Consider the following 144,179-nt stretch of genomic DNA (forward strand, 5'->3'; position numbering starts at 1 on the left):
GAAAGCGATACATTTCTCGAACATATTCACACAGGTAGGGAAAACTATGTATTGTACGGTAAGCGCAAACTCCTATCCATGCTTTAAGCTTTTAAGTTTTTTCGGTCGTTTTCGACCGATATTGTAGTGTCTTAAAGATTCAATTAAAAGAGCACTAAAAATGATATTTAATTCCGTTTTTTTTTTAATTTTCCAAGAGAGGAGGCATAATAGTAGATAATAGAAGAATTGGTAGAGTGGAATGTGCGAGAAACACGGAGTTCCTTGTCAACACCCACGGATACGATCTTCTCCACCACAAACTACTTATCCCACCAGAGGAAGCGCTTTACCACTGAGCCACTGAAACCCAATAATTGAAGTAAGTCAATGATAATAGAAGAATTGGTGGAATGAAATGTGGGAGGAAGCGGGAGAACCCTAACAAAAACCACGGATACGATCTTGTACACCACAAACTTACTTGGTCTACGAGAGGAAGCGCTATACCACAGAGCCAATGCGCACAATGATTGAAGCAAGTCAATGATAATAGTAAAATTGGTGGAATGAAATGTTGGAGAAAGTGGGAGAATCCTGACAAAACAAACGGATACGATTTTGTCCACAACAAACGTACTTGGCTAACCAGAGAAAGCGCTCTACCACTGAGCCATCACGCTCAAATGATTAAACCAATTCAGTGATAATATAGGAGTTGCTGGAATGAAAAGTGGGAAGAAGCGGGAGTACCCTAACAAAACACACGGATACGATCTTGTCCGCCACAAACTTACTTGGCGCACCTGGGGAAGCGCTCTACCACTGAACTACTGCGCCCAATGATTGAAGTAAGTCAATAATTAAAGAAAAATAGGTAGAATCAAATGTGGGAGGAAGCGGAGTGCCCTGAAAAAATTCACGGATGCGATCTTATACATCACAAACTTACTTGTCCCAACAGAAAAAAAAATGCTCTACCAATGATTCGATGCGCCTAATGATTGAAGAGAGTGAATTATGATAGAAGAATTGGTGGAATGAAATGTGCGAGGAAGCGGGAGTGCCCTGTCAAAACCTATGGATACGATCTCGTCCACAACAAACCTACTTGGCCAACCAGAGGAAGCGATCTACCACTGAGCCACTGCTCCCAATGATTGAAGAGAGTGAATGATAATACAAGAATTGGTGGAATGAAATGTGCGAGGAAGCGGAAGTGCCCTGCCAAACCCACGGATACGATATCGTCAACAACAAACTTACTTGGCCCACCAGAGGAAACGCTTTACCACTGAGCCACTGCGCCTAAGGATTGAAGTAAGTTAATAATGATAATAGAAAATTGGTGGAATGAAATGTGGGAGGAAGCGGGAGTACCCTGACAAAGCCCACGGATACGATCTTGTCCACCACAAACTTACTTGGCCCACCAGACGAAGTGCTGTATCAATGAGATACGGCGCTCAATGATTGAAGCAAGTCAATGGTAATAGAAGAATTGTTCCAATAAAATGTGGGAGAAAGGGGAGTACCTTGAGAAAACAAACGGATACGATCTTGTACACCACAAACTTACTTGGCCCACCAGAGGAAGCGCTATACCACTTAGCGACTGAAACCCATTGATTGAAGTAAGTCGATAATAATATAAGAATTGGTGGAATGAAATTTGGGAGGAAGAGGGACTACACTGACAAAACACACGGATACGATCTTGTCCATCACAATCTTACTTGGCACACCAGAGGAAAGGCTTTACCACTGAGACACTGCGCCCAACGATTGACGCAATTCAATAATATTTGAATAATTGGTGGAATGAGATGTGGCAGGAAGCGGGAGTACCCTGACAAAACCCACGGATACGATCTTGTCCACCACACACTTACTTCGCCCAACTGAAAAGAGGCTTTACCACTGAGGCACTCCGCCCAATGTTTGAAGCAATTCTATAATAATAGAAGCATTGTTGGAATGAAATTTGGTTAAAGGGGGAGTACCCTGAGAAAACAAGATGATACGATGTGATCCACCACAAACTTAGTTGTCCCACCACAGGAAACACTTTGCCACTCAGCCACTGCGCCCAAGAATTGAAGCAAGTCAATAATAATAGCAGAATCTGTGGAATGAAATGTGGGAGGGAGCGGGAGTACCCTGACAAAAACCACCGATACGATCTTGTCCACCTCAAACTTACTTGGCCCACCAGAGGAAAGGCTTTACCACTGAGCCACTGCGTCCAACGATTGAAACAAGTCAATAATAATAGAGGAATTGGTGGAATGAAATGTGTTAGGAAGCGGGAGTACCTTGGCAAAACCCACGCATACGATCTTGTACCCCAAACGCTTACCTGGCCCACCACAGGGAACGCTTTACCAGTCAGCCACCGCGCACAAGGATTAAAGGAAGTCAATAATAATAGAATAATTGTTTTAATGAAATGTTGGAGGAAGCGGGAGTACCCTGACAATACCCACGGATACGATCTTGTACACCAAAAACTTACTTGACCCACCACAGCAAACGCTTTACCAGTCAGTCACCGCGCACAAGGATTGAAGCAAGTCAATAATAATAGAAGAATCGATGTAATGAGATGTGGGAGGAGGGGGGAATACCCTGACAAAAACCACGGATACGATCTTGTGCACCACAAACTTACTTGGCCTACCAGAGAAGAGGATTTACCACTGATCCACTGCGCCCAAGGATGGGAGCAAGTCAATATTAATAGAGGAATCGGTGGAATGAAATATGGGTGGATGCGGGTGTACCCTGACAAAACCCAGTGTTACAATCTTGTCCACCAAAATCTTACTTGTCTCACCAGAGGAAGGGCTCTACCACTGAGCCATAGCGCCCAATTATTGAAGAGAGTGAATGATAATAGAAGAATTGGTAGAGTGAAACGTGCGAGAAAGCTGGAGTTCCTTGTCAACACCCACAGATACGATCTTGTCTACCACAAACTACTTATCCCAGCAGAGGAAGCGCTGTACCACTAAGCCACTGAGACTCAATGATTGATGTAAGTCAATGATAATAGAAGAAAAACTTACTTTGTCTACGAGAGGAAGCGCTGTACCACTCAGCCAATGCGCAGAATGATTGAAGCAAGTCAATGATAATAGAACAATTGGTGGAATGAAATGTGGGTGGAAGCGGGAGTACCCTTACACAACAAACGGATACGATCTTGTCCACAACAAGCGTACTTGACTAACCAGAGAAAGCGCTCTAGCACTGAGCCACCGCGCCCCAATGATTAAACCAATTCAGTGATAATATAGGAGTTGCTGGAATGACATTTGGAGGAAGAGGGAATACACTGACAAAACACACGGATACGAGCTTGTCCATCACAAGCTTACTTGACACACCAGAGGAAAGGTTTTACCACTGAGACACTGCGCCCAATGATTGAAGTAAGTCAATAATAATAGAAGAATTGGCGGAATGAAATGAGGGCGGAAGCGGGAGTACCCTGACAAAACCCACGTATACGATCTTGTCCACCACAAACTTACTTTGCCCACCAGAAGAAAGGCTATACCACTGAGCCACTGCGCCCAAGGATTGAAGCAAGTCAATAATAATAGAAAAATTGGTGGAATGAAATTTGGGAGGAAGCCCGGGTATCCTGAAGAAAAAACACGTATACGATCTTGTACATAAAAATTAATTGGTCTACCAGTGGAAGTACTTTAACTCTGAGCCAATGAGCACAATAATTGAAGGAAATCAATGATAATAGTAGAATTGGTAGAATTAAGTGTGGGAAAAAGGCGGGAGTACCCTGAGAAAAAAGCGGATAAGATCTTATCCACCAGAAACGTACTTGGCCAACCAGACAAAGCGCCCTACCATTGAGCCACCGCGCCCCAACGATTAAAACAATTCAGTGATAATAGAGGGTTGTTGGAATGAAATGTGCGAGGAAGCGGGAGTGCCCTGTCAAAACCCACGAATGGGATCTCGTCCACAACTAACTTATCTGGCCCACCAGAAGAAACACTTTACCACTGAGCCACTGCGCCCAAGGGTTGAAGCAAGTTAATAATAATACAAGAATTGGTTGAATGAAATGTGGGAGAAAGGGAAGTACCCTGAGAAAACAAACGGATATGATCTTGTCCACCACAAACCTACTTGGCTCACCAGAGGAAGCGCTGTACCACTGAGCCAGTGAAACCCATTGATTGACGTAAGTCGATAATAATAGAATAATTGGTGGGATGAAATTTGGGAGGAAGAGGGAGTACCCTGACAAAACTTACGGATACGATATTGTCCATCACAATCTTATTTGGCCCACCATTTGAAAAGCTCTACCACTGAGACACTGCGCCCAATGATTGAAGTAAATAAATAATAATAGAAGAATTGGTGGAATATAATGTGGGCTGAAACGGGAATACCCTGACCAAACCCTAATATACGACCTTGTCTGCCACAAACTTACTTGGCCAACCAGAAGAAAGGCTATACCACTGAGCCACTGCGCCCAAGGATTGAAGCAAGTCAATAATAATAGAAAAATTGGTGGAATTAAATTTGGGAGGAAGCGGGAATAGCCTGACAAAACCCACGGATACGAACTTGTACACCAAAAACATACCTGGCCCACCACAGGAAACGCTTTACCAGTCAGCCACCGCACCCAAGGACTGAAGCAAGTCAATAATCATAGAAGAATTGGCGGAATGAAATGTGGGAGGAAGCGAGAGTACTCTGACAAAAACCACGGATACGATGTTTACACCAAAAACTTACTTGGCCCAACACAGGAAACGCTTTACCAGTCAGCCACCGCGCCCAAGGATTGATGCAAGTCAATAATAATAGCTTAATCGGTGCAATGAAATGTGGGATGAAGCGGGAGTACCCTGACAAAAACAACGGATACAATCTTGTGCACAAAAAACTTACTTGGCCCACCAGAGGAAAGGCTTTACCACCGAGCCACTGCGCCCAAGGTTTGAAGCAAGTCAATAATAATAGAGGAATTGGTGGAATGAAATATGGGTGGAAGCGGGAGTACCCTGACAAATCCCAGTGATACGATCTTGTCAACCAAAAAACTTACTTGGAACACTAGAGGAAGCGCTTTACCACTGAGCCACAGCGCCCAATGATTGGAGAGAGTGAATGATAATATAAGTATTGTTATATTGAAATGTGCGAGAAGGAGGGAGTTCAATGTCAACATCCACGGATATGATCTTGTCCACCACAAACTACTTATCCCACCAGACTAAGCGCTGTACAACTGAGCCACTGAAACCCAATGATTGTAGTAAGTGAATGATAATAGAAGAATTGGTGGAATGAAATGAGGGAGGAAGCGGGAGTACCCTGACAAAACCCACGGATACGATCGTGTACACCAAAAACTTGATTGGTCTACGAGAGGAAGCGCTGTACCACTGACAACATGCGCACAATGATGGAAGCAAGTCAATAATAATAGTAGAATTGGTGGAATGAAATGTGGGAGGAAGGGGGAGTATCCTGACAAAACCGACGTAAACGATCTTGTACACCAAAAAATTACATGGTCTATCATTGGAAGCACTGGACCACTGAGCCAATGAGCACAACAATTGAGGGAAATCAATGATAGTAGAAGAATTGGTGGAATGAAATGTGGGAAGAAGCGGGAATACCCTGACAAAACCCACGGATACGACCTTCTCCAACATAAATTATCAGACAGGGGATCGAAACAGTAAGGACGCCACGCACCAGGGGAAGCGCTCTACCACTGAGCCACCGCGCCCATGATTAAAGCAAGTCGACGATAATAGAGGAATTGTTGGAGCTAAAATTGGGAAAAGCGGGAGTACCCTGAGAAAACCCACTGATACGATCTTATCCACCAGAAACTTACTTCGCCGGAGATCGAAACAATATGGACCCCACGCACTAAAGGAAGCGCTCTGCCACTCTACCACCGGTCCGAGTGATTACAGCAAGTCAACGAAAATAGAAGAATTGATGGAATGAATGTGGCAAGTAGCGGTAGTATTCTAACAGAACCTACGGATACGATCTTGTCTATCGCAACCTTCCTTGACCGGGGATCAAAACAATAACGACTCCACACACCAGATTAAGAGGTGCACCATTGAGCCACCGCGCTCCACAACAAGAACAAGAAAATTGGTACTTACTAGGAAACATTTCAAGAAGCAATACCTTTCAATGGTAAAGACCACTGCCTGATGATCGTCTTTTAATAACTCCATGAGCAGAAAAAAATGATACGTCCCTCTCCTATTATTTCTTTTTAAAACCGTATATGTTATCCGGATATTACCCTTTATTCGTCATCCGGATTTAATCAGCTATCCGAATATTCTATTATCCAGATATTATCCGTTATCTTAATTTTATAATTTACACGGATAAATCCATTATCCGGATATTATCGGACATCCAGATATTATCAGTTATCCGTCATCCGTATATAATCCGTTATCCAGATCTTATCCGTCATCCGTTATCCGGATATTATTCATCAGTCCGATATTATCCGTCATTCGTTATCCGGATATTATCCGTTATTCATCATCCGTTTTGTTATCCGTCAACCGGATATTACAAATCCGGATAAGTTTCTATCCGATATCAGAATAAAAAAATATCCAGATGTGGCCATTCTAATCAGCAACGTCAGAAGCATACACGAACTAAATGTCTTCAAAGTCTGCTACTCAAGAGCAGGGGCAGATTCAGGGGGCGATCATGGCGATTGCCCCCCCACAAAGGGAATCTTTCTTATTTTATATATAAATAAAACCCATTCCAGAGATTGGAGCTCTTAAAAGTAGCTATTAGTATGAGTATTATCAACCACCGAGCCCCCAGAAGTCCATCGTAGATCCGCCTCTGGACAAAGGATGGGAAACACTTATTATTTACATTCAGTTTGCGCTTCTCAACAAATAAACAATATTTTCATTCACTTCCATCTACTACTTCATTCTACTGAAATGTAACGACTTTTTATGTTTAAAAATAATTGTTCATTTTCAATAATTGTAAATGTTTATAAGTTCAGCAATTTACCATGAATAGAATCAACTAGAAGTGTTTTTGTAACGAAAAAAATAACAACATGAACTGTGAAATATCTTCTCACAAACTGTCGATAGTTGAGAGTCGACAAACTTTACTCTTTCGTTTACCGATTACCTCGAAACCGCGGTAGCCAGAATTAGCCCAGGATAGGGAACTTATATTAAGAAAATGAAAATCTCAGGAAAATGCAGAAGTCTTTTAGTCTGAGAGAAAAAAAGGAATTAAATCTCTAATTTCTAGTTATGTTAGTCTTGTAGCTCTTAGTCCGTACCAAAGTACTGATAGAAATATGGCCAATGAATTATGACTATTTTGTAGAGCATTCCACTTTAATTTCACAGGAAATTCATCTTCCGGCTTGCTTGGTTGTGAAAAATTTTAGTGTATTGGTATACTATGTAAAGTATGTGTACTGTCGCTGATTTGTGATAACCATCAGAAACAGAAGTAAAAGGTAAATTGCAGTAATAGTTTTCTGTTAATTTTTGTATTCAATGAGAGACGGAAAACCTACTTTTGTTCTTAAAATTTCTATTCGGGTTCACACCCTTCCCCCTCAACATTCAATATGTAAATGGAGAACTTATTTAGAATTTGATTGTTGATTCCAGTATATTTCAAGCATCACTTCTCGGACCTGGGCCTGTGATATGTCGATACATCGCTATCATCGATATATATATTATCATATATCAACATTCGATATCGCGAATATATGGACATGAATATATCATTCTAAACTTTCGATATCGATATTCGGGGGGCGGCGAGGTATAAGGGACCCCTAAGACTTGCGATGGATGAATAAATTAAGCTTACTTTTTAGAATATTGTTTTCTAATCATAATATCTTTATTACCACAAACAGCAATGTAAATATATCCATTTGCAAATTCGTAATATTATATGGTATAATTCCTTAGGCGCCAAAACTTTTCCGTTCCCTGAAAAAAGAAACAAAAAAAACACGTGCAAAAGCAAGTGCTTCGAACTTTGAACTAGAATTTACATTATTTTTTTTTATTTCTCTCTCTTGGAGATTTCCACCCCTTTTGGCCTTTGGGACCGCTCATTGAGAAAACGTGCACACCTGATCGCTATATGTATACATGCTCTTAGCCAGAGTGAGAGCTTTTGAAAAGGAAACGACTTTTTAATAATAATAATAATAATAATAATAATAATAATAATAATAATAATAATAATAATAATTATTATTATTATTATTATTATTATTATTATAACAATGAGGATTACAACTAGGGTCCCATTTCTTTATCTTGCATGGGAGGGCCGCAAGTCTGCTACGCCACTGATGTCCCCTATTCTGTGTTTGTCTCTTTTTCGTTTCGTTTAGCTATTTGTTTTTGTGCTGTTAGGCTTTTATATGAAACCTTTATATTATATAACTCTTTCTTTCTTGAGTTTCTTTTTTGGGTAGGGAGGGGGGAAAGAGAGGAATGCTTTCTTCTTATATCTGTTCCTTACCATTCATCTTGTTTGAACTGCTTAGGTAAGTCATTTTGTAACTGTTGATGTCATCCAACTCCGTCACAATAATAAAATTGTCATTCTTAACAATTTGTTTTATTCTCTTATTTGCAGTTTGCCACACTGATACATTTGTGACAAAATTGAGGTGTAGTCTAACGCCTTTCGAATTTGCAACCAACCCAACCACCGAGCTTTTTGGGTTGCCTGAATTGCAGGAAAAGGAGAATTGCAGGTGGTAATGCACTTTTGGTGTCGTGTTTACAATCATAATAAGATTATTGAAGTTAACACACTGGACCGAAATTAACAATTGCTGAAATTTCAAAGGTAATAAAATGCAAGTATATGCTATTATTCTAGATTCAGGGTGAAACGGATTAATATAATTTAACTCCTTATAAACGGATATTACAAAATCCGTAATACTCTTATCCAATTTAGAGTGATAGTGCCTGCCTAATTAATGCATCTTTGTTGGCCAGCATAAAGTCATTTTCAAAGTTAGATAACAATGCATTTTTAAAGTCAGAGTAATTGCGCAGGTTAACTCTGATAGCCTTAAACCAAGTTGAACATGGAGGCAATAGCACGTCTTGCAGAATTTTTAAGAATTTTGATTCATTCACTTCCATTAAGTTTCAGTCATCTTCGAGTTTTTATATAAATGTTTTTTTGCTGGTATATCATCAGACTTGCCACTTAACTTTGTAAGAGACTTAATTTCACTAACCCCGTAAAAATTTACCTCTGTTTCTATCCTTCACCTGTCGTGAATTCACGAGATGATTTCTGCCACGATGCGAGGAACGAGTGTTTCTTCGATGCTGGCTCACACAAACTTCATTATCGCTACTTGTCGAATATTCAGCGAAATCATCACTTAATTTTGTGTTCGGTCGATGATGATGCAACTACTGGGATGTCTGCGTAATATCAGTAGGATTTCAATTCACGTTTGTATGAACATTAACATGATTCTCATTAGCTACCATAAGATTTTCTTTAATAGAATTCACTTCTTCTTGTAAGTCTCTAATCTGGTTATTGTGTTCACTTATTTGGGGGGAGTGATAATTAAGTATATTTCCTACCACTTCAATATAATTTTGCATCTCAGAGAATTTACATTATAATACGATCCATTTGAATGTCACTTTGTTCAATTCTTAAGTTCGTCTGATCGATTTTATTATCTAGTTGTTTCATTTGTTCCATTTGTTGATTCATGCAATCACTAAAATCCTGCTTTAATTGTTCCATGTGTTGGTTCATTTGATCAGCAAAATCTTGCTTTAATTGTCGTACATGTTGGTTCATGTTTTCCGTTCGTTGATCCATTCGGTTCCGAAAATCTTGCTTTAATTGTCCCTCAAGTTGGTTGATTCGTTCCATTTGTTGCTTCGATTGTTCTATTTGTTATTTAATGAGATCGGCCAAGTAAGAAATACTCATTACCCTGTTGCCATCTGATTCAGATGTATTTCTAATATCAGGAAGACTCATTTTGCTATTTCTGAAAATTGTTATGCCACTCCGTAATAAAGGATACCCCGTCTTGATATTTCCTTTATCAAAATTACTATGTAGCCTTAAAATCAATCTGCATACTTGTATTTTACTGTTTCAGAGATTGTGTACTAAACTTCCTGGCGGCAAACCACAAAAATTTATAACTATGATCCTGCTGCGAGGACAACCAAAAATTTATAAGAAGTTGCTTACATAAAGGTCCTCACTTAATATTCGTATAGAAATAAGACTTCTAAAACACCACAAAACATTTCACATTGCATTCTAATATTTCCCTTTTTATTATGGTATAATCACTACTATAAATACCCACCTTAAACGGTTTTACAATATGGTTCTTGAATTATGTTATTTATATTTTGTTGCTATGAAAACGAATCTCTATACTAATACAAAAACAGCAACATATATTTGCAGCTAAGCAATTACATTTTTATATATCATTTTTTCTATATATTTCTTCTTCCTTTTCTTTAATAGCTTTTGCATCAATTGAAAGCACATTTTGCCCAAAGAAGTTGACATATAAATTACAAGTATAAAAAAACAAGTATATAAAAATACACATATCGTTACAAGACATGGACATTCAGAAAAGCTGAAATGTCCAGGCTGTAAGCATTTGAAATGCGGTGTTGGCAAAGAATGCTGCGCATATCATGGACCGAAAGGAAAAGGAATGAAGACGTACAAAAGGAAGATAACGCAGGACGACAGAACATGAAGATAATAAGAAAAAGAAGAAATAGCATGCTTGGCCATCTTATTCGGCACTCCGATTGGATCACCGTGATGATAGAGGGAAAAGCACAAGGAAAACCAGGAAGAGGAACACCAAGGATAGAATATCTAGATGCAGTTACGAAGAAGAAACCTTATCAAAGTATAAGTCAGCTCTCCCAAGCGAGAGAAAAGTTTTGAAATTTACATGTTGCCCACCAACCTACGGTTGAAGTGAACGAGAAGCTTTGGGCGCGTGCTACACTTACGTTTCTTTTGTACCAACTTTCTGGATAACTTGTTGCTCCTACCTTGGAAGATCGCGACGTTCTGTTTTTCTATTCTGAATTCCTGTTTTTTATCCACTTGTTTCTTTAGCTGATTCCATGCATTGTGAAAAAGTAACTACTGTTTATTTCTCACAGCTTTAAGGTGATCGGCTCGCGCATCGCTTCTGGGATACAGATTACCTTTCTTCTTACTCATATTCCTTTCGTGAACTATAATTGAATTGGCAATCACTTTTACAAACGGCTGCCATTTTGAAACCAGTCCCCAAAATGGAAAACCAGGGTTTTCTGTCGGGGTTTTCTCCACTAATTTGAAACTACTGCTACTACTACTACTAGAATCACAATAATAATAATAATAATAATAATAATAATAATAATAATAATAATAATAATAATAATAATAATAAACTACTATTAAATTTTCAGAACTGTTATTACGTCTACTGATCTACGACTAAATTTCCCAACTACTATTGAAGTTAATAAAATACTTCGAAAATTACTTAAGTGTTTAACTTAATTGGATGTACTTTACTAGACACACACACACTCAAACACATACACAGAAATTCCAAACTACAGATGGTGATCAAAAACTGGAAACACCTGAACGAAATTGTAACTTACCAGATTAATATGGTGTCGGGCCACATTTCACCTTCAGAACAGCCTTGATGCGACGTGGGATGGAAGCATAGAGGTCGTGAATAGTAGCACATGGCATTTTACACCATTCCACGTGCAGGGCATCGGCCAGTTCTGTGAGAGAGGATGGAGGTGGAAATGGTCGCCGGAGTCGTGTTTTCAAGACGGACCACAGATGTCCAATTATGTTGAGATCTGGGAATTGGGCGGGCCAGGGGAGGTGTTGAACTTCATCCTGATGTTCATCAAACCACGCTGCAACAACGCCAGCTGTGTGAATGGGTGCGTTATCATCCTGGAAGATGGCGTCTTTGTCCGGGAACAACATCCGGACCATAGGATGCAAGTGGTATCCTAAAATTGCTACATAATCGTTGGCAGTGATTCTTCCGCTAAGTGTGACCATAGGACCCAATGAAAACCATGATATGGCGGCCCACAGCATCACCGAGCCGCCGCCATGTTTCACAGTTTGGCTGGAGACACTGCAGATCATAAGCTTCTTTGGGCGTTCTCCACACATAAACACGGCCCGTGGTTGGGAATAGGGTGAAGGATGACTCATCCGACCATATCACACGTTTCCAGTCCTCAACGGTCCAAGTTGCATGGTCGCGGCACCATTTGCGGCGTGCGAAAGCGTTATGGTCCCTGATGAGCGGTTTGGCCCGTGCAACACGACCCCGTAAATTCATGTCATGTAATTCGCGGCGGACTGTGATTGTCGAAACAGGGTGGGGGAGGTGCTAATTGAGTTCCTCCGTCACTTGCTCCGCAGTGGCACGATGGCTCTGCGTGACAATGCGCTTTAATACCCGGCGTGACCTGTCACTCATGATTTTCTTCCGCCCACTGTTCCGCTTCCCCTATGTGGTTTTCCCGTATGTTGTGTAGGCCGTCATCACCTTCAACACTGTCCCACGCGACACACCTAACACAGTAGCCACTGCCGTCACACTCACTCCACATAACCGCGCACCAACAATTTGCCCTCTTTGGAAATCTGAGAGGTCTCCCATTTTACACTACCTCCGTCTGCTGCAGCCACTGGACACTGGCTGTTCCACTGCGCCTGACGTACTATGGAGACCGACCTAACCACCAGCGATCCGGCGCTGCGGGCGCCACGACACCATTGCCAACCCATACATCTGACGTGTTGCCAACTACAGGTGTTTCCATTTTTTGATATATAAGGAAACTAAGTTTGTCCCCTGCTTGACTTTCCTAATTCATTGTACTTTCTTGTGTCCAACAAATGCCCTCAAATTCAGCCTATCGCAGAAAAGAATCGTATCAGTAGCGAAAAAAAAAATACTGAACAATTATTGTCGTACAAATAGCAAAAGAATCCTAAATATTCAATCAAATTAGTCTGCTATGTTGTTAATTGTTTCTAACATTAAAAGTTAGTTCTATTCTCTTTCACTTCTTTCTGCATTTCTTTCTTCATTTATTCCACCATTTGACATGTTAAATTAGCATTAGAAGAAAAAAAATGAAAAAAAATAAGAAAACGTTGAACTCGAGTCTATTGAACCACGAAATAAGTTCGTTTATATATTAGAACGCAAATGTATCTAAGTGAATACTTTTGGGCTAATAAGTCACAGATCAAGCATAATCCTGCTTTTGTTTCTGTCACATGTGAGTAAATACAATTAGTCGCATCCTTCCAGGTTCCCAAATGCGATTTTCAACTACTAAATTCGAGAGATAACGGCTGTGATAACTGATATTAAAAATACAACTGTACAAAACCAGAAGTATCAAGACTTAATTATACAAAGTGTACACATCAATTGATTCTCCTTCGATACAGAGATACCCTGACTTCTTATAGTAGATACACGCATATTAGACGATGAATTGAACTATCAAGTAACATTTCCCAAGTGTAGCACTCCCATTTTGATAAACTTTGGCAGGTAGATACTACACATGAAATGAACGAACACGTTTTTTTTTTCTGCGAAAAAAAAAAGGTTTGGGGGGCAAAAGCCCCCGACCAAAATTTTGAGAGTTGACGTCTGAAAGGCAAAAACAAGTGAACCGAAGTCAACGAAATTCTACAGCGGGCCACATAAATTCTTGAGGTACAAAATCCGTGAGATAGGCAACTCATCTAATGCCTGCTCCAACAATAATTACGCCTGGTAGTAACTAACACAGCAGCGTGAAGTTGCCACCAACTGTTAAAAGCACAAATCGTAAAGAGTGTTTTTGTGCAGAAGTGGAGCGAAACGCTGGCTGACGAAATGACAAAAGGGATTCTTTGTATACTTGTACTCACAGTAAACAGCACAATACCAGAAAAAAATATATACGGACACCAGAGGCGCCAATGAGAAGATTTCAGTCAAAATAATCTTATAATTAACTCAAATGAGGGATTATAAACAACTTAACTAACTTGAAATGACTATACATATATACATATCAAATAATATACTGATAGATTATGCGGTATATGTACTAACTCAGTATTTTAAGCAAATGCAAAGCCTTGCGCTGAGTTCTGAAACTATTAACAGTAGTCCTACCTGCAAATGAATTAAAGTATGGATCGATCATTCAGGGAAGAGCCCAGCTAAAAATGAATATTTTGGGGATCTAACAGCGCCTGAGCTTCTTGGTTCCGGGGCCACAAATTGATACGTAATACTACTTCGAAAGAAGAGCTTGTCCGATTTCATTATTCGTAAAATGATTTTTGAACATGCTAAATATTGGTACGCAGTAATTAGTTTGTAAATATTAAAAATGCAAAATTCGATAATTCTCAAACAAGTTGGATAACTTATCCATACCAAGCGTATTTACCCTTAGGCTGTAAATATAACTGAAGGATCTAGATTTGAATAATATTTGTGAAAATTTACATATTGAGACACAAGGAGAAAAAAGGAGAATATATTGTCTATAAACAACAATTTAAAAATGTACCAAATTAACGTTTAATACCAAATATAGAACCATTAGCATAATTTACTCTGTAATTCGTTTTCTCCATTCATTTTCTTCCTTTATTTTCAGGATTACATCATCACTGAATATCTCCACCGGAGATTATCTTCGTTTAGCAGCAACCAACCGGAGCTCAGCCTTGTAAATGAAACATTTTAAAAGGTGTAAACGGAGCGGACGAGAATCGAACCCGGAGCAGGCAATTGGTTAATCACAACCCTAGACATTCACCTAAAGCGTTACTTATTCTAGCTCGGCTAAATAAAGAGTATTTTCTGTTCGCTATAAACATGGGCTTGTTTATAGAAAATTGATTGACAAAACACAGGAATATGTAATTGAGGACTCGCAGGGCATTATATCATTGTATTCACTAAATTATGAACATTGCAGATTTAAGAAAGAAAGAACAAAACTCCTTTATTTTGAATCAAATAAAGGAGTTACACGTAAACAATCTATTATACACATAAAACACACGTAAACAACCTAAATACGAAAAAAATGAAATTAAATCTTTGATTTTTACGTCCCACGTTTATGCCGCTTATGCTAAAGGAGAGGTGATGATGATAAGGGAATGAAATGGTCTAATGAAAAATGTGAGATGAAACGGTAGAACACCGAGGAAACCCACGCACACGGTGTTTTGTCCACCCAAAGTTCACTTAGAGGGAGCAGGGATCGAACCCGGGACTCCATAAAGCAGAGGTGAACGCTCTAACACTGAGCCGCCGCGGCCCCAAACAAGACAAATGAATTAACACGTTGTAATTGTGGTTCAGTGATCAAGGCTTTCAACCACTAATCTGAAGATTCGGGAAGTTTTTTGTTCGATATATAGAAACATTTCCTTAAATATAAAGTTCTGGTTTGAAATGTTTGAAAAAAAAAGGAAAAAGAAACTGATTTCGTTACGATTGAAAGCTCACAACGAGAAAGCAGACTTTGGTTAAATCAACTTCGGGGCTAATTGTTGCAAGGTGAAAAGTGTTCATATTAAAACCTGGGAGAGCGCAATAGCCTAATTAAACGGAGCAAAAGCGTCTTAAAACTTTTGACTCGCCGCACATATCGTACAATGCGCAAGTTTTTTAAGTGACGGCGTGCCAGAATCTGTAGCATCTGTGACGCACGTACCAAGGGTTCCGGGTTTGATTCCCGTTAGAGTCACCCTTTTTGCTTCAATCAATAAAGTAGTCACTTGTAACTACAAGTAAAATGTTAATTCACTTATGTTTATAATGAATTAAACGAGTAGAAATATTCAAATCACTTGTAAAATCTTTCAATGTTTCATGTTAACTAGCAACGAAAAGTAATATATTTCGTAAATATATTAATATCACGAGTTACATTATGATTACAACAGTCGTACTGTAAAAATTTTATTATGCTTCGTGTCTAAATCTGTTGACAGTGTGTGCATTACAAGCAATGGCACAAATGTTACGAGGGTTTGAGGGGGACATGTCTGTGTTCAATTGGACCTCACACCGTGAGTTGAATGCGAGTGGATATAAAGCGAACGTCAGTTGTTGGTGTGGGTATATCCAACATACTACCTGGTTGTGGCAATTCAGACACACCGTGAACTTGCGTAAAGACAGAGGGAACATGGGACATCCACAAAGCATCATAAGAGCATGTATGCTGAACGTGTTCAAATGGAGGTCAACACCGCTGTAGTGGGACAGAAGATATGCCAGGCCTTTGGTGAGGGTGTCGTGACGACGCGAACATTGCAGCGATGGTTTAACAAGTTTAAGGACGATGACGAAACACCCGAAAACATCACGTTCCGGAAGACAAACACATGCACAAAGAGGAACCGGGACTACAATTCAGTGTGTGGAGAAACTATTCGGCAGCACATCCATCAACTTGTGAAGCACTACAAGTTGGGTCAATGGGTTTCGCATATTTTGACTCCGGGCCAGAAAGAAACGCGGCAGTCGCCTGTGTTTATTTACTGTTTCGGAGCCATTTCTGGACAGGGCGTTGACATGTGATAAAAAATGGTCCCTATACGAAGCTCCACGGCGCCGTAATCATTGGTTAGCATCCCATGAACCGATTTCAAAACAGCCGAAACCAGCACTGTACCAGAAGAAGTTCCTTCTGTGTGTTTGGTGCATCGTGCATCGGGAACTGCTACCAGCTGGTCAGAGTATCAATGCAACTGTGTAGTGTCAGCAGTTGAGCTGTGCTCAACAAAAACTCAAAACTCTGGAGCCATCGCTTCTGAATTGCAAATGGGTTCTCGTTTACGGGACAACGCTAAGTCCCACGTGGTTAAGATGACTCAGGACACCATTTTCCGCCTTGGATGGGAAACAATATTGCAACCACTATATTTCCCGGACGTTGCACCGTCCGATTATCACCTGTTCCATTCTTTGAACAATCACCTTAGAGGACGCCAGTTCAAATCCCTATTAAATTCCAAAATGCACCTCATACTTTCTTCGTTTCACGAGCCACCAAGTTCTACCGCGATGGGCTCCATGGCTTTCCAGAACGTTTTCAGAAGGTCGTCGATGCTGATGAGGACTATTTTTGATCTTCCAGGTTAGGTGACATATGAATGTTCGAATGTGGTTGGTGAAAAAGCAACAAAATTTTTCTTGGTTACCTTTATATTTAAATTTAAGATCTTGTATACAGAACCTATCTACACAAGATTGATTTTCTTTGAAATTTCACTTAATTTCTTTACAGTTTCCTGACAAAAAATATTTCGATCGTAGAGCGCAAAAGGGCGTAACTGTCGAATTTTAAAATTTGGAGGTAATGCTATGAGGACATGTATAATGGATTGAATTTTCTTGTGCCAAGACGCCTTAATGATAATCTCTATCCTTGGAACGTTATTCGAAAATGATATAAAGGTATAACTGAGTTATTAGCATTTGGTTCTGTGCCAGAGAGGCACATATCACTTAAGCCTCTAAACTAATAAAATTGCAGTTACGCCTTTTTGGCGCTCAACCATTGATTTATTATTCGTGACTAAAAAAAAAAAAATATTACACTGAGTAGAAATAAAAGAGAGAGCGAATGAAATCCAAATTGAATAAAAACATTGTTTCTCACCAAATTTTCCATCCTCTATGTATTTTAAAACACTTGTTAAAACATATAAAAATATACTTGTTAAAGCATGTAAATCGCAGTAAATTGTGTAATCTGCTGTCACAAAAAAGTATCCTATTTTTCGATCGGTAAAAGGAAGAGATACTATACTATTTTTCGATCGGTATGGAAAAAAAGCAATATTTCTCCTTACTATTTTACCATAAATTATTATCAATAAAATTTGTTACTTTTAAATGAATGAAGCGAGATAATTTTACTATGATGTTTTAAAAGCTGGTAATTTGGGTGGCCAAGAAACAATTTGGGGGGCCTGGCCCCGATGCCCCTCCTTGGCTACACCTCTGCGGTGTGGGAGCCTGTGTTGTTTTAAACGTTCTCATTGTGTCTGTGATCGTGTCTCTGTCGTTCAAGGTTACTGGAAATAACTGTAAAACGTGTCTATCCGAGTAGAAACATAAGTTTCTGACAAGGTTAAAGCAAGCATTGGTAAATGAAGTTCGGAGCTACATTTCGCGAGATAAGAGTGCACATTTAAAGTCCTCATATTACAAACTACAGTAGCCAGAAAACCCGTCTTAAAATTTGTGACTCTCTGCATATATGATAGAACGCGTTAAGTTATCAAGTGGCAGAGTGAGGAGTATGTTACGCGCAAAAGGTCACGCTCGAGTCATTTTTCTTGTTGTAACCAATAAAGTAGTCATTTGTAACTACAAGTAAAATATTAATTCACCATATTGTTAAATGCATACAACAACAAAAATGTTCAAATCATTTGTATTCGTAAATATATTGACAGTGGCGTATTTAGGAGTGTGGCTATCGGGCCCAAGCCACCCGAAATGAATTTCGTATAAGCGCTATTTCATTAAAATTTCTCGGCACCCAAAAGGTAAAAAGTCAGTGCTTATTCACGTGTTGTGCATAGCCCCTCCCCAAAAAAATCCTCAATACGCCACTATATATTGATTGTTCTTGACGCTTCGTATCCATATCTGTGGACAGTGCAAATTACAGGGTATATGGGACAATTCCCTTTTGTAATACTGGATATATGCTACAAAAAGAGGCATAATTTGAGACTTCGCTTGACGTGGGCAAGAGCATCACCGACATAAGACTTTCACTATTTTTATTAGTACATTAATAGACAATTCATTAAAGTATATGCATTTCTCAAACTCTTGGGGGTTAATTGTCACCTATTGCTCCCGTAAATGGCGCCCTTGGCTACAACTGTTATAGTTCCCCATGTTATTGTCATCTGAAATGACGGCCCTGGTTATAGCGGATAGGTGCTGACTGCCACGGGTACTGACTGCCACAGCCAATTATTGGTGCTGACTGCCACGACTGTCGCTGATTGCAGATATGAAGGTGCTGGCTGCCACGATGGCGTGCTGACTGCCACGAGCCTGGGAGGAACTGTATTTGGAAAGAGAGGAATTAATCCCTCATACTAAATTTATGATTATTAATTAATTTAGTAGGGATTAATTTAGTAGTCATCACAGCAAATCTATGTGGCACCCTATAAGTTACAAAGTTGCTCACTAAGTGGAACGACATACACTTGGATATTTATAAAGGGATTGTCTTTTCTGTTATATGTACAATTTGCACTGTACAATTTGCATTGTTTATATTAATTGTTTTATTGTATTATTTAATGGATATGATGGTCTGAAGCCAGCTGACAAGGGAAGTTCGGGAGAAAGCACTGCACTCGCCTGCAGAGAAATAGGCATGTCATTTGAAGGACCAATTCATGCTGATTACAACAGGTAATAAAACTCCTGTACGTTAAGAACTGTTCGAGATATTCAGCTTGGAAATTTATATGAGAAAATGAGTGGATGCACGTTTCAATACGTTAATTATTCTCACCCATGGCGAAGCCTGATGGTTTGAAATTGCTATTGCTTGATCACTGGGGTCCATTCACAGACAAATTGTCCATTACAAGTTGCATGACGGATGGCAAAGACCTAATGGTTGAGAAGATACCAAAGAATTGCACACGATTTGTGCAACCATTTGATGTGTTTTGATTCCGATCAATCAAAGATTATAGCAGGAGATTTGTACATAATATGAATCTTCTTCATCTGGACGTTATAACGTACCAACGAAACAATCAAATAAAGTTCGTGTCCATACGAATCACTTCCGATCACCGCGATACATAGGATTGTTTCAGTTTGCGTTCTGCAAGTAAGGTTACGAACAAATTATAGGCCTATAACTTTTGAATCACTTGTCAAATTTGCTTTTTGCTTTAGTTCTGCGAACTGTTCTCTTGCCGGATGCAACACAATTGCACATATAAAATGTCCATGGTGCAAGGGAATCTTTTGCCTGCGTCATTTATTCATAAAACAGAAAAACAACAGTGATCAATTTTCATCTCTAACCTATGATTATTGTGAACAATGTAATGACCAATTGTATCTAACAAACCCGTTAGTTATTGCGAAACACTTTTTTTCTGTTACTTCCGATAGCTTTCAATTCGTATGTCATATTCGTTACTAATTATGTTGTACTTAACGCGTATAAATGCGCATATCCTCATTTTCTCATATAAACTTCCAAGTTGAATATCTCGAACCGTTCTCAACCGTACAGGAATTTTATTAGCTTGTTATAATCAGCATAAATTGGGACTTCAAATGGCATGCTTAGTTTCTCTGCAGGCGAGTGCTTTCTCCTGAACTTCCCTTGTGAGGTACAGCCAGCAGTGCTTTTTTGATAGAACTTTCAAGAGCTGCTCGAAACAATTTGCGCAGCTGTACACAGTTCATTCTGACATAGGGAGTTCAAGTGAGAATACATAAATCGTACCAATTTTGTACGCACCGCTCCCTGACAAAACTGAAAGTATACTCATGTCCAAAATTATTGTCGCATATCTATAACTATCTTCTTGTAAGAATATAATTTGATAATTTTGCAGAGTACTTTTAAAACTTATATTATGTGTATAATCAGGAAATTTATATTTGTGATAAATTTCATAGGAAAAGAATTATAAATACGAAAATCATAATGAGTAAAATAAAATGTAACTAAATGGACAAGAAAATTTTATTTTCGTTTTATTGTTCTTATTTACTGCTCTTTTGACATGAAATTTACCGCATACATGTCTTTGCTGATTATACACATACTAACATTATAAGAAATACCGGGCAAATTCGTTATCAAATTATATTACTAGAACAACATATTTATAATCGTGTGACAATAATTTTGGACATGAGTGTACATACAGAGACCTGTTTACTTTTGTTAGGTGTTGGTCTGAACAACACGATCCTAAGGATCATCTAGTTTCTTTTATGCTTCTTGGCGTCCGGTAATGTTACGCCTAGCAAATTTCTCTCAGGCTCGTGGCAGTCAGCACGCCATCGTGGCAGTCAGCACCTTGATATTGGCAATTAGCGCCAGTCGTGGCAATCAGCACCAATAATTGGCTGTGGCAGTCAGCACCCGTGGCAGTCAGCACCCCACCGTTATAGCGTACATCCGGCACTACCAAAGGGGATTTTCCCTTACCCCCTTGTAATTCTTACTCTGTCCACTGATAAGGACACGTAGCGCCAAGAACGTGTTTACACAACGACTATGGTAACCAAAATATATCTAGTGATATCAATATACAGTAGCGTATTTAGAATTTTGTTTCGGGGAGGGGAACACAACCCGTGAATAAGCACCTATATAAGCAAAGAAGGGGAAACTAAACGATATGGTAATGTGGGTTGGCGAGCCCGTGCTGTATGGTCATACAGTTTAGCATATTGACCTGCAGATCCTAATTTCAATTCCCACAAAACGTAACAAGTTTTTGCGTACTTTTTTGTACCCAAATGTTCATGCATTTTAACTTCAATAAAAATAATGTATTTATCCGTAACTTATAAATTTGCAAGAAAATGCAAATTTCAACAAAAATGGTTTGTTTCTATTGTAAATAACCCTGTGACATCTAATCATAATGACCCTAATACTAAGTACAACTTCATAAAGCTAGTTTGCAAGACAATTATCGATATTTGCATTGTGCGTAAGTTGAATAAAGTACTAATTGAAGCTAAATAGTATAAAATTATTATTTGAGAAAACAAATAAAGAGGTTCCCTTATGCGGGAATCGAACTCAAGACCTCTGTGGCCGGACTGCAGTACTCTAACCATCTGATCACAGACTACAGGACTGATAACCGGTGTTTTATAATGTTTTCTCACTCGCTTTTTTAAGTGTTCATTCAAGCGCCATCCGTCTTCAATTCTAGGTCAAATCATTGATCACTTTTTTCTGGAGAATCCAAATGTTCAATAAGAAATGTGGGTTCATACTAAAAATTTCAAAGTTACCCCCGTACCCCCGAAGGAAGTAGGGATAGAGGTTGCTTTTGTTATCATTGTATAGCGTTTTCAAAATTATTTAACACGTGTTGCTTTTGTTTTCCTGATCTGTAAATTCCGCAAGATAATTGATCGTTCCGGGACTATGAAGACACACACACACACATAATGCTTGTGTTTTCCATAAAAGGTTGAAAGTGCAATTCATAATTTTGTCAATTCGCAAAATGTTTCCAAATACAAAATTCTTCTTCTAAGTATGGATTTAGATAGCACTAATAACAATCAGTTGATAGTCAGGTTTTCTAATTTTTCACTTCTTATGAATAGCCTCGCTGCTGAAAGGAACGTTAAACTCAAAATCAACTCAACTCATATCCTGATATAACCGTACCGAAACAATATTTCAGATAAAGAACACACGCTATGACTGTTGTTGGTTTGAATCGGGCTTCGGGAGTGGATCTTTAAAATTGTGTTTCTCTAATGTGTTGTAATAAAAGGATATACAGTTGTAGAAGTTTCATAGCAAATATATAAGGCCAAGGAGCAAATATGTCGATTTTCTTTAAATTATTAGCATCCTCGTCTTTGGTGCGAGACATCTGTGTTTGAATCTGAAAGTATATCCGGTCTCTGAATGTCAAAGCGCATATGGTTTATTACAGAAGACGATATTTTACTGGAAATTTTCTAGAGGAGGAAGACCAATTGACTTACATGTAACGCTTCTCAAGTGTAACAGCCCGATTTTCATGAAAGTTAAGAGGTAGATACTACATACAAACAAATGCGTGTTTTTTTTTTACTTTCTACGGAGCAACGATTTTAGGGGACAAAAGCCTCTACCCAAAATTTTAAAATTTGACGCCCGAAAGGCAAGAAAAAGTGGACCGAAGTGAATGAAATTGTTCTCAGATATTTTAGACGTAAAATGAGGGAATATGGATTTCGTATATTTCTGGAAAAAAGTGGTTGAGTGGAGCATGGATCCCTCCAAACCTTTGATTACGAAATATCAAAAATGCTAATAACAGTATGTCAGAAGTGTCTAAAGGACGTAAAGAATTGCAACGAAATTGTGTGTTGTGATAATACGCAAAAAATGAACATATATTATTTTATTATATGCCGAAAAACGGTTTTAGGGGTCAAAAGCCCCCACCCAGAATTTTGAAAGTTGACGGCTGAAAGGCAATAAGAAGTGGACGGAAGTCAATGAAACTGTGCACATATATTGTAGACGTAAAATGAGGGAATAGTGTTTCGATTTTTTTTTTCAAAAGTTGGGTGGGCCCAGACCTTATAAACCGTTGATTACGAAATATCAAAAGGGCAATTCGGAGAGGCCTTGGCTCCAATACTGTTTTGAGAACCAAGGCCCCCTCCGAGAAAAAGTAAATTTTACCGTAGTAGCGCAGGAAGAAGTGGACCGAAGCAAATGAAATTGTGTGTAGGTATTGTATATGTCAAAAATAAAGCGTCTCGTGCTTTCCAAATGTCCGCATCCAATTTCCATCAACTTTGGCACATCAACAGTAAATAGGAAACCAATCGACACGTCCTTATTTGTATGCGGAAAAACATTGTAAGGGTTAAAGGCGCCTTCCGAAATACTATAAAATACGCTATATTGTTTGTGCTTACTGTTGATGTGCCAAATTTGAAGGAATCGGATGATTACACTTCTTGAACACGAAAGACCTTATCTGACATATATAATATCTACACAGAATTTCATTCCCTTCGCTCCAATCATTCCGCCATCTCAGTTATACCTTTATATCATTTTCGAATAACGTTCCAAGGATAGAAATTTTCATTAAGGCGTCTTGGCACAAGAAAATTCAATCCATTATACATGTCCTCATAGCATTACCTCCAAATTTTAAAATTCGACAGTTAAGCCCTTTTGCGCTCAACGATCGAAATATTTTTTTGTCAGGAAACTGTAAAGAAATTAAGTGAAATTTCAAAGAAAATCAATCTTGTGTAGATAGGTTCTGTATACAAGATCTTAAATTTAAATATAAAGGTAACCAAGAAAAAAATTGTTGCTTTTTCACCAACCACCTTCGAACATTCATATGTCACCTAACCTGGGATATTGAGTGCTTTATGTGAAGTAAGTGTTATTGGTATTAATTAAACTTAATTGAATAACGTAAGTGAAAGTAGTTTTCCATTGAATGGATGGTAAAAGCCTTCATTCGCTTTTACCCTCCATATGCTGCTAAACTGTCTTTACTTACGTTACTCAAACAGTTTAATTAAAACATTACTGTTTCCTGGTTTTACTATATACTCTAAAACCAGCAAATGATAAAGTATTACGGCAAGTAAATAATTACAAACTGATGGCACTTGTATTATTAATAATATAGTTATTTTTAGATGGAACGAATTTGATAAAGCGAGCACAGTACTGGAAGAAAACGAAGAATAAAGAAGAAAATGGAAAACTAAACCAACGGATATTACTGATGAATTTTATTCAGAAACTGGACCTAGTCAAAGCCACCGAATTCCTAACCTACGTACCGCTAGTTGAAGTGTGACTAACAGGGGTGCACCCACGCAGGGGTCCACTGGACCCTTATCTCCAAAAAACTTCAGAATGTGACATATATTTGCACACTGTCCTAATAGAACTATACTCGTTTAGCAGAAAAATGACTGATGTAGCATATAGAGTTGATATTACACTTCATCATTAGACGCTATTCTCTCTATCCGTTTAAAAGCAATATAGTTGGACCATTTTCTCCGCGAGTATAGGTGGAGGTACTAAACAATTATCGTATGTTTCGCTGTAGAAAATACTAGTTAAATACTACGTAAATATGGTGCATTGTGGTATTGCCTCCCCCCCTCAAAAAAAAAAAAAAACTTCGGACCTCCTTTAATAGAAAAAAAAAATCTGAGTCCGCGCCTGGTAATTGGTGTTGGTAATTTGGGAGACGAAATGCGTGGTAGTGAATTAATAGAATCTGAACGTTCAAGTGACATTAATGGGTCTGAAAGAACGTCAACATCTGAAGAAATTACTTTAAAAGAACAGGAAAAGAAAGAAAGAGATCTCAAAGATAACTGCTCAAGCTCAAGTCACGACTCAAAACAAAGTAAATCTGCTCAAGCACCTGTCGTTGACTTAATGAATGTGGGAGAACTGTCGACTGCAGCTAATTATAAACTATTGGCATTACTTGTCCATCAAGACTCTAGTACAGTTCGACATATGTATTATTGCGATTTTGTCGATGTTAGTTGCCGAAAAGATTCATCCAAAAAAAAAAAAAAAAAAGAAAGTATCGGGGTCTGTTTTTATTGTACTCCGCCAACTGGGGAGAAGATTATACGCTCATGAATGTTCATTCTTATAACTAAAAAATGTTCTTTTCCTACAAATTCTTGCAATCCGTCAGCGCCACTAAGTTTGCGTTTTGCTAAACAGACGTCTTCATTAAGTAGTAGAAGTTAGATCCAAAATTGGCAGACCTTGAATCCAGTACATAATATCTTAGTACATAACATCCAGTACATAACATCTTAGCTTTGGGGCATGACAAACTTTGAAAATTCGAATGAACCCGCGGGGTCTGCTGGGCCCTTATTTACGCCCCTGGTGAAGGAAGATGTGAATAAGAAAAAGCACATACAGGAATTCAAGAAATGGTTGTACGTATTTCTTTACCCTATCTCTTTTGGTAAAACCATTAGATATATCGGTTCCTTTCTTCAGTGAGGAGCTTTATTGATTCTAGAAAATTTTCAAGGTTAAACCTAACCACCTCAATTGTCAACTACTGACACCTTAGCGTGGCTTGTCAAAAGTTAGCGGAAGTTTTGTGATATGAATTCCCTTCAGATTTTCTCAAAACATCTCTTGCTCCGAGGAAAACACTTGTAACATTAACAACTGCAGAATTAGGATGCACATATGTGCCAGAAGGAATAAAAGAAATACCTGGTACGTCTACAATGAACCACTATGAATAAATTTGTTATTTTTTAATATTTGATTCACTACTTTCCGAAATATGTTTACAAAAAAAAAAAATGTCACTGTTTAATCAGTTCAGATGAAAGTTTCTTACTCTACAAACAGCAAAAGAGCGTGTTATTAAACGTTGTACCTAATTTTTAATAAGTCTCTTCTTTGCTTTAGGTAAACTACTTTGAACAAATATTCATAATAATTCAATTATGCATATTTGTAACTTAAATTTAATGTGGTGTTCTAGTGATTACACAAATTACAATTATGAACATATTTTATGGAGATTCTCTCACATAGGGGACCCGAGCACCTTTATACACTATGAAAAACTGATTTTTGAAGTCTTTTGTGAGAAAAATACTGTGAACTGAGAAACCATAACCTTTTCCATATTTTACAGGGGTATTTTCATGTGAATAGAAGTTTGAGAAATTAACACTTGCAAGAATAATCTCTTAATACAAGTATATTTTAGGCACACACTAATTTCCCGCCACCTCGAAGTGCTTCAATTTCTTCACTGACAAACACTTTACTATTTCATATTGTAAAAGTCAGATCCACCATTATTGTAACAGAGTGGCGCTTGAGCGATTGTCTAGAAATTCAAACTCCGATTAGTGACAATTTCATAGTCTTGTTACAAGGAGGGGGGCACGGTGTCTCAGTGGTAGAGCGTTCACCTCCGGTGTTTGGAGTCCCGGTTTCGATCCCAGCTCGCGCCGTGTGAACTTTGTGGTGGACAAACACCGTGCTCGTGGGTTTCCTCGGGGTTCTCCCACTATCTTCATTCCACCATTTCATTCATTTCTCATAATCACCGTCTCCTTTAGCCTAACCGGCATAATCGCGGGACGTAAAACTTAAAGATTTCATTTCATTTTTCATTTTCGAACCAAGGACCCCAAGCACCGGAGGTGAACGCTCTACCACTGAGCCACCGCGCCCCCTTGTTTGGTAGAATGGGTTGCATACTGCTACATTCTTCTATTTCCAATTGCAGAAGTTTGTTATTTGGTTCGGTTTGAAGCGTTAGACCCGGGTTCGATTCCCGGCGGGAGCTCAAGTGGTTAAGAGCCCACGTTAATCAGTAGATCCACGTCTCATATAGCCTCGCTGCTAAACGGGACGTTAAACTCAACTCAACTCAACAACTTTGAAGCGTCACATTAATTTACGGAAATCAGTCAGCAACAGCTAATACTCTAAGTTCAAATCTCGTTTTGAACGTCGGGAAACCTCAGTTCCTCCGCTCTGCCACAGGCTTCCCTTTTATACTACACACAGAGGAGCCCATCATGATAACAGCACAGTTGTGAACGTAGTATGATGCTGCAATGCATGTACACAAGGGAAAATTCGGAGAGTATATTTAAAATTTAAAGAAAACTTCTTGTGACTGCAGCGTTAGAGGAAAGAAAATAAAAGAAAGGAACGATACGATGATATAATAAGCTGAATATTATTAAACATAGTAAGAAACAATGAACAACACACAATATTAGGTGGTTCACATGCTCTTGTGAACTGCATAAGACGACGCCTGTGTATATTCGACCTAGATTCATTTTCCGGCGTGTTGTAATAATGAGGTACACATAGCTTTACTCGAACTTGGGGTTGAAAGTGCTAAAATGTTAGGCATGCATCATTAACTAAATTCCGTTAGCATGCACTTTGCTGTTTAAAAAAAAAAATCTAAATGAAGCTAGTTCACATTTTAGTCCAGACAAGGGACAACAGAGAAGTGTTATTCTGCCACCCATTAATCTGATTAATACAAAAAAGTCACAATACCATAACTGATTTTAAATGTAATATATTGAATATAATATTAAACTTCAAAATTAATTACTATTCTTGATTAAATTAATGAAAATGTCATATGTCGTACTGAGCAGTCATATTTTGTGCAAATAACCATAGACAATTATTCACTGTTCCATATTCGGAACACTTCATTATACATTGTAAGTTTCTTGGTTTAGTAGTCTTCAGTTCCGGCAGCCAATACACCAACATAATAATAAAAAAAAAAAAAAAGAAGATAAATAGAACACAGTTGGAAGTGAAAGGCTGATGAATCACACAAGTGTTGCGAATTGGAGAAAGAAGTTGACTTAAAACTCGGCAATCTGCTGTCCACTACCCCTGCAGCTGTGATCGACGGCTTTCAATTTATAGACACTTTTTTTTTTTCTGGTAATTGAGTTCACTAACTTCAAATTAACGTGTTTACTGGGTGTTTCCAAGTTTCTAACTCATTTCAGATGTGCTTAGAAAAGTAACCGTGCTCTTATAGCAGCATATCTTGAAATAAACTGATAAATATTAAGATAAGGAGCATGTTAAATAGCTGGATGATCTGCAAATTGATGTATGAAAACACTTAGTGGATATTTTCACTATTAACGATAATGTTGAATTATTTCGTCTTCTATGTTGATCTACATTTAGAATTTAAAACGCAATGACATAAAATGACAATTGAAACGAACTTCAATAGTTAATTGTTAGTGTAGTGATGTGCTGATTGATACCGATCCTTTTCAATTACAACTACATTAAGCAGCATCACACAGATGGTTCTAGATAAAATGTTATAATATACTAGACAAGTTTTTTCCTCTTTTTTTTCAGCACTACATAGCCAATTAAACTTTTTGGTTTTCGCAACACTCCCTTTCGTCATCAGGTGAAAAGTTATTTGTTCAGATTTTTTTTTTTTTTTTTTTTTTTGTTAGCTAAATGAAAGGATAACATGAACACTGACTTCTGAGAATGAAACAACTGACTAGTAGTCGCCATTACAACTTCGAATCTCATTCACAATTAGTAATAGTTTATGTACACTAACCTTTTAAAGCAAGTATACTCATCACCCATACTGTCAATAACTTCGAAATAATTCGGTCAGTTTCTTTAATGTTACGAAAGTGCAAGTATCTGGACAGTATTAAAAATGTTACTCAGTTCCCCATTTTTAAAATGTTATTGAAAGAAAAAGTAGGATGAATATACCTAGTGTTGCTAGTGACTAGATGAAAATAATTATCATACGTCCGACCTAGTTCAGTTATAAAATAGCAGCTATATATGAAGTTTTAATGAAGGGTAGGGTTTATAAGAAAATGTTTTTGTTGCCATATTTCATGTGATGCACAAAATTAAAAAAAAAAGATTTTACCATTTTTAAAGCGGCAATCGAAGACTGTGTTCGTGGCAAGGTGTTGATTTTTTTCATTGATCTTGTATTTCATGTGCATCAAATGAAATACAAGTTCAAAGAAAAAATCAACACCTTACCACGAACACAGTCTTCGATTGCTGCATTAATGATGGTAAAATCATTTTTTTTTTTAATTTTGTAATTACCTAGAGGATCAATATTATTTAGGATCAATATTAACAGACGAGAATCATATTCACGAAGAAATTAAATGTCGACTAAAATAAGGGAATTCGTGTTACTATTCGGTTCAAAATCTCTTGTCGTCGCGAATTCTGTCGAGGAATTTGAAGCTTAAAATATATAAAACGATAATCATGCCTGTTGTTTTGTATGGTTGCGAAACATGGTCGTTTACTCTGAGGGAAGAACATAGACTGAAAGTATTTGAGAACAGGATCCTGAGACGAATATTCGGACCCAAGAGGAACGAGAATGGGGGAATGGCGGAAGCTTCATAACGAGGAACTACATAGTTTATACGGTTTACCCAACATTGTTAGGGTCGTCAAGTCTAGGAGGCTTAGGTGGGCAGGTCATGTAGCTAGAATGGAAGAAAGTAAAAACGCTTTCAAAGTCTTGACTGGTAGACCCATAGGAAAACGTCCATTAGGAAGACCTAGGCGCAGATGGGAGGATAATATTAAGATGGATCTCGCAGAGATAGAAATACAAAGTAGAAACTGGATGCAATTAGCTAAGGATAGAAGTCAGTGGAGAGTTTTTTGTGAACGCGGTACTGAACCTCCGGGTGCCATAGGCCATAGAGTTAGTTAGTTAGTTATTACCTAGAGGTAATGAAATGGAGAAGCAAGTTTCAGTTTAAGATGCATTTAATGCATATAAGAGAAATGCGTATTTTATGTATAGGTGTTTAGTTATCGAAGACGTTGATGGTCAATGTAGTGGTGCATAAGTAGGAGCAACCCTAATCTGTACACACCTGATACCAGGATGATATCAATATATTTTATATGCTATAACACTGACTTGGCGGCCATCTTGAAAGCCACGATCTTGGATATAGCGTAAGGTATTGAAATTAGAAGCGGGTTGTGTGATATATCAATGTAAGGTAAAACGCAAAAGGAAAACCAATGATGTAACCGCGAAAAACATATGTGTAATGATGTGGACGGGACGAAGTGTGGAAGACTCGAGCAAAACAGACGTGTATTCGAAGGACATAATAAAAGGGCAAGATCCTACGACAATTGTACGCGACAAGTAACTGCAACAGTGTCTGTGCGTGGAAGTGCATCCGCCTTTACAGATTACGCCTTTCAAGGATATTCGGATTCCGTTTGGAACAGTGAAAACCACAGTTGCAACCCGCGAGACGAGCGCTCGTCTGGAGACTACATAAACTACAAAGAACTATCTCTTATGGAACAGCAATTCGGCAGCTCGCTCCGGAGTGTAGGATATATCATCTTGGATTGGTGATCAAAAGCACGACTTACCCGGGATTGAAGCCTACTCCTGAACAACGTTTTTTACGTCTTTTGTTCAATTTTCTTGCTGTTTCGTGTAAACAAAGGACATTTCGGCCCACGTTTGTTTAAATAACACTATCTGAAACAAAGTGTGTTCGAATGAGAAAGCCCAGGTAGGTCATGTTTTTGATCACCAATCCAAGATGATAGGTCTTGCCCTATTATTCTGCCTTCGAACACACGTTTGTTTTGTTCGAGTCTTCCACACTTCGTCCCTTCCACACCATTACACATATGATTTCCGCGGGTACATCTTTGGTTTTCCTTTTGCGTTTTACCTTACATTGATATATCGCACACCCTACTTCTCATTTCAATACCTTACGCTATATCCAAGATCGCGGCTTCCAAGATTGCCTCCAAGTCAGTGTTATAGCATATCAAATATCTTGATATCATCCTGGTGCTGCCCATCCTTTCCGTTTTTGACATAAATCGGTATCTTGCGACGTTTACCTCATATCATATTGTCCCGTGGTGCGTTATGTTGCGGAGCATATCTCTGGTGTTTCTGGAAGGGGCAGCTCCAATTTTGCATTTTTTAAAATTTTCTATTATGTGTAATCTGGGTGAAGTTTGAGTCGGATCTGATCCTGCATTGTTCTGTACGTTGCTTGTAAGTGCATCGTATTGTGCACTTCAGCGCTTTAAATCTTGTTCTGTAGCAGCATTATGAGCGCTCATCTGTGATTCGACAAGAAATAAAACACAAAATGATGCTCCAATGGTAAAACATGAAAGTGACAGTCAACCCCGTTGGTCGTGTACACCGGTCAGATTCATTGAATGATTTGTGCATGTTATGAACTATGCTTTAAGGTTTACCTCTTTGGTTCGTTAATTGACTACAATATGTACACTCGCCAACATTGTCGTTATCATTGTCCTTTACAGTCATGAGTATTCATTCTACGTTTGTTGATGTCCAGAATCAAAGTCATCAAATTTTCCATTTTATTCCTCAATGTTAATGTAAAATCTACTAAAAATTCCACAACTTCCATTTTTTGACATCCATTTTCCCATACCGTAAAACTTAAGTACAATGAAACACGTCTATGTTGGCCACCATCGGTTCCATTGAAAAGTGTCCGACTTATAAAGGTGGTCAACTTACAGAAAATGAGTGTGATTGGTATAATTTTTAGGATAGAATTTCTAGTATTCCTTGATTATATAATTTTAATGAGCAAAGGCATGACAACTACTTTTAAATAATGTGTATAGAGTAATCATAACAATATACAGTACTAGAAAAAAAATACAACAGTACGTGAAATGCGCACAATTCATTTAACCTTCTAGGTTTTGAATCCCATTATGAATTTATGAACTCGATCGTCCCTTTCCACTGAACACACACACACACTCATCGAAATCAAAAATCGCTCTTTTGCTGTTTGTAGAGTAAGAATCGTTCATCTGAACTGATTAAACAGTGACATTTTTTTCTGTAAACATATTTCGAAAAGTAGTGAATCAATTATTAAAAATTAACAAATTTATTCATAGTGGTTCATTGTAGACGTACCAGGTATTTCTTTTATTCCTTCTGGCACATATGCACATCCTAATTCTGCAGTTAACCACCTCTTCTTAATGTTACAAGTGTTTTCCTCGGAGCAAGAGATGTTTTGAGAAAATCTGAAGGGAATTCATATCACAAAACTTCCGCTAACTCTTGACAAGCCACGCTAAGGTGTCAGTAGTTGACAATTGAGGTGGTTAGGTTTAACCTTGAAAATTTTCTAGAATCAATAAAGCTCCTCACTGAAGAAAGGAACCGATATATCTAATGGTTTTACCAAAAGAGATAGGGTAAAGAAATACGTACAACCATTTCTTGAATTCCTGTATGTGCTTTTTCTTATTCACATCTTCCTTCACCAGGGGCGTAAATAAGGGCCCAGCAGACCCCGCGGGTTCATTCGAATTTTCAAAGTTTGTCATGCCCCAAAGCTACCGAGATGTTATGTACTGGATTCAAGGTCTGCCAATTTTGGATCTAACTTCTACTACTTAATGAAGACGTCTGCTTAGCAAAACGCAAACTTAGTGGCGCTGACGGATTGCAAGAATTTGTAGGAAAAGAACATTTTTTAGTTATAAGAATGAACATTCATGAGCGTATAATCTTCTCCCCAGTTGGCGGAGTACAATAAAAACAGACCCCGATACTTTTTTTTTTTTTTTGGATGAATCTTTTCGGCAACTAACATCGACAAAATCGCAATACATATGTCGAACTGTACTAGAATCTTGATGGACAAGTAATGCCAATAGTTTATAGTTAGCTGCAGTCGACAGTTCTCCCACATTCATTAAGTCAACGACAGGTGCTTGAGCAGATTTACTTTGTTTTGAGTCGTGACTTGAGCTTAAGCAGTTATCTTTGAGATCTCTTTATTTCTTTTCCTGTTCTTTTAAAGTAATTTCTTCAGATGTTGACTTCTTTCAGACCCATTAATGTCACTTGAACGTTCAGATTCTAATTCACTACCATGCATTTCGTCTCCCAAATTACCAACACCAATTACCAGGCGCGGACTCAGATTTTTTTTCTATTAAAGGAGGTCCGAAGTTTTTTTTTTTTTTTTTTTTTGAGGGGGGAAGGCAATACCACAATGCACCATATTTACGTAGTATTTAACTAGTATTTTCTACAGCCAAAAATACGATAATTGTTTAGTACCTCCACCTACACTCTCGGAGAAAATGGTCAAACTATATTGCTTTTAAACGGATAGAGGGAATAGCGTCTAATGATGAAGTGTAATATCAACTCTATATGCTACATCAGTCATTTTTCTGCTAAACGAGTATAGTTCTATTAGGACAGTGTGCAAATATATGTCACATTCCGAAGTTTTTTTGGAGATAAGGGTCCAGTGGACCCCTGCGTGGGTGCACCCCTGTTAGTCACACTTCAACTAGCGGTACGTAGGTTAGGAATTCGGTGGCTTTGACTAGGTACAGTTTCTGAATAAAATTCATCAGTAATATCCGTTGGTTCAGTTTTCCATTTTCTTCTTTATTCTTCGTTTTCTTCCAGTACTGTGCTCGCTTTATCAAATTCGTTCCATCTAAAAATAACTATATTATTAATGTTACAAGTGCCATCAGTTTGTAATTATTTACTTGCCGTAAGACTTTATTGTTTGCTGGTTTTAGAATATATAGTAAAACCAGGAAACAGTAATGTTTTAATTAAACTGTTTGAGTAACGTAAGTAAAGACAGTTTAGAAGCATATGGAGGGTAAAAGCGAATGAAGGCTTTTACCATCCATTCAATGGAAAACTACTTTCACTTACGTTATTCAATTAAGCTTAATTAATACCAATAACACTTAGTTCACATAAAGCACTCAATATTTACGACATTCAACTACAATTAAGGTTCTAAGTTGGCAAGTGAGTTTATGTGTAGGCAGTAACGTAATGTAATACGAATTAGTGACTAGTCTATCAACAGAAAAAGAGAGAGATAAAACGAGAATGAGTGTAGATACAAGTTTTAAAATTTTGATTTTAGTAAAAAAATAAAATTTCAGTTAAAAATGACCCACTTTCTGCCATCCCTTAAAGATTACAGCCTGGGGCAGTTCTTTCCCGCCACCCGTTCCTTCGGTATGCCACTGTGATGTTCCGGTAATTCATCTCCCTACAATCTTGGAGTATTATGTGGGCTACTTCATAGCGGATTGATTTTGCTAGTCATTTTGTAATAAATTTACCGTAGGCTAACCACTCGACAATAGTTAATCCTCTCGCACATGAAATATCATATGTGGCACGAACATCGGAACCTGTTTCCTTTCCCTCATGAAGTCTAGACTTTGTGGTGGACAAATATCGTGCTCGTGGGTTTTCTCGGGGTTCTCCCGTTTCCTCCCACTTTCTGCATTCCACCGTTTCATTCATTTCTCATCTTCAGAGTCTCATTTAGCCTAACCGGCATAACCGAGGGACGTAAAACTCAAAGATTGTATTTCTCTTTTCTTTACTTCTCTGTAACACTGCGAAATATATTCGCTTTGCGTGTTTATGTTCATAGAGACTAGAATCGTGTGAGTCTTTTGACACTCAAGACTTTGATATAAAATCGCAGAAGCGATCCTGATATCGTTACTTAGTTGGACTAAAGTAAAGAGTGGGTGCGTGCTTCTTTGAATGTGCTCTGCAATATATATATAATTTTTTAATCATGTCGTCAAGAGCTGTAAGTATGTAAAATTAAACTATTATTTATTAATGTATAAAAGTGATACATGTTTGCTTATTTTGACAACATAGTCCATATGTTGGGAACTGCGGCGCCCATAATGAACGCTCTCATGAAAGTCTTATTGCCACTAGTGGAGTCAACAATTTACTATCAATCTTTAATTACCTCTATGACTTTATTTTTAATACTTGTGTCAGAGAACAGTGCAAGAGTAATTTCTATCCTCGATCATATAGTAACATTATTTTAACTACCTCTTTTGACAACAATAACAAGCACTCTTTTGACAACAGTGTTGGCTCCGGAGTTCTACAAGAGGGAAGTTAGGGGAGACCAGGGTAAATTGATTCAGTTTATACTTTCGGATTTTTTGTAATTTATACTAATCATATTGCAGACCATAAAGTACCCACAAATTACAGCTTCATACTTAGGCTTTTCAAAAAGCTTGGCACCTAACCTTACGCCAAATTCCTTGAAACATATGAAATGAAACGAAATCTTTGAGTAAGTCCCACGCTTATGCCAGTTAGCCTAAAGGAGACGGTGATGAAGAGTACTGAATGAAATGTTGGAATGAAGAAAGTAGGAGAAAACGGGAGAACCCCGAGAAAACCCACACGCACGGTGTTTGTCCACCGCAAAGTTTACTTGGCGTGGGCTGGGATCGAACCCGGGAACCCAAGCACCAGAGGTGAACGCTCTACCATTGAGCCACCGCGGCCCCTTCTTGAAACATAGAAACAATTTTGTTTGACAAGTCGCATCGTCTCAATCTACCTCAATACCGGGCAAATTAGTACAGTTCATGGGGCTGGTTGATACATTGCTATATATTAATGATATTTGCATATACTAATGATAATCCAAAAATAATTATGAACTTTTGAGAAATTAAAATAATTCTGACTGAATATCAAAAAAGAAAGATGAACTCTCTAGTCAAATCTATGGTGGATTGCTGAATTTAAGCGGGGCAGGTGAAAAGGAATATATAAATTTTCCATTTTCCTTTTTCCTGTTTCTCACAAACGATATGAGGTAATGAAATGTAACTTACCTCAAACATGGATAGGCCTAATGATGTTCTAATTCAAAAAAGTTAGGAAAAAAATAATTTTCAGTGTTGCCATCCGTAGAAATTTCAGTGTTTCCAGAATATCATTTAGAAAAAATATAAGTTCAGGTAGCGACAAGAAAAATGAAACCAACGGCATTTCATGGCATATGCTATTATATTACCTGAACTGTATATTATGTTTTCTACTTTTCATAACAATATATAGCTACATATAATACTAAAACTAAATAAGAGTATGCCTATTCGAAATTTAGTTTTTTATTATAGTTTAACGACAGTCGTGAAATGGACCTAGCTACTTTATCACTCAGTCCTTATAAAACATATGTAGGCTATAGTGTTAGCTACTTTTCATAACAAAGTATTTTTTTATTCAAAGATACTAAAACTAAATAAAAGTAGCCCTATTTGAAAGTTATTTGACAACAGTTTTAGCAGTCGTGAAAGGGACCTAGCTACTTTCTCAGTCAGTCTTTATAAAACATCTGTTGGCTATATTATGTTTACTACTTTTCATAACAATTTTTTTTATATAAAGATACTAAAACTAAATAAAAGTAGAAATATTTGAAAGTTATTTGACGACAGTTTTAACAGTCGTGAAATGGACCTAGCTACTTCCTCACTCAGTCTTTATAAGACAACAAATTATTTTTCCTCACTGTCGGTGGATGAAACTTCCAAATCTAAGTTACGGTGAAGGCACATGCATGTTGGACTGTCTTCTACGCATTTGAGATGAGCCCACTGTTTACACGAAATGCACTGAATCCATTTCTTACCTGGCTTAGAAACAAAGAAAGGCTCAAGACACCTCAAACACAAGCAATCTTTTCGTCTCCATCTGAGTCTGTTGAATCGTCATGTTTATTTAAATGTTTTCTCTCACTTCTATCTTGTGTGAAACCACTTTCTTTATATTTCTTCTTAGGGCTCTCTAACAACTTTGATAATTTTATCCTTGCTCTTACCTTGCTTTGCTTTTTAACTTTTCTTTCGAGAGATTTATTTTCCAATCTAGCCATCTCTGGAGTTGATGTAAGAATGGATGATGTCATACGTTGTTTGTTTCTTCCTTTCACTGAGCGTTCAGTGTCCTTTGGATATGGTCAAATATCTTGAGGACTTAGGCCTACTGAAGTTGGCGTATTCGATACCTCAACGTTGTCTTTTGCACTGCTGATGGAAAGAACAGCTTCAAATTCTTTCCTGAAGCCATGTTTTCCATTAGGTTCATGTTTATGGATGTTGATTGATGAGAACTCTCAGGAACATTTTTAATGATATTTGTGCCAGCATTAGCTTAGCAATTAGTTACTGAAGATGACAGAAAATCATCATCACTGAACACTTCGGGATTGAATGGTGTTATACCGGAAGCCTTGAAGCCAGATAAAATATTTTTCTGTGTTAGAGCGCAAGGAAGAGCAGCATTCACAATACCGGGAATGTCATAGATTGGCTCTGTCTTTCCAGGATTGCTTGTCATCCAATTGTCCACTGCAGCGAAATAGTATGTTTTGAAAGGCCAGAAGACTGATTTATCTAATGGTTGTAAGTGATGTGATGTGTGTGCTGGGAATGACAATTTTATAATACAATTGTCCTTACAGAAGTTCACAACACTTACGGATAGGTGAGATTCGTGGTTATCCAAAAGAAGCAAACAAGGGCGATATTTTGTAGAAGTGGATGTGTTTCGGACACACACACACACACACACACACACACACACACACACACACATATATATATATACTTATTTCTAAAGAAAAAACTCCTAAAAATAAATAAATAAATCGAGAACTGAGTATGATAAAATATAAGCATTTCAATATTGCTACGTTCTATTATTAGCAGAAAAGATATACAATTATTAACTCCAATGTGTAAAGTCAGTGTCAACCAATTAATAACAGTATGGTACAAGGTAAACATCTCATTTTTTAACCTCAGCGAGAATAATATTGCTCACAATTCCCTTCAACTGAACTGAACACATTATTTATATAATTTACTGTAACGACGATTCGAATCGTATCTGAACTCTCTAACACTGAACCATAATATTCAAATGCGTTTTTGAAGATCGTAAATATTACACACACACACACACACACACACACACATATATATATATATATATATATATATATATATATATATATATATATATATATATATATATATATATATATATATATATATATATAGAGAGAGAGAGAGAGAGAGAGAGAGAGAGTTCTAAAATATTGTTTCAGAATAATCGTGTTGTATGCATTTTTTCTATATGTATATTCGTACAGTTATACTACGAAAGGCTACAGTTAGGTAAAATAAATAACTTTCGTTTTCAGCAAAACTATTTCGTAATATCCATATTTTAGAGTTCGTAGGCAGAACGAAACGTAGAGAGCACACACTATTCTCCAACTTGGGAGTAGGATTTATTTTTCGTAGGAAAATATCCCATGCTGGACGGTCTCTTCCACGAGTAAATATTTGCAGAAGTATTTGGAAGCGTATTGTGCAAAGACGAGACAGAACGCTAGTTCGCATTCTACGGCACGAGAGATTACTGAAATCCATTATAGAGAAGCTGCTAGAGAGCAGAAATGACATATTGAGTCCGATATTTAAATACCCTTCCCAGACTGTAAAAGATGTTGGTGATAGAGAGAATGCAAAGGTCGAGAAGTACTAGAAATAGCAATGCAGTGAAAACTTATGTCCAACCAACTCCAGGGTTTATAACCATTACGATAAAAACATATTCAAGTTGCCCTGAACTGATCATCTCTGGTTTTGTACTTGTAAAATTTTATACTTTAACATCCCACAATTATGCCCTTTAGGCTAAGGGAGATGATGATTAAAGCAAGTTAACGATGAGTGAAAAATTGGCGGGATGACAAAATGGGAGGAAACGGGAGTACTCCGAGAGAACCCAAGGACACGATGTTGTCCACGACAAATTTACTTGGCTGGGGATCGAACCAGAGCCCCGACGCACCAGAGGTAAGCCCTGTATTACTGAGCCGCCCTGCTCCCCATTTGTAAAATTAAGTATTTGCCTGTTTCGCAATTGGAAAATCAGTCGATCGAAATTTTAACTAAATCATGCTAGTAAATCCTTGTGGGCAGGTTGAGACTACTAAACTGGTAAACCACTGAATGGTTGTTCGAATAGCCACATGTTCAATTTGAGATGGACCCTGCGGGAGCTCATGTGGTTCGGATTCCACGTTCATCAGTAGGTCCACGTCTCCTATAGCCTCGCTGCTGAAAGGGACGCTAAACTAAAATCAACTCAACTCAACTCAATTTGAGATGGAGCAAACCATGGCAACTGCTAAGCTTCAATTCATAACTTACTTTACAATTAATTACCTACTTGCATTTAATTACACGAGTATAAAAGGTATACTATACCATTTAATATAAATAGTGTGCAATGTCTTGAAGAGCACAAAATTCTCAGATCGCGACGTTCATAAATATACTTGGACATCAGCAGACGGTAAAACACATAATCAAATTGATCACGTTTTACTAGACATGAGCAAATAATCTAGCACAATTGATGTTCAGTCGTTTAGAGGAACTGATTGTGACACTGATAATAAAAGTAGCAGAGCTACTAAGAGAGATGTTATCGTTCAATAAAGGAAATGTTCAATGTCTGAAAACGGATAGATTTAATTCAAAGAACAGAGCCAGATAAGATAGGAATATCAGACTGAAGTTTCGCGTAGATTCTCGATTTTAGAAGATTCGGAGTGCGTTAGTGTTGAGGATACTTGGAGTGAATCAGAGGTAGCATTAGCATTTCAGCAAAACAAAAATTGAGACACGTAAGAATAAATCGAAAATTCAGCAAAAATTCGTAGGAATAAATCGTGGTTCGATTAGGAATGCATTAAACTAGTTGGAAAGAAGAAACAGACAAAATTAGGTTGTCTACAAAATCCGAATGAAATAACTACACAACGTTTCGTAGACATCAGGTGGGAAACTTCTAAAACATTTAGAATAAAGAAACGCGATTTTCTGAAAGATAAAATTAAGGAAATTGATGATAGTAGTAAAAGCAAAATCACTTGGGACAAGTATTAAGGGATCAATGAATTAAAGAAAGGCTATCAACCGCGTGCTTATATATTAAAGAAAGCCAATGAGGCGATTATCTCTGATACATATAACATCTTAAAGAGATGGAAAGAATTCTTTAGCGATTTGCTTAAGACGCAGCCAAAAACTAATGTGCGTGGAGAAAGGGAAATGCACACCGTTGTATCGTATATTTCAGAACCTAAAGGAATAAAAATGGAAATCGCTATAAATAATAATAATAATAATAATAATAATAATAATAATAATAATAATAATAATAATAATAATAATAATAATAATAATAATAATAATAATTAACACACGAATCTCCGGGTGTAGACGAAATTCCGACTGGGTTAATTTTAGCTAGGGACGAAAATTGTGGAACAAGATACACAAACTTACTCTCATTATCTGCAACAAGGAGGGATTGCTACAAGAGTGGAAAGAATCAATCATTGTTTCAATTCAAGAGAAAGGCAACATAACCAATTGTAAAAAAAAAAAAAAAAAAAAAAAAAAAACGAGAAATTTCTCTTCTGTCAACATCCTGTAAAACCATTTCAAACATTCTATTAGCAAGATTAATCCCATACGCAGATGAAATTATTGGATATTTTCGGTGCAGATTTAGACGAAATTGATCAACTATCGACCAAATATTTACCATTCGACAAATACTCGAAAAAAAGTGGGAATACAATACCCCGGTACATGAATTATTTATTGTTTTTAGAAAGGCTTACCACTTTGTTAGGAGAAAATCATTGCACAACACGCTTACATAATTCGGAATACAGAAAAAGCTTAATTATATTAATTCTATCAGGGCCTAGTGTTGAATGGTACTCGCCAGGTTATGCTGATGACGTAAATTTAATAGGGGATGATAGGAGAACAATAGAAATAAATGTAGATGCCTTATTAAACGCTTGCAGGGACATGTGTTTAGAAGTGAATACAGAAAAAAAAAATCATGCAAGTTCGTCGAGATCGTAGTACGGCAAATGATGGATGCGTTAAATTATCAAATAATACATGGTGTATCAAAAAGATTCATCCACTTTGGCAAGTCTGTATTTCCGAAACTAATAAACATATACAAATAGTTGTTGTTTTCCATGACAGTGAAACTCAAAAAGTTTTTATTGCACCGGTTCATAGGTGTTCAATGTGCCCCCCGTGAGATGCACGACATATGTCCATGGGGTATTCAAATTCGTCCTAAACTGCAGCTAGCATGACTTCAGTTACAGCTTCCACAGCTGCCGTTATGCGATGTCACAGTTCATTCAATGTGCTTAGTAACGGAGGCACATAAACGGGGTCTTTTATAAACCCCCACAAGAAATAATCACATACAGTGAGGTCAGGTGACCTTGGAGGCCAGTAATGTAACGCTGCATCATTTGCTCCAGTGCGACCGATCCATCGTTGTGGAATCGTTCGATTTAAAAAATGCCCGCACTTTCCCATGCCACTGTGGCGGTGCCCCATCATGTTAGTAGACGAAATCATTCGAATCAGTCTCCAACTGTGGGAAAAGATAGTACTCAAGCATATCAAGGTTGGTTATCCCCGTCACAGTGTTCTCGACAAAGAAACATGGACCGTACACCTTTTTTCGGGAAACTGCATGAAACACACTAAGTTTTGGCGAGTCCCTCTCATGTTGTACAACTTCATGTGGGTGTTCCGTTCCCCATATTCCGTTCCCCAATCCGTTCACATTTCCATTCAAATGGCATGTTGCCTCGTCACTAAACACTAAGCGTTGAACAAAACTGTTGTCCTCTGCAATCTTGCCAAGAATGAAATTACAAAACTCCATACGTCTTTCTTTGTCACCTTCACATAGAGCTTGCAGTAGCTGAATTCTGTATGGTTTCATGTGTGAACGACGGCGCAACACACACCAGACGGACATCGAGGGCATGTTGAGCTGTCGTGCTGGACGACGAACGGATTTCTGCGGACTGTAAAACATTGACGGACGCACTCCACATCTGCGTCGGGCACTCGAGGACATCAGGGTGATTTTCCCTTACACAAACAACCTGTTGTTCGGAATTGTTCATGCCATCGTCTAATACTCTGTGCAGTAGGATGATCCACACCATACTTAGTACGAAAGTCACGCTGAACAGTTTTCACTGACTTGCACTCCGCAAAACGCAGTACACAAAACGCTTTCTGTTGTCCAGATGCCATTTTAACCAGAACCGAAGTGGGCGTTCACTCAAGCACACTGCTTCTACCTAGCGGAAACTATGTACAACTTGAGATGTTCCTCTTTCCAATAGTACGTTGTTCACTCACATCTCTGAAAACACAGAATATATATAATTGTTTAAAACCGAAATGATTCTTTTTTATACACGCTGTACTTTCGCTAAAGTGGATACTTCCAAATATCTAAGAAAAAATATTTACAGACAAAAAACAAATATTCACGAACAAATTAAATGTTGGCTAAGAGCAGGGAATGCGTGCTATTATTAAGTTCAAATCTCTTGTCGTCGCGAATTCACTGTGGTTGTCGAGGAATTTGAAGCTTAAAATGTATAGAACGATAGTCATGCCTGTTGTTCTGTATGGTTGCGAAACATGGTAGCTAACTCTGAGAGAAGAACGTAGACTGAGAGTGTTTGAGAACAAGAATCTGAGACGAATGTTCTTTAAAAAAAAAAAAGGAAATGGGGAATGTCGGAAACTTCATAATGTGGAACTACATAATTTACACGGTTTACCGAACATTGTCAGGTCATCAAATCTAGGTGGCTTAAGTGGACAGGTCATGCAGCCAGAATGGAAGAAAGTAGTAACGCTTTCAAAGTCTTAACTGGAAGACCAATCGCAAAATGGCCATTGGGAAGATCTAAGCGCAAGTTAGAGGACAATATTAAGATGGATTTCGCAGATATAAGAATACAAAATAGAAACTGAATCCAGCTGGCTAAGGAGAAAAGTCATTGGATAACTTTTGTGAACGCGGCATTGAACCTCCGGGTTCGATAGACCATAGAGTTAGTTAGTTAATTAAATGGTATGCTAACAATTCCAATGTTTATGTCATTTATTACTTTTATTAGTTTCACAAAGACTTTAGTACAATTTCATAAAACTTAGCAAAGTGAGACTGTTGTTCTAGTTCTGATTCATAGTAATATTAACAATGAGTTGTGAAAATCATGACACACATTACAGTACTTATTTAGGCAAGCATGAGAGGTGTGGCATCTATACTCGACAGCATAAACAGTTACCGTTCTTAATCTAGAATGTATTATGACATGCTTTAGTTCGTAATATTAATTTGTGGGTTACACCAATTCGGTCAAAAGAGTCCCAAATTGCAGTTATGTTCCAAATGCTAACTAAATATTAAATAAATTTAACACAAGAAGATCCCTTAATTTTTTATCAAAACCCTGTCTTTTGTTTAATCCTTGTTTTTGTCTCCAACTTTAATTCTACTCATCGTAGACTAGCGGGTAAAGAATCAATATTAATAAAGTATTATCTGCGATGTTTTCCTATGTGCGCTATCCAAATTATATAAAGGTATTTTTAATATGAATGCCACGCTATGGTAGGAGAAAATAAACCTCGAAAGAGTACTCTCGAATCAATTCCTAGAAGGAGAGAGGAATTTATACATGCCATGGCTCTTACATGTCAACGAATTGATTTTTGAACTCTCGTCTGTCTGTCTGCCTGTACATACGTTCGTTACGATGTATACACGAGGTCTGACTAAAAAAAGGACAGGTGGCAAAAGTATGGTTTATTGTCACAAACATACACATTAAAGGCGGTCCCCTTCAACATACCCCCCCCCTTCTGTACGCACGTTTGCATGCGAAATGTCCATTGCTGGAAGCCGTTAAGAAAATCTTCGATTTGCTGTAAAAATGGCAGGGAGGAAAAATGGCAAGGTATTTTTAGAACGAAAAAACGCCACAGAGAGGAAAAACAATATGTAAACACGTAACATACTGTACACGTAAGAAAACATTTTCAAATACATTGCTCAAACTTACCTCCTGTATGTATTAGTTGAAGAAGTTATAGTCTTGTAGACAAATTATTAGTACTGGAATATTCGAGAAACAAATTAACTATACTACACAACGTGTCAAACGAGTATTGTGGTACTTCTTTTATTTTATTTTCTATTACTCTTGGATCGACGTCATACTATATACAAGACATAATTCACACAAAGTAACAGTAACCACAATATGTTGTTGTTTTTATAATACAAATCGCATAGTCAAATTCGCAATACTATATACAAAACATAACTTACATGCGATAACAACTAGTAAACTATTATATAATTTTGAATTGTCTAATTTCGTATAATGCAAATTCTCAGTTAGCTTCGTTGTATTACAACCTCATAAATTACTCGTACATGCAACAACAACAATATAGTTTGTGTATATAGAACACCTGACGGCAGGAGCGGATCCATTGCGGCTATAAGGACTATAGCCCCCCCTTAACACTCAGGTATACACTGGATAAAATTGGTTTCAATCTTGCTTCACACTGGATAAAGCTGGAAACTATGGTTAAGCCCCTCGCTTGATCATATCCTGGATCCGCCACTGCCTGACGGTAAAATAGACTTATTCACAAACAAATTGTTGCGTACTCAGTTATATTGGATCTTACAAATTCAATTAAGCAATAGATGATCAAACCATTACTGCTACATTATTTTTCCTGGTAATATCTTACAATATTTTTTTTTTCAAACAGTAACATACATAGTTACAACACGAGGGAAAACTTCTCATTTACAGCCACCAATCCATAGAACATCAATGTACAAAAAGGGAGTAAAGTATGCTGGTATTATGCTATACAAAAAGTTAAAGATAAAAAAAATAAAGGAAATCAAGTCTAATGTTGCATTCAAAAGAAAATCAAGATTACCCATTATCACATTGCTTCTAAACAATAGATCAGCGTTTCCCAACCGGTGTGTCGCAGCACGCTAATGTGCCGTAAATGGGCCGCTGGTGTGCCGCGAGGAATCGAAACAAAATTATTAATTTTATAGCAATCAAATTGCGAAACGTAGGGGAAAATGTATATTTGTATTTCACATTACTATGAACCTCTACTATGAATCTACAATTTTAAGTTTCATACTGGGTTACTGTTCTGTACATTTCTAATGTTTAAATAAATGGTCATCATTGTTTATGTCCATTATTGCTTCTTTATTGCTGCAGACTATTTCGTAACTTGAAAATTTAAAACATCATTCAATCCTTTGAACAAATTACCTACATTTGTGTTTTAAAAGTAAGAGAGATTTGTTTGTTCGTTCGTTATTTAGTGATCTTCCTTCTTAGGAAAAGGTTGTATACAGTTTTTAAATAGGGAGGCCCGGGTTCGATTTCCGGCGGGATCTCATGTGGTTCGAATTCCACGTTAATCAGTAGGTCCACGTCTCATACAGCCTCGCTGATGAACGGGACGTTAAACTCAAAATCAACTCAACAGTTTTTAAAAAGAAAGCATATTTTTGAAAACCCGAGTCCAAATTTTCATTGCAATTGTTTTGTATTTTTAAATTAGAATAAAAATAATAAGCATAACGATTTGCCACGGGGAAAAAAACAGAGATAGAGATTTATTTTTCTGTGAGGAGATCAATAATAGGAAAAATACCACTGAGTTTCATACTAACGAAAAATAATATCTATAAGTGTGCCGCGAAAATCCAACTAACACGCGTAGTGTGCCGCAAGTTGCAAAAGGTTGGGAAACGCTGCAATAAATGAATATAATCAATTAAGTAGTTATAATGCAAATACTAATAGTAGTAATAGTATACGTAATATACATAAATGAAAATTAAAGACGAAGCCACCTTATGCTCTGAAATGTTTAAAATTTCAAATTGTGAGCGGTTGTACGTAACAAGTATTCAAAAGTTTTTTTTTTTTTTTTTTCGTCAATATAATCTAAACACAAATTCTTCAGCCTATTCTGCAAATCAACTACAGTCGCTTTGTCTTCTTTTTCGGCGCTTGCCCCCTTTCACATTGAAGGATCACTGTCTCCACTGCCGCGCAGTCCCGTTGCAGGCACTCAACTAACTTCCATATGGTTGGGTGGTTGTACCCAGTAAGTCGGGAAAACTTATTGTTCCAACCCTCGCATAAATTATTTGTGTGTGGGTTCTCTCTAAGAGTAGCGTGATGCACATTCTAATTTCGGGGAGGAAACTGTGGCGGAATGTGTCTTACTCTCAGAGTTTATTCCCCTCCTACGCTGCTGTATGAACCGGATACATATATTGAATAAAAATACTGAATGAGCTCTTCTGCTTCTGGAGGAGCTATCTGTTTTAAAGATTCCATGCCCTGCAACACATCTTCACATGGAAGAAACGCCAGTGAATCAATTTGTTTGCAGAACATAGAAAACTCTACATCCTATCCTAGCGAGGGTTGGAACAGTAAGTTTTCCCGACTTACTGGGTACAACCACCCAACCATATGGAAGTTAGTTTAGTGTCTGCAACAGGACTGCGCGGCAGTGGAAACAGTGATCCTTCAATGTGAAAAGGGGCAAGTGCCGAAAAAGAAGACAAATCGACTGTATGTGGGTTTGCAGAACAGGCTGAAGAATCTGTGTTTAGATTATATTGAAAAAAAAAAAAAAACCTCTTGAATACTTGTTACGTACAACCGCTCACAATTTGAAATTTTAAACGTGACAGAGCAAAGGTGGTTTCATTTTTAACGTGAATTTTGAAATTTTGCGTGGTTGTAGCTTTTCGTAACTAACTGACAGGAACATTGTCAGAAGTGATTTTTTTTTTTAATTTTTAGGGGGTCTAAAGCAGGATGAAGAATTTCCCCATATTATTTAAATTGGTCTTTTTTGGACCTATAATATCATGTTTTAGGTACTTGGAATTGGAATAAAAAGTTGAAATTCGATATGCTTGTACGTTTTCGTTAGCATTACCTAAGCAAATCAGTAAAAATGAAAATTTCCTAGTTTAGGGTGGTTTTATGGGGAAGTGAAAAATCTTTCCCACTCCTTTTACACCCCAAAATTATTGGGCACTTCCGGTAGGGCTACAATGATTAAATTTGACACGATTTTAGCTTTTCGAGACTAATCGAGAGAAAAAATTGCCAAAAGTGAACATTTTTAAATTCTAAGGGGTCTAAACGGGAGATGAATAAATTCTCCATGTTGCTTAAATTAGCCTCTTTTTTGAACCTATTATCTCATATTTTAGGTACTTGGAATTGGAATACAAACTTGAAATTCGGTATGCTTGTACGTTTTCATTAGTGTTACCTAAGTAAATCAGTAAAAATGAAAATTTCCGAATTCAGAGTGGTTTTATGGAGAACTGAAAACTCTTTTCCGTGCTATTTATAAGAGAGGTCTTCTACACCCCAAAATGTTTAGGTACTTCTGGCAGGATTAGAATGATGAAATTTGGCATGATTCTAGCCTTCCAGGACTAACCAACAGGAAAATTGTCAAAAATATTTTTTTTTTTTAATTTAAGGGGTCTACAGAGGGGAATAAATCCCCATGTTATTTAATTGGGTGTTTTCTTGAAGTACAAAATTGTATCTTCTAGATAGTTGAAATAGGAAAAGGAACTTGAAATTCGGTAGAATTGTGGATTCAAGAGGAGTGAGGTCGTAGGCCGAGCAAATTCGGGTGTGTGCGGGCGGAGTTCCCAGCTGGACATATTCAGGAAATATAAAGAGCAAGTGCACGAAATTCCTTGTTGATGTAAAGACTGATACATAAGAGATGCGATGCCGTAGGCCGAGCAAACGCGGGATTCTGGGGGCGGAGCCCCCAGCTAGCCAAAGACTAGTCTTCTTTATAAAGTCCTGACAAGCACATTTTTTGAATTTTACGAGAAGTACTTTGTTGTAGATGGAAGAAACAACCTTGCATAGAAACATCATGTCCAAGCGTATTTCGAACTGCGTTGTGAACTACTATTCCAAAGTCACATACAACAGTTCTGAGTGACAAATTGTAATCCAAGCCAGCACACTTATCAACTAGCACCTTAAAAAAAGACCATATTACAATTAATGTCTCAATATCTTCATATACCTAGGTATACAAATAGCTTAATAGGGTTACAATACGTCTAAGATTCAATACTGCGACCGTTGGTTTTCTAGTAAGAATTTAATAATGACTACTAGCGTTAAATTGAATTAGGCCTCTTTACCCAAATGTACATACACAAATGAAACAAATCACAAAATTTACAAATCTAGATTGTTATGTTCTTACCTCAAATAGCTCCTCGTACATTGTCTGTGTCTCCTTTGGAAACAATGCATAAGCAACCGTTATAGCTATTTCTCCTATCGGGACTCCTATTATATAAAACTGAGTAAATAATCGAGGTGCCATTGCAAAATTATTGTCCATAAACCAAATAGGTGATTCAGAAATATACTTAAGACATTTTTGTGCAGCAAAAAAGAAGTAATCTACTATCGGAATCTGATCCATTGTCATATAGAAGAAACTGCTCATTCCGTCCATCTGAAATTAATGTCCATTTACCTGTAATAATAATAACAATAAACTTGTTAAATAATAGCATCACATATTAAATGTTATAATGGCATAATAAAATAGTACACACACAGAAACACGGAAACTCGTGCACTATAATTAGGGATCCTAACAAAATATTAAATATAAATATTTGTACCTTCCTTCTAAAACTCTCTCTCTCTCAAGCTGAAAGTTTCTCGCGGGTTTCTACACTTGTTATTTCGTATTGTTCGTTTGCATGTTTCTTCAGACGGTAATCTGGCATGCGTAACACCATCTTGCTGTTGCACAACTTCTGCGTATATTTTTGATGGGATACCACTACTTTGGATTTTTCTTTTAAAGCCAAACGACGCTTTGCAACCTTTAAGTTATCGCTATCTGGAAAATGATTGTGTTTCTGAAGTAGATTAGAATTGGTTCTTTCAGTACTGCTTCTCAAAATTGCACGACAGCTATGTTTTCCTCTTTCAGCGCATCCCCAACGTACACTGTTTTATAGGGTCAATTGATTTGTGTAAGAATATCCTGCTAACATTTTTTTTCACCTCTCTTGTTGGATTTCACCACTTCCATATTTTATATCTTCACTTCCATATACTGTACAAACACTGGACATCAGACCACACACACACACAACTAAAAGTACTAAACAACCGTTGCTGACACCTGACACTGAAGTTTTCACGTTCGTCACTCAAGCAAAATATGTTGCTTGACACCACACAAATACATATTTATATGTCTCAATAGTTCATTAAAAGTTTACGAATCAAAGCGCCACAAAATTCTGAACGTAATTGGCTAGTTAGAAGGAGTGTTGAAACCTGATTGGCTGGCTTGGACAGCCGGCTAAATTGTCTCAAAATTTAACCATCAACAGCTATTATTTTATTTATAATGCAACTTATAATGCCTTACGCTGAAAATGCTTTCTTACCTGTATATGTTACCTGTTTACACATTTGGGTCTTATGAATAAAGTTGAGCAAGGTGAGTTTACTCCAATTCTGAAGAGTTTACTCTTTTGCGTATGAATAAAGATGATGAAGATGATCAAGTTCTTTGAGAGGTCACTCAGCGTCTGAGCAATGAGTCAGCACTATTGTCATAACTCTAATTTCGTATGAATAAAACTGAGATATCTCTTACACCTTGGAGTACTCTATCCAAAAATATTGAGTTACCTTATTTGCTGACTCAACCCGTGAAGTGAAGACGTTTTGTAGAAATGGTGCATGCAACAACGATAGAAAATATACAAGGAACGCAGAAACACTTTCAAAGTGAGCTACAAAACTCTCCATCGCTTTCATAAACAAATCGTGGACTGGTCGAATATTCATTTCTTAGACAAATCAAACGTAACTATAGGCGGCTCGTACTTACTAACGAACAGAGAAAGCGATTTTTTTTAGATACTTAAGTGATCCTAGTTTTCAAAACGGAGTAGGGGAGGACATAAGTATAGACCAGAGTACTGTGTATGTTATATTTTCAAAAGTTCTAGGCAAAATAGTAGATAAGGTTCTCTGGTGGATAATCACCAGACGGGAAAACACATAATCAAATTGATCACGGTTTAGTAGATAGAAGAAAGCAAGCTAGCATAATTGATGTCCGGTCGTTTAGAGGGGCTGATTGTGACACTGACCACTACCTGGTAGCAGCGATAATACGAGAGAGGTTATCGTTGAATAAAGGTAATATTTATTGTCCGAAAATGGAGAGATTCAATTTAAAGAAATTAGAAGAGAGCCAGGTAAGAGAGAAATGCCAGATTGAAGTTTCGAATAGATTCTCGGCTTTAGAAGATTCGGAGTGCACTAGTGTTGAGGATACCTGGATTGAAATTCGAGATAGCATTAAAATTTCAGCAAAAGAAAACGTGGGACACGCGGAAATATGTAGGAACAAGCCATGGTTCGACCAGGAATGCATTAAACTAGCAGAGAACAGAAAACAGGCAAAATTACGCTGGCTACAAAATCCGAATGAAATAACTACACAAAATTTCGCAGATATCAGGCGGGAAACTTCCAAAACTTTTAGAACAAAGAAACGCGATTTTCTGAAAGCTAAAATTAAGGAACTTGAAGATAATAGTAAAAATAAAAACATCCGGGACATGTATAAGGGAATCAACGAAATTAAGAAAGGCTATCAACCTCGTGTATATATATTAAATAAATCTGACGGTACAGTTCTCACTGACACGGATAGCATCTTAAATAGATGGAAAGATTTCTTTGACGATTTGCTTAACACGCAAGTGAAAACTAGTGTGCATGGCGAAAAAGAAATACACACCGCAGAACCGTATATTCCAGAACCCACCCGAAAAGAAGTAGAAACCGCTATAAAGAAATTAAAGAAACACAAATCTTCGGGTGTAGATGAAATTCCGGCTGAGTTAATTTTAGCTGGAGGCGAAAAATTGTGGAACTAGATACGCAAACTCATCCTCCTTATCTGGAACAAGGAAGAATTGCCACAAGAGTGGAAAGAATCAATCATTGTTCCAACTCACAAGAAAGGTGACAAAACTGACTGTAATAATTATTGAGGCATTTCTCTTCTGTCAACATCCTATAAAATCTTTTCAAATATTCTACTAGCAAGACTGACCCCATACGCAAATGGAATTATTGGAGATTATCAGTGCGGATTTAGACGAAATCGATCAACTATCGACCAAATATTTACCATTCGTCAAATACTCGAAAAAAAGTGGGAATACAATACCCCGGTGCATCAACTATTTATCGATTTTAGAAAGGCGTACGACTTGGTTAGGAGAGAAACATTGTACAACATTCCTACAGAACTTGGAATACTGAGAAAGCTAATTAGATTAATTAAGACATATTTAAATGAATCCCAAAGTAAAGTCCGGGTAGGAAAAATTTTGTCCACCAGCTTTCACGTCGAAAATGGCCTGAAACAAGGAGATGCGTTGTCGCCATTATTATTTAACTTTGCTCTGGAATACGCTATAAGGAAAATCAAAGATAACAACCAGGGCCTAGAGTTGAACGGTATTCACCAGGTTATGGCATGTGTTGATGATGCAAATTTAATAGGGGATGATAGGAGAACAATAGAAAGAAATGCAGAGATCTTATTAAAGGCTTGCAGGGACATAAGTTTAGAAGTAAATGCAGAGAAAACTAAATACATTGCAGTGCGTCGGGACCGTAATACAGCAAATTATAGATGCGTTAAAATATTAAATAATACTTTTGATAAAGTGGATAGTTTGAAATATCTAGGATCAATATTAACAGAGGAAAATCACATCCGCGGAGAAATTAAATGTCGATTAAAAGCAGTTACTTCGTGTTACTATTCGGTTCAAAATCTCTTGTCGTCACGAATTCTGTCGAGAAATTTGAAGCTTAAAATATACAAAACGATAATCATGCATGTTGTTTTGTATGGCTGCGAAACATGGTCACTTACTCTGAGGGAAGAACATAGACTGAAAGTATTTGAGAACAAGATCCTGAGACGAATATTCGGACCCAAGAAAAACGGGAATGGGGAATGGCGGAAACTTCATAACGAGGAACTACATAATTTATACGGTTTTCCCAACATTGTTAGGGTCGTCATGTCTAGGAGGCTTAGGTGGGCGGGTCATGTAACTAGAATGGAAGAAAGTAGAAACGCTTTCAAAATCTTGACTGGAAGACCAATCGGAAGACGACCATTAGGAAGACCTAGGCGCAGATGGGAGGACAATATTAGAATGGATCTCGCAGAGATTGGAATACAAAGTAGAAACTGGATGCAGTTAGCTAAGGATAGAAGTCAGTAGAGAGCTTTTGTGAACGCGGCATTGAACCTCCGGGTTCCATAGGCCATAGAGTTAGTTAGTTAGTTAGTTAGTTTTGGTGGATAAAGTTCCCATCAACTCTTGCTGCACAGCAGACAGCAATACATAAATGGCGCCATGAGTACAATTTTCCGTTTCTTATAAGAGTCACCCATTGCACACATATGGAAATTAACCGGCCTCATAAACACGAAGATGAATATATACATCTTAAAGGACATTACACTTTGAATGTTCAAGCCACTTGCAATTGTGACGAGCAATTCACGAGTGTGGATGCTTCCTGGCCAGTTTCTGTACACTATTCGGGAATATGGATGAACTCAGCTGTTCGCATGTTCATGGCAGAAAACATATCAGAAGACTTTCTTCTGGGAGATTTTGGATTCATTATTGCTCCTTGGCGTCTAACTCCTTTCCGCAATTCAGCTACAACAGAAAGGAAATTCAACAACTACTTCACCAGGAAACTCGTTATAAGATATATATTTCGGCTAAGTGAAGCACTGATTCCCTATTCTGGAAAATATAATAATATTGTCGACCAGTAAAGTGCCTTCGGTGATTCTAGCCTGTTTTGTATTGTATTACGTGGCTATATATCTGAAAGATGGGAATTTTAGCATTGCTGAGATAGAGTTTGAAGAAGAGTACGCAATTGCGACGTAGCGTGGGTTCAAATGCCGATAATTTTAGACATCCTGTATGATTTTTTATGTCTTTCCCTAGTCCCACTATATGAATTAAGGATAATGTTTTCATCGGAAGCTCTGTCTATTTCGTCCTTTCTTATCCCACGGAAAATTTAAAATTTGATTACATATGTATAGCCTTTGTTAAAGTGAACGCTATTAATACAGTGAAATAATATAATAAAATACAATAAAATTGCGTATTTGTTGGATTGTTTCATTAAATATGTGTACACTTAACTGGACGTTAAAGCGAAAACTCTCGCTCGTGTATCCACTCACGAAATTGACGACTTCGGATTATTAGCGCATGAAGCTTATGCGAGAAAATACTTTCGAGAAAAAATAACAGCGAAATACATACCATAAAAAATAAATTAACAGTATGAATTGTAGGCTTTACGTTAAATCTTAATTTTTATCTCACAGGAAGACAATTAAACACATCCATGTACTCCCCGGGGTTCGTGGACCTCAGGTTTAAAAAATCTTGTTTTATTGTAAATTATCATATTTTAACCAGATATAGCGTAACTTTAGACACAGGTAGGCTTACTTTCAATCTTTTAATAACAGGATTGGTATCACCGTTCATTAGCTCTAGTGTTTTTTTTTTTCTTCAATCATTCAGTTTCGTTGGTTTGTTTCCTGCTTCTTCGGTTTTTCTTCTTAAGCTTGACTTTCATGTTAGATATTTCTTATTCAACTGCGATTCTGTGACAGGGACACCAAATGATTCTTCATATTTTCTCCTAATAGGCCAAGTCGAAAATGAATATACTTTCTCTCATCTTACTTCCGGCAACATGGATTTACTAAACATGATTCATTAATATCTTATATCCACAAATGCTGGCAGAGTCATCTTATTTTTTTTTTCCAAAACCATCTTTTGTATCGCTCATTTTTAACACATTTGTTTAAATTACATAAACATCTGACAGACTACTTGGTTGGCCGTCTCGGCGCAGAGTGAAGAAAACTCTATGAGCATGCTAAGGTTATCTAGTAGTAAGTTCTCACAACTATGGTAGTTTTTTATTCATACGAAATTTGAGAGTATATGAAACAGAACTTGCGCACCTCACTCATAAGCAGTGAGCAGAGTCGAAACTCTCTTTTATTCATGAGACTCATTGCTTTTCCTTCCTGCCATTTCTTCTGCCTCCCATCTTTTCCACTATAAAAAACCCTGCCATTTTTTCCGCCTGCCATTTTTACCGCGCACCAAATCTTCAGTTGTCACCTCTTGAGTATCTTGATTGTCACCATCTGCAATTTCTTGCTTCACCTCTTCCACAATCTTTAAATGAGTTTCCTTGGTTGAGGGCAGATCTCACTTTCGGAAGTACAAGAAAAACAAAGCACGGGGCAAAAATCCGACGAATAAAGTGCGAGTTCCAACACTGAAGTCTTCTTAGCTGCCAGAAACCGCTTATCGGTAAAAACAGTATGCGAAGAGAATTGCCATGATGCACATCCCATTCATTGTTCTTCCACAAGAGGGGTCATTTCTTTCCTGTGCATTATCGTAGCTTTGAAGTTTTGAATCCAGCTACTCACTATCTAACCTGATGGTGCCCATTCAATCAGCAGTAGGTCATTGATGTCAAAGAACACAATGATATGACCTTCACTTTCGATTTGCTCTTGAGTGTCTTCTTCATTCGCAATAATGAGGGAATTTTCCAGTATATGGATTTTCGTTTGAAGGTCATACTGAAAAATCCACGTCTCATCACCAATGACGATTTTCATTAAGAAGATCGATTCTGCTTCTAGGCGTCCCACTATTTCACTGCACATGTGCTTCCGGAAGTACTTCTGCTCCTAAGTGAGTTTATTTTATTTTTGTTTTTGGTACTGGTACCACTTTTGCACAAATTTTGCGCATGCTCAAATAGTAGTACACAGTTGCGCGTACAGTCCTCTCTATCGGTGCTAACCATGTCTTATTTCATTCAAATGCTGTCTGCGATCTTTCCGGACAATGACAATCACCTTTGCCATATGTTCCTCTGTTGTTGCCGTGACAGGACGACCCGGTCTCTCGTCATCAACTTTCTCGTGTTCCTCGCTGAAGCGTTTGTGCAACTCACATACTTGCGTACATGACATCGTATTACCAGCACACATTCTGAAACAGTGTCGCACACTCACTTGGTGATTTCTTTAATTTCACAAGGAATATAAAGTTAAGGCGCTGCTCAATTTTCACATTTAGCACTTTCCCGTCAACACGATTGCACGCCTCTCTCTTCAGTCACTGCTTACATATTAACCCCGACTGAGAGTGCCAACTCATATCTACAATTATTTTATCGAAGGTTCAAGGTTGATATGAGCGTGCAATCGTCACAACTCCACGTATACTGCTGACAGAGTTACCAGTCCCATTAATGTTTAGCCAAGCTTCGTATAGACGTCGATCAAATTTTAGTACTTTCGATCCTAAGCCCGACTCAGACTCGATTTGACTGTTTATTCTAAAACGCCGAAGCCCGAATCCAATTCGTGTTTTACGTAATAGCCCCTATGCAACTTATTATGGGTTCCGGTCGGTGGTCGGCCGTGTTAAATACTTACTGAGACTCAGTTCTTGAATAAATACTATTAACCTGACATCCAGCAAAGAGTGAACGAACTTTTGCAGCTTGATTGTTGTGATTAACTGCGTTTGTTTGACTGCAACACGCTCGATAAAATAGTGAAATATTTTGTTTAGAAAATTATTTAATATTACAGAAGTTGTCTTGTTGGAAACAAGTAAAGTGAAAATAGAATAAATATCAAATACTTTAGAGCAGTACAGCTTAGATCCCGTTCAGAAGATGAAATTGACGACTCAGATTTAGATTCTGATTTCGAAATGTAAAAATCATGTGAGTACAAGGGCAGTTCTGTGCTGCGGAAAATCAGCGTCCGGGGCAGGAGTATACGACGGCACCTTCCTCCCCGTACATATGAGTGAAGTCGACAGACCAGCCAAAAAGCGCCACCATAGTTGGCGGGAAGCGAGAAAATTTTCAAAAATAAACACTGTTTTTCCTTAATTTTGAACACTTTTTATTAGTTTTTCTATTAGTTTATATATAGGCACGTAGCCAGGATTTCGTAACGGCGAGGGGGGGGGAGACATGAAATTCTGAAAGCCCAAACGCTCGATCAATCTAAACTGCTTTATTATTAACAAGTATTGGTTAGTTAGGACAATAAAATGAGGATATGTTGGTAAGTATTTTAATAAACTATGAAGAAATCTCCAGTAAAATAAAAAAAACGTAATTGAAAAATATTTTACGATATTTATGTCCTTCCTCTCTTTATTCAAATATAACAATTTTCCTTTCATTATGACCTCGACTATTATAAAAAGTACATATTCAATAATGTAAAATATTTTACAATATCTGTGTTCCTTTCTCTGTTGAATCAACTGTTAACAACTTCTTCCCACATACATTTTTTTTTGTTTTTAATATTCCGTCAAATACTGTCTGTTCCAAATGACAGGTTAAATGAGCAGTAGAAAATTGTTTTTGAAATAACATTTTTGATACTCCAAGGATGCGATGACGAAAAATTATAATAAAAAATGTCCACGCTGTTACACAACGGCACTATGCTTTCGGAAGCTTGAAATATTCCTGACTAGTAGCAGAAATTCTGAGAATTTCGTAACTTTTCTAGAAATTTCAAATTCCCTGCTCTCCCAGGTTATCTCGCGCACCTTGCCACCATGTATTGCAAGTAATACAAATCTCCTCAAAAGAAAGAATAACCAAAAGCTTGCTGTAGCTTTTTTGTTTTTAACGCTGTTCCTTCTTTTTCTCATTTCATTTTGTTTCATCATTCCTTATTTTTTTTCCATTTCTAGTATCGAAGGGTGGGGGTTTGACCCCCTGGACCCCCATTGGTTACGTGACTATATATATCTTTCCTTTCTCCTCCCGAATCCTCAAAATAACGGAACTCAGCGGTCAGTTCCCGCAGATTTCCCGCTCCTTATTAAACACCAGAATGTCACTGTTCGCACTTCATACACAGCGGGAGTATTATTTTTCTATTGTAAAAAAAAAAAAAAAAAAGTTCGTCTGTTCAAAAAGTACATATTTCAAACAGCAGTGTAGCGAACTACCTCTTCTCACATCACCAAATTATATATTCACAATAAAATCTAAAGTACAAATCTTGCTTGCAATGTTTTCTGTGCGTCTATTATTATTTGTAATGTGCTATAATTTAAAAGAAAGGCCTAAAAACCCATGATAATGGAATAAACAAGGTCAGATTAGGTCATTATCGAAAGTGTTAAGTCAAAATTTTAATATGTTTTTTTCATGGTAGTTTTCGATTTTTTTTTTTTTTTTTTTTTTTTTTGCTACCTCAAATAATGAATGTTGTTTGAGAGACTAAGAATCGAAGCTTTCGATTTTCTTGGAAGCTAATCGAATGCAATTTTGTTCATACTTGTTGAAAGCAAAGTCATTAAAATCTGTTCCAGGCAACATGATAGGAAAATCCCCTACCTCCCACCACCTACCACTGCAGAAGGGGTAAACTAGTCGTTGACCTTCGCAGGGAGGGGCGATTTTCTAATAAACAGAATTGTGTAAACTCTAAATTCGTAAGTCAATTCGCTCTCACCTTATGTTGAGAAAGCACTGCTGTTCCTTTTAGCTATCAACCCCAAGCAACAAACAATTACTGTTTTTAATTTTTGTATTGTAGAAAAGTATTGCATATTATTTATGTACTAAATTTATCCTACTGTAAAACATTTTATTGTCTTAACAAATATCGAAAACATTAAAATCAATAAGAGTTCAATCCTATCAATTTCGTATAAATGTTGAAGTTGATCCCTAAAACGAATACAAGGAGGGGAACTGCGAGGTTTCGAAAATGAAATGTTGATAAAGATATTTGAAGCAAAAAAAAAAAAAAAAAAACATACATTCAGGTAAATTAAAACGCTATACAAGCTTTTATTTCACAACAAGTACAGCTCACCGAGTACTATAGAAATAGTAAAGTTAATACCTAAAATATAAGCATGACACGTCTCTTGTACGGGAAATACGCACGAAGTCAGCAAGTCCTATTCAAAAAGCCTAGGAGGAGCTCGACGAGAGAGAGGGCTTCCTGACAATGTAAAGCAGGATCTTTGAAGTATGGTTGATAACAAACGTGGTACATTGACTTTTCTCAGGTTAAAATCTAATGCAAATGTTTGTTTCTGCTACGATGAATCTTTAAGCTCTTTAAGCCAAAGCGTTCGTTATTTTTGTATAATTGAATGTACTCGTATTTATCGTTATTCTTTCTTTCTTATAAAATAATCAACTCTTGTTACAAACTTAGGCTATCCTGCACGCCTGGGGCCGCGGTGACTTAATGGTAGAGCTTTCACCTGTGTGCATGGGGTCCCTGGTTCGATCCCAGCTCGTGCCAAGTGAACTTTGTGGTGGCAAAACACCGAGTGCGTGCGTTTCCTCGGGATCTCCCGTTTCCTCCCACTTTCTTCATTCCACCATTTCTTTAATTTCTCATCATAGCCGTCTCCTTTAACCTAACCGACATAAGCGTGGGATGTTAAACTCAAAGATTCAATTTTATTTTATATTCCATAACCATCTCTCTCTGCAAGTTAATTACTGCAATTGATTAGGCCTATTTCTATAAATGGAGACCGATAATATTTCTAAAACAACAATAAAAAAGTCACAGAAGCTCAGCAAACAAAATTATTGTTGGAATAGTATTATGTATATATATATATATATATATATATATATATATATATATATATATATATATATATATATATATGGAGAGAGAGAAAGTTCTTTTTAATGTAAGAACATGTTCAAAGGGAGGAAACGAAAAGTGTTTTTTTTTTTTTTTTTTTTTTAGGATTTCAAGTTCTACTCTTATCATCTTAACGCTCTGATAATTTACCCATATCGTATTGTACTTGATTTTTGATTTTACACCGTGTGCGTGGGTTTCTCGGGGTTCTCCCGTTTCCTCCCACTTGCTTCATTCCACTATTTCATTCCTTTCTTATCATCACTGTCTCCTTTGGCCCAGTCGGCATAAACGTGGGACGTAAAACTTATAAAGATTTCATTTTCGGTTTTCGATTTCATATTGTTATGAAATTATTGTATCAAGAAAAAAATACAAATTCAATTACCAACCCTGCCATTTAACATTATGTCACAAGCCCGACTGCCAAAAAGAAGGAAAATAAACAATACAACTGTTTAATAAAATTTCCATTATAATAACACGTGTTACCTCACTAGTGCAGGCAAATGTAATTATTTTAAAGTACGTAGTGTTATTATGAAAGTTGTAATTTATTATTTAGGCACACTTAGATACACTCTATACCTCCGTGTGCGAGGGCTGATGGTGGAAGACGGAACACCAACATTCACCTGTAGGTACGGTGACCATACATCCCGAGAAAATCGGGACAGTCCCGATTTTAGAGCCTTTATCCCGGCGTCCCGAATAAAGACTCGAATGTCCCGAATAATTGATGGGGAAAAATAAAATCTTTTACATTTTTTACCTAGAGAATCTAAATAACTTACAAAGGAGGGAACACATTTTGTTTTCGTGGGATCACAAAATTGGTTTACAGTTTTTCATCGATTTTTTTTTAAATGCATTTGTGAAAGAAACCCGGTAAGAATATTAAATTTATTATTTCGTCGCTGTGCAGCTCCCGAGACTGTTTTAGTTTAAACAATGAATGTGTTGCCTGCACTTGCAACTGCACTGCCTCTCCCCTCCAGATCGTCAGCTTCAGTTCAATTTACTTTGACACTTGTTATCGCCTGAGAAGTGCGCTGTGCTTCGTCGAGCTTTGTTTATTAAGCAACATGAGTGAATTTATCCCTAAGAACGATTCCGCCAAAAAATGAGATTTTAGCAAAAGAGGCAGTTTTTGCGTACTACACTGTAAAGCATAATCATAGCTTTAAATCCTTAGATTGTCCATTTCAACACTATTTGAAATGAAATCTTTAAGTTTTACGTCCCACGGTTACGCCGGTTAGGCTAAAGGAGACGGTGATGATGAGTAATGAATGAAATGGTGGAATGAATAAAGTAGGAGGAAACGGGAGGACCCCGAGAAAACCCACGCACGCGGCGTTTTCAACACTATTTGAGCCAAAATACTATTCTGCAAGAACGAAACGTGAAGCCACAGTAAAAAACGCTTTAGTCCCAGAGTGTCAAAAACAGTTGTTACAGGAATTGAGTGAAACGTCTAGTTTTACTGTGATGGTTGACAGCTCAAACCATGGTGCTGAAAAATTAGTACAAATCATTGAGATATATTTTCATGCGCCTAGTGGAATTAATGTTAAAGTATTAGAACTTGGAACATTGCCTGGTGAAAAGAGTGATCAGCTTAATGAGTGCGTATTTTCAGTTTTGAGCCGCAACGATCAGGTTGAGAAATTAGTTGGAATGTCTGCAGACAATACTAATACAAGTATTGGAGGTGCAACAAAGAAGAGTCGCAATAATCTCTTTCCAAAGTTATCAGCAACCACTAAAAAAATCCTTAGTTGGCCTTAGGGTGCAATGCTCATGTTGTCAGTAACTGCATTAACAATGCTGCTGATACACTTCCTGTTGATGGTGAGGTAATAATTGTGAAGTTGTTTAAGTTTCTCTATATCTACACAGTTTGTGTGGCTGAACTGAAGGAGTTCTGCGTATCCATTGATGCCGAGTACCAGAAACTGTTGTTTTATTCGAACACACGATGGACCAGACTTGTACCTGGTTTAAAACGTGTTCTACGAAGATGGAGCCAATAAGAAACTATTTTTCTGCCCAAGCAAATCCTCCTGCGGTACTAAAATCGTTTCCTGAAAATCCAAATGGAGAATTGTGGCTTTGGTTTTTACACAATTGTACACCTCTTTTCAACGAAGGTGTATAAAAGATGGAAGGGGGTAAAGTATCAGCAATAGATGCACCACGTGAATATTTGATTTTATATAAAAACTTGATTGACAGAAAACAGTCCTCATTTCTACCGACGAAAGCTAAAGACCTTCAAGGAAATAATTTTGCTGCAGGGCAGGGCTGTGACTTACAACAGGTGAAAGAGAGTGTGTCTTCCTTTTATGAACGTTGCATAACCTATTTAGATCTTTGGAAATCAAATGTAGACAGCTTGAGACAACTGTCTTGGATAAATTTAAAGAGGCAGTTAAGATGGGAAGAAGTAGAAGAAGGTGAGACTCTTTTTCAAGATAGTGTTTCACCTATTTCATTTGACGATTTGTTTAACGAACTAAGTGTGCTGAACTCATATCTTACAGGGACTGTTTTGTCAGTGGACAAACCAGAAGCTTTCATCAGAATAAAGGTGGTTAACCATATTCCAGGACTTGAAGAAATATATAAATGTTCCTAATCTTAAGGTGTTTGTTGAGTTTGTTCTTTTGCTTGTCGGGAACAAATGCTTCGGTCCAGGGGGTGTTTTCAATGATAAACAACTTTTGGGGTGCTGAAAAGTCTGTGATGTCCATTGATTGTGTAAAATCAACTTTAGTAATACAGATGAACTGTTCACAAACGATGGAAGTTTAATAGTGTTGAATGTTACTTCAAACATATATGTTTTTCAACTATGCTTTGTGTGTGTGTGTGTGAATCTTACTTGAACTGAGATAGAGCTTATTATTTTAATAAATTACAGGATAATAATGCTACATCCTTTTGCGGAAGATCGTAATATTTTAGATGAGAGGTCTGGTGAAAACCCGTTTAGAAATGTTGTCAGTAGTGCACTGAGCAAAAATGTATGTGCCGTACGTAGAAACGTATGCACATATGTATATCCTGTAGTTTAGGACTTAATGTATAGTAAACGTATAACTGAAAACGCATGTTTTATAGTACTTTCCGTGTAAGTGTTGCATCTATACGTACTTACCGTATGAAACAATATAAGTGGTCAGGATCCCACGTATATAGCATATGGCTGACGAATGTAACATACATACATGTATGCAATATATGGAAGACTTAGATATCAGACACCCTACAACGGCATGATATAACATCTAAGGGCAGTGCGTATGTAGTATATGAATAACGTATGTTCCGTAGTGATTTTTGTAGTAAGCAAGAGGATTCCGTATACTTGTATAATATTTCCTGTCCGGAGAACGGATTTTTCTTAGTGTAAATATAACAGAAACGTTTAACTGAACCTGAGAGCATCACACCCACAAAATTTGAATGAAGGTAACTCATTTTGGGATATCAAATAATGGCACATGCCATATCTTTACGTTTGCAGAATGAATAATTAAAAAAAAAAAAAAAACTTTCATAAATTGATTCCGAACCCAGACTATCTGTTTCGAATACACAACACTAGCCACTCACCTACAGGGACTACTGCTTGATGACTTTACCATCTCAAGAACAGTTTCCACCTTTCCCAATAGCCCTATATTCAAACAGGAAGTAGTTCAAATTAGGCACTTCGGGTTCCAAGTTTATCGCCACAGAACGAAAAATTGTAACAAATAGAGATGAACTGCTTGTTGCAAACAATTCAATGACTTAAGGCAACGTACTATGACTATCCCGAACACTCTACCATAATAAAAAGTGGTTGAAATTTGCTGCTACTTTTGGTAACAATAGTGTTTTTCATATAACAGAAACAGTAAGAATACTGCTTGTCGCAATTGATTCAGGGTCCCAAGAATAGGTTGCACCTTTTCCATTAACCTTTACTTAAACCAGAAATGGTTAAATTGCCCACTTCCGGTTTCAACGTTTATCACGATAGAAATAAAGTGGTAAGAAATAGCAAGAAGTGGTTTCTTCTAAAATAATAAAAAAATAAAAGAAATAAAAGAAACGTTTCAAGACAACATATTACGACTTTCCAAAACACACTACGAAAACAGGAAATGATACAAATGTACTGTTAATTCCAGTTTCAGTAGTTTTTTTTTCTTTTTTGTATCAAAACGATAAATGATACAAGTTTATTTATTTATTGGTTTTTAACTTGCAATCGAATCAACGTCCACATAATATGATTCATATATATTCTTAGCCCTACATTCAAATCAGAATTGGTTAAAATAAGCGATTTATATAAACCTTTATCATCATAAAACAAAAACAGTAAGGGAAAGCGAATAATGGCTTCTTGATATGCATTCAGCGTATGAGAAACAGATTCTATACTTGACCTTATTAATATTTTGCAACGAGTAGTTATATGTGCACTACTTCAAGTTTGAATATTGAATTCACATAGTTTGAAAAACTTAGTTTCACACTGTAAAAACCATACTCACTTGTTTCTATTGGGAGTAGTTTATATATTAAAAAAAATAATATGTGTACACATTTGTGTGTTTATTTGCCCTGTATATAAATCTACACCGTTGACTTGGCGTACTAAAAAGTGATTTAATCAAAGAGACTATAGTTTGGACGAGACTTAGAATGTATAGAAATGTTGGTTTGTGTATTAAGGGGATAGAAGAGGTTTCAAAGAAAATGAGACAGTTTAAAATTTGTGTTTAAAATAGAATATCTTATGAAATTTTGACGTTATGAAGTTAAAACTCGGTATATAACATTATTCCTAAAAACACAAGTTAACATGTGAGGTGTGTCAAAAGGGAACCGAAATTCTGCTGTAACATCCTTGTTGCTCCATGTATAACATTTTAAGTACAGTCCCCTTCAAAGTAGTCTCATCTACTATCAATATACCATTCCCAACGTTTCTGTCATTTTTGGGAAGGCTCCTGGATCACACTTTCTGGGATGGTGCGCAGGTCTCTTGTCCCATTGTCCTGAATCTCCTCTATGGTTTGGAAACGACGTCCTTTCAAAGTGATTTTAAGTTTGAGAAATGAAAAGATCTGCTGGACGTAAATCCGGAGAATTGGGTGGATGGGACGCAACGTGTGTCTGGTGTTTTGCCAGACAACTGCAGATGAGGAGCGAAGTGTGAGTAGGTGCATTGGCACGGTGCACCATCCAAATCTGTTTTTCCCACAATTCAGGATACTTGCTGCACACAACATCCCTCAACCGTGCTAACACGCCCTGGTACAACTGTTTGTTTATCATCTAACCACGTGATACAAAATTGATGACGCACAATGCCTTTCCAATCGAAAATCATAACCAATTTCACCTTCATCTTTGACCTACTCATGCGTAATTCACACCATACAAATATCGGAATGGCACCAAATTTAACTATTTTAGTTTCGAAAAAAAAAATGAAATGAAAAGACGACCTTGAATGAATTGAGAAGCAATTGAAATGTCTTTTGTAAATGTTGTCCCAAGTTTGTAGCAAAATTCCACACACACACCTTATTCTTCAAGCTCTTTAATAGTCACTGTATCATTAATTTGAAGAACAGATTGTGCGCGATCTCACTTCTGCGGCTATAGCTCACCAACTATTGGTGATAGCGAAACGCGGCAAATGACAATATGTTGTCTAAGTATGTTGCTAAGTGCACTCAGAAGCCGCAGCGCGCTCCCTCTACTGGTTGGTGTGAAATTTTAAAAGTTCAGTTTTCTTTTGAACACACCACGTACACGTATGACTTACAGCCTAAAAAAAAGGCACTGTGATGGTAAGACACTCCTAGAAGGAAAAAGGTGTCATGTAAGGAAATCTTTACTTTTGACGGGGGCCGCGCCGAAGCGGTTTGCTATTCGTTATGTATTCCATTCAGTTCTTCATCTGTATTATAAAATTGAAAGTGACTATGTCTGTCACTCTTAATCTTTTGAACCACCCGACCAATCTCGATCAAATGTTCAACATTGGTGAAGATCAGGATAGGGAGTGCTTTTTTCTATTAACTTTGTTGGTATAACTTAAGGGAGAGGAGGAGGGGAGATGTAAAAATAAATACTAAATAACTCTTGAACCAAACGAAAAATCTCTATCAAATTTTCAACTTAGGTCAGGTTAGGGCCTGGGATTTTTTTTATCATTTCGTTTTGACAGAACAATGTAGGGTTCGGAGGGGAGGGGGATATATATAAAATGATCGAAAATGACCAATATTAATATTGAATCCATAGTTTTCCGGGTCGCTGAGATGAAGAGTGACACTTCCGATTCCGTTTTAATCCAAATTCAGCCCTACAACTTGGAGGAGGGGGAGACATATAAAAATGTTCTAAACTGTCCAGTATCGGTGTCGAAACAGTAGTTTTTGGTTGCGCTGAGATGAAAAGTGACATTCGCGATGCCCTTTTATTCCAATTTCAAGTCCGCAACTTTGCGGAAAGGGAGGGAGATATACATAAAAATGATCAAAATGACCAATATTAGTGTCGAATTTATAGTTTTCGGGGTGGCTGAATTGAACAGTGAATCTTTCGATCCTCTTTACATCCGGATTCAGCCAGGCAACTTGGGACAGGGAGAGAGGGTAGATACACAAAAATGATTTTTAAAATGACAAATATTAGTGTCGAATCCGTAGTTTTTGGGGTCACTGTGAATAGTGAACTTCCGATGCCATTTAAATCCAAACTCCCACGCAACATGGAGGAGAGCGAGAAATATAAAAATGATTGAAAATGACCGATATCAGAGGACGCTTTCATAATAATATAAAAAATACTGACTGTCGGAACATATTACATTTGGTTTTACAAATTTAACCCAGCGAAGAAGGAAATCAAAGCTAGTTTTCAATAATTGTGCCTAAACATTATACTTCCTGGGCAAACTCAGAAACTTCTACTTGCCTATCCTGTGATATTTTGCATCAAATACATTAAAAGAAAAATATTTAGAACAATAATCTTGTCTGCAACTAATTAATGTTCCACATTGGTTTAAAATCAATTACTGCTGATGTGCGAGCGAGGACAGAAGCTCGGTTTGCAGATGCTACGTCTCAATTGTATACACGACTCCAAAAGTGCATTACCACTTGCAATTCTCCTTTTCCTGCAATAGCAGGCAACCCAAAAAGCTCGGCGCTTTGGTTGGTTGCGAATTCGAAAGGCGTTGGACCAAACCTCAATTTTGTAACAAATATATCAGTGTGGCAAACTGCAAATAAGAGAATAAAACAAATTATTAAGAATGACAATTTTATTATCGTAACAGATTTGGATCACATCAAAAGTTACAAAATGATCTTACTTAAGCAGTTCAAACAAGATGATTGGCAAGAAACAAATATCAGAGGAAACCATTTCTCTCCTTCACCCCCAAAAAAGAATCTCATAAAAAAGAAAAAGAGTTATATAATGCAAAATTTTAATATAAAAGCCCCGATCAAAATTTTAAAAGTTGACACCCGAAAGGCAAAAAGAAGTGAACCGAAGTAAACGATATTGTGCGATATTGTAGACGTAAAATGACAAAAAATGGGTTTCGTATTTTCCTGGAAAAAACGGTTGGGTGGGACACGAAGCCCCCAAACTTCTATTACAAAATATCAAAAGTGCTAGTAACACTATGTCAGATGTTTGTAAAGGACATAGAGAATTGCAACATAATTTTATGTATGGACAATACGCAAAAATAAACGAACACGGGTTTTTTATGTTCTGAGGAAAAAACATTTTAGGGGCAAAATCCCCCAACCAAAATTTTGAAAGTTGACACCAGAAAGGCAAAAGCAAGTGAACCAAAGTGAATAAAATTGTGCATAGATATTGTAGACATAAAATGACAACAACAAAAAAAACGGGTTTCGTATACTCCTGCAAAAAAGGGTTGGGTGGAGCAAAGAACCCTCCAAATCTTTGATCACGAAATATCAAAAGTGCTAGTAACAGTATGTCAGATGTGTGTAAAGCACATGAAGAATTGCAACATAACTTTGTGTATGAATAATACGCCAAGAATAAACAAATACGGATTTATGTTCTGCGTAAAAACAGTTGTAGGTGGAAAAAGACTCCAACTAAAATTTTGAAAGTTGACGTCCTAAAGGCAAGAAGAAGTGAACCGGAGTGAATGAAATTGTGTACAGACATTGCAGACGTAAACTGAGGATGCGGGTTTTCGTATTTCCCTTCAGAAAACGGTTGGGTGGGGCACCGAATCCTTCTAACCTTTTATCACGAAAAATCAAAAGTGCTAGTAACACTGTCAGATGTGTGTTAAGGACATGAAGAATTGCAACATAACTTTCTGTTTGGACAATACACAAAAAATAAACAAATACTGTTTTTTCCTACGGAAAAACGCTTTTAGGGGGCAAAATCCCCCAACCAAAATTTTGAAAGTTGACACCCGAAAGGCAAAAGGAATTGAACCAAAGTGAATGAAATTGTGCGCAGATATTGTAGACATAAAGGGAATACGGCTTTCGTTACTCCTGGAAAAGAGTGTTGGGTGGGTCCCAGACCCCTCCAAACCTTTGATCACGAAATATCGAAAGTGCTAGTAACAGTATGTCAGATGTGTATAAAGGACATGAAGAATTGCAACGAAACTTTGTGTATGAACAGTAACAGTGTGTTAGTAACAGTATGTAAATGAAGATACGGGTTCCGTATTTTCCTGGAGGAAACGGTTGTGTGGGCCACGAACCCCTCCAAAAATTTGATCACGAAATATCAAAAGTGCTCGTATCAATATGTCAGATGTGTGTAAAGGACATGAAGAATTGCAACGAAACTTTTTGTATTTACAATACGCAAACAATAAAGGAATACTGTTTTTTTTATTTTCTGCGGAAAAATAGTTTTAGGTTCAAAAGAACCCAGCCCAAAATTTTGGTAGTTGACGCCCGAAGGGCAAGAAAAAGTGAACCGCAGTGAATGAAGTTTTGCACAGATTTTGTAGACATAGAATGAAGGAATACTGTCTCGTATTTTCCTAAAAAAGATGGTTAGGTCGGGCACGGTCCCTCCAAACATTTGATGACGAAATATCAAAAGTGCTAAAAGCAGTATGACAGATGTGTGTAAAGGATATGAATAATTGCAACGTAACTTTGTGTATGGACAATACGGAAAAATAAACGAATACGGGTTTTTTATGTTTTGAGGTAAAATATTTTTAGGGTCTAAATCCTCCACCAAAAATTTTGAAAATTGAGGCCCCAAAGGCAAGAAGAAGTGAACAAAAGTGAATGAAATTTTGAACAGATATAGCACACGTAAAATGAGGATACGGTTTTTCGAATTTTTCGGGAGAAAACGGTTGGGTGGGGCACCGACCACTCCAAACCCTTGATCACGAAACATAAAAACTGCTACTAACAGTATGTCAGATGTGTGTAAAGGACATGAAGAATTGCAACGAATCTTTGTGTATGGACAATACGCAAAAATTAAATATATACTGGTTTTTATTTTCTAAAAAAAAAAAAAACGGTTTTAGGAGACAAAACTCTAACCAAAATTTTGAATGTTGACGCCCGAAAGGCAGGAAGAAGTGAACCAAAGTGAATGAAGTTGTGCACAGATATTAAAGACATGAAATGAGGGAATACGGGTTTAGTATATTCCCGAAAAAAGGGTTGTTTGGGGCACCGACCCCTCCAAACATTTGATCACGAAATATCGAAAGTGTTAGTAACAGTATGTCAGATGTGTGTAAAGGACATGAAGAATTGCAACATACTTTGTGTATGGACAATACACCAAATACAAACGAATAAAGTTTGTTTTTTATTTTCTGAGAAAAACGGTTTTAGGTTGCAAAAAAAAACAAATTTTGAAAGTTGATGCTGAACGCTAAGAGGAAGTGAACTAAAGTGAACGTAATTTTGCACAGACATTGTACAGGTGAAATGATTATACGGTTTTCGTATTTTCCTAAAAAAACGGTTAGGTGGGGCACGGGTCACTTCAATTATTTGATGACGAAATATCAAAAGTGCTAGTAACAGTATGTCCGATGTATGTAAGGACATGAAGAATTGCAACATAACTTTCTGTATGGACAATACGCAAGAAAGTAAATAAATGTTCGATTTTGATTTTCTGAAAAAAAACGGTCTTAGGGGGCAAAATCCCTACCTAAAATTTTGAATGTTGACGCCCGAAAGCAGGAAGAAGTGAACAGAACTGAATGAAATTGTGCACAGATATTGCATACGTAAACTGAGGATACGGTTGTTCATATTATCCTTCAGAAAACGGTTGGGTGGGGCACCGAACCCACCAAACCTATGATCACGTAAAATCAAAAGTGCTAGTAACAGTATGTCAGATGTGTGTTAAGGACATGAAGAATTGCAACATAACTTTGTGTATGAACAATACGCAAAAAGTAAACATATACTGTTTTATATTTTCTGCGCAAAATCGGTTTTAGGGGGCAAAATCCCCCACCAAAAATTTTGAAAGTTGACGCCCGAAAGGCAAAAAGATGTGAACCAAAGTGAATGAAGTTGTGCACATATATTGTAGACATAAAATGAGGGAATACGGGTTAAGTATATTCTTGGAAAAAAGGGTTGTTTGGGGCACCGACCCCTCCAAACCTTTGATCACGAAATATCGAAAGTGCTAGTAACAGTATGTCAGATGTGTGTAAAGGACATGAAGAATTGCAACATAACTTTGTGTATGGACAATATGCCAAAAATAAACGAATACTCTTGTTTTATATTTTCTGCGGAAAAACGGTTTTAGGGGGCAAAATAACCCACCCCAAAATTTTGAAAGTTGACTCCCGAAAGGTAAGAAGAACTGAAGCAAAGTGAATGAAATTTTGCACAGATATTGCAGATATAAACTGAGGGAATACGGGTTTCGTATCTTCCTGTAAGAAACGGTTAGGTGGGGCACGGGCCCCTTCAAACCTTTGATCAAGAAATATCAAAAGTGCTAGTAACAGTATATCAGGTGTGTGTGAAGAACATGAAGAATTTGAACGTAACTTTTTGTATGAACAATACTAAAAAAAAAAAAAAACGAATACGCGTTTTTTATTTTCTGTGGATAAATGGTTTTAGAGGGCAAAAGCTCCCACTCAAAAATTTGAAAGTTGACCAAGAAAGGCAAGAAGAAGTGGACCGAAATGAATGAAATGTGCACAAGTAGAGGTAAGATGGCTTTGAGGCTTTGAGTGGCGACAGGGGTGGACGAAAGCGAATGAAATTGTATGTAGATATTGGGTGTATAAACTATGGCCTTTCGTGTTTCACATGTGTCGTTTCTCCATCCGATTTCTTTAAATTTTTCAGATCAACTACAAGCACAAACAGTATAGCGTTTTTTTAAAATAGTATTTCAGGAGGCACTTTTAACCCTTACAATGTTTTTGAGCATAAACAAAAACACGTGTCGATGTATTTCCAGTTTGCTTTTGATCTCCCAAATTTGAAGCAAAACGGATAGGGACACTTGAGAAATACGAAAGTGTTTATTTTACATAGGGTGTATATAATATCTACACACAATTTCATTTGCTTCGGTCCACTCCTTCCTGTGCTATTACGAAAATATTTCCTTTTTTTTCTGATGTGGCCTAGGCCCCAACAGTGTTTTCCACAAAAGGTGAAACACGTTTCATTTATTGTTTTGGAAATTGTCCCTATACGAAGTTTCGTTGCAATTCTAAATATTCTTTAGGAACGTCTGACGTATACTTGTTTGCAATTTTGATATTTAGTAATCAATGGTTTAGAATGTCCGTGCCTCACTCAACCGCTTTTTCCAGGATAATACGAAACCCAATTATCTCATTTTGCGTCTACAATATCTCTGTACAATGTAATTCAATTCGGTGCAGTTCTTCTTGCGTTTTGGGCCTCAAATTTCAAAATTTTGGGTGGGGCTTTTGTCACCCTAAAACCGTTTTACCACAGAATAAGAAACCGTATTCGTTTATTTTTTTTTTGCGTATTGTCCCTAAACAATGTGTGGTTCCAATTCTTCATGTCCTTCAAGCACTTGTGACATACTGTTATGAGCACTTTTGACATTTTACGATCAAATTTTTGGAGGGGTCTGTGTATCACCTAAACTGGTGTCTTTTTTTTTTTCAGGACAATAAGAAACCTGTATTCCCTAATTTTATGTCTACAGTATCTATGCACAATTTCATTCACTTCAATTCACTTCCTCTGGCCTTTCGGCCTCAATTTTCAAAATTTTCGATGGTGGCTTTTGCCTCTAAAACCTTTTTCCGCAGAAAATAGAAAACCCGTATTCGTTTATTTTTTCCATACTGTCCCTACACAATATGTTCCAATTTTTCATGTCCTTCAAGCACTTCTGACATACTGTTATTAGCACTTTTAATATTTCACGATCAAAGTTAAAAGGGGTCTGTGTCCCACCTAAACGGTTTTCATTTTTTCAAGAAAATAAGAAACCCGTTTTCCCTCATTTTATGTCTACAATATCTGTGCACAATTTCATTGACTCCGGTTGACTTCCTCTGGCCTTTCGGGTCTCAATTAAAAAAGAATGTGGGTGGGGATTTTTGCCCCTAATACCGGTTTTCCGCAAAAAACCCGTATTCCTTTATTTTTTGCGCATTGTTCTTACACGAAGTTTCGTTGCAATTTTTCATGTCCTTTACAAATATCTGACATACTGTTACTAACACTTTCAATATTTCGTGATGAAAGTTTTGGAGGGGTCCGTGCCCCACCTCTCCGTTTTTTTTTAGGAAAATACGAAGCACTTATTCCTTAATTTTGTCTGCAATATGTGTGTAAAATTTTGTTTACTTCTGTTCACTTTCTTTGCCTTTTGGGCGTCAACTTTCAAAATTTTGCGTGGGGGCTTTGCCCCCTAAAACTGATTTTCCGCAGAAAATAGGAAACACGTATTCGTTAATTTCATGTGTAATATCTCCCTGCCAAACTTTATCAAATTCGAAGTGTTACACATCGGAAGTTTTACTTGTTAGTAACTAATATTTCTTTAAAATTTTGGGGGCGCAGTGGCTCAGTGGTAGAGCGTTCATCTTCGGTGGTTGGGGCCCCATGTTCGATGCCAGCTAGCGCCGTGTGGACTTTGTGATAGAGAAACACTGTTTTCTCGGGGTTCTCCCGTTTCCTCCCACATTCTTCATTCCACCATTTCACTCATTTCTCATCCTCACCGTCTCCTTTAGCCTGACCGTCATAAACGTGGGACGTAACACTTAAAGATTTCATTTCATTTTTTTCTTTAAAATTTTATGAACAAATAGTGGGAATTAACGATTATATAAGCGAAAAATTTAGATCAATTGCAAATTTCGGCCCCTTTCAACATTGAAGGAAATGACGGCACAGGTATTTGGATTCAAGGTAGACATGAAATTTGAAACTGAGATTTCACTATATTTCTGTCATCATTTTAATGCTCATGGTCCCCTCTCTTCTACGTCTAGACTCAGAAATATTGCTTTTAATAACTGCCAAATTACGATTTTTATCAATAAAGAGAAGCTGTTCTAGAAAGAACATACGTTTAAAGAATCATTTTTGCTTCGGTGAAGCAAGGAAAGTATTTTTAACTGTGCTTTTAAAATATCAAAATGTATGTCCTTTGAATACATTTAGATTAAATTGGAGATATGTGAACAGATTTTACATTAGTATTATTAATCAACAACTGTTAAATATCCTACAGCAGAAAGAAAATATAGTCCTCAAATCTTCTGATCATGGTGTTTAAGACCAAGTCGTAGGCTTCAAAGTATTTTCCTGAAAAAAAAGAAAAACGTTTAGGTGGGACACAGACCCCTCCAAAACTTTGATCGTGAAACATCAAAAGTGCTTATAACAGTATGTCAGAAGTGCTTGAAGGACATGAATTGAAACGACACATTGTGTAGGGACAATACGCAAAAAATAAAAGAATACGGTTTTTTATTCTGCGGAAAAACGGCTTTAGGATGCAAAAGCCCACACCCAAAATTTTGAAATTTGATGCCCAAAAGGCATAATATATTGTCATTCCATTGAGATAATATATTGTCACATGACGTGGGCTGATTGCAAAGCCTAGCTACCGAAATATACGTTGTTCAATCACGCTTTAAAAGCTAGATGCCAAACGGAACAAACGCTGTACGATGCTACTATGATAACCGTAATGGGGTTAGCCATAATGAGAGCTTTATACAGTTCTACCTGAGTTGGAGCGGCAACGCCGAAATCTAGTTACAATGAAGGATTTATGGTAGGGACAAGTAAACCCTTAGATCTTGACCTTCGATGGAAAAATTGGTTATGTTTTGTCGCGTACTATCTTAATTAGAGTTTGAGATATTGAGGTTTAAATTGAGACACATTAAGGAGTGATCAGAATGTGACTATTTCACACCATTAGGCGGCTCAAGGGCCATAACTCTGGAACGATGCATTTTCCGACATATGGTCATCTGAACTTTTTTGCTTGCCTACCCATAAGGAATCCACCCATGAAGTTTTGCCGTACCTTTTTGTTACACTCTGTATATACAAGATCCGTTTTGTAGATTTACGAAATCACTCTTTTTTTCTCAATCAATCTACAAAACGGGTCTTGAATGAGGTGGTCGCACTAGTAATGACATCCCGTAGTGTCGTTACGTAACACACACAGTATAAATAAAGCTTCGAAACCACAAATTGCAAGTTCTCCCGCAGATAATTCGGTAAGGTGTCTGCTTGTTGAGTGAGCAACCCAGTTTCATATTACGGCTGGTACGGTTTGCTTTTTTCCCTTTCAAAATACATTTCTATATGTTTATATTTCTTCTTAATAATTACTTTCTTGCATTTTTTGTAGATTATCTTAAATTAGTGGGGGTTAAGTAGTCAGAAGGTTAAAATACATGTATGACTACTTTATCCGTGTGTGTAGTCATATATGTATCTTTACATATTTGTTTCTTTCTTTCAAATAGTGTTGCCACGAGACGAGACAGAACCCTTTAATACGAGACACGAGACGAGATAGACTACTTGTCTCGTCTCGTCTCTGAAACGAGACGAGACGTCTCTTGAAATGCCTCGTCTCTTCTAATGTCTCAAAAATGCAAACACTGTTTTTGAAATTATTTTAAAATGTATTAACTCGGAATAAATTATTGCCTTCGAAAGTATACCAGTGTTTATTATTTCAAATGAGGACTATCCTTAAAGAACAAGGAATACCTAAAGTTATTTTTTTAAATGATTCTTACAAACAGCTTTTATTTCCATTTTCCAATCGATTCAAGTTTAAATATTTTGTGATAGTGTTCCAGATTCAAATAAAATGTTAAACCATGCATCGAGATCAGTGTTTCAGAAGATTTCATTCCGAGGGTTGGTGCTTATATGTATGTATAAAAATCCTTTATACAAATACAAATTCTCTTAATGCCAGTTTCATCAGTGACTAATCATTGTTCCATGAGTTTTCTCGTTCCGAACAAAGACACAAACGTGTCAGCCTTTTTCTGTTTGAGTTTCAAAGGATGCTGGTTTGACAATGAAATTTAGTTTCTTTTTATTGTTTTATGATGTTATTCGAACCAAAGCCATTTTTGGAATCATAAAGTCACATAGGTTGCATTTCTTAATAATTTCTTTTATACACACTACAGATAAAACTACTCATAGCATTTTAATTACACAGCACATAGTTCTTTGACATAGAGAGAAATCTCCTTTGGTTATAGCAACATCCAGTATTACCAATGGGGATTTCCCTCATCCCTCTTGTAATTCGCACACCGTCAACAGATATAGAACATTGTTGAACATATCCTGAACCACTTCATCACACTCCTGGCCTTGTGACATGGTGCATTATCTTGTCGAAAAATGCCACTACCGTTGGGAAACATGGTCGTCATGAAGGGGTATGCATAGTCTGCAAGCAGTGTGCGATACGCCTCGGCCATCATTGTGCCTTGCTCGAGCTCCACCAGACACATGGATGGTCACGTGGATGTTCCCCAAAGCATTATTATTATTATTATTATTATTATTATTATTATTATTATTATTATTATTATTATTATTATTATTATTATTATTATTATTATTATTATATTTGAAGTAAAATCAAATATCACGACATTAATTGTTAGTTTTAAATAACTGAATTGAGCTGAAAATAAAATCTTGATTTCGAAAGATTAACTATTAAGTTTATCCGTTCTGTACCTTTCTAAAGTAATAAATGCTGGAATTGGTTTCAAGGCTGTTTCTGAGTAAATACTTTCTTCAAAATAATTTTAAAAATTATAGAAAGATTTTCGAGACATTCGAGTCGAGTCGAAAGTTTTACGAACAGTCCCGACTCGACCCGTGTCTCGACTCGAAAATTAGAGTCGAGAAATACGACACGTCTCGACACGTCTCGAATTTTACAAAGTGTGTCTTGGCTCGAATTCCAGTCGAGATTCGAGACACGTCTCGACTCGTGAGCATCCCTAAATATTCGTATTTTAAATGCGCAACACTACCTCGCAAAAAATGACCCCGAAGTTAATTTACCAAAGTCTACTTTCTTCTTGTTAGATTAGTGATCGTGCAGTGATTAGTGATTTAGGATAGATTATGCAGATATGGTTGTGTATGTTTACACTTTCGTTTCTTTATTTCAAAATGTATTCCTATCTATTCCAATTTATTATTAATAATTTATTTCTTGCATTTATTAATAACTATCTGAAAAACCCATTATTCGCATGGTGGCTGTATTTGGAAGTCAACGCCTGTAGTAGTATCACCGTTGATTTCAGCGAGTGCGAAAACTATGGATTTGACATTAATATAGGTATTTTGGATTATATTTACATGTCAGGATATCCTCTACGGTACCACGACCCGCAACCAAATGGGGTGAATTTGGAAGTTAATGCAGTCGGAGTTTCACCATTGATGTCTGAGCCGCAAAAACTATGAATTCGACACTAATATCGGTCATTTTCTGCTACTTTCACATGTCCCTGTAAACGTCTTTTGAGACCCCCTGGTTCGATTTAAAAAAAAAACGCTTCATCTTGATCTGGGACCTGGACCAAGGTACCCGAGATCAAAATTTGGTAACTCTCGGGCCTCTCGTCTGGTCTCCAGGCAGCACACAGATACATACATACATACAGACAGACACAGAAACAAACTTTTTATTTTATTTATATTACATTAGGTGTATTTCAAACAGTGTTTCTTCCAGAAGTGTTTTCAGGGGGCACTGCCCGCCCGGAGCTCTGAGAGTGTCCGCCGGAAGAGACCAAAACAATACGTCTATAATATAATAATAAACAGAATAATATCAACAATGCCCTCCGGAATACGAAATGTTCCCCCCCCCCCGGAACATAGTTTGTGAAAGAAACACTGGTTTCAAACACAACAGATAGAACCAACGGCGCCGACTTTCCAAAATGTATGTGGGTGCATATCAATGGCGGGGCGTATTATATGTTTCCAGGGGAGTCTCGATTTTTTTGTTTGATTTCTTTTCAGTTAAAATCTTTTATGAACACTGTCATCAAGGAATGTGCTGTGATAAAGTAAAATATACCGGCAATATAAGGATAAGTTGGAGCTGTCCTAGCTCAGTCGGTAACACGGCTGACTTAAACGTAAAGAAACAGGTTTAATCCCCCGGGTTCAAGTTTCATTACTGTAATGCATATTCCCAACATATATAATCGTGATATTTAGTGTATATTTTCAACAACTTACATGATGCACAATGAGTGCAAGAGGCAGTGATATTATCAACACGTTACTAAAAGAAAATACTACATTCATACAAATTAAAATGAAAAAATCATTATAAAAGAAAATAATTTTAAAGCAGAAAGAACTTGGAAGGATTTTGTTGTGGACATAAAGTATAAAGTGACTAGCTTAGTGTGTTCCTGTGTTGCCTTTGCATAAACAAACTTGAAAGAAATAATTATGCTTTCGAGGTTAGAAATTTTAACTTCAATCTCTATGTTTTAATTGTTTATTTTTTGATAGTGGCAAGTGAGAAATATTTATTTTGTTATGTTTCTATGAACCTAAAAATCTTGCCTGCAGCGCCCTGACAAGATTATTTGTGTAAGTGTTGGAGCCAGAGAGCACCCACGTAGTCGGCGCGCATGGACAGAACAACCCCTAGCATTGCTTACACAGCATAGAACGTTGCTACTATACTAGCGAGTTCCAGCTAGTTAAGCCTTTTATTAACAGCCGGAGGCAACATTCTGTTATATCGTTGTAGTGAGTCGCGTGTTAAAATACTCCTAGTATCAGCTTTTTCATTCTTCTATTGACCTTGAAGGACAAAACAAATGCCTTTCGAGGCATACGAGTTCCCTTTAATTCATGAAGTTGATATAGAAATGACCTTCCAACCTATGCTGTGCATAAATGCTGGAAGTCTTTCTAAAACGAGCGGAACGAGAGAGCCGTTTGATAAATGGCTCGACTCGAAACTCGACGTCAAAAACAATGATTCGGCTCGGAACTCGATTCGAGAAAATTACCTTTGATTCGACTCGAAACTCGACTTGAATTCTAGTCGAGTTTTAGCTCGACTCGTGCCCATCCCAAGGCAGAAAAAAATGTCTGCTTATTATTATTCTCCTAAACTAATTATATAATAATAACAATGTTCTTATCTAAAATTAAAAATACAGAATATAGAGAAGCGTAGGATACGCAAACTGATCTGAAAGAACTCCAATATTACATACCATCAACAAACTATTTTCTAGTAGTACAGTAGGCCTGCTCATCAGAACACAGTTTATTTATATTAACCCCTTACTGTATATAGTTAATTATGGTACCCTAGTTTTCAGGGTGCGATTTACCGGGGGGGATGAGGGAAATTTTCCCCTTCAGTCACATTTTGTCCCCCTCAAAGATATCAACTGAAGTATCCCCACCGGGGATCAGTAGCGTAGCTAGAATATTTCTCAGGGGGCGCCAACGAAGGGCCAAAGAAAATTTTGAGGGAGCCATCTCCAATGAATGAAAAACTTTATTCACATAAATTATATATATATATATATATATATATATATATATATATATATATGTGTATGTGTGTGTGTGTGTGTGTGTGTGTGTGTATGTGTGTGTGTGTGTGTGTGTGTGTGTGTGTTCAAGATGAATATTTCTGTCTTTGTTGTTCATGATTTTACTGTTTTCAAAACAGCGAAAATATAAGAATTTACTACCTCAAACAACTAGGGCACATTTATAGAATTGATTTCCATTCTAATATAAGTAGTTACTTAATCACGGCGTTTAAAATATGTGTGGCTGATTGATTTAGGTGGAACGTAGAAGCAGATAAATATATACACACACATACTGAAAATCAAAAGGGACAAAGTGCCTTGTTGAAATTTGCACTTATATCATGGTGCTAGTTATTTGAGAAATTTGCTTATTATATACGAAACCAGAGCTACCAGAACTTTAGCTCTACTTTCGAATCAAGGTGATATGCATACTGCTATATTAGGTTTTCACAAACAGACTAGTGGAAACTCCATTAAAAGTAAACTGAACTTATTCTATTTATTGTAATGATTTTCCTCACTCTCACAACAAAGAAATACATTAAATATAACACTTCAAACACTTGTATAAACTATACACTTTCGTTACCTTTCTAAATCTTTTAATAAACAAGTATTATTACGTGACAAGGCAAATTATTTTATGTTGTGTTAAACGGTAGAACGGACAGTATTATTTCAGAAAAGGTGGAAGATTATAAATTTCAAAAACAGCGCTTCGTTTATATTATCTTGTTAAAATAGTTAATTTCACTTGTGTGCTTGGCAGCTGTAACACACAGAAGCATTATTCAATACCAGTTTGTAACAGTTTACATTACAAAAAAGTATGTAGTTTACTTAGGTAGTTAATAAAACTGCTTGTAAATACAAAAACAAAAGTATGATCAACCATGTGCATTTGAGCTTAGCGGTATTACAATTACTTCAGATTAGGAAGATGATGTGATCGATCCCTAGTGGGTAAATATTTCAACTTAGGAGTTTACCAAGACTCTTCCTTAGTTCACTAGCGAAATGTTTATGGCCCAATTGACTCATTTCCCTCATTTATATTCTCTGAGCCTCGGGTGTTTCAAAGCCTTAAAATAAATTCAAATGTAGTTGAAGTAACTTAACGCTACTATCCTGTAGTCGATGCTAAATTAATATTGTTAGTTTTGAAATTGGATATGAAGGCACAGCATTAAATAGTAGGCTTATATCCTGTTCAAAATTCACGTCACCACTGATTTACTGTTCTACATAATTCCTACAATGTAATTTTCTCGGAAATGGTTAAGCATATTTTGACGAAGAACAAATATAAATCTACGATAAAATTTGGTATTCAGTGACTGAACTCACTGAATGGAGTCTTTATAGACCAGTTCCATAAACTCCTGATATCTCTCTGATTACTAAATATCAGATAAGATAACGGGGTGACACAACTTGGTCACGGGAGTAACTATTACTTTTATACAAAATAACATTACTGCCGCGACCAACTCATATCATCTCAGCCTAACAGCCAACAAGCCTAACAGCCCAAAAACAAACATCCACACGATACGGAAAGAAAGACAAACACAGAATAAGGAACACCAGTGGCTTAGCTAACTAGCGGGCCTCTCATGCAAGATAAAGAGATGGGACTCTAGTTGTAAACCTAATTGTTATAAGAATATTATTATCATTAATAATAATAACAATTATTATTATTATTATTATTATTATTATTATTATTATTATTATTATTATTATTATTATTATTATTATTATTATTATTATTATTATTATTATTATTATAACATCGTTTACTTTCCAAATCTCTGATCCTACCTAAGAGCATGTCTGCATATAGCGGTCATGTGTGCACCTTTTGTCAATGAGTGGCCCTAAAGGCCAAAAGGGATGCAAATCTCTGAGAGAGAGGAATAAAAAAAAACTTATTATATGATAAATTCTACGAGAAAGTTCGAAGAATTGCTTTTGACAGGTGCTTTCTTGTTTTTCGGGGACAGAAAATTTTATCGGCTAAGAAATTACAGTGTATATAATATTGCAAATTTGCAAGTGCATTTATTTACAATACAATTTGAAGTCATAAAGAAACTGAAGACTTTGGGGCAAACAACCTGTCAAGTCCAAAAAGTAAAACTATAAAGGAGATAGCTTCACAAGGGTTTCTCTTCATCCGATTTTCTTCAAACTTAGCACATATATACTACACCGAAAACAAATGAACACGTGTTTTTTTTGTTTCTTTCAGAGAACAGGTTGAGGGCGCAAAGGGTCCCTTTTCAAAAAGAAGGTCCACTTGATTTAAAAGGTCCACATTAAAGAAACGAAACTCTGCCGATGCAAAGATGACTTCAAAGTACAAAATACTGGTTTTGTCGTTTTTGAGAGAGAAGTTTTGCAGAGGCAATGCTCCTTCGAAATGACAAAGGACCCCACACAATCTTTACGGGAATTGGATTTCGGTGGAATTGCTTAAAACCGTGTTATGCTGTACATATGATGTTCCTGAGAAAAAGTCTCAATGGGCTCAACTACAAATCATTAGCCGTTTGGCCACCAAAAGACCACTTTAAAAAAAAGCCGAAGAAAACTACATTCGAGATTTTGGACAAAATGACAAAAATCGTGATGTTGTAGATATTGTGATTCCAAGAAAAAGTCTTAATGGGCATAATCGCCAACCACTGATTTTTTGGCCACTACAGGGCCACTTTTTTGAAAACAGCCAAGTATAGTGATATCCTGAATTCCAATAAAAATGACTGAAATTGTGATATGTTGTAGATGTAGTGATCCTGAGAAACTCTCAATAAGCACAACCACCAACCACTGGCCGTTTGGTAACTACAGAGCCACATTTTTTCAAACAACAGAACTTAACGTTATTTTGGATTTCATTGGAATTGCATGAAACCGTGATGTGTTGTAGCTATAATGATTCTGAAATAAGGTCTTAATGGGCACAACCACTAATCACTGACCGTTTGGCCACTACGAGGCCACTGCTTTGAAATTAACCAAGGATGGTGATATCCTGGATTCGGTAAAAATGACTGAAACTGTGATATGTTGTAGATATTGTGATGCTGAGAAAAGGTCTTAATAGGCCCAACCAGTAATCACTGAAAGTTTTGCCACAACGAGGCCACTTTCTTGAAAGTAACCGAAAAGGTTGATGGCCTGGATTTCGGTAAAAATGACTGAAATGTGATATGTTGTAGACATGGTGATTCTGAGAAAATGTCTTAATGGGCACAATCAATAATCATTGGCCGTTTGGACACTACGAGGCTACTTTTTGGAAAGTAATCGAAAATGTTGGTGTTCTGGATATAGGTAAAAATGACTAAAACTGTGATATGTTGTTGATATTGTGATTCTGAGAAAAGGTCTTAATCGGCACAACAAATAATCACTGACCGTATGGCCACTACCTGGCCACTTGCTTGAAAGTAACCGGAAATGTAGATGGCCGGGATTTCGGTAAAAATGACTGAAACTGTCATACGTTGTAAGTTCTTAATGGGCATAGCCACTAATCACTGACCGTTTGGCCACTACGAGGCCACTTTTTGAAAGTAACCGAAAATGGTGATGTTCTGGATTTAGGTAAAAATTACTGAAACTGTGATATGTTGTAGATATTGTGATTCTGAGAAAATGTTCTAATGGTAACAACCAATAATTACTGACCGTTTGACTACTGCAGGGCCACCTTTTTCAAAGTAACGGAAGATTGTGGTTCTGGATTTCTGTAAAAACGACTGAAACCGTGATATGTTATAGATATTGTGGTTCTGAGAAAAGGTCTTAGTGGGCACAGCCAATAATCACTGGTTGTTTGGACACTACGAGGTCACATTTTGAAAGGAAGCGAAAATGGAGATGTTCTGGATTTCGGTAAGAATAACTGAAACTATGATATGTTGTAGATATTATGATTCTGAGGAAAGGTTTTTATAGGCACAACCCCTAATCACTGACCGTTTGGCCACAACGAGGCCATCTTCCTTGAAAGTATTCGGAAATGGTAATGTGGATTTCGGTAAAATGAATGAAACTGTTATATGTTGTAGATATTGTAATTCTGAGAAAAGGTCTTAACGGGCGCAACCACTAATTGCTGACCGTTTGCCACTACGAGGCCACATTTTAGAAAGTAACCGAAAATGGCGATGTTCTGGATTTAGGTAAAAATGACTGAAACTGTGATATGTTGTAGATATTGTGATTCTGAGGAAAGGTCTTTATAGGCACAACCCCTAATCACTGACCGTTTGGCCACAACGAGGCCATCTTCCTTGAAAGTAACCGAAGATGGTGATGTTCTGGATTTCGATAAAAATAACTGAAACTGTGATATGTTGTAGACATTGTGATTCTAAGAAAAGGTGTTAATTGGCACAACCAATAATCACTGACAGTTTGGCCACTACGAGGCCACATTTCTGAAAGTAACCGAAAATGGTAATGTTCTGGATTTCGGTAAAAAGTGATGGAAGGGGTGATATGTTGTTGATCTTGTGATCCCGAGAAAAGGTATTTATGGGCTCAATCACTAATCACTGACCGTTTGGCCACTACGAGGCTACTTTTTCGAAAGTAATCGAAAATGTTGATGTTCTGGATTTAGGTAAAAATGACTGAAACTGTGATATGATGTAGATATAATGATTCTGAGAAAATGTCTTAATGGGCATAACCACTAATCACTGACCATTTGGCCACTACGCGGCCAGTTTTTGAAAGTAACCAAAAATTATGATGGCCTGGATTTCGGTAAAAATGACTGAAACTGTGACATGTTGTAGATATTGTGATTCTGAGAAAGGGTCTTAATGGGTACAACCAATTATCACTGACCGTTTGTCCACTACGCGGCCAGTTTTTGAAAGTAACCAAAAATTATGATGGCCTGGATTTCGGTAAAAATGACTGAAACTGTGATATGTTGTAGATATTGTGATTCTGAGAAAAGGTCTTAATGGGCATAACCACTAATCATTGACCGTTTGGCCACTACGAGGCCACTTTTTTGAATGTAACCGAAATAGGCGATGTTCTGGATTTCGGTAAAAATGACTGAAATTGTGATATGTTGTCGATATGGTGATTCTGAGAAAAGCTCTTAATGGGCACATCCACTACTCACTGACCATTTGGTCAGTACGAAACATCTTTTTTGAAAGCAGCCGAGTCGAAGATAGCGATATTCTAGTTTCGGTCAAAGTGACAAACCGTGATGTGTTGTAGATATTGTCATCCTGAGAATAAGCATCAATGGACACATCCACAAATCATTAATCGTTTGGTCACTACAGGGCGACTTTCCTGAAAACAGCCGAGTATAACGATTTCTGAATTTCGGTAAGGTTGAGTAAAACTAAGATGTGTTGATTTCATCATGAGGAAAATCTTAATGGACACAATCATCGAATTATGAGCGTTTGGTCACTACAGATACAGTTTTTTTTTAAAAAAAAAACACCTTGGCATAACGATATTTTGATTTCGGTATAAATGAATGAAACTGTGATATGTTGTAGATGTCTTTGTCCTGAGAAAAATTGTCTAGAGCTTTCCAGGGTTTTCCTTTGTCCCGCAGGATAAATATCTGAATATTGTCTATTCTTAAATGATGTTGGTCGCTACTCTCCAAATCTCTTTTCCGGGTTGTGGGATACTACTTTTCAGGGTTTCATACAATTCTACCAAAATTACAGAGTATCCTTACCTTCTGCTGTTTTAAAAAAATGTGGGCCCGTAGGTACCGAATGATTGGTGGTTGTATCCATTGAGAGTTTTTCTCAGGATCACAATATCTACAACATATCACAGTTTCAAGCAATTGCACTGAAATCCAGAATACCTTTACCTTCAGCTCTTTTTAAAAAGTGATCCTGTAGTGGCAAAACGGTCAGTGATTAAAGGTTGTGCAAATTGAGTCTCTCTCTCACGATCACAATATCTACAACATATCATGTTTCAAGCAATTCCATCGAAATCCAAAATAACGTTACCTTCTGCTGTTTGCAAAAATGTGACCCTGTAGTTGCCAAACGGTCAGTGATTTGTGGTTGTGCCCATTGAGACTTCTTCTCAGGAACACCATATCTACAACATATCACGGTTTCAAGGAGTTCCACCGAAATCCAATTTTCGTCTGGATTGTGCGGGGTCTTTGGCGTTTCGAAGGGGCATTGACTCTGCAACCCTTTTTTCGCAAAGGACAAAACCCATATTTTCTACTTTGAAGTCATCTGTGCATCAGCAGAGTTTCGTTTCTTTAATGTGATCCTTTTAATCAAGGGGATCCCGTTTTGAAAAGGGACCCTTTGCCCCCTTAACCTATTATCCGAAAGAAACAAAAAATATTTGTCGATTTATTTTCGGTCTAGTATATGTGTGCCAAATTTGAAAGAAATAAAAAGAGAAGAGAACCCTTTGTGAAGATATTTCCTTTACACTTTCAATTTTTAGACTTGGCGGTTTTTTGCACCAAAATCTTCAATTGTCATTAGAAGACATTGTCGTAAAACATAAGTTTTATTTCTTCATCCATCGCAAGTCTTATGGGCTCCCTCTACCTCGCCTCTCCGATGATCGATATCGAGAATTTAGGATTATGATATACTGATGTCGATATATTTACGATATTGAACGTTGGTATGTGTTAATATCGATATCGACGATATCGATTATATCGACATATCATACAGGCCGAGATCCGATAAATTATGCTTGATATGTACTAGAATCAACAATCAAAATTAATTATGTTCTTCCATTTCCGTACTCAAGGTGGAAGTGGAAGAGGATGAACTTGGACAAGCATTTTAAGGCAAAAATTGGTTGAAATAAAACTAGTTATACTTCCCCCTTAATAGAAAGCTATTAACAGAAAACCATTACTGTAATTTACCTTTTACTTCTGTTTCTGATTGTCATCACAAACAGTCACAGTACAGGTACTTTACATCAGGCACGTAGCCAAGGGGTGGGTCCGGGGGGTCCGGACCCCCCCCCCCTTCAGACCAGAAACGAAAAAATATTAAGGAAGGATGAAACAAAAAGAAAAAGAAGAACCAGCATTTAAAATAAAAAGCCACAGCAAGCGTTTGGCTACTCTTTCTTATGAGGAGCTATGTGTGGAGGAAACGGGGGGATTCAAGTTAAAAATGTATATTATTGTAATGGAGCATTTCGAATTCCATCTAGTTCCACGCTAATCCTATGGACTACAAATGACGATCGATAAACTGGTTCGAACAGACACTCTCAGGTAGAACTTAAAAAATGCTCCCAATCGCCAATAATATGAGCATGGCAACATAGATTCCAGTTACACTTGTTGAAGAAATTTTCAGTTTCTCGGCAACACTAATCCATTTTATAGGATGTGTTTACTGTCGAAAGAGATCTCATTGTCATCCTTGACGACATTAAATGAAGATGAGGAAAAGAAAAAGAAAGAAGACAAGAACTGAGTTCGAATGACCTCGGAAGATGATATCTTTTACAAAACGTTTTACATATTTTTTTACTTGAGATTTCTTTATAATTTGTTATTAAAATACTTACCGACATATCCTCATTTTAGTGTCCTAACAAACCAATATGGGTATGTTGCCAGTAAAATAGTTTAGATGGATTGTGCCCCTGGTGTGTAACCAAAGTACTTCATGTCACGCCGCCCCTATTACCAAATACAGACTAAACGGACCAACATATGTTGCCAGTAAAATAGTTTAGTATGATCGAGCCCGTGGTCTGCTAACCACAGTATTTTGTCACGGACCCTCCCTATTACGAAATCCTGGCTACGTGCCTGTTTACATAGTACAGCAATATACTCTATATTTTTTTTCAGAACTAAGCAAACCGGAAGATGAAACTCCTGTGATATTAGAGTGGAATGTGCTACAAAATATTCATAATTCATTGTCCTTATTTCTATCAGTACTTTTGCCACAGGCTCAGAGCTACAAGACTAATAGAACTAGAAATGAAAGATTTCATTCCTTCTTTTCTCTCAGACTAAAAGACTTCTGCATTTTGCTGAGAATGTCATTCTTTTAAATATAAGCTCCCTATCTCGGAATAATTGTGGCTACTGAGTGATTCAAGGTAATCGGTACCCAAAAGTGTAAAGTTTGGCGACTCTGAAATCTCAACAGTTTGTTAAAAGAGATTTCACATTTCATGTTGTTATTTGTTCATTACAAAAACACTCATGGTTTGATTCTATTCATGATGAATTATTGAACTTATACACATGAAAAAAAAAAAAAAAATAGTGTGACAGCTAACACCGTGCAACTAGACCATCCAATATACCCCTTCTTATCCCATAATCGTGTCTGGTAAAAAGACCACTCCTCTCTCTTCTCGTTTCCTTTCTCCCGTATTAAAATCAACAACAACATGAGCACAATGCTAATTTCAAAATATACATGTATTAGTATCAATAAAGTGAAAGAATAAAAATGAGACGAAACGAGATTCATAATTAATGTAGGGAGAAACTTAAACACTTCTCAATAAAAAATTGAAACGAATAGATATCTGTTAGAGGTACAGAAGTGAGACAGAGAGAAAAAGAGACAGAAGAAGAGAAAGAAAAGGGATCACAGATAAAAATATTCGACGTAGTAAAAGAACTTAGCATTGTAAAGTTCCCTTTGCAGAAGTCCATCAGTAATATGAAAATAGCGTTTCTTTTTTTAATATGTTTTCAGAAATATTGGAATATATAGAGAATGCTTGAAAGATTCATTAAGTCACTTTGAAAATGAATAGTAAACTTGGTGGTCAAATTAAATAATTTCCAGTGACATTGTAGAGTTCCGAGACACATCTAGGATCATGCCAAAAGTTTGATACACACCCTTTCTTTCCCCATGGTTCGGTTGCAAATTCGGTAGTGTTCATTAAACGTACTCATCCGAAATACATTATAATTAACCTAGTAGGACTGTTCCTTTGACAATCACCCTAGAGGAAGCCAGCTCAAATCTTTAATACAGGTGCAAAATGCACTTGATACATTCTTTGCTTCACGGCCCAACAAGTTCTAACGCGAAGGAATCCATGGCCCTACAGAACGTTGGCAGAATATCGTCGATGCTGATGGGGCCTATTTTAGATCTTCCAGGTACAACTGTGTTAAAAAGAAAAATTGCTCTTATACTGTAACATATTTTTCCCCAATAACTTTGTTTCGTTACGTATAATTTTTTCTTTGAGTGTTCTTGGGAGAAAGAAGTTAGTATCTAATATTTCTTTAAAATGTTATGCAAAAGAAATGGGAAATGAAGATGAAATAAGGGGTAAATAGAAATCAATAACAACTTTCATCTCCTACCAACATAGTAGTGCAAAGTCCTTATATGCTAATTAACTCAGGATTTTACATCCAAATTAAATGAAATGAAGTCTTTAAGTTTTACGTCTCACGTTTATGCCGGCTAGGCTAAAGGAGACAGTGATGATGAGAAATGAAGAAAATGGTGGAATGAAGAATGTGGAGGAAACGGCAGTATCCCCGAGAAAACCCACGCACACGGTGTTTATCCACCACAAAGTTTACTTGGCGCAAGTTGGGATCGAACCAGAGGTGAACGCTCTACCACTGAGCTACCGCGGTCCTCTACATCCAAATTAAGTTGCAATATAACAATTCTCGTTAAAAACCCAAATCGGCAATGTAAATTGAAGATTAGCGTATACTTTAGATAGGATGAAAAAGTGTAAAGAGCATACTCTAACTATGTGGCCGAGTGGGTGTCCTCCCCACTGGTCTAGTGGTTAGCACGTGAGCCTTTGGTAAACGGGGTCCCGGGTTCGATTCCGTGTGGGAGAGCTTTCGAAATTTAACTGTCCTCGATGTTTTGTGTGCGTGTCCCAGTCGTTCTAGGTTACTGGAAAATCAAGTTAAATAAGTAAAAAGCGAATAAAAGTAATTAGAAACGTACTAATAAGTAGATAAGCAAGTTAATGAGGCACGTTCGGTGCAACAGTTAACTTTACAAAAAAAGTGAATTGCGAGACGGGTTAATAAATTACATGTCTTCTACGCGGCAGTTCGAGACCACCGTAATCCTTTCAATCTTTTTCTTTTTAAAGAAATCCATCTTTCTAAACATTAGTACACACTACATGGGTAACAATTTATATTATGATACCCTATATCATGAGCTTTAAAAGAAAAAGTGTAATCACTCATTAATTATTACGTAGTAAGTTTTCAATAGATTCAGTGCTTGATCGTGCCGTCTGTGAATGTTATGAAATATGAATTGGTATTTTATTTTATGATAATCAAGGATGCGAATATGTGTGCTCACAACTTGCGCTTCCAGAAGCCTCAAGTTCACACGCGATAAAATAGCATTTCTGCATTACGCACCTTTTTCAACAACTTGCAATAGGTTTATTTATGATGAGAGAAATCCTCCACGAAATGTTTGCTCTATTGGATACTGTATTTCTGACGATGCTTTCATTATCAGATGTGTAGTTTCATTTAACGTAGAATTTCATACGGCAAACAGTTGAAAACTTTATCATTCTTTTAACTTTACTTGAGTTGATTTTGAGTTTAACGTCCTTTTTAGCAGCGAGGCTATATGAGACGTGGACCTACAGATTAACGTGGGATCCGAATCACATGACGTCCCACTGGGAATCGAACTCGGCTCTCCCACACCTTAGCTTTACTTGAATTTGGACCCAAACGCTCTCAAGCCGATTTAAGAGTATGCATTTACTACCCCAGAGTTTTTCAATAAATGCATTTTTTTTGTAATTATACTAATTTTTCTTTTAAAAAGGTGCAATCAATACATTTGTTTATTTAATACGTAGTCATTGTTGAACAAAGTTCTCATCTTTATATCTGGCAATAAGATCCCATCTCTTCTGTCTCTAGACCCAGTTATATTACTTTTAATAAATGCCAAATTACGATTTTTATCAACAAAGAGAAGCTGTTCTACTAACTCTGGTAAATAATAATAATAATAATAATAATAATAATAATAATAATAATAATAATAATAATAATAATAATAATAATAATAAAAGCATCTGAATAATGAAGATATTTTTTCACCCTTTAAAATTTATGTGTGCTTCTCTGAATCTGGATATGTTGTTTTCTACTGTATAATGCAAAAAGGCTTCAAACAGCAATCTTAAAAAATATTTGTGTAAAAGATACAAACGTCTTATCAGTTGTGCTACTAAACAACTGACCTTGTTTCTGTTTGCCTTTAAACACAATGTTACGATTTACAAGGCACAGACAAAAGTAGAGAGCCACGTGATATTTCGCCTAAGGGAGCTTCGTTGCTAAACTGAAGATTGGCATTCTGTCAATATATTGCATAGCTATCAATAAGTCACACTCACAGGTTCTTTCCAAACGTTTTGGTATAACAGGTTAATCAAACTACGTTGTTGTAGGTAAGGGATGAGACTCTGAAAGACCGATAAGTGTTGGAGCTCAGAGCCATAGCTAGAAATTTTGTTGCCCGGGGCGAAGTAGAATTCGGCCTCCCCCGACACTCACCTTACGAAGCTTTGAGTTTTCCTTTTCGTGCTTTTAACATATAAGAGAAACATCTCTTTGTTGTTATGCTACGCTGATTTTTTTTTTAACCAAGCTACTTGGACAGACCATTACAACAACCAAAAGCGATCGTTATGTATTCTTTAATAAATAAGAGCCGCTCTCAAGAGGCTTATTTTAGACATGCTGTTAAAATTGACAAAACTACTTTGTATACAAATCCATTTGGAGAATAATTATGAGAAAAGCATGCAGTCGATTCTCCTAAGTCAGGGGGGCCATGTTACACATGGAGTTGGTGGACGCGAGTGGTAGCGTTGGAAAGGTCCGCGTCCCCTGAGTGCAGTAGTAATGTCAGAAATCAGGCCCAGGCCACGAAGGTCAAGAAATAGGGTCCTGACGTTATGTGCTAGGGTCCCTTCTATTCACCTATTAAACATGAAGTTGTTGGACGGAGCTGGTGGCATTTGAAAGGTTTTGATCCGTTGAGCACAATTGTGATGTCAGAAGTCGATCCCTAGCATTGAACCCCAAGAAACGGGGTCCCGAAGTTTTAGACGCGAGTCCTTCCTATTCCTCTTTTAAACATGGGATTGTTGGACGCGGATGGTAACATTAGAAAGGTCCTAGTCGTTTGAGCACAGGGTAACGTCCGAAATCGGTTCCTGGAATCAAAGCTCCAGAAATGAGGTCCCGAATTGGCTCAATCTCAATACCTGGTTGCGCAAGATAGAACAATATTTATAGCTGTATTAATGGTTTTATCTCGCGTAATCAAATACTGAGGTTTACGTCAGTTTACATCACAACCCAAATATTTGGGACCCGGATCTGATTTCTGACATCACCGCAATGCTTAAGGAACCAAGACCTCTCCAATGATTAAAGCAAGTCAATGATAATAATAGAAGAATTGGTGAAAAATGTGGGAGGAAGCGGGAGTACCCTGAGAAAACCCACGGATACGATCTTGTCCACCACAAACTTAATACGACGGGGGACGAAACAGTAAGGACCCCATGCACCAGAGGAAGGGCTCTACCACTGAGCTACCGCGCCCAATGATTAAAGCAAGTCAATGATAATAGAAGAATTGGTGGAATAAAAAGTGGGAAGAGGCGGGAGTACTCTGGGAAAACCCACGGATACGATCTTGTCTACCACAAACTTACTTGGCTGTCGATCGAAACAATAAGGGCCCCACGCACAAGAGGAGGCGCCGTAACACTGAACCAGCACTCCGAATGATTAAAGCACATCAATGATAATACAAGAACTCGTGAAATGAAAAGTGGGAAAAAGCCAGAGTACTCTGGGAAAACCCATGGATACGATCTTGTCTACCACAAACTTACTTGGCTGTCGATCGAAACAATAAGGGCCCCACGCACAAGAGGAAGCGCCGTAACACTGAACCAGCACTCCGAATGATTAAAGCACATCAATGATAATACAAGAACTCGTGAAATGAAAAGTGGGAAAAAGCCAGAGTACTCTAGGAAAACCCACGGATACGATCTTGTCCACCACAAACTTACTTGGCCGGAGATCGAAACAATAAGGACCCCACGTACCAGAGGAAGCGCTCTACCACTGAGCCACCGCGCCCAATGATTAAAGCAACTCAGAGATAATAGAAGAATTGGTGGAATTAAACGTGGGAAAAAACGAAAGTACTCTGGGAAAACCCACGGATATGATCTTGTCCACCACGCAACTTACTTGGCTGGGGAACGAAACAATAAGGGCCCCACGCACAAGAGGAAGCGCTCTAACCCTGAGCTACCGCGCCCAATGATTAGAGCAAGTCAATGATAATAGAAGAATTGGTGGAATTAAACCTGGGAAATAGTGGGAGTTCTCTGAGAAAACCCACGGATACGATCTTGTCCACAACACAACTTACTTGGCCGGGGATCGAAACAATAAGGGCCCCACGCATAAGAGGAAGCGCTCTAACACTGGGCTATCGCGCCCAATGATTAGAGCAAGTCAATGATAATAGAAGAATTGGTGGAATTAAACGTGGGAAAAAGCGGGAGTACTCTGGGAAAACCCACGGATACGATCTTGTCCACCACACAACTTACTTGGCCGAGGATCGAAACAATAAGGGCCCCACGCACCAAAGGAAGCGCTCTACTACAGAGCCACCGCGCCCCATGATTAAAGCAAGTCAACGATAATAGAGGTATTAGTGGAATGAAAACGGGAAGAAGCGGGAGTACCCTGAGATAACCCACGGATACGATGGAGTCCACCACACAACTAATTTGCCGGGGATTGAAACAATAAGGACCCCATGCACCAGAAGAAGCACCCTACCAATGAAGCAACGATCCCAATGATTAAAGCAAGTCAATGTTAATAGAAGAATTAATGGAATGAAAACTAGGAAGAGGCGGGAGTACTCTGGGAAAGCCCACGGATACGATCTTGTCCACCACAAACTTACTTGGCTGGGGATCGAAACAATAAGGACCCCACGCATCTGAGGAAGCGCTCTACCACTGAGCCAGCGCTCCCAATGATTAAGGCAATTCAATGATAATAGAAGAATTGGTGGAATTAAACGTGGGAAAAATTGGGAGTACTCTGGGAAAACCCACGGGTATCATCTTGTCCAACACACAACTTACTTGGCCGGGGATCGAAACAATATGGGCACCACGCACAAGAGGAAGCGCTCTAACCCTGAGCTACCGCGCCCAATGATTAGAGCAAGTCAATGATAATAGAAGAATTGGTGGAATTTAACGTGGGAAAAAGCGGGAGTACTCTGGGATAACCCACGGATACGATCTTGTCCACCACGCAACTTACTTGGCCGGGGATCGAATCAATAAGGGCCCCACGCACAAGAGGAAGCGCTCTAACCCTGAGCTACCGCGCACAATGATTAGAGCAAGTCAATCATAATAGAAGAATTGGTGGAATTAAAAGTGGAAAAAGCGGGAGTACTATGGGAAAACCCACGGATACGATCTTGTCCACCACACAACTTACTTGGCCGGGGATCGAAACAATAAGGGCCCCACGCATAAGAGGAAGCGCTCTAACCCTGAGCTACCGCGCCCAATGATTAGTGCAAGTCAATCATAATAGAAGAATTGGTGGAATTAAACGTGGGAAAAAGCGGGAGTACTCTGGGAAAACGCACGGATACGATCTTGTCCACCACACAACTTACTTGGCCGGTGATCGAAACAATAAGGACCCCAGGCACCAGAGGAGGCGCTCTACCACTGAGCCAGCGCTCCCAATGATTAAGGCAATTCAATGATAATAGAAGAATTGGCAGAATAAAAAGTGGGAAGAACTGGGAATACTCTGGGATAACCTCTGGATACAATGTTCTTCACCACAAACTTACTTGACTGGGGATCGAAACAATAAGGACCCAACGCACCAGAGGAAGCGCTCTACCACTGAGCTACCGCGCCCAGTGATTAGAGCAAGTCAATCATAATAGAAGAATTGGTGGAATTAAACGTGGGAAAAGCGGGAGTACTCTGGGATAACCCACGGATACGATCTTGTCCACCACACAACTTACTTGGCCGGGGATGGAAACAATAAGGTCCCCACGCACAAGAGGAAGCGCTCTAACCCTGAGCTACCGCGCCCAATCATTAGAGAAAGTCAATGATAATAGAAGAATTGGTGGAATTAAACCTGGGAAATAGTGGGAGTTCTCTGGGAAAACCCACGGATACGATCTTGTCCACAACACAATTTACTTGGCCGGGGATCGAAACAATAAGGGCCCCACGCATAAGAGGAAGCGCTCTAAAACTGGGCTATCGCGCCCAATGATTAGAGCAAGTCAATGATAATAGAAGAATTGGTGGAATTAAACGTGGGAAAAAGCGGGAGTACTCTGGGAAAACCCACGGATACGGCCTTGTCCACCACACAACTTACTTGGCCGGGGATCGAAACAATAAGGACCCCATGAACCAGAGGAAGCGCTCTAACACTGAGCCACCGCGCCCCATGATTAAAGCAAGTCAATGATAATAGAGGAATTGGTGGAATTTAACGTGGGAAAATGCGGGAGTACTCTGGGATAACCCACGGATACGATCTTGTCCTCCACACAACTTTCTTGGCCGGGGATCGAAACAATAAGGGCACCACGCACAAGAGGAAGCGCTCTAACACTGAGCTACCGCGCCCAATGATTAGACCAAGTCAATGATAATAGAAGAATTGGTGGAAATTAACGTGGGAAAAAGCGGGAGTACTCTGGGATAACCCACGGATACGATCTCTTCCACCACACAACTTGCTTGGCCGGGGATCGAAACAATATGGGCCCCACTCACAAGAAGAATGACTCTCACCCTTAGCTACCGCGCCCAATGATTAGAGCAAGTCAATGATAATAGAAGAATTGGTGGAATTAAACGTGGGAAAAAGCGGGAGTACTCTGGGATAACCCACGGATACGATCTTGTCCACCACACAACTTACTTGGCCGGGGATCGAAACAATAAGTGCCCCACGCACAAGAGGAAGCGCTCTAACCCTGAGCTACCGCGCCCAATGATTAGAGCAAGTCAATGATAATAGAAGAATTGGTGGAATTAAACGTGGGAAATAGTGGGAGTTCTCTGGGAAAACCCACGGGTATGATCTTGTCCACCACACAACTTACTTGGCCGGGGATCGAAACAATAAGGACCCCACGCACCAGAGGAGGCGCTCTACCACTGAGCCAGCGCTCCCAATGATTAAGGCAATTCAATGATAATAGAAGAATTGGCAGAATAAAAAGTGGGAAGAACTGGGAATACTCTGGGATAATCTCTGGATACAATGTTCTTCACCACAAACTTACTTGACTAGGGATCGAAACAATAAGGAAACACGCACAAGAGGAAGCGCTATACCACTGAGCTACCGCGCCCAGTGATTAGAGCAAGTCAATCATAATAGAAGAATTAGTGGAATTAAACGTGGGAAAAGCGGGAGCACTCTGGGAGAACCCACGGATACGATCTTGTCCACCACACAACTTACTTGGCCGGGGATCGAAACAATAAGGGCACCACGCACAAGAGGAAGCGCCCTAACACTGAGCTACCGCGCCCAATGATTAGAGCAAGTCAATGATAATAGAAGAATTGGTGGAATTTAACGTGGAAAAAAGCGGGAGTACTCTGGGATAACCCACGGATACGATCTTGTCCACCACACAACTTACTTGGCCGGGGATCGAAACAATTAGGGCCCCACGCAGAAGAGGTAGCGCTCTAACCCTGAGTTACCGCGCCCAATGATTAGAGCAAGTCAATGATAATAGAAGAATTGGTGGAATTAAACGTGGGAAATAGTGGGAGTTCTCTGGGAAACCCACGGGTATGATCTTGTCCACCACACAACTTACTTGGCCGGGGATCGAAACAATAAGGACCCCACGCACCAGAGGAGGCGCTCTACCACTGAGCCAGCGCTCCCAATGATTAAGGAAATTCAATGATAATAGAAGAATTGGCAGAATAAAAAGTGGGAAGAAGCGGGAATACTCTGGGATAACCTCTGGATACAATGTTCTTCACCACAAACTTACTTGACTGGGGATCAAAACAATAAGGACCCCACGCACCAGAGGAAGCGCTCTAACACTGAGCTACCGCGCCCAATGATTAGAGCAAGTCAATCATAATAGAAGAATTGGTGGAATTAAACGTGGGAAAAAGCGGGGGTACTCTGGGAAAACGCACGGACACGATCTTGTCCACCACAAACTTACGTGGCCGGGGATCGAAACAATGACCCAACGCACGAGATAAAGCGCTCTACCACTGAGCTACCGCGCCCAATGATTAGAGCAAGTCAATGTTAATAGAAGAATTGGTGGAATTAAACGTGGGAAAAAACGAAAGTACTCTGGGAAAACCCACGGATATGATCTTGTCCACCACGCAACTTACTTGGCTGGGGATGGAAACAATAAGGGCCCCACGCACAAGAGGAAGCGCTCTAACCCTGAGCTACCGCGCCCAATGATTAGAGCAAGTCAATGATAACAGAAGAATTGGTGGAATTAAACCTGGGAAATAGTGGGAGTTCTCTGGGAAAACCCACGGATACGATCTTGTCCACAACAGAAATTACTTGGCCGGGGATCGAAACAATAAGGGCCCCACGCATAAGATGAAGCGCTCTAACACTGGGCTATCGCGCCCAATGATTAGAGCAAGTCAATGATAATAGAAGAATTGGTGGAATTAAACGTGGGAAAAAGCGCGAGTACTCTGGGAAAACCCACGGATACGATCTTGTCCACCACACAACTTACTTGGCCGGGGATCGAAACAATAAGGACCCCATGAACCAGAGAAAGCGCTCTAACACTGAGCCACCGCGCCCCATGATTAAAGCAAGTCAATGATAATAGAGGAATTGGTGGAATTTAACGTGGGAAAAAGCGGGAGTACTCTGGGATAACCCACGGATACGATCTTGTCCACCACACAACATTCTTGGCCGGGGATCGAAACAATAAGGGCACCACGCACAAGAGGAAGCGCTCTAACACTGAGCTACCGCGCCCAATGATTAGAGCAAGTCAATGATAATAGAAGAATTGGTGGAATTTAACGTGGGAAAAAGCGGGAGTACTCTGGGATAACCCACGGATACGATCTCTTCCACCACACAACTTACTTGGCCGGGGATCGAAACAATATGGGCCCCACTCACAAGAAGAATGACTCTCACCCTGAGCTACCGCGCCCAATGTTTAGAGCAAGTCAATGTTAATAGAAGAATTGGTGGAATTAAACGTGGGAAAAAACGAAAGTACTCTGGGAAAACCCACGGATATGATCTTGTCCACCACGCAACTTACTTGGCTGGGGATCGAAACAATAAGGGCCCCACGCACAAGAGGAAGCGCTCTCACCCTGAGCTACCGCGCCCAATGATTAGAGCAAGTCAATGATAATAGAAGAATTGGTGGAATTAGACATGGGAAAAAACGAAAGTACTCTGGGTAAACCCACGGATACGATCTTGTCCACAACACAACTTACTTGGCCGGGGATCGAAACAATAAAGACCCCACGCATAAGAGGAAGCACTCTAACACTGGGCTATCGCGCCCAATGATTAGAGGAAGTCAATGATAATAGAAGAATTGGTGGAATTAAACGTGGGAAAAAGCGGGAGTACTCTGGGAAAACCCACGGATACGATCTTGTCCACCACACAACTTACTTGGCCGGGGATCGAAACAATAAGGTCCCCATGAGCCAGAGGAAGCGCTCTAACACTGAGCCACCGCGTACCATGTTTAAAGCAAGTCAATGATAATAGAGGAATTGGTGGAATTAAACGTGGAAAAAAGCGAGAGTACTCTGGGATAACCCAGTGATACGATCTTGTCCACCACACAACATTCTTGGCCGGGGATCGAAACAATAAGGGCACCACGCACAAGAGGAAGCGCCCTAACACTGAGCTACCGCGCCCAATGATTAGAGCAAGTCAATGATAATAGAAGAATTGGTGGAATTTAACGTGCGAAAAAGCGGGAGTACTCTGGGATAACCCACGGATACGATCTTGTCCACCACACAACTTACTTGGCCGGGGATCGAAACAATATGGGCACCACTCACAAGAAGAATGACTCTAACCCTGAGCTACCGCGCCCAATGATTAGAGCAAGTCAATGATAATAGAAGAATTGGTGGAATTAAACGTGGGAAAAAGCGGGAGTACAATGAGAAAACCCACGGATACGATCTTGTCCACCACACAACTTACGTGACCGGGGATCAAACAATAAGAACCCCACGCATCAAAGGAAGCGCTCTACCACTGAGCCACCGTGCCCAATGATTAAAGCAAATCAATGGTAATAGAAGAATTGGTGGAATGAAAAGTGGGAAGAGGTGGGAGTACCCCGAGAAAACCCACGGATACGATTTTGTCCACCACAAACTTCCTTGGCCGGGAATCGAAACAATAAGGACCCCATGAACGAGAGGAAGCGCTCTATTACTGAGCCACTGTGCCCCATGATTAAAGCAAGTCAATGATAATAGAGAAATTGGTGGAATTAAAACTGGGGAAGAAGCGGGAGTACCCTGAGAAAACCCACGGATACGATCTTGTCCACCACACAACTCATTTTGCCGTGGATCGAAAGAATAAGGACTCCACGCACCAGAGGAAGCGCTCTACCATTAAGTGACCGCACCCCACAACAAAAACAAGAAAATTGGAAGTTACTAGGAAACATTTTGATAAGCAGTATCTTTCAAAGGTAAAGTCCGCTGCCCGATGATCATCTTTTAATAGCAGTGAAATATCTTTTCACAAACTGTCGAGGGTTTAGAGTCGACAAACTTTACTCTTTCGTTTACCGATTACCTCCAAACCGCGGTAGCCAGAATTAGCCCATGATACGGGACTTATATGAAGACAATGAAAGTCTCAGGAAAATGCAGAAGTCTTTTAGTCTGAGAAAAAAAAGGAATGAAATCTCTAATTTCTAGTTCTGTTAGTCTTGTAGCTCTTAGTCAGTACCAATGCACTGATATAAATGTGGCCAATGAATTATGACTATTTTGTAGATCATTCCACTTTAATATCAGAGGAATTCATCTTTCTGCTTGCTTGGTTGTGAAAAGTTATAGAGTGTATTGGTATACTATGTAAAGTATGTGTACTGATTTGTTATAACAATCAGAAACAGAAGTAAAAGGTAAATTACAGTAATAGTTTTCTGTTAATAGTTTTGTATTCAAGGGGAAACGGAAAACCTACTTTTATCTTAACTTTTTTTCTTAAAATTTCTATTCGGGTTCACATCCTTCCCCCTTTACATTGAATACAGGAATGGAGAACTTATTTAGAATTTGATTGTTGACTCCAGTATATTTTAAGCATCACTTCTCAGACCTGGGCCTGTGATATGTCGATATATCGCTATCGTCGATATCTATATTATCATATATCAACATTCGATATCGCAAATATATGGACATGAATATATCATTGTAAATTTTCGATATCGATATTCGGGAGGCGGCGAGGTATAAGGGGCCTCTAAGACTTGCGATGGATGAAGAAATTAAACTTACTTTTTACAATATTGTTTTCTAATCATAATATCTTTATTACCACAAATTGCAATGTATATAAGTCCACTTTCAAATTTGCAATATTATATAGTATAATTTCTTAGGCGCCAGAACTTTTCTGTTCCCTGAAAAAAGACACAAAAAATCACGTGCAAAAGCACTTACCATAAGAAAGTTTTTTATTTCTCTCTCTTGGAGATTTCCACGCCTTTTGGGCTTTGGGACCGCTCATTGACAAAACGTGCACACATGATCGCTATATGCATTCATGCTCTTAGGCAGAGTAAGATTTTGTAAAGGAATCGACTTTTTAATAATGATAATAATAATAATAGTATTATTATTATTATTATTATTATTATTATTATTATTATTATTATTATTATTATTATTATTATTATTATAACAATGGGGTTTACAACTAGGGTCCCATCTGTTTATCTTGCATGGGAGGGCCGCAAGTCTGCTACGCCACTGGTGTCCTCTATTCTGTGTTTGTCTCTTTTTCCTTTCGTTTAGCTATTTCTTTTTGTGCTGTGAGGCTTTTATATGAAACCTTTATATTATATAACTTTTCTTTTTATGAGTTTCTTTTTTGGGTGGGGTGGGGGGAAAGAGAGAAATGCTTTCTTCTTATATCTGTTTCTTACCATTCATCTTGTTCGAACTGCTTAAGTAAGTCATTTTGTAACTTTTGATGTCATCCAACTCCGTCACAATAATAAAATTGTCATTCTTAATAATTTGTTTTATTCTCTTATTTGCAGTTTGGCACACTGATATATTTGTGACAAAATTGAGGTTTGGTCCAACGCCTTTCGAATTTGCAACCAACCCAACCGCTGAGCTTTTTGGGTTGCCTGCTATTGCAGGAAAACGAGAATTGCAGGTGGTAATGCACTTTTGGAGTCGTGTATACAATATGTCTTAAACGGTATATAACTGAACTTTAAATTAATATGCCGTATTTGTAACAGAGTTTGCAAATTTAGAGTGATTCTATCTACTGTAGCATTCCAATTCATAGAAACATTGCTGACAATATGCAACCCAATTGACACTGGTGTCAAGCAGGTTGCCGATCAAGTTGTGCTTGTATTCCTTGTCTACAAACTCGGATTTGTAATCTACCAATCATACTAAAATATTCATAGAAACGTTGTAGAGAGTATGCAACCCATTTGACATTACTGCCAAGCAGGTTGCCGACGAAGTTGTGCTTACATTCCTTCTTTATTGATCTGTCCGTTAATTCCTTATTTGCTCCTTTGAATACAAATATTATAATAACACAAATATTATATAATTATAGTAGGTCTGTGGACCTACAGATTGACGTGTGATCCGCGCCATGTGAGTTTCCTCCAAGAACTCAACCAGGTCTCCCGCGTCAAATTCAAATTTCCCAATCGTATAACCATGAAGAAATATTTAAGCATTTTCTTTGCTTTTTGAAACTGAATGATAATAGGGTAATACAATATATATATATATATATATATATATATATATATATATATATATATATATATATATCAAGAGAGTGATTCGAATTCATAACAGAAAAATACGGCACTTCAAACTGCTCGCTCGTGCCAGCTGGATATAAATTATCTATCACTTTTTGCACTAAACGCAAACTTGCTTTCCGTTTTATATATTTGAAAACTAAAAGAAAATGCAAAATAATAACGCTATTATTATTATTATTATTATTATTATTATTATTATTATTATTATTATTATTATTGTTATTATTATTATTATTATTATTATTATTATTATTATTATTATTAATAATAATAATAATAATAATAATAATTTAAACTCGTATATTTAGCTCTATGTCTCATTTACATATATATATATATATATATATATATATATATATATATATATATATATATATATATATATATATATATATATATATATGGATACTATTGAATATATAAAATATAATGTTTTGGGGTTATTCTGAATTTCTGATTGCTAAATTCCCCTGGCCCTGTTTTTTCGCGGAATTTACATATGTATCGCCGAACTACACATAAACTAGGTCATATTTTGTTCACTAGTCATTTTTATGTTTATTTCGTTCCTTCTTCAGAAATCGCGTGTCTTTCTTCCGCGTTTACTATAATATTTTGGTGTTTGACTATGTGTGTTTGGCAATATAAAAAGAAAAATATATTTACGTTGCAGTGTTCTGCAAATCTGCGAAATTTGACAGATTTCAGCGTACTACAAATGGGCAATTTAACTTCTTACATTTTGCATATTTTTGCTTAATTATGTTTCGTAACTCTCGTTACTGAACGTAAAGATTGTGAATAGAAATTCAAAAAAAAAAAAAAAAAAAACAATTACTTCACATTTTTCTTAACTTTCAGATCTACTTACAAAAAAAATGCAAATGAATTTCAAAAGCTTTAAATACATCCTGATATTACTTATTAACCATGATCCATAATCGACAATGTAAATTATAAGATTCTTACAGAAAAGTTCCCACATGATATCCCTTATTTCTTGTGATCCAGATTAGATTATTAGTAAGAACTACCAGACTAGTTCTATTAAATTTGGTTCTTTTATACTTATTTAATTTTTATTACTGATATTATTATTTTATTTTTTAATATTAAAATGAACTACTAGTACTTTTGTACACTCCGCATAAAAAAAATTGCCACAGTGAACGCCGTGCAGTCAGGCCACACAATATACACCTTATTATCCCATAATCGTGTCAGGTAAAGACACCCCCCTCTCTCTCCTCCTTTCATCTCTTCCATACTAAAATTAGCTAACAACATGAGCGCAATACTGATTTCAAACTACACATGTATTAGTTTCGATAGAATGAAATAACAAAACCGAGACGAAATAAGATTCATAAGTTGATGTATCGAGAAACTGAAACACATACAATGACATGTTGAAACCAATGGATGCCGATTACACAGATTCAAAAATGAAGCAGAGAGAGAGAGAGAGAGAGAGAGAGAGAGAGAGAGAGAAGACAAAGAAAAGGGAGAACAGATATAACTGTGGAATTCAAACGTAGTAACAAAAGAACCTAACATTATAAAGTTCCGTTTCCAGAAATCCAGAATTAATATAGACACAACGTTTGTTTTCCCATATTTTTCAGAACTATTCGAATATATAGAGGATGATTTAAACATTCATTATGTCACTTTCATAATGGATAGCATACTCAATTTCCAGTAAAACTGTATATCTCCGACACACATTTAGGACAATGTCAAAAGTTTAACACACATGCTTTGTATCAGCGTGGTTCTATTGCAAATTCGGTAGTGTTCATTGGACGTACTGATCCAAAAACACATTCTAATATACCCAGTAGAGTGTGCTGGTCATATCCTCCATTTCGGACTACTAATGCAAACTGGACAAAAAAAACTAAAAGAAAGGAAGAAAGATAAAATTGAAGAGTTCTATTCTACTGCTAAATTTCTATCAGAAATACCCTATATTGAAAGACCAAACTGTATTGTAATGAAAAGTTACAAATGTTCTAGCAAAAGTTTATGTTTCTCTTAGTTGTACCATGTTTCATCGTGAATAAAACATGTTGAATTATAGGATGGAAACAAATTTTTGTGTCGAACTAGTATAAATAAAATTCTGTTTTCAAAAAAAAAAAAAAAAAAAAAAAAAAGAGGTTACCATTTTCTAGCCTTTTCCGAAGATTTATCTGTTTCGAACATCCAGCATTGCTTTCATCTCTTCCAGATATAATGTAATTTGCACATAGAATGAACACGTTAAGAGCTCAAACGGATCGTCGTGTCAGTCAGATGATGTAGACCACCACAGGGTAGAGAATTCAAATCGGTAGTGATCCGGTAATTCGACTGAGGAACATGAAGTGTGTGGGTGAAAGAGAGAAAGGGACAGAAGTAAAAGATGCAAAGACGTTATAGGGACGTCAAGAAAGAGAGAGAGGGGAGACGAATATATATATATATATATATATATATATATATATATATATATATATATATATATATGAAACATACTTATCATTGCAGTGTAAGATGTAAAATGCACACACTGTTTACTCGAATTATAGCCAGTGATGCTTTGTAAGTTCTCCATCAGAAGATAAATCTCTGTTTGCAGCCATAATTTTATGCGAAAAAATCATACTATCGGATGGGGAATCGAACCAATATCTTGCATTTTGAAGCCTAGCACGCTACCACTACACCACCGATTGCTTTAGCAAATCCTTCTTTAACAAATGGTGTACTGTAGCTTTCTGAGAACGATAACACGAAAAGTGTATACTGCAGATCAGTGATGTGTTTGGAATGTCCTGGTAATTCCCTTGCTCTTTCCCAACCAACATTCGTAAATTGTTTCTATCATGATACAGGTGTTTACTTCAATATTCTTATGTGTTGCATGCCCAGTATGATAAGTCGATTCTTCAGAATCACTGTAAAAAAATTAGCTTCGGGGTTAACAAAATTTGAACCTATGTTAGATAGCTATAGTATTCATAAGGCCATTAGGTTACCCCTGCACTATCGGACCACCTGAAACTACAAGCCAAATATTATTCAGTTTAGCCCTGATCTTTGGAACGAAACATTCTGTAATTCTTCCTGTAACGCTATTTGCACCAAAGTGCACAACGAAATTCATTAATTCGACGGCCTAGAGTGAAATTAATGCCCGCAAATAAAGGAAAGGATACAATCCAGGAAGAATTACAGAAATAAAACATTTTTGCCGTAATTTTGCTGTGCAGGTTCAAAAGTACGTTAATAATAATAATAATATTAATAATAATAATAATAATAATAATAATAATAATAATAATAATAATAATAATAATAATAATAATAATAACCTATATTATAAAATTGAATGTAACTATGTTTGTGGCTCCTAATTTCTTGAACCACCCAACCAATCTCGATTAAATTTTCAACATTGATATAGTTCGGGCCAGGGAAGCTTTTTTGCCATTTCATTTTAACGGTTAAATTTAGGGGCTGGAGAAGGGGAGGAGGGTTGATATATAAAATGAATAAAATGTAATAAGTCTTGAACCACCAGACCGATCTCTATCAATCTTTCAACATAGATAAGGTTTAGATCTCTGACGACTTTTGTCATTTCAGTTTGACTGTGCAACATAGGGGCCGGAGAGAGTGATTTATATATATATATATATATATATATATATATATATATATATATATATATATATATATATATATATATATAAATGAAAATGATAGTGACTGTCTTTGTGACTTCATCAATCTTAAACCACCCGACCGATGTCGATTAAATTTTTAACATAGGTGAAGTACGAACCTGAGATGGTTTCTGTCATATATCTTGACGGTGTAATTTTAAAGATGGGAAGGGGAAGTGACATTTAAATAAGAACAAAAAATGACCGGTATTAGTGGCAAAAGTGTAATTTTTGGAGTCGCTGAGATTAACAGTGACACATCTGATGCTGTTTAAATCCAAATTCAGCACCGCAACTTGGAGGTGTGGGAGACATTAAGAAATATCGAAATAACCAATATTAGTGTCGAATTCATAGTTTTCCGGCTCGCTGAGATGAACAATGACACTGCAGATGCAGTGCCCCACCATATACGGTATAAAGGGGATATATAAAACTCATCGAAAATGACCGATATCAAAGAACGCTTTAGTAATACTAAACAGTGACTGAGTAACAGAACATATTACTATTTTCTCTCAATTTGATCCAACAAAGCGGGTAATTGGTAATAATAATAACAACAACAATAATAATAGGCAACTACTGTGAATGTGAACATGTATTATTATTATTATTATTATTATTATTATTATTATTATTATTATTATTATTATTATTATTATTATTATTATTATTATTATTATTATTATTATTATCAACGTACTTTTGAACTTGCACGGCGAAATTACTGCAAAATATGTTTTATTCCTATATTTTTTTCCTGAATCGTATGTTTTTCCTTTAATAGTGGGCATTAATTTCTCTCTACGGCGTCGAATTAATGAATTCCGTTGTGTACTTTGGTTCGTTACAAAGATCGGGTTTTAAAGTAAGTAATATTTGGCTTGTAGTTTCAGGTGGTCTGATAGTGCAGGGGTAACGTAATGGTGTTAATCACTATGAATAATACAGCTATTCAACATAGGTTCAAATCATGTTAACCCCGAAGTTAATTTTTATAGTGATTCTGAAGAATCGACTTATCATACTGGACATGCAACACATAAGAATATTGAAGTAAACACCTGTATCATGATAGAAACAATTTACGAATGTTGGTTGAAAAAGAGCAAGGGAATTACCAGGACATTCCAAACACATCATTGATCTGCAGTATACACTTTTCGTGTTATCGTTCTCAGAAAGCTACAGTACACCATTTGTTAAAGAAGGTTTTGCTAAAGCAATCGGTTGTGTAGTGGTAGCGTGCTAGACATCAAGATGCAATATATTGGTTCGATTCCCCGTCAGGTAGTGTGATTTTTTCGCATAAACTAATGGCTGCAGACCGAAATTCATCCTCTGATGGAGAACATACAATGCATCACTGGTGATAATTTGATTAAACAGCATGTGCGATCTACATCATACACTTCAATGATAAGTTTGTTTCATATTTATATTCGTCCCCCACCTCTCTCTCTCTCTCTTTCTTGACGTTTCCCTATCCTGTCTTTGCATCTTTAACTTCTACCCCCCTCTCTCTCATACACACACGCACACACACACACTTCATGTTCCAAAGTTAAAACGGAGCAAGAGCGCGATATACCTGATCTGGAGAATCTAAATAACTGGGAACTTCTGCGTCGTGTTTTTCTGCTCTGGGAATAACATCCCCAGTCCTGGTCACCTCTGACAGAAATACTGTTTAAACGCAAAAGAATAAGTAAAATATCTTTTTTATCATCTGGGTTACCTAGTCTCAATCGAATTATGGTGTCACTACGGGTTTGAATCCTCTACCCATTGTGGTCTACATCATCTGACTGACACGGTGATCCGTTTGAGCTCTTAGCGTGTTCATTCTATCTGTGGAATTTACCTTATATCCGGAAGAGATTAAATCGATGCTGGATATTGGGAACAGATAAATCTTCGGAAAAGACTAGAAAATGGTAACTTTTTTTCTTTTTTTGTGAAACATAATTTTATTTATAATATTTCGACACAAAATTTGTTTCCATCCTATAATTCAATGTGTTTTATTCACGTTGAAATTTGAAACATGGTACATCTAAGAGGAACATAAACTTTTGCTTTCGAACATTTGTAACTTTTCATTACGATACAGTTTGAAATTTTAATATAGGGTATTTCTGTTAGAAATTTAGCAGTAAAATAGCACTGTTCAATTTTCTCTTTATTTCTTCTTCTTTTCGTTGTTTTTTGTCCAGTTTGCATTAGTAGTCTGAAAGAGACGATATGACCAAGGGGATCTACTGGGTATATTATAATGTTTTTTTTTTTTTATCAGTACGTCCAATGAACACTATGAAAACTCCAATCGAACTACGCGGATACAAAACATGTGTGTTCAACTTTTGACATTGAGTATGCTATCCATTATGAAAGTGACATAATGAATGTTTAAAGCTTCCTCTATATATTCGAATAGTACTGAAAAAAAATATGTAAAAACAATTGTTATGTCTATATTACTGTTGGATTTCTGGATACGGAACTTTATAATGTTAGGTTCTTTTGTTACTAGGTTTGAATTCCACAGTTTTATTTGTTCTCCCTTTTCTTTTTCTTCTACTTCTTCTTCTTCTCTCTCTCTCTCTCTCTCTCTCTCTCTCTCTCTCTCTGCTTCATTTTTGAATCTCTGTGTAGTAGGTGTCCATTGGTTTCAACATTTCGTTGTGTGTGTTTCAGTTTCTCTCTACATCAACTTATGAATCTTCTTTCGTGTCGGTTTTGTTATTTCATTTTATCGAAACTAATATATGTGTAGTTTGAAATCAGAATTCGGCTCATGTTGTTAGCTAATTTTAGTATGGAAGAGAAGGAAGGAGGAAAAAAAGGGGGGTCTCTTTACCTGACACGATTATGGGATAAAAAGGTGTATATTGGGTGGCCTAGCTGCACGGCGTTACCTGTGGCATTTTTTTGTGCGGAGTGTGCACTCTTATTGTCTTAGGTCCATTTTTTTGTTGAAGGCGAAAAATAATTAACTCGCATACATCATTGCATCTTTGAATCTGAGTGAACTCCTGAGTAACAATGTCCCTGTGTGCTAGGAGTGTGTGCCAGTGAGAGAAATACTTCAGTTCCTCTTTTGTCAAAAGAAATGTTGCAAAAATGAATACAAAGATCAAATCACACATTAAATTGTAACTGCTTCAAGACTGAGAGGAAACATACATTTTGAATATGTAAAATGTGTGGTGGAATATCATATATGAAACAAACCTTACTGTATATCCTTTGCTCAGGAATAATAGCAATGAACAAGTAGCAGAATCACATATATAAAATGTGAAATAGTTTACTTTGTATGGTGTGGTATTTTCTCGAATTAAATTAATATTCAAACTGTTACTGACAGTATATTTCTACTAGTTCCGGTTTCTACTGTATATTTGTAATATGGAATGTGTTTTTGATATGCCTAGCTGATTGCAGAAGACTGCTTTTCGTTATCTTTTTCGAGACTTGTTCTGTAGTAATGTACGCTAAAACCGAAAATGATCGACTTCCGCCACTTTTCGTTTGAAATGAACTAAAATGATTTTTTTTTTTAGTTTAACGTCCCATGATTGTGTCTCTTTGCTTAAGGGAGAGGCATGATTTAGGCATGCAAATCATAATGGAAGAATTGGTAGAATGAGGAAATGGGGATACGATGACAAAACCCATGAACACGATACTGTCCAACACAAATTTGGCCGGGGATCGAATTAGGAACCCCTCGCACCAGAGTTAAGTGCTCTTCCACTGAGTCACAATCCCCTTACTTTTCGTTTGAATAGTAGGTTGAGAGAGCATAACACGTGCATTATTCGAACTCGAAACTTTAATACTACTACTACTACTACTACTACTAACAATAATAATAATAATAATAATAATAATAATAATAATAATAATAATAATAATAATAATAATAATAATAATATAATAATAATAATAATAATAATAATAATAATAATAATAATAATAATAATAATAATAATAATAATAATAATAATAATTTTTGCTATATCTTACCATTTTAGCACTACGTAAGGCAATATTGAAGCCGTCTGTGGTAGTTCATGTCCATTACATTCAGTTTTAGAGAAATATGAGAATGAAGGAAACAAACATACCTTTGGACACGTAATATATTGCAGAAAACAAAATATCGTTACCTGTTATTGTTTCTCGCTCTGTAGTGATCAACGTAAAAACCTAAAATGATTGATTCCTACCAGTCACGACGCCAGCTTTAATCCCTTGGGCGCAAAGAAGGGACAGATACATTTTTGGGGGGCAACTATTTTTTATACTAAAAAAATGATAGTTTTATTATATTTGATTTAGATTACAATACAAGGTGTATTTCGTTGTTGTTTTCTTATTGCAGTATACAATTATAAGTTAAACAATTTCAAGTAAAATTCGTAACTAACAAATAAGTAACGTCTGCATATGAAATATTTTTCAATACAATTTTACATATATAATACGAGGAGCTGCTGAAAAGCCCATAGCCCAACCTAGAAGGAGTGTAGGAAGGTTGATGAAATTGTAGTTTTGAAAAATAAATATCTATGTATATACAAATATATTTTTTTACATTAGTAATGAAATACTTATTGTGCTCTTTTCAGGCCTCTGAAGTGATCATGCGTGCCCAACCACCGAATTTCACGGGCATCGAGATCACAACTGCCACAACATTTTTTTTCCGCCATGGACAATTCACTGAGATAAATTCATAAAGAAATCAGTGAAATATTACGGAACTCTCCTCCGTTATATACAGTGTTGAAGAAATTACTGACACAGTTTAAACGTGGCAATTTGTCAACAAATGATTCTCCAGGATGACTAGAAGCAGTGACTCTCTCCGAAATCGTGGACGCAATTCGTAACATTACTCTTGAAAATTGCAGCATTTCAACAAAACGTGTGTTAGATTGTGGGCATTTCTCTAGAACGCGTCGGGTCGATAGCATAATTCATAATGACTTCGGCATGCCCAAGTTCTCGCATAATTAATCCCCAAAGTTTGTCAGGAGATGAAAAGAGTGAAACAGTGACGCATGAAGAGAAATCTTCTTCCATTTTGATCGTACTGCCGATCAATTTCTGTCAAGAATACTAACCATGGATGAATTACGGCTCTAACACTTACGATCTTGATACAAAACAGCAGTCAATGGAGTGGTAATACTCATTTTCGTCTCGCCTCAAGAAGTTAGAGAAAGAGAGAGAGATAGGCTGAGAAAAAGTTTGCAACATTCTTCTGGGATAAAGATAAAGTCGTACTCATACACTACCTCCCAGAGGCTCTGATATTTAATGCAGAATCTTTGTAATACTCAGAAAATTGAAAGAAAAGTTCAAAGCGCATCGGTGTGGAAAATAAAAAGAAATAGTATATATTATGTATATTCAGGAGAATGTACCAGCCCATCATGCACCGCAAACACAATTGGCATTGCATGATCTAGGATTTCAACGTCTAGATCCTCCTCCTTATTCTCCAGATTTAATTCCGTCTAGCTGTTATTGATACTTATTTCCCAAACTCAATTAACACTTGAAATGACGTGCTTTTAGATCTGATAGGGGTAGTACCACGAACGGTGGTGCGGGGAAATCTCCAAAATTTTAAAACTGGTCTTCAAAAACTTCAGCACTGTAGGATGAAGTGTATTGATCCTCAGGGAGAGTATGTAGAATAAGTAACATTTCATCCTTACACGTGTAATCCTTCTGGGTTGAACTAAGACTTTTTCAGCAGCTCCTCCTACATTTCTACTCAATATGGCAGACGTCACGTTAGTACTTTGAAGCAAAATAACTAAGGGAGCACTAGTACATTTACTAACTAAAGATCAGCACTGTGACAATACATTTTACTGAAAGCTAATCAATTTATTTCCATACTGTTATTATTATTATTATTATTATTATTATTATTATTATTATTAATAATAATAATAATAATAATAATAATAATAATAATAATAATAATAATAATAATAATAATAATAATTGCAGTAAGGGAAATCACAATTCGTTGTATCTAATCCAAAAATTAAGCTCTGGTACTCGCAAATTAAGCTGTTATAAGTCCATCCCATGAACATTGGAAACCCCGAATAATGTTTCAGAAAAAAAAAAAAAGTATAGAAATTTTAATAATACAAAATGTGTAACTCAAAACTTTAAACCTGGATAAACACACACGAGTTATTTAATGCATAATATAATTAATTGTTTTTCATTCCTTTCTAATCAAAGTTTTTCCAATACAAAGAAAACAAGTCGAACAACTCTACTATTGTTGCTTGCTAGTTACAAAAATGTTATGTTTTCAGTTGAATAGGATCTACAATGTTGCCTATGCTCACTGTTGGAAATTAATAATAATAAGAAAGAGCTATAACTAAAATTTACCGGGAAAAACGCTAAATTAGAAAACAAAAATATACGTACATACTCGGACACTCAAAGAAAAGAGCTTGGGCACTAATATGCCACACATTTTGACAATGAGATTGCTTATGATACTGATATTAAATACTATATACAGAATGTTTGAAGATCGCAGGAGTCTGGGGGCAGTCAGGGAGGCAGGAATAGCCACCATGGGGGCACTGTCCCCCTTGCCCCCCTCTGGCGTCCTAACTGATTTCTATCACATCTGATTTGGATATTACTCCATCAAGGAACTCAATTTCTAACTTTTGTCCTTTTATATTCTAACCAAATTTGGTAGTGATCAAGCAGATCTTGATCTTTTTTTTTGTATCATTAATGGACGAACACACGCACTGGACAAATATAAAAAATAATCTTGATAAATCTAACTCCTTATAAATAAAAAAAGAAGAAAAACTTGATGAATTGGAACAAACTTGTTTCCGATTCATGAAGTTATTTGACACAAGTTCGAATCAACTGGAGATCTGAAAGCACCCTCTAATGTTCCCAAATGACTTCTCAAAGTTCATGTGCAGTTAAATTAATTTATTTTACCACACAATAGTAGATTCACCACATTTCATGGAGATTCATATAATAAAGATGTTATTACCTCTTCCGAAATGAGTTTCTCCTAAAGCTGCACCTAAATGACTTTTCTCAATAACCGAACCCAACTAAACATGCTCTTTTATCTAGGGAGCGGTAGATTTATGCTAGTTCACGAAAGTCATCAGTCAATCAGAACATTTGAATGAAATAATATTTGTCGTTAATATTCTTCTTTTATTGTACAGCTTGGTGTGTCGATTACCTGCTTTTTCTCTTGAATGTAAGGCTGTTATATAATAGTTGCTTTGAAACTACAAAGTACATTTTAAAAGGTAGTAGCATGAATTACTCGCTTCGCTGGGTTAAATTAAGAAAAAAAATTAAAATATGTTCCGTTAGTCAGTCACTTTTTACTATTACTAAAGCGCTCTTTGATGTTGATCATTTTCGATGATTTTTATATATCCCCCTTCCCTCCCCATGTTGCGGTACACGTCATCGGAATTGTCATTGTTCATCTCAGCGAACCCGACACCTATGAATTCAACACTGATATTGGTAATTTCAATCATTTTATATATCTCCCCCTCCTCCTCTCCAAGTTGCGGGGCTGAATTTGGATTTAAACGGCATCATAAGTATCACTGTTCATTTAGAGACCCCGAAAACTATGGACTCGATACTAATATCGATCATTTTCGATCATTTTTAAATGTACTTCCCTTCCCCACTTTAAGTTACACCGTTAAAGTGATATGGCAAGGAACATGTAACGTTTAAACTTCATCTAGGTTGTAAATCTGATCGCGATCGGTCTGGTGCTCCAAGCATTATTAAGTTTTATTTATTTTATATATCTCCCCCTCCTATCCCCCTCCCTTAAGGTCTACTGTCAAAGTGAAATGACAAAAAAAAATCTTAGGCCCGAACTTAATTTGTGTTAAACATTTGATCGAGATTGATCGTTTGGCTCAAGAGTTAAGTTCTGTTTATTTTTAACTCCTCCCTCCTCCTTTCCTAAGTGCTATCGTCAAAGTGAATAGATACATTCCTACCCATTCCGAACCGAACCTCATCTATGTTTTAAAAAAAAAATGGTCAAGATCGGTCGAGTGGATCGAGAGTGATGAAGTCACAAAGACAATCACTTTCGTTTTTATTTTTTGCATATATCTCCCCCTCCCCTTTCCCTACGTTTCACCGTCACAGTTAAATAACAAAGATTATCCCAGGCCCAAACGTCACCTATATTGAAAATTTGATCAAGATGAATGGGTGGTTAAAGAGTTGTTTTACTTATTCTATATATAAATCTCCCCGTCCCCGTCCCCTCCCTCCCCTAGAATTCTACCGCCAAAATGTAAAAAAAAAAAAAAAAACCTTTGGAAGCCCGAATCTCATCTATGTTGAAAATTTGATCGAGATCGGTCGGGTGGTTCAAGAGTTATAAGTTTTATTCATTTTCATATATTTCCTCCCCTCCCCTCCCCATCTTCTAAGATCTACTTTCAAAGTGAAATGATAGAAAAACTTCCTAGGTTCGATACTCATCCATGTTGAAAATTTGACTGAGATTGATCTGGTGGTTCAAGAGTTATTAACTCACGAACATAGTCAGTTTTATTTTTATATATATTGATTTTACTATATTTCCCCTCCTCCCTCTTTCCTATGTTGCTCCGTCAAAGTAAAATGATACGAAACATTGCAGGCCCAAGCCTTAGCACTGTTGAAAGTTTTATTGAGATCGGTCGTTTGGTTGAAGAGTTATTAAGTTTTATTTTTTTTTTTATATAATTCCCCCCTCCTCCGCCCTTAATTTCTTTTACCGTCAAACTGAATAGTCAAAATCACTCTCAGGCCAGAACTGCATCCACATCAAAAATTTGATTGAGATCGGGCGGGCGGATCAAGAGATGAAGAGTCACAAACATAGTCACTATCAATTTTATAATATAGACTAGCCTCATGTCCTTCCGACTTCGCCACGAAGGAAACGTTACTTGTAGAAGGATAAATCGTTGAGGTCTTTTTAATTTTGTCAATCAGAGTGCTCCTTTAAGCATGTACATTCGATGATAACCACTTGGGATCAAATAAAACGTGTTCGCCATGTAATTGTATACTGAAACTAGTCGCAAATAGAAATTGGATTTAAAAAAAATATTTGTATTTTTTCATAAATATTAAACAGCTTGCATAGCTATTTAGAACACATTATTGTAATTTAAACTAAACCTACAAAAATTATTATGTAGTCTTTATTCTAAACTTATTTAAAGATTAAGTGATTTAAGGGATATATGCTTAATTATATAAGTTAAAGTAGCATTTGGCTAGCTGGGGGCTCCGCCTCCAAACCCCCGCGATTGCTCGGCCTAGGGCTTCGCATCTCTTATTTATCAGCCTTTCCATCAACAGTGAATTTCGTACATTTGCTCTTCATATTTCCTGAATTTTGCCAGCTAGGGGCTTCGCCCCTACACCCGTGCCTTTGCTCGGACTACGGCCTTGCACCACTTAAAACCACAATTCTACAGAATTTCAAGTTCCTTGTCCTATTTCAACTATCTAAAACTAACATTTTCTATCACAAGGAAACATATACTTAAATAACACGGAAATTTCTTCATCATCCTCTGGACCCATGAAAAATTAAAAATATTCGCTTTTAACAATTTTCCTGTCGATTAGCCCCAGAAAGCTACAATCATGATAAAATTTCGTCTTTCTAATCCTGCCAAAACTACTTAAACATTTTGGGGTATAGAAGACGTTCCATATAAATGGGTACATTTCGCCAGCTCCCGCATCTTGGAATTTCGAAAAAAACGTATGCCAATCGTTTGTGCTAAGTTTGTGCCGTTTCCCCAAGTCCCACTTTGAAACTTTTATAACTTTGTACCGGAAGTGATACAAACGAAGATTTTTGCGATACATTCAGGCACAAGCGATTGGCATATGTTTTGTTTCGGAATTCTAGGGTAGGAGTGTCGTTTCTCTAGCCCCCCAGTTTAAAACTTATAACTTTGTACCGAAAGTGGTAAAAATGAAAATTTTAGCGGTACTTTCCTGCACAAACGGTTGGTATAGGTCTTGTTTCGAGATTCCAAGATGTGGGGCTGCCGTTTCCACAGCCCCCAACTTTAAAACTCTTCTAACTTTGCACTGAAAGTGGTACAAACGAAAGGTTTTGCGGTACATTCCGGCACAAACGCAACACAAACGATTGGCATAGGTTTTGTTTCGAAATAACAAGGTGGGGAGCCGGGGAAATGTACCTCATATAAACAACATGAGAAAGATTTTTCAGTTGCCCATAAAACCACTCTAGGTTTGGACATTTTTTATTTTTGACGACTTACTTGGGTAATGTTAATTAGAACGTTCAAGCAGATCGAATTTCAAGTTTGTATTCCAAGTATCTAGAATATTAGGTCCAATTAAGGCCCAGTTAAATAACATGGGGAAATTATTCACCTCCTCTTTAGACCCCCTAAAAATTAAAAATAATCACTTTGGCAATTTTCATGTCGGTTAGTCTTGGAAAGCTATATTCATGCCAAATTTCAGCTTTCAACGTCAACCGAAAGTACCCCTTTAATTTATGTTAGTTCAAGTAGTTTTATATATAGTTAGGGTAATGAAATAGGTATCAGATTTCTGGGCGGTCATGTTAGCCTATCACACGTACGAGGGATGATGTCCTTCGGCGATCACACTGCCCAGAGAACTGGAGGAGAAAAAAGGAATGGGGAAGGAAACAATAGGCCTGGGACTATTATATTATATATGATCTCGGCATTTGCATAATGTAAATGAGGAAAACCCAGGATGGCTGGCCTGAAAAAAGCTGTTACATCTTTTCGACCAAGTGTCCCCACCGGGAATCGAACCCAAGACCTCTTGTACCAAAGGCGAGAACGTTAGCGACTACGCTACGCGGGACCTTAAAGGTATAATGAAAATTAGTTCAATAATGCTCATGTCAAAGTTAAACTATTCTTAAAAATGTTGTATTCTACGTAGAAAGAAACACATGCATTTTTAATTTATTGAAGAATTGTTCGTTTCAAGTCGTGAAAAGATGTAACAATTTCATTGACTTAGATCATGGTTTTCAATTTATAATAATAATAATAATAATAATAATAATAATAATAATAATAATAATAATAATAATAATAATAATAATAATAATAATAATAATAATAATAATAATATTACTGTCGTTACGGAGCACTGTGGCTCAGTGGTAGAGCGCTAACGTCTGGTGCGTTTGGTCCCTGGTTCGATCCCTCTCCAAGTAAGTTTGTGATGGACAACATCGTGTCCGTGGATTTTCTCAGAGTACTTATGTTTCGTCCCACATTCTCATTTTACTGATTTTTCCATAATCATTCATGTGCCTTAATCATTCGGTTAACTTAGCCTAACTGGCATAATCATGAGACCTCAAACTGTTATTGTTGCCTCAAGCCTTCGACTCGTCTAATAAAACCTTCTAAACGTCTTGATTAGATGTGTATGCAACTCGCTATTCGTAAATATTTCGGAACTTGAATAACATTGAAAATTCGTATGCGTAGCAAAATATGCATTCATGCCATTGTAAAATATATACCCATCTAATATATCTCATAGTGCAGAGTATGTTCGCTTGCACGATATTTTGTGGGAAGTGGTATACAATATATATATATATATATATATATATATATATATATATATATATATATATATATATATATATATATATATATATATAATGGCTAAGCGTATATATAACAAACATTCTAACATTATATTAAAAGATTAAGTTAAATTGCTTTATTGTTGTAGTTGACATTACAATTATTATTATTAGTAGTAGTAAGAGTAGTAAGTAAGAACTGTGCCGTCATCTGTCCCGTTTACAACACTCAAACAAAGAGACAAACGGATATGTACTTGTTAGATATACACGTAAATAATCAGTCAGTTAGGAAATGAACGTTGTAAAATAGGGAACATGGATAATGCTCAAGTAAGTTGATAAAACTAAGTTTTGTCAATTACCGTACTTCCATTTATTATCTAATGAATTCTTTACTCATACAAAGAAAATAGAAGATTCGTCTTTTCTTTTCCCGACTGACGATTCGAAATGTGAAGACTTTTTCCCTTATGTTTACATTCCTCTCTGAAAACTCGGAGAAGTTCAGAAACTGGCCGCTCCACTGCCAAATAATTTCCGCTTTTTTTTCTTCCTTTCTTTCGCTGAATATGCCCCCCTTTTGGTTCGATAGAGTCAGGTATTGGTCGGAGTGTCTGTGCGAAGTAGCGTCGCGGTGTTGTGCAGTTGGGGAAACGCACCGCCTATTCGAGTCAGATGAGAGCGTCTCTGCTCGCAGTGTAGGGCTAGCTCTGGCCCAGTGAACACGAAAAGCGCTAAGCTCGTGTGCACTCTCTCTTGATCCTTATTTCAACAAGTGATTGTCTGCTCTAAGCGTGATATCCGCGTGCGACCGATACGTTACGCGATTTCTTACAACTAACCGTTTCAGAAAGCTTATTCACTTGATCGTTAGGGTTGTATTCATTTATAAATCAAATATATAAATGTATATATATGCAAATATGTTGAACCACAAAATTATAACTGAGTTTATGTTTTAGTGAACGTATCACGTGTACTCAAAGTGGATTATTTTGTCTAGAGAAAACGCACTTTTTGACAGATTGTAGACACATATTTGTGTTGTGATTCATGTGCTTTTGTGTTTATATGTGAACTTGGGTTCGATCCAAGAGTAGTAATAATAATAAACATTCATAAGACTATATATTTCTAGTTGCGGGCCTCGAGTGACTTTGCAATGGGAAGGGGGCCGTATCTAATAGTATTTTACTTGGTACTACATGTAATCCTTGAGAAGAATAGCAGCAAAGGTAATGTACTAACCATTCTTTTATTATGTAGCATATAAAATATTATGTTCCACCGAATGTAGATCTATGTAGTATTTATTTGAGATAACATGGCAACCAGACAGTGAATGTTATGAATGAAAAGACGAAGACACATGATTTTACGAGATGCTCGCTCGCTAAATAATATTCTTGATGTTTACTTTGTCTGTGCGTGTCCGGTAAAATACAACACGACAATGTATTTGTTACATTTGTACTTCACGACTTTTTCTTTCATATTTCACAATTACTTGCATATTAAGGAAAATCATAAATCTTACTATCATTCGAGTTATAGTAAACAAAATGTCAGCTTTCACATCCTGTAAGATTAAATAAAAAAGTTTATTACGCTTCTAAATCAATTATAAAAATAATATTGCTCAATATGTGAATTGGTAAAATTATCGCGTTATTTTAGTAAAGCATTACATAAATCATAGGGCGAAAGTCGGTAACCAAATTTTAATATTCGGCGTGGAATTTATTTCATCATCCATATAAAATTAGGAAGAAGAAAGTAGAGTAAGTAGGTGATATATTCCGAAGTCGAAAGAGTTAATTAATGACAATTGCCATATGCCAAACAAAAAGCTGTGAAAATTATCTTCCTTATGATTTGCAATGACATATACAATATATGGCCACTTAAATTTCTGATTTAATTTTCCATGCCTCAAGAATCAACACGTTGTAGGCTTGTCTATCAGCACCCCTATTTCAAATCTCTCTAGAACATAGAAAGGTAAATTTAATTATAGTTTTATTGTTGAATTAAAGAAATTACGAACTTCATTGACACTATTTTTTTAATATGCCCATAGAAAGTATTAAAAAAAAGTAAAACCTTTCAGTTTCACGTCGCAGGGTTACATCTTGTAGACTAAAAAAAACGACGATTATGATAATGGACGAAATTGTGCAATGAAGAAAGTGGAAGGAAACGAGGAAACCCCGAGAAATCACGGTGATTGTCCACCACAAAGCCCATTTGGCGCGAGTTGGAATTGAACCATGAATCACATGTACGAAACATGAATGATATAACACTGAACTGCCGCAGTTTTAAAAAGTATTTACAGTGATAATTCAAACATTTTATGCAATTATAGTGATGCCAGTTTAACAACAGTTGCTGCCTGTGTGTATGCATCCATTATCCTAATGGAAGTTGGAGGCAGGGTAGATCAATGGTAAAGGGCTGTCGTCTGATGCATGGGATACCTAGTTCGATCCCAAGCAACGTGAGTTTTTTTGGTAGATAGCATCGTGTATCCCTCAAAATTATGTCATGTACGTTTGACTTTCCCCAATTTTTTTCATAATAATACATTTTTAGTAACCGTCCACCTTCTTTAGCCTTAAGACCATAACCGTGGGTCATTAAATATTTTATTTAACTTGAAATTCAATTTAAGTCATTTTTAATTTAATATGGTCAGGTATGTTTTATTAAGGTATGTTGCATAATGATCAAAATATGTGACATAACTTTACTAAATGCCCATCACGGGTGTAATACGTGATAAAGAGGATATGTATACAGACCATGGATAGTTCATCATTTCTGAGGGTAAGATTTTTTTTTTTTTAAAAAAGAAGGAAAACGAAGCCATACTCGCTGTTGCAAAATGATACGAACGCAATACAAAAGCAAGTTCTAATAGCCAATAAATGACCCATTGAGTAACACTAATTTAAACACTCAATCAAACATGCCGTCTACCAGCATTTACAATATAATCATATCAATTTGATTATATAACCACCGTGTGCGTGGGTTTCCTCGGGGTTCTCCCGTTTCCTCTCACTTTCTTCATTCCACCATTTCATTGATTACTCACCCTCACCGTCTCCTTTAGCCTAACCGGCATAACCGTGGGACGTAAAACTCAAGGATTTCATTTCATTTTTTTTTTCAATTTGATTATATGTAACAACGATGGCATCCTGCAACTCATGAACATGGTCGTACTGACTGTTAGTACCGTTGGAGTACACCGAGCGACAAAATATTCCGCACATATTTTCTATTGGGTTTATGTCCGGGGAATTTTAACGCCAGTCAAGGACCATCACGCCTCTCACCCGAAATCAAACCCTGGTGGTTCCTGCAATGTGGGTACTAGTAGGTCCTGTTATTCTGTTGGAAGATCCAGCAATTCGCGCATAAAAATCTAACAGATTATCTGCAGATGTCGTTTGACACATGGTTGTCATAGAAGATGTAGGAAATACGAGATTTGTTGATTAGTAATAACCAAAGTTCCAACTCTAAGCCATTGCCGACTGTTGCCCGTGCTGTCACTTGGAGAACAACTGTTCCTTCCTGCAGATCGAGCCAGTAGTATCGCCATCCGCCGATACCATCCATTTTTTTCTCGTCTCCAAAGTTGACGAGACGCCATTTCTGCTTCCAGGTCACACATATTTTGTCCCAGACTACCTGTCGCTTCTTCTCCTGCACTGTGAGTCCCGTCTGTTGCGTGTACTTCTTACATGTAGAGATGGCTGCAGTGTTTTACAGCTCGTGATAGTGCAGATTTATCTACAGAAACGTTAGGGTCTCACGCCAACTGTGTAAGGAATATTCCACCACCTCCTAGCTTTCGCACAACCCATCTTTCATATTGTGACATTGGTTTACGCGGTCTTCCTAATAATTTTTCTTTACTTCATACCACATTTCAAGCTTAAGAAAAATGTTAACAACACATGTAGTGCGCCCAATTCGGTGTGCAATTTCATGAACATATACTTGTTTTCTTTATTTGCCATTATTTGTCACTTTTAGCACTCAGGCAACACTTTGTCAAAGTCTATTATGCTTCTCTCACTCTCAACCTCACATAGACGTACTCGTCGTAGCCCATTGCTTCACACTTCTACCATTCATCTGCTATGCATCTCATCTTCTTGCCCAGTGCCCTCTGCGGCCAGTAGCACCGATCTAGCTAAATGTTATTACGCTAAACATGTCTGCGTTTGCATCACTTTGCATCACTTCTCTTGTTTTTTTTTTTTTCGTTTCGTCCTGTCGTCTGTAGTTTCTATTTCTACAGTACCTGTTTTCTTGTGACATAAATACAACACTGTGTCATTCAATATACCTTTCATTTTCTGTTTTCTTTCCGTTCACATAATATGACAATATCTCGTATCGTTCGTACCATTTTGCAAAGCAACTGATTAACCTGTAAACATTTTAAGTTAAAACAAATATACAGTCTTAACTTGCGGAATAACTCGAGCATTATTACATTTTATTTTATGTTTTATTCTTAATTTTTTGCATTACTATTATTAGTATTATTAAATTATTTGTAGGTTTACATCCTTTCTCATTGTAACAAAAAATAGAATTGTAGTCAGCAAATACAATGTGTGTCCCCAACATTTTTAATTTTATGTGTTTAGGTATTCATTTATATATTTATTATTTTATTTATTTCCTAGCCTAAGCAAATATCTTTCCTTTTTATCCGTAATATATGGATTCACCTAAACTATTATGCTAATGAACTGATTCATTTTAAGACGTGTACCTACTATTTCACTACACAAGAGCTTTTCGTAAAGATGCAAAAGTGATGCTACGAGAGTTGAATTACTTTCTTAAGGATTTTAATTTTTCTTCATTTTTATAATAGATACCATGATGACATGTATTATCTCAGAATTCACAGTGAAATACTAAACTTTGCCTGCTGCAAATGTTCTATGCTCAATTTTCTAAAAAAAAAAAAAAAATCTAAATTTAATGAGAAATAATTACAAGGATAACATATTTTCTCACGTGGGCGAGATATATTTGCAGAGAATGGACAATATCATTTTGAAATAATATTTTATTCTGATCTTTTTTTTAAAAAAAAGTATATCTGAGGTCGGAGTGATATTTAAAAAAAATCCAAATTTTATGTTGATCATTAGAAAAAACAAAATCGATGTAAACTATATGAAATACACAAGTTTTAATAAAATATTTCAAAATTCTTCATTTTCATTTTATTTCATTTTATTTTATTCATTTCTTCAATGACTTAAGGAAAACTAAACATAATGTGAAGGCGCGTCATATAAATGTGACATAACTCTATGCATCGGATAAAAATATCTATATAGCTCCAATGTAGCTGTACTTATTAGCGTACACGCCTTTGGTGGGGATACCCAGCTATGATTAAAATTATACATAGTGTTGATTAATTATGCTGTGTTCTCACGCTCCTCGGAACCCACATTAACCTGCATTGTCCTGCTTTTCATTCTTTTTATTTTTATTTTTTTCTTTATTTTTCATTTTTTTGCTAAAACGATAATTAAGCTCCAAATTAACCATCAACCTCGCCTTAGCATGGCCTATGACGTAACTTGGGATTCGAACCATATGATATTGCATTCTGAATCGAATCTAGTTCCTTGCCACCAAGGTACAACTGAAGGTCAGAGCGCATTTACTAAACTTATATCACACAATCAGGAGTTGAACATAATATATATAAATATATATAAATATATATATATATATATATATATATATATATATATATATATATATATATATATATATATATATAACATTGGTTTTTACTTCCGTTTAAAATGTGTTCCTTGCTCAAGAAAAGTGATTGATCGTGTATACTATTCTCTGAAGACATTGCCCAAAATTTCTACATATAAATGTCAACTCTATAATCATACTTGCTATGGGGATTCAGTTAATGAATGAGTGTTACTTCGTCTGCTAGTTTTGCCCCACGAGACACGAAGTCCATCACCGGAACCACGCATTTCTAAAGCCTTTCCTGTTTTAATCTCCGGTCATTTTATCCGTAATCCAATTTCAGCAGCTAATTTGACCTATACATATCATTGGTTAACAACAACAACAAGGAAAAATATGATTAGCAAAGTGTAATGCAGAGTTGTGAATAAATACTTATTTTTATAATCTCCTGCTGTAATGTCTGTATTATTTGCAATGTTGCATTTCCTTTGCACTTTTTCATTCTATCTTCAAACATACCTTGCATTTTCTACGGCATTCACAATTGTAGTGCAAAGGGTAAAATTAATGTACAATTGCTTCGTAAAATGTATCTTTGAAAGTAAATTTTCATATGTTTGAGGAAATCATAAACCAAAACATGTGGTATATAGAAAAGAACGCAGGAAGTAGACCATAATAAGTTTCAATATATTATGAGTAACTGCATATATTAGAATAAATTATTATTATTATTATATACAAATGAATCAAATCACATTGATATTTGATATTTGGTGTAATTCAAATTATTATTAAATGTGTGCTTCCATTATTACATTCGAAGAGTGGTAAGGATATTTAAATAACCATTAAGGTATTGGAAGCACAAATACATATCTTAAGTTGGAAACTGGGTCTGACTATAAGATTGCACGCGGGGGCGCGAGAGCTCAGTGGTAGAGCGTTCACCTCCGGTGCTTGGGGTCCATGGTTCGATCCCAGCTCGCGCTGTGTGAACTTTGTGGTGGACAAAAACCGTGCTCGTGGGTTTTCTCGCGGTTCTCCCGTTTCCCCCCACTTTCTTCATTCCACCCTTTCACTCATTTCTCATAATCACCGTCTCCTTTATCCTAACCGGCGTAACCGTGGGACGTAAAACTCAACGATAAGATTGCAGTTACTGGAAATGAACTATTGATTAACATCAAGGACAGACATGGAGAAACCTCTTTTTCAATTAAATATGCAATAGCATAATAATTGATTGTTTTTTTTTTATGTATTAAGACTTTTCTGTAATTCCAAAGCCATTGATTTGGAGTTTAACATCTCTTTCAACACAAGCTTCTTTGTGGTGCAGAAGACCCGGATTTAAACTACTTGCTGAGCAAAACAATATCAACGTGCAACAGTTTCGCTAACTATCCAGTTGGCTTCATCTGATAGTGTCTGATAAAGCCAAGTGGATAATTAGTTAAACTGTTACACGCTAATATATATATTGCAATAAATGTATTGTTTTGCTCAGTGAGTAGTTTAAATCGAATTTACGTCTACTAATATCAAAACTTGTACGATTGAAAATATTACAGAAGACCTTAATTTGATTTCTGGTGGGTCATCATGCGGCTCGAATCCTGCATTAATTTGCAGACCTATTTTTACATGATATAAGTGCTGCAAGGAAAGCTAAATTTTAAATTAATCATCAACCAATACTAAACTCCAATGTATCAAATAAAATCAATTTAATACTTACAACATATAAGATAAATGGATACATATTATCTGCCAAATAGTCCCAATGATAAATGAATTTCTAAATTCGTAGCCATAAGTCAGTACATTTGAATAAGCCAAATAGCATTTGGAAATAATGAGATCTGTAAGTGAAATATAATAACTTCATTCTAGAATGCCGTGTTTGGTGTTCAGCGGAAATAGCCAAAATAAAATATGAAAACAGCGTTTGTTTAACAGAGAAATATGACTGCTATGGTTGTCACAGAAACTAGCTCTCAAGCGTAGCCAGTATTTAGTTTAAGAGGAGAAAGAGCTAAAAAAATATATCCTACAATTTTGCATTTTGACTGAAATTGAAATATTTTGCCGAACTTAAGGCGTAGTTTCAATTTATTATTAACTGTTTCATAATACTAATATCAGTTGGTTAAAATAAACTACTATTCAGCACTTTGGTAATACTGAATACTTAGGTATCAAGTCACTATCACATACTTAATGAAATAATGATCAACTTTTATCTGGATATATGGAAGTTGAAGTATAATATACTTACTCTATCTTGATGGAATCTGAAGAAGCATATGTGTTGAACAGTTGTATGATGCCATTTTGTCTTTTTTCCGTTCTGTTGATGGAGTTTGTAATTAAGACAAGTCTTCCTATTATAAATACCGCTCAAATCAATATTCAGTGCAAGTTAGTTGTCCTTATCAAACTAGGTTTCAACAAGACTTTTAGAACCGTCCTTGAAACGTCAAATTTTCCTAGATGCTCAGTCATTCAACGATTGTATGTCGCTGGTCAAGATATAATGATAATAATAATAATAATAATAATAATAATAATAATAATAATAATAATAATAATAATAATAATAATAATAATAATAATAATAATAATAATAATAATACAAAATAATAATTGGCGGAATTACTGTTTTTTATAGTAAATTAAATTTAGTTTGTTTCCTTGTATCTATATATTAAAACAAATCAGGTATAGCTCAGAAATGAGAAGTAACTTATCTACGACTAAGATCGAAGGAATGTCATTGCAGGGACAATGCACACGAGTAATAAAACTTTTGTATACAGCACACTCATCTACGAATTTACACTTACCTTTACTTTGGACAAACAACAGTAATAATATTAGTGCTATAGAATATCAATAGTGTAATACATGTTGCTAGTGTTTCGTAAATAATCGTTATATATGCGTAATAATTATATATCAACTATATTATGATAGAGACTCAGTTTTTCTCTCTGGAATACACAAGTTCAGCCCTGGAATGCGTACTTGACTGACGCTTTACCCCAAAAGATAAACATTAAAACTAAACTACCTGGCAGAAAAACCTTCATCTGAGCCTCACTATTATTTAACCAATTGGACAGAGATGTACTCTAAACTTTAAGGCTGTTCTCCAACGCGTATAAACTAAAATACGCAAATAGATGTTGACCAGTAAATAGTGTTCCTAAATATTTGTAAATATATAATTGAAGACTCGCTGTAGAAAACAATGTAAATGCCACCTTTCAATTGTTTCAACTTTTTTTTTTTAGTACGATAATGCCTTTGTTAAAATGTCATACTTCGTTATGTGATAGGCTATATTTCTAAGCACTAATACAGTATTTTCTATTTCATGACACTTGGGCACAACTTACTACCTTTTATCCCTATTTTTACAATAAGTTTTGTTTCAGGCACTTACATTGTTTTCTACAACGAGCCTTCAATTGCAATTTTAATAATAACCTTGAAACTCTGTATTAAGAAGAAATATTGTAAAATAGGCTTGTGGTTCTACGGGATTCAGCGTTCACTTCCTCATTCAAATAAATGAACATATGCACATATGTTGCATCAATATATTTTTAATTGAAGGTTCTACTGTTGATTTAATATTAACCGCGATTTCATTTTTCCTGTCTTGAACTGTCAAAGCTTTCTCCGTGATGAAGCAATGAAGTTCAATATTTCTATGGCATGTGTAATAAGTTTGCAAGAACGCTATAAGTGATTTTTTTTTGTTTTTGTTTTTACCGTTGAGATCCTATGAGACTATTCTTATTAGAAGAAAATAGCAATTAAGTGAAAAAATCAAAGAAAACAATGAAGTCTCAGGTTTACTAACGTCATAGTTAACATACATTTGAGATCTATCTGCGAGAAATTTCGTATAGTATATATATTTTGAAGCATCGCTAAAAGTGAGCTGACACTGATTAAGCCAATATAAGAAATATAAACAAAAACTTTGTTTGCCTGTAAGGATTTTCGGCAGTTTGTGTTACTTTTACACTTAATCTGGTCCATTATTATTATTATTATTATTATTATTATTATTATTATTATTATTATTATTATTATTATTATTATTATTATTATTATTATTATTATTATTATTATTATGTATCTTCAGTGTATGTTTACGTTACAATCTTCTATTCAAAGAACCAATATTATACGTTGAAATATGACAATAGGTGACATATTTATTTCTGTATGCTAGATAGCATAAATTTTAAGCAAGGTTGACTCATTATTTTAATGGTAGTTAAATGAAACTTTAACTTGCATAGTTCTGTTACTGGTATATTACGAATTTGAATATTAATATATATAATTTTATAAAGCAGTTTGAACCTTGTAATTTGAATATGATAACCTTATAATTTAATAGGGACGGGCCTTAACCTGCTCTAATATACACTCTATATTATAAATTTTCTGGTCTGCTTTAAAACTATTATATAATGGTTTTACATAGTGCTGTATTTTGCCTATGAGCTCTTCTTAACATTTAAAAATAACGTTATTATTATCATTAGTAGTATCAGTAGTAGTAGTAGTAGTAGTAGTAGTATCCGTTCTTTGTTTTCTAAGAATATTAATCAGCAGGTAGGATTCATATTATGCTAGTGCCTGTCAATCACGAACTTCAATTAGTAAAACAATAATCTATTATATGATTACGAGTTCATGAACAATCATTGTTAATTAAGTAGAATAAACACTTGAATAGCAAATTGTCTATTTCGAGTAATGTGATTCGTGGTAATTGTTAATGGATATCATACTGTATTTTTTAGGACTGAAATTATTTGACAATATAAATTTATAGAAGGGAATTATATCGAAAGAGTATTAAAAGAGTCGGATAGCTTGTATGTGGCACACTTTCGTAATATCATGCTCGTTCCAGTACAATTATTGTATTGGACTGTCCGGACTTATTTTAAAGGAAACTATTTCTGATTTGATCTGAACTTGAGTTTAACATCCCTGTCAGCAGCGAGGCTTTTTAGGCATGTATCTTCAACTTAACATAAGACTCGAAGCATATTAAACTCGGGGAGCGAACCCGAGTCTACCACGCTACAAGCGCGTACGCTAACCGCCAAGAGAGCGAAGGAAAATATTTTGTCAATTTTCATTGTTTCTTATTTCGTAAGACTAGCATTGATTTCCCCAGTAATTGTTTTATTTTAAAATATAGCGTTATTTTTTTTAAATTTGTATTTTAAAGATTCCAGCACTTCGTTTTGTACCATGCAAATATCTGCAAGGTAATTTGATTGTTATCATCTGTAATACCGTCAAGTTAACGGTGTTGCCAATCTAATATAAGAAGTACGTTTTTATTTATTTTATTTCTGCTACGTCAGATTATTGAATAATTTAAATCTGCACGTTAAACGAACACCTCCAATGTCAGATTTGTTATTCACCATTACAAATTAAAGACACTGCAGTATCACAAACATCCATATTTTAGATTTCTCTATTGCAGTAACAAAGCAAGTTAGACGGACAAGTCATCCATATTACGTTTGTATTAAATAGTATGGCCATAATATGACACATTTCGAATGTGCAGGAACAAAAATCCAAGGACTTAAATAGTTGATTTTTCTTTCAAAAGCCTTTATTACCAGAAACTGAATAGACTATATCAATACCTCACCCAATTGCACAGATGGCTTTCAGCAGATGAGTAGGTGATAGTGTCGTTTACATCAACTTGATATCCCAAACTGCTCTTTAGATGTGGTAATTACTGTTAAACTTTGTAAGACTGCTCAAAATTTTGTAACTTCGAAAACTTGTTTCTAATTATACTTCCCAAAAGTGTTGTTGTAGTATCATAGTAGCAAGACAAATCAACAAGTGCTTTAAAACAGTTCTCGCAAATTAACAACTTTAAGCATATATAAATTTAATCTTTTTCATCTATCTGCAATAGATTTAGATATCAAATTGAAAAAAGGCGTTATAATATTTCGGTTTATTGTTAGCAAGCTGCATAATTGTATATGATATTTATCTAAATACTTTCTCGAAATCATTTGATAAAAATCAATTACTGTTGTAGGAGCCTGAACAATTGACGCATTTTTTGCTTGTGATAGTGTAGCATCTATAGTTCGCAACAGTTCGTGATAACTATTGAATTTTGTTTGTTTTACATATAGATTTGAAATATGTAATAACCTGATGTAACACGATAAAAAAAAAACTTCTTTGGCAATAATCTTAATTTGGCGGCATTGAAGATTATTTCAAATAATTTGTCTTGTCGACATTTGCACGATACGAAATTTCAGCGTTTTGTTTCTATTAGTTTAAAATTTCCAAGAGCGCATCCATATACGATTTATTTATGTGCAGGGGGGTTTAAGATTTATTAAATACTTAATTCCATTAATAAGTAATATGTGGTTAGCTTTCGCCTGTGGTGCATGGGGTAATTGTTCGATTCCAGCTCGCGCCAAGTGAACTTGGTGGATTTATTCGGGGTTCTCCCGTTTCCTCGCACTTTCTTAATTCTACCATGCCCTTCATTTCACATAATCAGCGACTCCTTTAGCCTAATCGGCGTAACCGTGAGACGTAAATATTAAAGACTTCATTTCCAAGTGTCATTGTTTCAAAATTTCTAACTGGAGTTCCAAACATTTCCACTTAAATTAGGTGGTTAGACCAACAGCAATATCTATGTAATCCTATAAATTGACTTTCTAGTTTAACGTGCTACATTTATGCATTATGCGACCATCTAACATTATACCCCAGTGGCATGTGCACTAATGTAATTTGAGCACAATTTAGAACGAAAAACACTCTATATTTCTTTTCTTTCAACTCAAGGACAATTATGGCGCAATAATTCGTGTGTTTGTCGAAATAAATTAATTTTAGTTACCTGTGATCAAAGATCCCACTTTGTATAATCATAAGATAATAATATTAATAATAATATAAAAAGCGCGATTGATAATTTCATTTTACTAAAATGTATTAATTTGAATGTGTGATTTTATCTTAACAATGAGTCGTGAGTTTATGCAGCTGTAGCTCTTGTGAGTATTTTAAATATTTCTCTGCGCCAGTATACACACCTTAATGGCCACTAAATGCACGTTTGTAAATAACAAACGTTTTGGGCATCAACAACGTAATAATAGTTTCAATATATATCCTACACAATTGTTTTTTGATATTTGAATCTGTGTACCGGACAATTAGGCACCCGAATGCATAACAATATTATTTTCATGAAAGTGAATTTGATTATTTGTTTCCGTCATATTTGTCAATGTAAAGTTGTTTAGCAGAAGACATTAGGTAAAGAAATTCTCGGATTCTTACATTCTTTATTGTAGTAAGGCTATATTGAAACATTTGCCACAGAACCTCCTCAATTCATTTTTTTTCACATATTACTAGATAATAAAGTTTGGTTAGTTTGAAGTTTGACATTCCTTTCAGCTGTGGAATCCTAACCACATGTACTCCCACTGAGAACCAAACCCAGGTTTTCTACGTGGAAGGGGCATATACTCACTATATAATCACAGTTAGGATATTTTAGATCTTAGAGTACATCCTGTTTAAATAAAATCATTTTCAATGATTTTTTTTATTAATTTTACAACACTGTCTTTTTTCTAGAAAATATACCATGCTTGCTAATGCATTTTGATCTAATCTAAGACAGTGAATAATGACTTTTTATACAATAAAATATAGTTTAAAACATTATTTCCTGTGAATATTATATTTAAATGCATTTTTCCTTTGAATCTCCTGTTTCAATAAGGTATTGTAATATATATATATATATATATATATATATATATATATATATATATATATATATAATATTATTTTTAAAGAATGTGTCTGCACTTATTTCTTTTAAACTTCAAAACTGTCTTCTGAAACTTGAATATAAGCGTTATCAGAAGAAGTGAAGAGTTACATTTTAATGTGGAAATTTCTCTGTCACTTCTATATCTTCTCCAGTAATATCAAATTCTGAGTACTGGGGATATTACACAATAAATACATACTTAATATTAAAATGAACGCTAATGGAAGACTTTCGTCAGTTTGTAATCTCAGAACTTTCCAAGTTCAATCTGCACTATTTCATCTCCTTTCCTTCAAGATTTTTTTCTCCTTTTCGTTGTCGTGCAACTTTTTTAGAACTAATTACGAAGGACTTTGGTTTAAGTTTCTGTCGTCTTATGGGTGAGGAGTAACAATTGAAACTTTTTTTTTTCATTTTTTTTTATTCCTTTAAACTCTTCCGAGTAATGTTTGCTCTTTTCACCCATACAATATAACGTTTCCAACTGACTCAACCGGAAAAAACTTAAACAAACAAACAAACAAACATCCATTTTCTTTGTAACTTAGATAGGTTATGAAACTACTGAGTATTCAGTAACGTGCTTCGAGCAAGAAATTTATATTTCGTAAATTTATTATCTCAATCATAAAGCAGAAACTCGCACACATACAGGGTATAACTTATTTAATGTAACAAATTTTAAGGATGTGATTCCTATGAACATGACATAAGGGGAAATCAGTTAATTTACAACAAAAGAAGTTCCTATGAACACATAGCATATTCGACATATTGGCAGAGTTAGCGAGAGTCGAATGCATAGAAACAGTAAGTTTGAAACAGTGGATATCGAAAACCAATACGCGTAGAGGTGGCGGTCTATGAAAGTCTAAGGCTGACGCTGGTGTTCAATACTAGTTGCTCGGTTCTCACACACCGGTGGTGCTTGTATTCAAATTGTTACAGTACAGGACTGCGGTCATTGTGTCAGCCCAACTAACGTACGTTTGTGTCTCTCTGCACGTCGATATATACCGCTTCAAACTTACTGTTCCCGTGCTTTTGGCCCTCGCTAATTCTGCCAATGTGCCCAACACGATACATGTTAGTATTAATATATTATAATAAAATAACTACAAACTTCTTACGTTGAATAGTTAGCAGAATATAATCTTATATCAATGGTGAAATCTGCACTAAGATGATACCATCATCATCACATGTATTCTTCTATTATTGGCAGGTCACTTGCCGCAGCTGAGAAGCTTCCATGCTTCACCATCTTCCGCTAACCTCTTCTTCTTCGCGTATGACCCTTCTGGTTTTATATCGTCCATTAATTATAGCCTTCTTCACTCTCTTCCTCTTTCTCTCTCTCCTGCCACTATACCCTCTAGCACATCCCTCATGATACAATTCTTTCTCGTTCGATGCCCCAATCAATTTGTCTTTCTCTTCTCAATAATATCAAGGTGTTATTTTCTCTCCCACCATATCTAACACCCTCTAATTCGTTTTCCGCTCGACCCAAATAACTCTTTCCATTCTTTCCAAACTCTCATTTCGAAGGCTTTCAGTCGTTTTTTAATCTATTTTTGCGTAATGTTCATGTTTCCGCTCCATACAGTGCAACACTCCGCACGAAACATTTTATAAGTATTTTTCTCAACTCTTTATTCAAGGTTCCACAAAACAGACTATTTTTTCATCCTAAAGGCTTATTTCGCCATCCATATCCTTGCTTATATTTTACTACCACACTTCATGTCATTACTAAGAACACTACCCAGATATCGAGAACTGCTCACTTTTCTATTTTCTCCCCTCCTACTTTTATATTTGTCACAGAACACTTCGTTCCAATCACCATGTTTTCGTCTTTCTAACATTTATATTCATCCCATATTCTTCAAAGCCCTTTCTCAAGTTTTCTTACATCTTGTTGGTTTTATTTTCAGATTCTGCAGCAAGCGCCATATCGTCTGCAAATCTTGTACATCTAATCATTCTATCTTCTACCGAAATGCCGTCTTCATCATGCAAGTCATTTTTCACTATCTCTTCTAAACTAATATTATATAATATTTGGGAGAAACACGTCCTTGTACAACTCCCTTTCCAATTGCACTTTCCTCTGTCGGTTCCTCCCCTATATTAACATATACTTGTTGGTTCATATGTAATTTTATTATGAGTTTTCGATCTTTCGATTGCAACCCGATCTTATTTAGATTTCCCAGCAATTCCCAATTCAGGCAGCCAAAAGCCTTTTCTAGATCAATAAATGCAACATACGCCTCTTTCCCTGCTTTTCTATAAACATTTCACTGATCACCCTTAACAATCCAATTACATATATTGTGCCCTTACCTTTCCTGAGCCCAAACAGTTCCTCGTCTACTTTTTCGTTTGTTCTTCCATAGAATATTTTATTCAGTATTCGGAGCAGAATTTTAGCTACATTGTATATGACACTAATACAGTAGTTCTATAATCTTCATTTATCTTCTGCCGTCTATTGGAGAGTTCCATGTATATCTTCTTCTCTTGTGCTGATTGAACCAAATGTTCCTAATTACTAGCTAATTCTGTCTACATAAATTCACCAATCTTTCTCCCCTTTCACTTCTTTCGCCTAAACCATATTTGTCTACGGCACTACCTTCATGTTTTTTTCTCCCACAACTACAATGAAATCTTCCATTATAACTACGTATGCACCTCTCTTCTCCCTGTCTATAATTTCTTATATTTTCTCATAATTTCGTCTACTTCTTCAGTTGCATGCAAAGTCCTCGGTACGCATGTCTGCATCACCGCTAGATCCTTCATTTTCCCTTTAAGTATTAACATCATAAGTCTATCATCAATAAATTCTACTTTCATTACCTTATATTTTAAGCGCCTTCCAAGAATTATTCCTACGCCAAAATTGCCACCCTCTTCATTACTTGAGTAAAACATTCTATATCCTTCGCTGCTCAACGCCCCACTACTTATCCATCTAACTTCGCAAACTCGTATCAAATCTAGGTTATTTTGTTTCATTTATTTAAGATTTTATAATTTTCATCCCTGCATAGTACGTACTTCCATGTATCTATCCTAAACATTTTGTTCTTGCTTGTCTGTCTGTCTGTCTTTCCCTGTTTAATACTTAATCATCCAATGGTCTTTCCCAAACCATACCCTTTCGGAGATGTGAATCGGGAGATATTTTACCTCCGGAATTATATTTTGATCTGTGAAAGACCATTGTACATATGTTCTCTTTTTGTTTCCAGTAAACTAGGTAAAAATAGAGTTGTGGTTTCCCGTTACCGTCCACCCTGCAGTATCCCAGCCGTTAAAGTCCCTCTGGCCACGCCTGGGACCAATATCCAAGTTGCCGTACCAAATCACTATGATTTCCGCCAACCTGGATACTAAAGAACTACTGCCTTCTCCCAGAACACACTTCGTCTGGCTCCAAATTCAGTTCATAAATATGCTACATTGATGATTCAAATTTTGAGGGGGAAAAGCAATGAAAACTTTTGTTTCCTATGGTAAGGAATCAAACTTAAAGGCACATGATGAATATAGAGCTATATCGGTGACACATCGCATTCGTCAACATATACAAATCTTTCACCGGTTACCCTTAATAATGTAATAGCATTTTTGCATACATCCTTAGCTTTTCTTGTCCCACATACTTGGAATAGTAAATAGAATGTTATTTGAAAGAATAAATTATTAAAGATGCATAGTTTGGGACAAGAAAAGACAAGGATGCATGCAGAAATGCTATTATATAGATTATTAGGAGTAACCAGTGAAAGGTTTATATTAAGAAGTGAAGTAGGTACATGTTGTGTCTGTTGACCTAGAAAAAAACTTTTGAGCGAATAAAGAGGTGTAGCCACAGGGGGAGCATCGGGGCGGGCATCCAAAACGATTTCCTGCCCCCCAAATGAACAGCTTTTAAAACATCATCGTCAGATCACTTCAGTCCTTTAAAAATAACAAAGTTTTCATATAATTAATAATGCAATTTTACACAATGTAAGTTTACATATAATTTTAAACGTTTACATATAATTTTTGTATTTACGTTTGGTTTATAGGAGTTTGATGTTATACCGTCCGAAGGCGAATTTAACTTTGCTTGCGTTTGAGAGTGACATATTGCAAAATATCTCTCCTGACGAGTTTCTGAAATGGTTGTATGAAATATTAAGGAAGTTACATATGCTTTATCCCAAGTAGTTAGAAAAAAATGAAACTCTTCTAGTTCAGTTTCAATTACATCCAAATTGGATAGAAAAGGTTTAGATAATGAAACTATATTATTCCGCACCATTTATAATGTTTTTATGTGCGGAATTCTTCTTTAGATTTGTACCAACATAAACTGTATAATAAACAAATATATTTTGAAAAATACTCTTTTGTGTCAGATTACACAATTTACTGTGATTTATATTTGACAGTTTAAACACAAACGTTTTAACAAGGTACTATAAATATTGCCATAAAACAATTGTATTAAACTGATTTGAAAGCACATTATATAGTAAGTTTGGGTGATTCCGGACAGTCACTGAATTCGGACATCCTTAGCTTACAATAATACTGTTCCTCGCATGTGTAATGTGGAGAACGGTTGTGACACCTATTTGAAGCACCGAACCTTTCTACAGTTCAGTGCTTAGTTGGAAGAGCAAAGAGTGTTATACGTAGTTTCGACGGTGGGGTAAAGAAACAGTAAAATTCATGCACATTTTTTGACCTGACGTAACTTTAGTATAATATATTAAGGTTTTACACAGAAGTGGTTGTCAGGAAATGGTTACATAAGATATATATGTCGAAGCGAAGACCCTACCTTACTCGTTTCATATTAAAATAATTCTATTATTTTGTGCATGCCTGCTCAACGCGTGTACAAGTTTACAGTGCTTAAAACGGGCGAATCCGGACGTTTAGGGAAGGGTGAATTCGGACAAGTTTATTACGTTAAGGTGAATCCAGACAATGTAATTAATGAACTAAGAGGATTCAGAACACTCTCTCCTCTCTAGCTTTTCAAGCTTATGAGTAAAAAGTAGTACATGCGTTCTATTGTATATATCTAGCGTCAATTCATTTTTGCTATAAATGGACTCCAAGTAATCATTAGAAAAAAGCTTTAAAAATATTAGGATCTACAAAAACAACTAAATTACAGAATGCTAATCATAAGGTGCTCAAAAATTTTACACTACTGAACGGCTACATCATCTGGTATATTCCCATTTGATCGCAGCAAGTTCGGGAACATGAATTACTTTTGTCCAGTTCCACAGTGGCTACCGGTTACTATTTGGTACCAAAATATTTATCGTTCTCTTAGGTATTGATCAACATCAATGTCATCTCTCTACAACTTATGGTTCCCGAACTATGGCTTCTTAAATATCTAGAAATTGGCAATTTTTGGCCAATATCACGGGAACGGTAAGCCACAGAGAGGTAGGTGATGTTGGTGTTGATCAATACCTAAGAGGATGGCAAACATTTTGGTACCGATAATAATTGGTGGCCACTGGCCGATTGGCCATTGGCCAAACCAGTGACCAGTTGGACAGTGGCCACCAGTTACTATTTGGTACCAAAATATTTGTCATCCTTTTATATATTGATCAACATCAATATAATCTCTCTATGACTTACGGTTCCCGAGATATGGTTCCTTAAATCTCTGGAAATCGGCCAATTTTGGGCCAATATCTCGGGAACGGTGAGAGTGACGCGAAAAATTTAATCACTTTCTCTGATAGTTTTTGATGTTCTATCGAATGCAAGGTTTAAAATTGAAAAAAAAATCGCAAATATCAGACAGACGGACAGACACACAGACAGACTCACAGACATAGAGAATTCAGTAACGAACTTTTTTAAGTTCGTTGATAAAATAAAATAAAATAAATGCTAGTCTCAGTGCACACATACTATACCTTTTACTAATAATCTAGTTGTTACTAGCAAAAAAAAAAAAAAAACAGTAGTACAATGTAGTTCTAATGGAATCAAATGTGATTACTATTTTTAATGATTAAACACTATAGTGATAGTTACGATACTGTGCATTTAGCTTACAGTTTCAACTGTAATTAGTACAGAAATTCCTATGTTAGTAACTTGTATGTATTTATCATGTATTTGTATTTATATTCAGTACTTATCATGCTAGAATGTTAGTGTAGCAAGATAGTAAGCTAAAATATTTATATCATGTTTATATGTTGTTTCAAAGTTCAGTGTCCGAAATCGCCAACCTACTCTCCGGATTCACCTTTCCAAATTTGCAAATCAAAGATTTTGTCAACTTTCAGATTTTTTAAAAAATTTCTTAACATGCCATTCCAGGAAAACTATTTCAGTTGTACATGCATACCAGCATATCAGTAAATAATATGACGAAGTGTTGGCTATTTTCGTTTAGCGGGATAGTAGTAAAAGAAAGAAGCATCAGAACTGTCCGGATTCACCAACACTTACCATTATATATGCTGTAAGTATGTGCTGTAAATAAAAAAAAATATTAAAACATCAGGTGGAAATTTTGGTGAGAAACGTTTTTATTCAGTTTCTCAGTTTGGATTTCATTCGCTTTTTTGTTACTTGGCGTAAACAGGAAGTGAGATATAATTGTTAATAAAATAATTATGGTGTTTGTTAGTCACGAATTATACATACATATATTTGTCTAGAAATCTTAGAGAAACTAAGAGAAATTTCAAAGAAAGTCAGTCTTATGTACATAAGTTCTGTGTGCAAGAACTTAAATTGAAATAGTTATGCACAAAGGTATAACATTTGGTTCGGGGCAGTAGTTCTTGGTTAAGCATGATGAGAACTATCTGGCACATGATATTTATGGATAACAATTTTTGAAAAGGCTTATAAAACAGTATTTTTCGTTTCCCGACGGAAACCCAAAAAATCCCGTTTTTCAAGACCTCAAAATTACTAGTTGTAACATTGTTTTTTTTTTTTTTTTTGGCTTTGTGCCTTGTAGCTGCCCCCCTCAAAAATGACGGCCCCTCCTAGATAAACCTGTTGGTTTCACCCTTGAGCGAGTAAACCTGCTGAAGTGCGAATTGTTGATCATAGTTTTAAAGAGGATTCAGCTGAAATAGAAGGGTTAAAGAGTCATAAGAAGTTCACATATGAACCAACAAGCAAGTGTTACATTAGAGGAACAATTGGCAGAGGACAGTGCAATTGGAAATCAATTTCGACGGAAATGCACTTCTTACCAACGATATTTGCCATCCTGAGATAACGGATAAGGATTTGCCAAAGGAAGATGGTATTTTAATAAGATGCAAAACGGGCTGGTTGCTGGAACCATCCCTAACTACATTTGTAAATATATAACCAAGAGTAGAGTGCATTGCCAATAAGTCTACTTTTAATAATCCATTTTCTGCTGTTTTAGAAGACAGTTAGAAACACTGGCATTGAAGTTAGAAACACTGGCATTGACTATAGCAGAAGTAGGTCTCTATTTTGAATAAATATGTATACATACTATAAACACAACTCGTATAAAAGAGTAATCTCATTGTTTCGTCTGCTGAGAAGCAACAAATTTATAATGTCCCACCCATAAGTGTTCATAACTCTAAACAAGGAACTGTGACTTTATTGGTCATGTGACATTAGCCAGGCAATCAGAGAGCAGTATGTTATCATTTCAACGTCCGAAGTCGTCTTTTCCGACACACTAGACAATGGACTTTTTACGACAACATAATTTTTACACGAAATATTATATATCTATTGCTATATCTATCTATCTATCTATCTCTATATATATGTTCAGTCGTTTCAGTTATTAAGTTAACTCTTTGAAGCACGGGAGCCAGCCATACTTGGTACCCCTTGCTGCACGAAAACAATTTTCTTTATTTCTTTTTTTTTAATGTTCAGTAAAATTATACATGTAGACAATCTCAAAACACACCAAATAAATTTAATGTTATTCTTCAGTTAATAGTTGGACGAAGAAAAGGAATACCAAAGGTGGCAAGCGCAACTTCCCACCGTGCCTCAAAGAGTTAAAGAAGGAGGAAAGTATATTATTTGGGGAGAGATTTAAAGACAATTAGAAAACGAAACTCATCCCCGTGTGGAATATTTCGTTCTTTGATCTAGAAACACGGGTGTACTTGAAATTGGCAGAAAAGCTCCTGAAATGTGCTGGGTAGAACGCATAATAGACGAGAAATAGTTAGAAATATTATGAAAGCCAATCATTTTAAGGGCAATTCAAAATAGAAACTGGTTATAGCATTGGCTGAAAGTGAACTGTATCCTGAGGAACGTGGTAGAGTGTACAGCGAAAGGGAGGAAAAACAAGACGACGGCAAAACGTAGTACAATTGACGGACAACAGAGGAGGAAATTACTACGTTAAGATGAATATATTAGCTGGACTCTTTGTTGTACGGATGTTTATCGTTTTGTTGCAAGTCACCTGCCAGCAACGACAGAATACATATGTTCATGGTTATGAAGATACGGAATGACATCTTTTTACATCAAGCACTTGATCATAATTACTATTTTCTTTCTTACGGCGATCGTAAATTACGCCTTTTTTCTTTCCTTCCAAGTGACGAAAAGAGATAAGTATGGCGATATTAAAAAAAAAACAAAAAAAAAACGAATTCGAGATTTCAGTGGATTTATATGTTTCAAGGACCATAGGTTCTGAAAATGTAGTTTTCCAACACGACTCAAGCGATTTGGTTCATGTTTCACACACGTATATGTGATTGATATTTCTATAATGTCGAGAATTTTACTTCCATGAAAATATCCACAAAGGATAGTTTATTCTTGAGGTCGGGTTCTTAAATAATTTGTGAAACACAACTCATATTTTGTTGACATTTTATAAACATCTATTTCATTAATAATTGTAACATGCGACAAGTCATTTGCTTTTAGAACATTCTACAAAGGGTATTTTACTTTTGGAAGTGGGTTTTGTTTGGGTGAAATTTTCCGAAAACTCCATATAATTTGGTCATATTTCACCACAAAATGTTCCTTTAATAACTACAGTACCTAATGATGTAGTCTAATGATTTAGAGCGAGAAAGTTTAGTGTTGTGGTATATTTTATTTTAAAATGAACACATTCCCCAGTCATTAGGAACTGAGACTTGTTTGATTGTGTTACTTGACTATAATCTGACTGCTTAGCTAATCAACAAGGCGTCGTAAGTTTCAAGAAAACGTCTTACAGAGTTCTAGGGTGCTGTCTACCTGAGTTCCCAGTATTACAATCGAACGCCAGAAAGTTGCTAGTTTCTGTTCTACAAGTGTTCCGAATATTATAATTTGTATTTGGAATGATTAACATTTTATTTGCTGGATTGTTATTATCTAATCTCGTTTATTTTCTCTTAGACATTGAATTACTGCGATACATTATGGAAGTAACCTGAGTATAGAAAATACAATTATATTGTGGCAATATCGTACACTACTTAAACAAAAGCTTGTAAAGTGTCGTAGTATAGCAAAGATAAATTTGCAGGATGCGTAATCAATAGAGATGTATAATTGTATTTACTTTTCAATGATTCTGTTGCTAACGCATCCTGCAAAAAAAAAAAATGCATTTAGAGATTGGGATATTGCGAATCTTTATACTATCTCGTTTGTTGTGAAAAGGCATTACATCTGGATGCATCTCAATAATTTATTCGAAGCGGCACAACCAGGCAACAACATGCAGCAACAAATAGAACTCTTTTAGTTTATGTTAAAGTGCAATTGCTTCATCACATAGCGAATAACTTTCAGCATTTTAGAGTTTATAGATGTTTTTAAGTATTCAATTAATTGCGCCAATTCATGTCCCCCGAACGTATGAAGAATTTGGCTCTGATATTTCTAAAAGAAGTAGCCAATTACAATTGTTATTGGTTCACGATTAACTGGTATTTCTAATTGCAGTGTTCTACGAATTATGCTTCAAATACAATTACGAAACATATATTTTTTGACTGGTCATTATAAGATTTTATGTAGTAACGAAAAGGCATTAGGCATATAACTCTCGGAATTGTGAAAAAAATCATTTTCTTTAGCAATCGTTTACAAAAGTCAAACGATATGTATACGTATGTATATACAGGGTACCCGAGAAGTCTCTAACAATTTCTGGGAAGAAGCAATTGAATTGAAAAGAAGTCTTCACAATATCAAAGAAGACACCATAAGTCAGAAAAATCAAAACAGTTCAGCATGACTGCCCTTCATATCCAAGAAAAGTTGCCATTTCTTCGCGGTGCAGCTAAACACGCACTGCAACATTGCTGGGTAATTATACGCACGATGCCGAAATGCGTTCACACAATCCCGGACTGTCATTGTCTCTACCCATATATATATATATATATATATATATATATATATATATATATATATATATATATATATATATATATATATATATATATATATATATATATATCATATGGACAAGAAGTTTTTTTGGAAGCAATTCAGAGTCCCAAGAATATATTAGCAATTCTTCTCATCCTTGATAGAAATGAACTACAAATTCTGGTTTCAATATTAATTTGAAACGGCAAGAGACAGCGAGAAACATTTTGAAATCGATTTAGTGTTCCAGCAATACGTGTCATTTTCTCCGTTAATGCTATACTAGTACCAGAAGTGGTACAAATTGTCATTTTTATACTTTTAATTTTAATCGTCAGAGCTGAAACGGCATATCTATCTATTGATGTATATATATATCAATAAGTAAAAGTGAGGGAGAACGCGGAACAACGTCATCCTCCCACCTTCAAAAATATCAATGGCGTCCCCTCACTTTATAAAATAAAATGTGCAAATATAGGGACGGCGTCACGTCATGCGTCCCCGTACCTTTTCAGATCCACTTTTACCCCTGTACATACGATTGAAGCAGTTTCCCTTAATCAATGCAGCGTACTTAAAATAAGATTATTTTCGACCTGTATCCCTCCTTTAAACAAACTAGTTGGTATATCTTCTATTTTCAACATCAGCCATCGACATAGTGAGAAACGGTAATATACGTGGAAAGGCAGTTATATATATATATATATATATATATATATATATATATATATATATATATATATATATATATATATATATATCCCTAAAGCAAAATCTTAAACGTAAAATTTGTTTTAAAATGAAGTATTAATTTAAGTACTCTGAAACATTAGTTTCACACGATGATATATCCGCTTATACATCAGTTGGGAACTCATCTCAGTGGTACAGAACAGGGATGGACCCGGGTTACGCCCCATACTTACATTATACGTCTAGCAAACAGGATGGGGCACACATGCAGTCAAGAGGCACTGCCTTGATAAACATGGTAGTATGAAAGTGCACCTTATACAATTCACAAGTGCATGTATTTTTTTTTTAATTTATTAACTCAAACTGGGACCTTCTGCACAGCAAACCATACTAAACACTAAAAGTGTATTGGGTCAGAAGTAACGAATTAACGCGTCATTTGCCGTTGGTTTGTCAATTTCATTCCGCTGACACATCAGTGGAAAATAAACTCCGTGGGCACTAACCAACATCATGTTTGAATTGGCTCTTTACAAACAATGTGGACGGATATTCTCGACAAGGTATCCGTATTATTGGAGATGAGTTAGGCATACACCCTATCACTGTCATTCGGCTGATCTGCGCAATCGCTAAGGTGAAACAGTAAGACTTGACCCAAGTTGACACCAAGTTGACACCATCCAACAACAATAGCCATCAAGAGATGCGCACTTCTCTGCGTGTAAGAAAAAAACAAAAATTTCCTGCATCGGATTGTCACTTTCGATTTTTTTTTCTGTTAAAGTAAATATATTACGACAATTGTAAAATGTCATGATCAGGGTTGCTAACTTTTCTTAAGAGAAAATCGGGATGGGACAATCGGTATTGGAGCCCCCTTTTCCCCGGGATTTCGATGTGGATGGTTCATTATTAGTGTTGGCTTCATTATCATCCATCATTGTACGTAAAAAAAAAAAAAAAAAAAAAAACTTTATAACTTATCGTCAAAGAACAGAATAGGCTAATACCGCACAACTCAAATTAACGTCAACAATGCGATTGCGCGCCAAACCAAAATGAAGCAGAAAACGCCGACACTGGTGGCAGACCTGGCAGACGCCAGAACCCGGTGTAATTAGGGTGGCGGCCACCTGCTGAAGTGAGTACTAGTATTACTGCCACTACGGTAGCAGTCGCTTTTGTGTAGAGGTTACAAAAGCAATACGTTTAGCGCTGCATGGCATATAATGTTATTGTAATCGGTGGGTTATCAACTCACAAAAATTATGGAATAACTATAAATTTAAATACGAGTTGCTAAGTATTTTTTTATGAGTCATTGAAACAAAAATCTGTTAAATTGTTTATATACACAAACCTGTGCGTGTAAGAGAATAAGCTATTCATTTGTAAAAAAATGGCCCGTTAAACTTTGAAAATCGATAAATCGGGACATTATGCGTCCCGACGAGTGCCCGTTCGGGACGCGGTACAAGTAAATCAGAAATCGGTACAGTTCTCACAGAATCGGGATGGTTGGTAACCCTGGTCATGACAGTGGTTGGATCATGATTAAAGTACAGGACGATATCCATAACTTCTAAAATATGTTGGTGCTGATATATGAATATACCTTAAGGTGGGGTTGATTCATTATGTATTTCTTCGTTGAAGCAAAATCATCACTGCGGATCGTTATAGTCCTTAACTCAATGAAGTGCACTACAACTTTACCCGTAAATATCCATTTTTTTATGTTGCATGAAAATGCATGCGCAAATGTCTCCCAAAGAACGTCGTAGAGTCCCCGTGAGTTGCAGTATGAAACCCTTCTTCATCTTTATCTCAAGCCTTTTCTACTCTGATTGTCATCTCTTCCAGCATCTTGATCAATTCTTGATAGAGAAGGCCTTCCTTGATGATCGGGTGGGTGCAATGTGCGTTTCAGGACTTCTTCCCATCGTACAGTCCATACCCCTTTCGCCCCGAAATACAAACGTTGTCTGAAAGACGACAAAAGTGTGAGGTGGCAAACGGTGACTATTGTTATTATCCACTTTTTTTCCTTTTATTTATTGTTTTATTATTTCTATTTTATTTATGTATGTGTCGTTGGAAATGACACACTTCGGGCGGACTTTTCGCACGCACCAACCTAATGCATAATTGTAAATATGGACTATCATTAACATTCTTTTATATTGTTACGGGAGATCGAACTCGGATTTTTTCCATCTCAAAATACACACTGTACTAGTTTATTCTTAAAGATCTTAATTAAGGAGCTTGTAATATACATGCTAATTAATGTTAAATGGAATACAGGTTTTTACGTAAGTTGAATGTAATAACGTAGTAATTTTGTCTTATATAAGGTTTCTCAACATTACACAAGAAGCGACTAGGTTTCGTGAATGATCCTTGCATTTTCCATCTATTGAGATTAGTATTCAGTCATATATCCTCCCTTGGGGTAAACAGGTTGCATACAGCAATGGAACCAGCGTTTCTAAAGAGTTTATCTGAAACAGTTTGTGCTCTTGAGATAGCTATCGAAAGAAGAATGCTATTACAAGCGAACTTACTGAAACTTGGAAACTGGAAACACTATTTCGTAATATGATAATCAACAGCGTAAACGCTGAAATCTATATATGCAGTGCAATTGAATTAAATTATCATTTCGTATTAATGTATCTCCCTTTCTAGTTCATTTATATGTTTTCTTTATTTCTTCCTTTTTCTGTTTTTGATATGATGAATGTTAATTATGCTTTCATAACATGCAGTGAGCTAATTGGCAATAGTTTCCTTATAATTCAGTATTTTTCATAAAACCGTTACTAATATAACTCTTCATTTAAATTTCTGAACAACATTTTGATCAGATGTGCATTTTTTTTTTATTTTTGATATATAACGTTTATAGTCGTTGCCATGTTTTGCACAATAAATTAATCCAATTAATCCAAATGAACTTAAAAAGGTGTTTTTTGTTGCCTCTAGGCATTTTATCAGTTTAGCATTGTTAAGTTAATGTAATATATTTCATAAACTGGGAAACTAAATTATGATGATTCGTTTGTTTCTATACATAAGAGAGAAAACAAGAAAGAAAAATAGTATATATATTTTCAGTTGCTTTGGAAGAGTTAGTAAAACTATACTAATGAAATTTGTGTGACTGCACAAATATTATTGCAATTCAATAATATTATTGCTTACGAAAAATTATTATTCGTTCAAGACAACACATCTTTAAAAACAGTATTTAACAGAAAGTATTTCTCTTCCGTTATTTGGCTACATTCCTGCAAATTATAGTTTAAACGATAGGTCCTATCTAA

The sequence above is a fragment of the Thermobia domestica genome, chromosome 6 (genome assembly GCF_964235325.1).
Source record: "Thermobia domestica chromosome 6, izTheDome1.hap1.1, whole genome shotgun sequence".
Classification (NCBI taxonomy): Eukaryota; Metazoa; Arthropoda; class Insecta; order Zygentoma; family Lepismatidae; genus Thermobia; species Thermobia domestica.